General features: G+C 25.3%; 5 protein-coding genes across 10 annotated transcripts in view; 3 read left to right on the plus strand and 2 right to left on the minus strand.

Moving 5' to 3' along the window:
• The first annotated feature begins 8748 nt into the window (after positions 1-8748).
• LOC126903188 (ufm1-specific protease 2) lies at positions 8749-17669 on the plus strand. 3 transcript variants are annotated; one of them, XM_050681239.1, is made up of 10 exons: positions 8749-8899; positions 8991-9200; positions 9261-9494; positions 11440-11641; positions 12514-12753; positions 12845-12997; positions 16712-16838; positions 16902-17155; positions 17215-17437; positions 17528-17669. In XM_050681239.1, exons 1-9 carry the CDS (start codon positions 8852-8854, stop codon positions 17421-17423), a joined length of 1677 nt encoding a protein of 558 aa, XP_050537196.1. In that variant the 5' UTR covers positions 8749-8851; the 3' UTR covers positions 17424-17437; positions 17528-17669. The 3 variants fall into 3 exon arrangements, with proteins under 3 accessions (XP_050537196.1, XP_050537195.1, XP_050537197.1); XM_050681240.1 differs by lacking the exon at positions 17528-17669 and having other exon boundaries at positions 8863-8899; positions 8991-9045; positions 9107-9200; positions 17215-17511; XM_050681238.1 differs by lacking the exon at positions 17528-17669 and having other exon boundaries at positions 8750-8899; positions 17215-17511.
• Positions 17670-19371: 1702 nt separating this feature from the next.
• LOC126903183 (G-protein coupled receptor GRL101-like) lies at positions 19372-106820 on the plus strand. The gene is made up of 27 exons (XM_050681230.1): positions 19372-19993; positions 35929-36084; positions 76665-76814; positions 83732-83836; positions 85152-85268; positions 85340-85462; positions 87837-87935; positions 88008-88163; positions 90283-90417; positions 92130-92399; positions 95232-95354; positions 96247-96375; positions 96436-96555; positions 96627-96741; positions 96806-96880; positions 96989-97132; positions 97217-97288; positions 97369-97440; positions 97511-97582; positions 97646-97717; positions 97794-98191; positions 98255-98402; positions 98470-98561; positions 98617-98843; positions 101862-102051; positions 105207-105255; positions 105980-106820. The coding sequence occupies exons 2-27, from the start codon at positions 35970-35972 to the stop codon at positions 106044-106046; spliced, it is 3435 nt and encodes a 1144-aa protein (XP_050537187.1). The 5' UTR covers positions 19372-19993; positions 35929-35969; the 3' UTR covers positions 106047-106820.
• Positions 106821-110652: 3832 nt separating this feature from the next.
• Positions 110653-114236, plus strand: LOC126902163 (uncharacterized). Its single transcript, XM_050679190.1, has 7 exons — positions 110653-110666; positions 112298-112394; positions 112462-112587; positions 112904-113038; positions 113164-113434; positions 113668-113850; positions 113938-114236. The coding sequence occupies exons 1-7, from the start codon at positions 110653-110655 to the stop codon at positions 114075-114077; spliced, it is 966 nt and encodes a 321-aa protein (XP_050535147.1). The 3' UTR covers positions 114078-114236.
• Positions 114237-132739: 18503 nt separating this feature from the next.
• LOC126903213 (uncharacterized) lies at positions 132740-134484 on the minus strand. Of its 2 annotated transcripts, none has more exons than XM_050681284.1 (3): positions 134303-134484; positions 133811-133911; positions 132740-133315 (listed from the first exon to the last, which is right to left on the minus strand). In XM_050681284.1, exons 2-3 carry the CDS (start codon positions 133830-133832, stop codon positions 132900-132902), a joined length of 438 nt encoding a protein of 145 aa, XP_050537241.1. In that variant the 5' UTR covers positions 133833-133911; positions 134303-134484; the 3' UTR covers positions 132740-132899. The 2 variants fall into 2 exon arrangements, with proteins under 2 accessions (XP_050537241.1, XP_050537240.1); XM_050681283.1 differs by having other exon boundaries at positions 134284-134484.
• Positions 134485-140744: 6260 nt separating this feature from the next.
• The window catches only part of LOC126903181 (uncharacterized), a 67382-nt gene continuing 63947 nt past the window's right edge, over positions 140745-144179 (minus strand). For all 3 annotated transcript variants that reach the window (XM_050681228.1, XM_050681227.1, XM_050681229.1), the window contains 8 exons: positions 143748-144114; positions 143125-143247; positions 142916-143056; positions 142727-142828; positions 142500-142661; positions 142290-142406; positions 142119-142220; positions 140745-141287 (listed from right to left, as the gene is read on the minus strand). In XM_050681228.1, coding sequence (XP_050537185.1) covers positions 141168-141287; positions 142119-142220; positions 142290-142406; positions 142500-142661; positions 142727-142828; positions 142916-143056; positions 143125-143247; positions 143748-144114 — 1234 coding nt within the window. In that variant the 3' untranslated portion in view covers positions 140745-141167. The remainder of the gene's footprint in view (positions 141288-142118; positions 142221-142289; positions 142407-142499; positions 142662-142726; positions 142829-142915; positions 143057-143124; positions 143248-143747; positions 144115-144179) is intronic.

Below are 144179 nucleotides of genomic sequence, written 5' to 3' on the forward strand. Positions count from 1 at the left end.
ATTTTTCCTAATTAATAAAAAAAGAAGTACTTATTCGGTTTGTCATTTGTCGGGTTACATTGTTTTAAGTAAATTCCATTAAATACGCTAACTTTAATACAGCCGAATATGTTATGACTTATTAGTAATCATTTCTTATTAAAAAAGTGTATCCTCTTATTACTTTTCTCGTTTCCCTTTATATATTCTTGTTCCCGCCATTTTTAACTGGCTTACCCTGTATTTTCCCTTTATGTGACATTATTATTTTACTTAAGAATATATAATTGCTTACTACAATATTATACTATACTAATACGGAAGTTTATTTGATACCTTTTCAGCTATTTACTACAATTTATAGACATAATGTTTACACATAGCGAGTAGAGAAACAGTACTGGCTTTTAGAGCACTTGATTAAGACGCGCGTTAAAGAATATAGCACCAAGTCCATGAGAGTCTGAAGTCAGTCATACCTACACACGTATCGTCATTCAGCTTTGACAAGAATAATATTTAGATCTCATTTGTGACCTCTGCAACTTCATAGTGACTTAGTGTGGAAATTTTTTCAATATCTATTTTTAACACGCTTTTATTAGTTTCACATGTATGTTGTATGTTGTTTGTATGTAAGTTTGTAACTCTCCAAACGCCACGCGTTATCGCATATTCCGTTGTCTAGACTAGACTGTTATACGCATTCACCCCTCCCCACGCCTCGCTCACAATACGACGGTACACTATTCCTATAAAAATTTATTTTTAGTTATCGTACCCGTACACGCGTGCTTGTCATCAATATTATATATATGTAAACAAATTTTTATTTTGACTGACCAATAACGCCCGCGTCTAATGCGCCTTACGTATATATATATATATTCCTACCGCCGTTTATACCTCGGGTATAACGTTAGTCCGACCCGCCCGGCCATAAAACACAGCTATACTTAGTGCATGATACTTTTACGTAGTTAAGTCGCATTATTTGTATAAATATATATATTCTAATTACTATTAAAATTAATATATTAACACGATTTATTCTAATTAAGAGATATAAAGTATTCATTCCGATTACGAGGGATGATTTCCGTATCGTCATTTTTCGTCACTACCTCCACGTTCCGGGAGTGAGTAATTTACGCGCCTGCTGCTTTCCTTGGATGTGGTAGCCGTTTCTCAGACTCCCTCCCCAGAATCGAACCCTGATTTCCCGTTACCCGTAACAACCATGATATTGATAGTAACTACTATCATAACATGAAACTAAAAAGTAAAAAATAAATATAGTTTAAAAAACTAAAAAAACACGCTTTTAAAGTACATCGAACTAAAAAGTTAAAAATAATTTTTAAAATAATTATGAACAAAAAATACTAGTATTATTGTGATAAAAGCGTGGGTGCTTTGTGCCATATTTTTCGTATATTGAGCGCCCGACGCTTTTATCACAATAATACTAGTATTTTTTGTTCATAATTATTTTTAACTTTTTAGTTCGATGTACTTTAAAAGCGTGTTTTTTTAGTTTTTTAAACTATATTTATTATAATATAATTAGACTTTATGTTTGTGACCTCAGTGAGATAATGAAAATTAAGCAAAGTCGCAGACATAGATCATAAATTAGTAGTTTTGACTACGTCTGGACGATTTCAAAAATTGTATTTAGACATCATAGAGATCTCTTATTGTTATGTTGTATTTTCATCAATAATTATTGATTATTAACTTATATTAACTAATTATTAACTTTATATTATTAATTTTAATATCCATACGAATACAATTATAATTGTATTCGTATAGATATTAAAGTCAACGTATGCCATAGGGAAGCTATCCTTTTTATAGCCGGACTGTTAGAATTTGGTGGATAATATATATTCTTTACTGGATCGTACACTAGTAAACGTGAAATGTCGTGCAAACTTGGGTGGTTAAGTTGTAAGTACGTTTGTGCTGATAAGGCACTAGTGTAGTCATGAAGTAATAATGTTGAACGATGACAAGTATTATGTCTATACCAGATCGAAATTTTAAAATGCTAAAATATAGAATTAGGTCCTAATTAGAAGATTTTGCTGCTTCACATAATAAAAACTTTCTAATAATGTAATGGTGAGGCTATTAGTCTGCACTGGGCAAAAGTAACGCCACTTTCCTTACGCCAAGGTGAATATTATGACCGTTACAAATACCTAAAATAATAGAGTCATTATTTTGTAACCACTGATTTTCAAAAAAATTATATGAATCTAACTTACATTGAATATAAAATATAAATAACTTATTTTAATTGTTTTGCTTCTTTTATATCGAAAAAATAAACATTGAAATGTTGAACTAGCTTAAATTATCTATCGAGAAATGCGTTGTACGATTGTCAAGTCAGTAACACTAATGTATGTCATTTCGGGGTACTAAATTCAAACCACGTCTATCGACATGACATTATTTCATTTTTGAGTTGAAAAAAAATTAAAAATTAGTTTATTTTTTATCTCATTTAGATTTAATAACTTCAATTAATATCAAGGACACCATCACTGTAGTTTCTCCTTGCGAGAAGGTATTTCTTAATCACAATAAAATTATTTTATTATATATTTTAATCTTTATTTGTCCATTATTTTCCTCAGCTCTCACTTGACCAATTTTTTTCTACAATACATCAAATGATCACTACTAATATTTAGTTAAACGTATTACCCTCAAAAGTTTAAATAAATTTCCCCTTTATCAAATAAAAAGTTGCTTGACTAACTTTCTCCATAAAAACAACTCAAATCATTAATTTCTAATATTTATATATTGTATATTGTCGAATTACATTTGACATGACAATAGGTTTCGATTACAAAATTAAATAATTTTACTTCAAATTAAAACTATATTGAAAATATTATTAATTTAAAACTAAAAAATATTTAACTCAAAAAGCCACAAAAAAAATCGAAGATACGTATTTTTGAAACAATGTTACCATTACAAATTCTAAACACAAACTGTTATGTAATTTTAATTAGTTATATATCAATTTCTTAATTCTATTTGATTTCTACTACCAGTTTATAATATTTCAATTTTTTTTGTAACATGTTACTGTATAAATTATTTCTAGAAAAATGAATTTGGGTTTCACCTGAATTTAACAATGGATATCAATTATAATCAATTTAATTACACTCAATTGAGTAGATTTTTAAAGAACTTTTTGATTGGGTTTTTTAATTAAAGTAAATCATTAAAATTAATTTAGTTATGAATATTTCAATTGTAGAATCTTTATAAACACCATGAGTTACACAGAAATAATTACTATGATTTTTATTAAAATGATTGATTGCTATTAAAAAGCAAAATGTAGTGATTTTAATGGAATTTGGAGCTTTATTCATAAATTTACTGTAAATAGTGTATATTAATCTTAGCAATAACATTTTGTCAATTTTCATAAAATATTTTATTTAATGATGTCATATCAAACTTACAAGTTTAGATAAAAAAGTTATGGTAAAAAGTTCAACCTTTTTTTATTATAAATTCTTGTTAAAATTATCTTTTATGGACCCAAAAAATTTAAAAAAAGAATGTACAGAATTTTATAGAAACATTTGAATCATTTTTAGGCTGTAGAGTTAAATTCATCGAACGTTTTAAATATTCCCGCCTTGACACTAGAAGATGATCATAACTTGAATTTGAACACAACTTATTCCATCTCCTATAAACAAATAGAGGAAAGCCATACAGAGAGAGAACCTTTACATATCATTGAAGAGATAACTCTTCCAGAAATCGGTGAGAAATATTTGTATATTTTAAATATACTGAAATAATAATAATAAAACAATTTACTTTTAGCAAATAGTTTAAAAATTTACCTTTGAGGTATTTCTTATATTTTAGAACACTTTAATAAAATAATGAATTATTTTTACTATATACTAATTTTTTTTAAATCAATAAAAATCAAAATTTGAAAAAAAATTCACCTAGCTTATAACACGATTGATAATATTTATGTTAAATTTGAATTAAATAAAAAAAAAATTAATTTTCAAACGGTAATGTAAAAAATTACGCTTCTTTTAAAACTGTTAAATTATTAGTTTAACGTATTAAATATTTTAGGTAAACTTATTGAAATGTATAACAAGTACTTTTATGATGAAAGTGTAAATTTATTAACGAATGACGTACACAACAGCCCTGTGTTGAAAAAGACACATGGTTTTGAAATTCAATGTGATAAAATGAAGACACAATTAAATTTGCGACAAAATCAAAAGAATGATTTACAGCAGGTTATTAAGGGAAGCTACATAAAGAAAAAACCTAATTCTTTCTTGAAAACTGAACATGGATATACAGACGACAAGATTAATTTGAAAAAGACTAAATCCAGTCCCTACGATATATATAGAACATTTCCTTTTAAGAATATGTCGGATGCTGTGTTTAAAAGAACACCATCTCCGAGACTTAGTAAGTAAAATATTCTGCTTGTTAGTTATTTAACATGTTTATTTGGCAGATTTACTTACAAAGATAGTATTTACCTAACTAAATATACTTTTATACTACAATATAAGAGAACCAGCCAAAAATTTCAATCATATTCCAATAATGTCTCTTATTGCTTTAGTAGTTACAAATTTTTTATTTAAAAAATATTCATAATTTTAGGTAAACTTATTGAAAAGTTTGACAACTTCTTTTATGAAAAAAGTCAAAATTCAGCGCAGAAGACAAAATAACATTTGGATTTTTAAATTAATTTATTGTAAATTGGGTATTTTTTCTGGCTCTTGTGTTACATTTATAGTAACAATTGCATATCTTTGGTATAATTTTAAGTTACTTTTTATAATTTTTGACGATATGCTTATCATAGAAATTGATAATGACCCCACACGGCGTCGGCCATTATTTGTCACGGCGTGAAAATTATTGAAATTATACATAATATAATATTTATAAATTAATATATTACTCATAATTAACTAGATTAACCTATACTCAGGTACCATAAATATATTATTATAATGGATATAGACAAAATTTTCAAAACATTCTCATTTTTAATAAATTAAGCAAAATAAACAGTTTATTATAAATTCTAACACCGAATATTACACTTTATATGACTCAAATTTATATGAAATTGGAAGATTTTACCAAAAATTAGACTTTATAATCGATATAAAAGGCGCGGAAAATACAATTTATATTCTTCTTTTGGCTTTACTATTTCTTCTCGGATATTTAATTCGAGCGCCAGCTTGAAAAATATATCAAATAAAAGAAATTTTAAAATATCCCCCCACCTCGTCTAAACAATGGTTAGTAGGAAAAATAGCGTTATTCTTATACACTAACTTACATGAATATAATCTTATATTTTAAAATTTGCTTAGAACTACTTAAATTAAAATACATTAATTAATAATGCAAATGGAGTAATTTTCCGTGGGAAGGGTTATCTTAATAATTATATCGAAAACTTCTTTGTCATCAGAGGCCTCTCTATTTTTTAAATTATAGACTACGTTTCCATCCTTCTTCCTGCCAATTATAATGTGATAAATATTGCTATATTTTGAAAAAAATATTATCATTGTATACTTACTTGTGTATTGCTAGATTATATATTATATTTATTTCAAGATTTCCAAACCTGATTTCCCTTGTTTAATTTTTAAAATCAGGTCAAATATTAATTTCTCATGTATATACATTGCATCCATCAGGTTGCCTTTTTGCCATAGCCCCATTCCATCACCACACGTTATTTTCAAGACTATTTCCTTGACATTTGTCATACTTTTAAGACACTTCATTATTACTATTCTTTTTAGAACATCCACGCTCATGACTAACATCTTCGTGTAGCGACTTGATCACCGACACATCGATATTAATGGGTGGGAATATTCTAGCTAGAAATTATAATGCCTATTACTATTGATTGATATAGTATTATTTTATTATATATTTTGGGACGCCCCTGCCACATTACAGAATTGTCTGTTAAATAGTATATTATTATTATTTTCGGTAAAACCCGTTTACTTTTTGGCATATTTCATTATTTATTTTGCTAGATCTCAATTATTTTTACTGTGTCAACATTATTATTTTTTATTTTCTTGTCAGTAAATCCGATAAATGTATTACTACATGATTATCATTATATTAGGGAAGTCCGACATATTTTATGACAATATTACATTACTTTATTCGATCTAATACGACATACTCTATGGCATACATAATTACAACATAAATTCTATAATTACATAGTTTTATTCTACTTATCGATTATCAATTTAATTCGGTAAGTCCTATTCATTCAGATTTCGTTACTTAAAGGTGAAATAAAAATGTACGTAGCTTGAGATTAAAAAGGAGAATTTACTTTTATATTATATACCAAATAATTATTAACGAGTGTAAAAATATAGGGAAAATAAATGGTCATTATAAATAAAAAAAAAACAAACATTACTTAAAAAAATGCAATTGTTATTAATAGAGCGAGCTAATACTGCTATTATAAAAAAATTGGCCTTTTTTAGCATTAACTTAAAATATTATGTAAAAATTAAGTTTATATTTAATGGAAAATACAATTATTAAAAAAAAAGAAAAATGAATTTTAAACATTAGAGTAATGTCTAATAACATTGAATTTTATGTTTATTAATATATTTTTAACACTAAAACGAAGACAAAAAAAATTACACCCAGCAAGAAACTTACATAATTGAACGAAATAGCGTAGGAAACCAATAGAAAAAGTCTAAGACGCGCAGTAACAAAATAAAAACGCAAGAAAAAATGCTAACAAGTCCAAAAAGTCTAAGATTTAATTAGCGTAAATCAGAGTGGAAATACCTTTCATTAATTGCTTACCGATACTGACATGTAAAAATAATATAATATCGCACTACATAAATGCTATTTAAAATCATAAAGTAATACACTAAAATTTTAGTTTATTTAAAACACAAAAACAATATAGTACAGTCAACACTTTTTTCACAAACAATAATAATTTTGCTAAAAAAAAATATTATAATTTAAAATAAATAATAATAAATTTTATAAGTTTTCTGGATATGTATAGAAATATTTAGAAATCTTATAAACTGTTCTGTAATTAATATTAAAAGCTAAATTGTGAAATATGTCGGCCTAACTTAATTTTGCAAAATAAAAACGGCGGAAATTACACTTGGTAGCTCTTAAACGCACCTACCCGACAACAGTAATTTGCGTTTTAACAATGTTCCGAGACGAGTTCACGTATTTTCTATCCAAATTCAGGAAGCTTATAAAATTTTCTATAATATAATATTAAAAGAATGTAAGAAGACACTTACTTAGCATGAATATTAATATTATACTGCGACCTCTTGTGGAAGAATTGTATATATGGTTACAATTGTGTTACCTCAAATCATCAGTGTTAAGAAGTTGGTGTATCAGAAATTAGTAGCTTCAGACTCATCTTCAAACTTGAGAGTTGACAAATGTTGAATTAAGTTGTATCTAAAATTTTTATTAGTAAATAATTTCTTATAGATTATTCAAGTAAAATTAAATTCAAAAGTATAATAAAATTTTAATTAATTTATGTTATTTATTCTTATATTCCTAAAACTGTCATTGAGTAAATATTTGAAGATAAAAAGTTTAAAACTAATTGGTTAAACATCGCTTGTAATGACAAATGATTTTTAAATATTTGATACATTTCACAGCTGTTAGATTTTATGATAATTTTCATAAATATTTCTTCTTTTTTCAAAACTTCATAATAAACACAAGTCATTAATTTATCATTGACCACTAGATTTCTTAAATAATAATTATTAAAATATTTTTTTGGTTTATTTAAATAATAGTTATTTCTTCGTTTGTAATTTGGTTGTTTTATTTAAGTTCTACTCCTTATTATTTATAAGAAACCAACTTTATTTTTTTCAATGGCAACATATATCATTACAAACTTGATAAAATAATCCAATTAAGAAAAACTAACAGGATCATGCGATTAAAATATTTTAATTTATAGAATATCGATCGACAAATTTAACTTGGAAAATGTTAAACTGTTATTAATTAATTTCAACTCTAACAATAATCTAAATTTATTAATAATAAAAATGGCTGATAGTGAATCTTTTAAAAAAATTTTAGTAAGGGTAGTAGCAGTATGTTGTAGGTTTGAAGGTAACATGTCTGATAAATATATCTTATAAAGTATTTTTTTTCAAGGCACTACCAGATTAAATAATTGATAAATTTATGTCATTGAATAATAGTACTGTAGATATATAAATAAATTAATTAGAAAATATTTTAAGAATTGAAAAAAATTCAAATTTGTGTTACAACTTATCTCTTATTTCAGGTTAAATGTAACAAAAAAAAAATTGTATAAATACTTCTTTTTAATTATTTGATTATTACTAGAAGCTCAAAATGTTTATTATAAAAGTAGACAACATTATCTATTTTTATTAAAAAATATTCGAGTTATATTTATTTAACAAAATATCACTATGAATATAAAAAGTATTACATTCAGCTGTAATACTGGTCACCCCTACGGTCTACTCCATTTACCAATTTAAAATAATTTTTTCTAATCAACAACTGACTTGTTATCAGTATTTTTAATGTTATGAATGTGATATGATTTGCTTATATGATATTTAATGATAACAATGAACATTCAGCAGGTTGTCAGCGTACTATTATCTTTCATTAAATTGAGGTGACGTGTGTGTAGTATAAAACGATTTTTTTTAATGAATAGTTTATAAGACTTTAAAATTTCTCGCTTAAAATGAATACAGAATATCGAGAAGTTATTATTTGTAATGAAGTTTTAGAGGTATAGTAAAAAGATAATCTTTTAAATGTTACATTTTGTCTTTTATTTTAATATTTTTTTTTGGTTTTTAATTAATTTTTGTGTAACACAGCGCCTAAAAGAAAATGAGTTCAATAAAATGGATGAAATTTATTTGTTGGGAACTAGTAATGTTGAAAAAACTATTAAACGATATTATATAATTGGATTTATTGATTCTTCTTTTAGTATAAATAATAATTATCCTTACAACATTACAATAAATGGAGCTGCAGGCAACTCTGAACGTTTAGAAACTATACAAGAGTACTTTTCAAATAATGTAACATTTCATTTTTTTTTTAATTTAACCTAACTTATTGTAATAAAAATTTATTTTAAGAATCAATTGTCTTCTGAGGAAATACTTTATTTGAATTTTAATAACTCAAAGCCAAAATTATGGATGTTTTCAAAGAGTGGAAATTTTGAAGCTGAAGAAATAAATTTTAAAGTCCAGACTAAAAATGATTTGTATAAAGAATTATTTTACTTTCGAATACAAATGAAATTTGAATTAGATCAAAATATTGAAGGCCATAGCTCATCTTATATTTCAAATTTATTGGACAAAAAGGTAGATACTAGAAATCCATCAATACACTTTATTTATTTTTAGGGTTAACCAAAATTAAATAAGCATACAATTAAGGTAAAAGATCAGGAAAGTATGAGAAAATATTAAAATATAGTGTATAATGTATAAAATTTACTGTAAAATTTGTTAAACATATTTTTTTTATTGTTTACTCTCTTTAATTTGATGTCTGGCAAAGTATTTTTTCTTAGACTTTTTTATTTGGAATTTTATAATATACCACATTGTGTTATAAAACTGCTAGGCGCTGGTAAGAATGCATTTTCTAGGGGACAATTTTAATAATTGTCTGTTTCATTAAGTTATGGTAATCAATTAATTGATTAAATCAATTAATTTTCAATAATTAAAAAATAATAAGTTTTTCATACTTCTATTTCCCAAACTGATCATGCTACAGAGAGTAGTGGTCCTCTGTAGCATGTTGGGGAGTCAAAGATGGTTCTTGGCTAGGCCAATAATAGACGGGATGGGTATTATGCCGGATTACACATGAAAACAGATACTACCAAAGACAGAATCACTAATAAATCATCCATTTAGGTATCCAATTAACTTGTAAATTAATAATAATAATTATAAATGCTATAAAATAAAAATTGAAATATTAAACAAGTGTTTATGATACTTGTAATGTGTCAAAAGTTATTTATAATTATATATTTTAGTAAGATTTTAAGTCATGTTAATACTGTAATTAACATATTATTTATTAATAGTGTTAAAAACTTAGTTTAAAATTATAATAGACAAGAAAATACCCAGTAATATTCTTATTGTTTTAATTAGGGATCAAAATGTCTAATTGAAAAATATTCTTCAAAAGAACTTTTTCATAGTCTTTGAAAAATTAAGTTTTTTGAAAAATCTAATCTTCCTAATTAATTTAAAAATATATATTACCAATTTTTTAAATATTTTTACTCAAAGTTTCACGAATTTGTGTTCACAAGTTATTCTCTAGCAAATCTTGTAAGAAAACTCAAAATTTATTGATTTTAAGTCTTGAGTTCCTAAACAAGATTTGTGATTTGTCCATATTTTTAATTTGACTTTAATCTCAATATTACAAAAAATAAATACTAATTTTTAAGCTATGAAACATGTTAATTTTTAACGGCAAATCTTAGTGTTAATTTAATTTTTTTAGGAATTAGGAGAAGCAGATTTTGTAACTGACTTTCTCACATAAAACTATACAAAATAATTAATGGTTACATATGGTTTATAAATGCTAATTTCAAAGTTACATCATTTTCAAATTAAATTAACATAATTTTTTCTTTAATTAACACATTCTGAAATTCTATAATTGATATATTAGTTGTTTTTTTTTTTAATAGAAATAGTTTTATAATTATACATTTTTAATAAATTATTTTAATTATCATTTAATTTAAATAATTATATTAATAAAACAAATATAGTCTTATAATTTATCAATTATAAAGCTATATTTGATGCTTAACTAAATATTATAATTTTTTTTTAAGTTTTTCTAAAATTTTCATTGAATTTTATTTTGAAAATGTAAAATTAACCTTTTAATTACAAATATATTTTTCATAAAAAAAAGTTCTTTATTTCTATTTTATTTTTTTGCAAAGTACATTTTATTAGGAAATACTCCCTGTGGATAGGGGATAAGAATACTTCCATGGCCCCTCTGCCAGTCGTAAGAGGCGATTAATGAGGTATACGTCAGGTAGACAGCCAGCATAAAATTTTTGTCAAAATGTATGAGGAGTACTGAACAATTGCTGACCCCAAGTAGTTGGGATTAAGGCGAGGAAAAAGAAGAAGACATTTATTTAGGAAATATTGATCCCTAGTTTAAATTAGTAATAATTTTCATAGCTTAGTCCTAAAATATAAATATCTTATAAGAAAAAACGTTTATACTTAATATTAAATGTACTTTTAGGTTGGTGCAAAACCGATTTTTTATTTTAAGGAGTCTAAACATTACTTAAGTAATTCAGATGAGGATAAAGTCATTGGTGATATCCAGTTAGAAAATAGTGTTGATTATAAAATCATTAATGTTAATGTCTATCAAAATTTATCTACTGCCCCTAATGAAAATGAAGACATATCTGATTTCCCTATCATTCATCAAACAAATGGTATTTATAATCATTCATATTTTCATAACTTGTATACTTTGTACAACTTAAAATAGGAATACACCTCTGGAACGTATCGAAATGATTAGAATTTTAATACTTTAACCTTCTATGATAAATTACTTACTTTGATTGACCGCCAACTGTTGGCTATGTACATTCATAATCTTGGATTTTCTTCGCTGTAATTCATAGGTATAAAATTATAGTGCGTGTGTCAAGGACAAGTTTTTATACACTGCTTCAATTTCATACTAATTTAATTCACATTTAATAAAAATCTTACGAAAATCAAATTATTAGACAGTTAGATATAGATATTGTGTGAAAAGTGATTAGAAATAATATTTTTTTGAGAAAAGTGACTACATTATGAAAAATGTTACCTCTAGTTTCTTTAGTGACTTTAGTATTAGTCGTGGAATTTATAAAAAAAGACTTTTTATTAAAAATTTGTTATTAAACAATTAGGTTGGATATTAATAATTATTTATTGAAATATCTTTTCAAATAGTTTATTACACTTTTATATTATAAATTAATATTATTATATGAATTATTTTAACTCAATATATTAGTATATCAGTAAATTTTGTGTGAGTTGAATATGTATCGCCAAGGAATTATGTTTTATGTATTCCATAAACGGACAAAACCTAATACAGGATTTTATTCTATGCGATGTGCTCTTATAGAATATTTTTTGTTCTCTAAAATTAATAATGAAAAAGACTTGTTAATTCATTTAATATTCTTTGTAAACTTATATTATTTTACTATTCATTATTTGGGTAGTATACTCTAAAATTGTACAGAGTATAGCATTTCAATAAAAAAATTAGCCAAATTTTCCAATTGTACATTTTTTTTAGAGCCATATGATGAAAAAATTATTTGTTGTCAACTTGATGGTATGTGTGTAATAAGTAAAAGGACCTCCTTTAGAAATGCATATGAAATACTTAAAAATTGTATTAAAAAGAATGCAGAAGTTATTTATTCATTTTTACTGTCCAATTCTAGAGATTTACCTGCTGTGCATCATTTTGCTCCAAAAGAATTATGCCATTTTGTTACTATTGTTTGTTCTCATAACCAAATTGATTCCTATAGTAAGTAAAATTTACTTTAAAATTTTTTATTTATTGCCAATAAATTATGTGATTTAAATACTTATTTGAAAGTTAATTATTTACATTTTAGGTAATTTACGTAAAACTTTACATAATGCATTTAAATTGTCAATGACTAGACCATTTTTTCGTGTGTCAAATGCTTATTTATTTGATGCAAAACCAATGACTGATGAAGATGGGTTATTAACTAATGTTCATGAAGGTTTAACTCCATCTGGAAGTAAGATTTAATAAAATAATAAACATCATGTATTTAACTTGAAAAATTCATGACGTTTTTCATTAGTAAAAGAAATATTATATCATATTGATTATAAATGTCATAATTGATTAGTTAATTTTACTAAATTGATTCTTATACTTATTTACTAAATATTTGACAATGAGTATTTTGGTTTTATCTACTAAAAACTAAAGAAAATATTGATTATCAAATATTTTAGCTTCGATGCGAAGCTAAGAAGATATTAATTTTACTATGATGTGTTTTTTTTGTATCTATTACCACGTTTTCTCATCTCTAATTTAATCAATTTTTTTCAATAATATGTTAAAAGATCACAAATCGTATCTAGTCAAAGACATTACTCTCAAAAATTGAAAAATTTCTTTAGTTCCCCGTAAATGTGTAAATCTCTATAAAAATTACAAAATTAAAAATCATTATTTTTCGACATTTTTTCAATTTCTTTTACTTAAACTTTTTGAAAAATAAATGAATAGAAACAATGTTTTTTTTTATAAATACATTTGATATTTACCTATCATTTAATATAATTTTTTTTGTAAATCTGACCTTTCACCTGCCCACAGTGGGGGCAAGTATATACGTATATATCTTAAATTAAAGCTTATGTAATATACTTTAATGTAAAAAAAAAAAAAATTTTAACTTTATTTTGTTTTCATGGAGAAAATGGCTACTGTATGCTATTTTTGTGTTAAATTTTCGATTTTGTATTCCATTTTATTTTAAAATACTTTACAAAGGAATTTGAGTTGGAAAATTTTTTTTAACTCATTTAGATTCAATAACTTCAATGAATATCAAGGACCCCATCACTGTAATCTCCCGTCGTATGAAGAAATTTCTTGTTCATATTAAAATTGTTTAATTTTGATGTTAATTGTGATGTTTTTTGTTGCTCTCATTTATTTTGTCAGCTCCCACTTAACCAACTTTTTTTTAACGATACATCAAATGATTACAACTATTATCTAGTTAAAGATATTACCCTCAAAATTGAAAAAAAATCCCCTTTATCAAATAAAAAGTGGGTTAACCAGTTTTTTTTATAAAGACAATTAAAATCAATCATTTCTAACATTTTAAAGTATTTATTGCCGAATTAGGTTTGATATGATAATAGATTTCAACTAAAAAATTAAATAATTTTTCTTTGTAATTTATTAATTTTTTAATTCTATTTGTATGTAACTATTTGTATGTTATAGCATTATAAAGTTAAAAATGTAAAAAATAAAATCGAGAATTTTCACACAAAAATAGCATTTGGTAACTATTTTCACCGTGAAGACAAAATAAAGTCCGAAATTTTTTTTCCATAATAAAGTATATTACATTATCTTTAATTTAAGATATATATAAAAGTGTCAGAGTTACCAGAACACTTTTAAAAGTTAAGTTGAAAAAGTTGTTATTTTAAATCCCCCCTGCTCACAGGGTAAAGGGTCAAATTTATAAAAAAATATACCAAAGACATTATGCATCTATATAAAAAAAAATTACATTGATTTAGTAATTTTTAAATAGTTTTGGTAGTATTAAGTAAAAAAAATTTAAAAAATTAGCGATTTTTAAATTTGTAATTTTTTTGGAGATTTTTGGAAATTTTTTCAATTTTTGAGGGTAATGTTTTCAGCGCCCTGAAGCAATACCTCACGGTAGTTCCAGGGCGTCCAACACTATGTTGACCGTGTTGAAAAAAAAATAAAAGGGTAATGTGTTCAACTAGATACCATTTGTGATCTTTTGACATTTTGTTGAAAGAAATTGGTTCAGTGAGAGCTGAGAAAAAGTGGTAACAGACACAAAAAAAAAAAACACATTACAGTAAAACTAATACCTTCTCAGCTTCGTATCGAAGCTAAAAGTGATTTTTAGTATCACCTGAATTTAACAATGATTTTTTACAATTTTAATCAAATTTTATAATACGCTCAATTGAGTAGATTTTTTTAACAACTTTTTGTTTGGTGTTTTTAGTAAATCATTAAAATTTACATTTTCCGTTATTTTACATTTTACATGTTCTGCATATTTCAATTAAATCTTTATAAACATCAAAAGTTACTTAGAAATGAAATTCATTTTAAATTCATTCAAGTGATTTATAACAATAAAATAAAGTGATAGAAAAAGTCAAATATCAGATTTGAAAATAATGTGAAAAGTATACTTTTGATCCAGATGAAAGTTCCTTGTAGACAAATGTATTTATTCATGAGTAAAAAAAATTTTTTTATAAAGTATTGCATCAAGCCCATTAATTTTTATACATGTTTCTCATAGAAGTAACAAAATATACTACTTTATCATTTGTTAGTATTTCTTCGAAAAAAATTACAATATTAAATTATTAAATATTAATTTTGTACTATATTTAATTGCGATATAAAATATTATTCATAAATTATACTTTTCTAAGAACTACTAATCAGGATATCATTGAGAAAACAGGAGTTGATGTTGCTTTTGTAATGATGTACTAATTTCTTAAAATTAAAAACTATCTACAGATTTGCATCGAAGCGTTTCTTATGACAATGATTAAAATCACTGTTAGATATCATCTATACTTGTCTCAAAAATTCCATGTCCATACTGAGCCACGACTCCATTGTGCTATCATTTTTTTTTGTTTTTTATGTATTATTGTAAATATAAAAACATAGGAAATGTCATGCATTAAAATACATATATTTTTTTTATGTGTTTTATCACTAAAACACATAATCCCATGATTAGATCACTTTGATTGGGTTTAATGGTTTAGCCCAAGTAAATTTAAAGTGTCATTTTAAATATGTTATTCAATTAATTTTTTAAAATACATTTTTTAAAAATATTGATCGTTTTGAGTATTTATTGGTTGTAGAACTAGTCTTCTTTTACTACATTATATTTTTTTAATTATAGACAAATGCTTAAATGAGCATAATAGTTTTTCTGTTTTTACACACATCTTTTGACCTAGATAATTTAGTAACATTAGTTTTTAATTTATTTAAATAATAATGTTAAATTGAATTGTATTGTGTATTTAGGAAGCAATGGGAAACCATTACACTTAAAAATTTTCCCAAGATATACCAATCCAAGATATATTCAATCCAGGTTGGTGTTAACCAACCTTATGGTTGTAAAAAATGTGCATTTTTATACTTTATTATAAATATAAGTACAATTTTGAAAAAGCATTTTTTATCAAAAATTACATATTTATATTATAAAATTTCTAATTTATTATAAAAATTGTGTTATGGGTTCCTAATGACTATCTAATTGTATTCATAAAATAATTTTTGGTATTATTTAGTTTTCTATATTTTTCTATTTATTACTTTTTTAAATCATCTCTTGTATCTTATGGTAACATACATAATACTAGTTTATAAATTAAAGTTGTAACAATTATAATAAAAAACAGTTATGAACAAAAAGAAGTCATTTAAATTTTAAAGTAGGTACTTTATTTGTGAAAAACATCTCTCATTTGTGCCATTCTTTTATAAATTTCTAAATGTGCCCTTGTTTATAGAACATTGATAGTAATTTTTTAAAGAATATTTTTAAATTGGATTAAGTTGAAATTTGTCTAACATATCAATAAATAATGTTAACTGCTCAATTTTTCAAAATATTATTATACTCTAGATTTTTATTATTTAATGTTGGTTATATTTTTTTTAGTAAAAAATGGAGAGATATCTTTAGTTCAGGGTATTTATACATACTATCATTATGGTCATGGTGGTTTTAATGATCATCAATGGGGATGTGCTTATAGATCTTTACAAACTTTATACTCCTGGTTCAAGTAAAATTGTTTTTTTTTCATTCTACTATAATTGCTTGATTAATGAGAATATATTATTTTTAGATGGCAAGGATGGACAAATAAACCTGTACCTTCTATAACATGTATCCAACAAACTTTGGTTGATATGGGGGATAAACCTAAGCAATTTGTTGGCTCTAAAAATTGGATTGGGTCGATGGAAGTATCATATGTGCTTGATTCCCAATTAGGAGTTACATGTCGAATTATGTCTTTGCGTCAAGGAGATACTTTGAATTCAGTATGTCTTGAATTAGCAGAACATTTTAGTAGACATGGAACTCCTGTCATGATTGGTAAACATTTTGTTATTTAAACTAAAACAAATATTAAGCTAATTCAGCTTAATTTATAGGTGGTGGTGTACTTGCTCACACTATTCTAGGAGTAGATATCAATGAAGAACGAGGAGAGGCTAAATTCTTAGTCCTAGATCCACATTATACAGGAACAGATAATTTAAAAAGTGTTCATGGTAAAGGCGTATTTTGGAAAGATGCTTCATTTTGGAAAAAAGATGCTTTTTATAATTTATGTTTGCCATTAAAATTTAATGGCATATAATGCAGATTTGTAAAGTAACTATGTAGTCATATTTTGTTTACTGAAATGATGACAACATTAAAGTTCAATTATCAATTTTTTTTTATGATTTTGTGTATTTTTAGTAGATGTGTCAAAGTTAAATGAGCGCTATTCTCTCAGTTTTCCCTACTAGTTTTTTAATTTTTTACTAACCAGATACTTTTTTTTGACAATAATTTGTTTTGATATTATCATAATGATTAATGTTCAGAGCCAATACCTCTTAATTTTATAAAATAATTTTTTATGTTTTAATTTAAAGTATGGTTACTCAATTAGGTAATCGTTTACAAAAAAATATTCAACTACTTCTTTTTTAGTAAATCATAAATTTTTTTGTTGTTATTATTATTTGTTAATAAAACTATATGTTTAGTTATTAACTTTAGAGCTTTATCTGAAGAAAATAACTTCATCTAATTAATACTATATTTTTAGTGCAATAATTTTTGATACAATATTCTTATAATCTTTCTTATTTCTTAGTCAAGTGCAAATATACTAACTCGGACATAATACTATCAATATTATAAATCCATACTTATTATTATTATTATTGTCGATAAATTCTTCTTCGCATAATTTGATTGTTACAATTTTTCTTTCATACGACCTTGTGAGTTACATCATCGTCATCTATTTAAGGCAATGCCTTGTCATTGAAGGCACTCCTCTTTGATAGACGGCAAATTCTTTAGTGAGTAAGTTATGTAAGATTGTAAAAAAAAATTGCTGAATATATTCAAAGATTAACATGAATATAGACATAGTCAATATTTTAGCATATTGAAAACTAAATATTGATATATTTTATAACAATGAAATATGAATACAAAATTTAAAGATATAAATATGAATTTGATTCGATTTACATTCATTAGATGATTATTTAAATTATAGCACTTGTTCTAATAATTTAACTATGTACCATGACAGTGGCGCCATGCCATATTTTATGATATAAAAATTCACTGAGACAATACCACTAAATTTTTTTTACCTCTTTTTGTTCATTACTTGTTATTAAAGTACATTTTCCATTAAGTTATGGGCATTTATCAGAAGAAATGTACCCTAATATGTTTAAAATTAGCCATAAGTGATCAATTTTAAGTGACCAAATATATATTAATTATTTTATTGAACACTTTATATATATATAGGGTGTTCAGTAAGTAAGGAAACAGGTTACAATAAGAACGATAGATACCCATTTCCTTACTTACTGAACACTATAAATAGGAATCAGTACCACTGTATAATAGTATTAAAACAAAACAAAAAAATGTAATAATTAGTAAATTTGGAAAAATATTTAAACATTTTTCATTTATATAAATTTTATTAACAAAATATTTTAATAAAATTATTGAATTATGGTTGATTATAACTTAAGAAGTCACTATTGGCATAAGGTAAAGAGAGTTAGATTTTAAAACTGTTTTTTAAGGGACCCCTCTATTGACTATATATAGTGAGTACTAAAACTAATATTATTTTGTTTCTTTGACTTAAAAAATCATGTTTAACAAATGTATAACTTACATTCTAAAACATGTTTGGGAAAGTTTGAATTTGAATTACTTATTATTTTGGCGAAACTTATTCTTTCATTCCAGTTTACTCTAGTAAATAAATATCATCATTTTTAACGATGGTGCTTGGCTATCATTTATTAAATTGTTTTATTTTAAAATATACATTTTCATTGGGTTTCTCTTAGTTATAAACAAAAATTTAATATTGTTTGTGTTGTCAATAAGACTTATTTATTTAACATGACTCATTCAAATTTGTTAAATCCTATTAACTTTAAAATAAATTAATCTATTGGGATAACTCATAATTTAACTAATTACATTTTGAATAGTTTATTAGAATGGAGTTTATTATTCGTTTACAGTTGATCAATATTATAGTAGGTATAATAGAATGCTCAGTTTACTTGGTAATTTGCCAATGACAATAATAATAATAGCATATAGAATACTGAAAATACACTAATTGCTTTTAATGTGTTAACGCAACAGGCTTTACGAAGGCCAAGTCTATATTAATACGTTAAGTTAATGATCACTGTAGATTGTAAAGCTCATCTCGAATTATATTGGATTAGGAAAACTTACTTTAGCCCAATAGAAAAGAGTACACTCACAAGCCTACAAGTTAGTAGTTAAATGTGCGGAAAATCGTATAACATTTTTGTTGTGAAAAGCACACTCATCAAAACGATCAAATCAGATGTAAATAAATATACAAAAAAAAATATATATAATACTAATTATTTTGTGTATATCACGTCAAATTCGTAGTGGGATGACTGTTATTGTAGGAATTAGAAAAAGCGGCAGTTGATTTTTAGGCGCCGTCGCGGTAGTACAATATTTTCATTGCTAGGCGGTTGCCGGTGAATCGCCGCTATTGTTACCGTGCGACGGTCTCGCTAAGTGAAAACTACCCCGAGCACATTTCATTCCGTTTTAGTGATACCGCGTGGACGATTCGAGTGCGTCAATCGTGTCACTCAAGTAACCGTTTTTACACATGCGGTAAGTAATTAGAAATTACATTTTATTACTCATTGAGGTAATAAAATGTTTTTAAATGATTCAATTTATTGATGAAACAGAAATTTAACCTACAATGTTAACAAAAACGTCTAAATTAAATTTAATTGGTAAATTATGACAGCAAATTTTTTGTCATAAATTTTAATTTGATCAGTTTTTCAGATAACGTGAAAATAAAAATATTCTATAACGGTTTTTTTATACCATTTATGTTTCTAAGTAAAACGACGTTAAGAATTTTTCTTATGTCCTATTACATTTTTATTTTTAATTGTTTTAGGTAAAAACGTTATATTATTATATAATTGTTTATATAACCTTTAATAACTGTCAGCTATAAAAATTAACTTTTTAATCTAAGATTTTACTCTTACTAATCAAGTAGAACAATTAATTAAACATTTTTTTGACTAAAAAGCAAGAGAATTGTTTTTTACGTGTAACTTGAACCACAGTTAATGGCCTTTCCAAACTGTCAAGTGAAGGATTATTTTATAATGCATTTAAAATATATATATTAAGCGCAAAAGCCATTAATAGTATAAACCACAAAGACATTAAGTTTTGTAAATAGCAATATTAAGATACATGACCAAAAATATTAAAATAACCGCTATATACAAATAAATAATTTATTTTATTAAACTATAATATAGTTATAGATAAAGTCAAAAATTCTATAAAGAGTAGGAAAACAAGTTAAAAAAGAAGCAATATTATAGTTAGCTGGACTGAGTAGTTTTTAATTCTTTCCCCATAATTTATATCCATCTCGGAATTATTTTTGATATTGGGATACATTTATTTTTTCCTGTTATATATATAAATAATTTTGTTTTCATTTTTTTGGTTACATATGTAACTTCATTTATTTGTTATAAAATATTTTTATGTTCATCCCTCGTTATAGGGGTTAAAATAAAGTCTGGATTTTTTTTTAAATAAAAACATACATATTTAACTAGCTTATAAAATAAAAAATTATGTAATTAAGAAAAAGACTGGTCGTAAAAAGCCTTTAAACCAGTATTTCAGAAATTATCATTTTTATACTTAGGAGTAGCGCGGGTGGACTATGCGTTATAAATATACACCAGTACAAGCTGTGTACTCACCGCGCTACATACCCACTCTATGTATTAAATAAATAATAACTCAATAAGTACTTATGCTGAAATTTTTATCAACAATTTTTGTGAGGAAAATGCTCTAAAAAATAATATTTTTTTAATTTAAATTTATTATTTTATTTTTAATATTAAAAAGAAATTAGAAAACATATTGTAACATAGTATAAGAATGCAATATTTGTTAAAAAAAGAAATTAAAACGAAATTATCAAAAGTTACAAGAGTTATAGGTTATATATTTTCTATTTTGTGTATTTTTATCAAATATGGATTATATTGGCCATTAAAGTTATATAATTATAACATCATTGTAATTAGTTTAATATATCATTTTTTGGATTATATGGAACAATATCGGATTATATATAAATAAAATAAAATTTCTATTTCATACATAAACCTCGAGTTCCCAGCTACGTTAGTATTTAAGTTTATTCTTCTAGTGTGCATTTTGTCTTTTAAATAAATTTTTTAATTTATTTAGTAAAGTAGAATTCAGAAAAACAATAAAAACTTAAAAACAAAATAGTTTTGTTAAAAATTATAATAATTACCTTAAAATTTTTTAAAGAGCTTATAAACTATTAAAAGTACAATTTTTATTGTTAATTAGGAGCAAGTAGGCCTTTCCCGTTGATAGCAATATTCTTATCTTAAATGAAGTGATAATCAAAAAAAAAAAAAGAAGAAAAGGTCCAAAATATAAAATTGTTTAGATTTTTTTACTGTGGCCGAATCATTAAAAATCATGACTACGCAACTATTTGATCGTTAATGTGGATCAGTGCCGGTGCAAAGTCGAGAAAAACAGGATATGTATCCCTGGGCCCAAGTTGTATAACAGAGGCCCACATATAACAGTAGCGTTGTTAAGGTTTTGCTTTTAGAGATGCACATAAGAAAAATGCTATTACTCCCTCCAAACGACAAAAAAATTACTGGAAATATCTATCCCACTTCAACCCTTTCACTCCTGGCACATAAATCTCGTAATTATGATTTACCCCGATCCAACAAAACCTAGCACCAGCAATGATGTGGATGGATAATTATCTTTCACTTTATAAGTTTCTTATTCTTTTTAACTTTTCCCCTGATATCTTTTATCTAATTTTAATATTCAGCTACAAAATACGCTGTATTAAGTATAAAGTATGTATTAAATAACTGTATGGAATTAAATTACTTATGTACGCTATTCTAAGTTAAAGAAAATACGCATATGTTTTGAAATATAATCGCAAATTCTAATTTAATTAGCGTGGCGTTTATTAAGAATAAGAAGGTTTATATATAGAACGTACACACAAATTACAGAATACATTAACAACACCGGTGCATAAATAAATGTTTTAAAATAATTAATATTTTGTCCTTTAATTATTTTTGTTACTTATATTTGTTAAAAATTATTTTTCTGTTTTCAAAATCAAATCAGATATAAAGTTTATTAAAATAGTCAAATCGTTTAGAAAATTTAGTTTTCAACTCTTATATGCAGGTGTCTTAATCTGTTCTGTCAAATTCTATAACTTTTGATCCACTGAATACATCATTTTGCTACTTTTCTTTTTTAAATCATGTTAGAGTATAGAACTATAATAATACAAAAATTAATTTTTTTTTAAACGAGAAGTGTTATAACAACCAAAATAGCCATCTTTATAGATTAAATATTTAGAAAATTTTCAAAATAGCTGTTTTAAAGCTATTTTTACAAAAAAAAAAATAAAATGTTATGGGTTGATAATAATTATAGAATGAGTAATTATTGAGTTACACAAATTTTAATACAAAGAGTAGGTGTGTAGTAACGCTAGTGGAGTATACGTTATACGTATAACTATACTTACCTACGCTATATACCCACTGTATGTATTAAAATTCTTGTAACTCAATAATTACTCATTCTATAATTTTTATTAATCAATTTATCAATTTTATAAAAAAATTGTTAATCATTGGCTATTGTAAACTTTTAAAAAAATTTAAAATTAAAAAAAAAAGATATTATAAAAACAAATAATTTAAAATATGAATTAAACCTAGTATAATAATGCAATAAACGTTAAAAAATACAGCTTTTTAGCTAATTATTAATTATATCAAAAATAAACTTTTGATAATTTTATATATAGAACTTGTAAGTTAAATCAATGTCACACTCGGATGTATATATTATTTTAACTGATTAATTGAATTTTACTTTTTAAAAAATTAAGAAACACTAACAAGACCAGTGTAAATGTGTTAACAAGATTAAATTCTTTAACAATATTATTATTAAATACTTTTTATAAATATATACTAATTTAAAGTAATCTGGTAACAAAAGAAATAAATAATGATAGATTTTAGATCTTAATTACTATAACAGTTAAATAGTATAAGTATAAAAGATAACAAATAAATGATATCTTTTTTGTAATTAGGTCACACATAATTAATAATTATTACAATATATACTCTTAAAGTAGTATTAAAAAAGCATTACATTTTTGTTATTTTTTGTACAGGTGTTTCCATTGTTAACTATTTTTTTGTCAATTAATTATCTGAGATTTAAAAAATCGATTAAACCTATCATATATTCAAAATAAGTTTAGGAATGTTTGGAGGTTCAAACCCTTCTATTACAATTTTTTTTTATTCAGGAAAATTATACTAAAAATAATGAAGTGGAATTTTATGTATAAAACACCTCCATTACTCTATACCTACACTTCTAAACTAAGAAAGTATAGATAAAGAAGTTATTTTGGGGTTCAATTCCTATATATTTCCAAAATTTCAACTGGAAGTCAAATAACAATAAAAAAAAACCCAGCACAGGGGGATCGCGGCACAGTGGTGACGTGGCATAGTTGGATAAGTATTATGATATCTGACAGTGATTAAAATCACTATCAAAAAAAATGCTTCGATGCAAATCTTTAGATAGTGTATAATTTTAAAAAATTGGTGGATTATACCAAAAGCAACATAATCTGCTAGTTCTTTATTAATATCCTGATTAAGATAAAGTATGCCGAATGAAAAAGGGATTATTAAAAAATATTATTTCTCATAAAAAAATTACATTGATCAATACACTTTTCAATAAGTTATAGCATAATAAAGTTAAAAATGTAAAATACAAAATCGAAAATTTTCACACAATAATAGCATTTGGTAGCCATTTTCACCGTGAAGACAAAATAAAGTCCGAAATTTTTTTTTTCACGATAAAGTATATTATATTAGCTTTAATTTAAGATATATATAAAAGTGTCAGACCTTCCGGAACATTTTCAAAATTTAAGTTGAAAAAGTTGTCATTTTGAATCCCCCCCTGTAGGTAGGTAAAAAGTCAGATTTATAAAAAAAATATACCAACTGATAGGTAAAGACATCATGCATCTATAAAAAAAAAATTATATTGATCCATACATTTTTTAAAATGTAATAGCATTATAAAGTTAAAAATATAAAAATGAATTTTTTTACAAAAATCGTATTTTTTTTATAAACTTTGATGTCTGTTTTCACCATGAAGATAAAATAAAGTCCGAAATTTTTTCTTTCCATAATAAAGTATATTACATTAGCTTTAATTTAAGATATATATAAAAGTGTCAGACTTTCCGGAACACTTTCAAAATTTAAGTTGAAAAAGTTCTACTTTCTACATGCATTTTTTAGATTTGAACCCCCCTCGTATATAGGGAAATGGTCGGATTTAAAAAAACAGTATGTCAAATAAAAAATGTATATAAATACTACTCCTCATGAAAAAATTGTACTGATCCATACATTTTTCAAAAAGTTATAGCATAATAAAGTTAAAAATGTAAAATACAAAATCGAAAATTTTCACACAAAAAAAGCATTCGGTAGCCATTTTCACCGTGAAGATAAAATAAAGTCCGAAATTTTTTTTTTCACGATAAAGTATATTACATTAGCTTTATATTAAGATATATATAAAAGTGTCAGACCTTTCGGAACAATTTCAAAAGTTAAGTTGAAAAAGTTAATTTTTTTTGAAAAAGTTGTCATTTTAAATCCCCCCTTGTGGGCAGGTTAAGGGTTAAATTTATGAAAAAAATATACCAAATGAAAGGTAATGATATTATGCATCTATATAAAAAAGAATTATATTGATATGTTCATTTTTGAAAAAGTTATGGCAGTTTTAAGTAAAAAAAATTGAAAAAATTTCGAAAATTAGCGATTTTTAAATTTGTAATTTTTTTGGAGGTTTCCCCCATTTACGGGGAACGAGGGAATTTTTTTCAATTTTTAAGGGTAATGTCTTCGACTAGATACGATTTGTGATCTTTTGACGTATCATTGAAAGAAATCGGTTCGGTGAGAGCTGAGAAAAAGTGGTAACAGACACAAAAAAAAAAAAACATCTTAGTAAAACCAATACCTTCTCAGCTTCGCATCGAAGCTAAAATAATACAGACGTTTAAACAACAAGTTAAATATTATATATTTAATATATATTAAATAATTAATATATATTATATTAATATATAAATTATTATATTTTATATAATGGGTTATATATTACTATAAAATATACTATACTATTGTTTATAACAATCTTATTTTTCTTTTTCTCCCATCCTAACTAATTGGAGCCTGCTACCTGTATCCTAAACCTCCACTTGACACAATATCCCAAGTCATCTATACACACAGTATTAATCCTCATATCAAACCCAAAAGCATCCAACCACATCTTTGTCGATTTTCCTTTTATTCCTCCAACGTTCATTTCAATATCCGTTGTTACAATTTCCAACTTCTTTCGCCTCATAACATGATCAAACCATTTGTCATTTTTTTATGATTATTATTTTTTTATCTTATTCTTTTCAATAAGAAAAAAGGATATTTTTCAAAATAGTAATTCGTTATTTTACAAACGAGTTGTATAGCCGTGTAAAGCAGACACATATTTAAAACATTTCCTCCAATAAAATTAGATATTAGATACAAATATAATAACTAGGGTTGGGTTTTTGACCAGTCGAAATTTTAAATTATTCTTGTTTAAACGTATGTAATTTGTCATTTTAAATAGTTTTGTATGTCCCTTTTGATTATTAATTACACTTTGCTAATTTGGTAGTTAATGATTTTATTTAATTTCATAAGAATTTTTTTATTCTTCTGAACTATGCCAATAACATTTTCATACTAATATAGTGACTATAGTTCTATATAGAATGATCAGTAAGTTAGGAAGCAGGTAAATTGTTACAAAAAATGAGAACAATAGATACTCGTTTCTTTACTTACTGTATATGTTTGAGGTACATGGAATATTTAAAGAAAAAATGGTGTAGTTTTGCAATTCCTGTGAGGTTTGATTATTTCGTTTTCAATAATTTCCTACTACAGTTAAAAGGTATGTTTATCACTCAGAGAATTTTACTTCATTCGAAGGAAATGATTGAAAACAAAATGAATTAAGTATGAAAAAATTTGTTGTATACCGCAGTATGCGTTTTTAAGGAGCTTACCTGTATGCTTTTGTATTAAAAACAACCATTGTTTCTAGATATGATTTTCTGTAAGAGCCGTGTAATAAAATTGATACACATAAGGAAAACTTTGCCGCCCCTACAAGAATACCAAATTAACATAGTCTCTTGTATAAGTTACCAATAGTATCACCATAGGCTAACGTGACTTAAAATTAATATTAATATATTAATTCCAAACCTAAATTAGTAACTAAATCTGTGATAGTAAATACTTTTTTAACAAAATGTAATTATTCATATATTAAACCATGATGTATAATATTAACAATTATTATATATATGATAATTTATAGGTAATCAATAAATTTGACCTTTGAATATATTTAAAATCGTATACATAAGATAGAAAGTTAAAAAAATTATAATTTATGTATTCTAGAACATGATTAGTTTAAAAGAAAGGACATATTTCTTATTAATCTCTTAAAACTAATGGTATAATTATATTATAATATATAAATAACGCCAATTGCCAAGAACAGTAACAATATTCAAAAATTTACTTTTTTACACCAAGGATAAAAAACATATTAAAAAATCTTGATAAGGATTAATTGGCCATTAAATAATCTAATATTATCGNTTGTAAGATTAGTTTTTTCGTGCAAAACGGTAACAAGTACAAGATTTTTTTCAATTTCAGGTAATAATATATATATATATAATTGATATTTCATATTATATATATATATATATAATATGAAATATCAATTATATATATATATATTATTACCTGAAATTGAAAAAAATCTTGTACTTGTTACCGTTTTGCACGAAAAAACTAATCTTACAAGTAACCTACATATTTCTTGATAATTAAATTTTCAAAAATAGTATAATAATATTATATTGTTATAATATAAGAATGTTTCGTTTGCGTCGTCGATTGTTTTTATATTTTCTTTCGATTAAAATTATACCTTACTTGTTTTAACGAAAATTCGTTAAACGATTTAAAATAATGGCAATATAGTGTTATAAGTAATTTTACTGTAACAAAAAAAGATAAATTTATGTAAGACTATTACTATATATTATTTATATATTCATTAGACATAATAACTTATTAAAAACGAATCTTGATATTTGGTTAAGCATTGGTGGACATTTGATTTCTGTTCACGTTTTTTTTTTTAATGCCTTAGTGTATCCAAATTGCCTATTGTTAGCGCCGTTTGAAAAGTGTATCTAGTTAACAAATGTTAACTCAACTATTTCGTACACGTGTTCAATATAAGCTATCGTTAATTTTTACCTCCTTTTACCTTTTTTTTTTTGTTGTTATAAAAATGTTTCAGTGGTGGTTTCATTAGTTTCATCATTTGATTCACACTTCTATCGATTAACTTTGTGTAGCAATACAAACGAGAATTATCCTGAAATATGTTAGACCCTGATGATATATTGTTTAAGTATCTACTTTTAGTGTTACAGTAATTTAGTAGGAAATTTGAAGTAAATTTAATGTATAGATCTTTAGAATTTATATTAGCTTTTGTCTATCAAAGAAGTATTTAAACTATTTGAATGTATGTAAAACATTTAACACCACAACTGATAATTTAACAGTTAATTAAAATAGTTAATAATAAATCAATACTTATAATTAATAATGTAAAGCATATAGTATATTTTTAAATATATGTTTTAAAAAGCAGTCTATTTAGCTTATAACGTGACGCAAAATACTGAGGTTTGATACCATAGCATTGTCCTATGTTTTCCTATTCTTTGTCAATAGCTTTTTTAAGTTTTTGACATTACTCGAAAAAAAAACAATTTTACTGAAGAGGCAAAATACAACCCATAATATTACATTATTTATTTCAGTTATTATAAGCCCATTATATCTTTCATGCCAATAGAATAAGAAAATTAATAATAATAACAAATTTAATTAATTTCAATTGAAAACAAATTTTTAAGTATATTTTTTTGTTTTATTCAATACAAAACTAACAATCAGTAAAATGACTCTGAAAGAAATTTTACTTCATCCGTGCGTACTTGTTATTTACACGCACTGTATTTTTTAACTTATATTATGTAACAAATGCTTTAATTTAAAATATGCTAAAGGTAGCAGTATTTTCGAAAAATGTTTGAAAAAGTAAAATTTTTGTACGACAGCTGTTATTTTGAATCCTCCGCTATTAGAAGGAAAGGGATTAGATTTTTTAAAAAAATTATATAAAATGAAAAAAAAAGATCTAAATTTTTTATAAAAAAAAATTACAAAATATCGAAGTTTACCAGTTTTAAATTTTTTTTTGGGTGATTTCTACCATCTACGGAGAACAAGGAAAAATATTTTAATTGTTGAGGGTAACGTCTTCAACTATATATGATTTGTGATCTTTTAACGTATCGTTGAGAAAATCGGTCCAGTGAAAGCTAAGAAATATAGTGATAGACTTAAAAAAAACGCGTCATTGTAAAATTGATACCTTCTCAGCTTAAAATCGTACTAACGAATGATATCTAGCCGTGTGACAGAGGTAGAACATGTTACATAACTCATTTGTTTTATCTAGAATTTTAAGCTCAATACTTGACAGGTTACTGAAGATAATAGTACCCAATTTTTCAATGCGCAGTGAAAGAAATAGGAGCTATTAACTTGTTAACGTAGAATTTTGGCTTTGTGATAAGGCTAGGGAGTGACAATATCAACATTATTTTGTCTTAAACTAGAAACCTATGATTTAGTTGAACTTATAAGTGACAAGAAAATTTTGTTCAGAAATAGACTTATAAAAAAAAAAAATAGAGTTTTTCATATCTTTAATTTTTTAAAATCACTCTATGATTGAAATAGCACAAAATTTGGAGAATGACCCACAGATGTATATTTATCACATATACTCCATCCTCGTATATCTCCATTTTACTCACTATTTGTAATAAAATGCTTGTTACACAACAATTACTAATTTAATTTTTATAACTACTTTGATTTTATAATACTGATGTCAGCAAATATCTATTTCGATAGTGATAATATACTATTATTACTTCTCATTTAGATAACCGGCGTGGAATTTTTTTATTGGTAGCTACTAGAATAAATAATTTATGGGCTATCATAACAGATTATTGCTGTTACCGTGGTAGCATTAATATCGGTTGTACTGCTACCAGTATATAAAACCAAATTAATGACAAATTTTTACTTGGGATTCAAATCTTTAAACAATTTGTAATTGGCGAACGGTTGATCGGTTAAAAAGAATTGTAAAACATATTTGTAATTTTTTCTATCATATATATATATATTTATTACAGAATGAAATATACAACGATAAAAATACTTATATTTGTAATTATTGAAAATTAAAAAGTATGTCTAAGAATTATGATAGTGTAGTTTTTAATTTGATTAATTTAATAATTAGCTTGAGTCTTCAGTCAGTAATGTTGTTCAATAATATTACTTGAAGATAAATAATAATCATAGTGAATTTTAAAATATGTTGTATTCTTTATGATTTACTGATTGTTAAACTTCTTTTTATTATTTGAAAACTATGTTTGGTTGTTAATTGTTTTGTAGTAAAATTTCAATTCTAATTTATTTAGTGTTTACTTTTGAAATTTCTAAATTTTTATATTCTACTTTCTAGTAGTGCTATAAACTACACACGTATCTCACAGTTATTAAAGTTAATTAATGGCAGTAAAAATTAATAACTTTCAAAGTTTTATCTTAAATATATTCTGTATGTTGAAATTAATATTATTGTTTATTTTAATTTTATATATAGAACTGAAGAGCTTTTAACTGAAATTAACGTTTATAACTACAGAAAATATAGATATTTTTATGGTTCATGTTAATTTGAAATAGCTACTTCTTAAAATGTTTTAGCTTAATTTTTATACTGTTTACTATATACGATTATTTTTGTTCTTTTTATAGTTTTTGAAATTTTGGTGTAATGGATTAAAATCTTAAAATACTTCCAAACATGCAATTCACTCCTACACTTCATAACAATACCTATCTGATAAAATACATTTTTAGTTAATGTATTCAAATATAATTTTAGTTATTAAGTTTATACCCAGTAATAAAAGAATTTGACACGAAGCTTAATCGGAACTTATTGAATGTATTTCTTAATAACAGATATTATTTTAACATTTATGCAATTGTTTTATTAACTTTTTTTTTCGTAAAATTTGTTGATGTCAATAAGTATACCAGAATTCACTACGTAAAACCTATCATAGAAAATTTGATTTCATTATTATACTTATAATTGGACACAGTTTATGTAAATTTCAGATAAATATAGGGTTTCAATTTATAAATAATTGTATTAAGACTTTTGTACTACAATGGTTTAATTTTATCATCAACTTACATTGCTCAGTTTTCCTTTGAACTTGTAGATAAAGATTTAACTGCTCTTACATTATCTCCTTTATATTAAATTTATCTCGTGTTGTTATTACTTTGATGCTTGCCATTGATTACAAAGGAAAGTTTTACTATACTATTTTATCCTACTGAGTTGAATTTGATTTTACTGTTCAGCATTAATAGTTGTTACAGATAAATTAATGAATTTTTACGTATAAAAATTTTTTCGAAATTAAGTAAATATATTATTATTGATTTCACCATATTCAGTACAAATGAATAATAATGAGCAAAATTTTCAATATTAAATTTTAATCGTTTTTTTTCGCGATAACCTCGCAGTATATAGGGTGATTTTTTTATCATAACCCACTCAATTACTTACAGAATAATAATAATTAAAAATTTTTTTTTTATTATTATCTTTAGTTATAAATTATTCTTGAATTATTAACTATGTAATACTTTTTAAGTTCATCCCTTANTATCTTTAGTTACACATTATTCTTGAATTATTAACTATGTAATACTTTTTAAGTTCATCCCTTATGCCTGGTAAGGGTGTCAACTTTGTTTTTTTAAATGGCAACACATATTTTTAATTTAATAAAATTTTTGAGTTTTTAATTCAATAATAAATGGTATTTGAATTTTAAATAAAACTTAATTTGTTTATTAGATATAAACATTTAAAGTTTCAAATTTTTGAGTTAATATATAGGTATAATACACAAGGGATTACAAATACAGGTAGCTAATTGGTTTTTTATGACATCGATATTAGCAGGTACACAGCATTGTTATTATCAATGATAGTAAGGTACATTGTTGTGAGTTTATAAATACACTAACTGATAATACAAAAAGTATATCTATTGATAGTCATAATTGATAATAAACAATCCGTGACTGTGATAGCAATATCATAAAAAACCAATTAGCTACCTGTATTTGTAATCCCTTGTGTATTATACCTATATATTAACTCAAAAATTTGAAACTTTAAATGTTTATATCTAATAAACAAATTAAGTTATATTAAAAATTCAAATGCCATTTACTATTGAATTAAAAACTCAAACATTTTATTAAATTAAAAATACGTGTTACCATTTAAAAAAACAAAGTTGACACTCTTACCAGGCATAAGGGATGAACTTAAAAAGTATTACATAGTTATCTGGGTGTAATATCTGAGAGTGATCACTCTTTGTTTACACAGTTATTCCTATTTTCAAATAAATTTATTTAGGAATTTATAGATAAAATAACGATTAAAATAAGCCATTTTGTCTCTCATATGTAGAATTACGTTTTTTAAATTTTTTAAAATTATCTATAAAAAATCTAAAAATTCTGCCAGGAAACATAAAATTCAGTAAATAATTATGTTCTAATATACTCTAAAGATATCTAATTTTTGGGTATTTTATTTTATAAATTATTATTAGAAAATTTTTAACTCATAAATTATAGAACGTGGTTCATATAAACGTTATAAAATTATGGTTTCTACTGAAATTGAGATTTTAGTTGACAGCGATTTATTTGTATGGTAATAGAAGTTTTATTTGTTTTCAACGTGCGTGTTATGAATTTTATTACTTAAAAAGCTTAAACCTTAAGGTAAGCTTAAATTTTTGACTAAAACTATAAAATTTAATTAATTATTTTAATATTTAATTTTTACCCCATATAAACTCCCTGTCCAGTTAAGTCAATGTTTTTAATGTAGTCTAAAAATATAAAAATCGTTAAAAATACTACAGTGTAATGGCTCTGATTAGATTAAAAGTTATTAGATTTATCATATCTTTGTGACTAATTCTGTATGTTGCTGTTGAAAAGTTGACACACTTATAAGGTATTTAGAATGAATTTATAAAAATTTAATTGACAATAAATTAAGAATAATATATTACTAAAAATTCCAAAAAAAATATCAATAATATTTTTTATTTGTGAGTAATTAACTGGTTTATAATAAGTCTTAGAATAGCAACCTTCTTTTTATCAATGAGAACATATAAGGTTATTAGCTTATTTTGTAGAAAATTATCTAATTGAGAAAATAACTGGTCAATAACAATTTTTAATCCAGTATTTTGTTAATTATTAACACTTTTGAAAAAAAGAAGAATGCGATAGAATAATGTTTTCAAATGAAGATTGTATATTTTTCAAAATATGGAGATTATTTGAGTTTTTATAAGAAACATTCAAAATTTAGTATTATTTAATAATAGTGATAGTAACTAATGGTATTATAAATGTTTAAACTTATAATAATCACGATTTAATAATTGATAATAATTAGTTATCAGACTTAATATTAAATTGAAATTATAATAAATGTTTAATGCTCTCTTGTTAAATTAGATTAAGTTCAGTATGGGTAAGTTGACGAATGCGGATACACGACCTATTTAGTATTTCTCAAAATTAAGTACACATAACAATGCATTTTTAGTAACATAAAAGCCGCTTGTAGTATTTTTTGTTACTCACTAATAACTAATTTTTTAACACAAATGTTGATATTGGTAACTAGATAAATTTTTGAACTTTCTGTCTTTAATATTCTAAAATAATTATTTGGTAGTACCTAATAATTCATAAGAGATCATTTTTTTTTATAATACTATGGATTCATAGTTGATCGATCGTTATTATCTTACCTTAAGGTTGGTGAAAGATAAAAAAAATAGTAACTTTTAGATAAATCTATATTTTGTCTTTTATATTGAAAGAGTTTTTTTTAGCTCTTTTCTTACAAATATGATTAATGGGTCAATAATGTGTTATTGATTAAAATTAATATTCATGAAAATTTATATCACTACATTAAATCATTAATAATTTTAGGAATACTGGTCTAAAAATTATTAAACACCAATAATTTTCATGATTGGATCATTTACATTAAATTGATATTCTTCAACGACATAACAAATAAAGGTCGAAAATACTTCATGATTGATAAATTGTAATAACATGTAACTAAATGAAATAACAAAAAAAATTATCCATATTATTTTTGATTAATTAAATGGTTTACAATAACAAAATCACTCTATTTATAACATAAGTATTTATTTAAAAAATATTTAAATACACTTTGAGGTATTTGTTGTTGGCTAACCATGTCTTATCAAATTATTTATTTTCCAGTCCTTTTCTTATAAATATGATTAATAATGTATCATAAATATACACCAATACGAGCTAAACCAAACCCAACCCAACCGTGTTCAATCGATTACTCAATGCTTTTAACTGAATAAGGATTTGTCTTAAAATAGTTATCGAGTCATTAATTATTATTATTATAAGAAAAGTGCTAAAAACTGGATAATTAAAAGTTTAAAAAAATTAAGAGTAAAAAAAATTTTTATTAAAAAAAAAAAAGTTAGAACATTATAACTATTCGGAATTCTGAGTACTTATAATTTCATTGAATATAAAAAAATATTTTTTGAAACACTATTTCATTTGTTTATTTATAAATTTTGTTCTGTTTTTGTTGTTAAAAAGTGGTAATATAGGTGTCATTTCAAGTTAATAAAAAATGAAATACTATATATGATCTGGTATTTATTATTCTGATATGTATATGATTGAAAATTGAAATTTGAAATTTAAAAATAATGTAAAAAAAGTATTAATGTTTATATAATAGACAAAAATTTAAATCTTAATCATAACTTTTTTTGCTTTAAAGATTATTATTATTTTTATCATTACTTAAAACTCTATATTTTTATGTATTCATATTTCCGAAAAAACACCTAATTTAGTAGTAACGTCTAATTAGCAAGAAAAAATTATTGATAAGTTCCGGTATTGGCAACGTGTGAAGTATTACATCAGTACTGGCAACCAACCAATGGCTAGCCCGTACTAGGGTTGTATCTTATCTAAGCACTGATTCAGTATTGGTGGTCAGTACTTGGATACTATTGCTGGAAATTACCGTAGTCCACTGCATTGTTCTAGTACTGATGGCTTAATTGGGTACTTTTTAAAGTAATTTATAACTATTGACGGCAGGTATTAAGTACAAAAAAATTGTTGAACTAGTTTAATTGTGTTATTTTACAAAATATTAAGTTACAATTAATAAAAATATAAAATAAACTAACATATTTTTCACATTTAAAGAAGATACATTAATAATAATATTGACTTATATGGTAGATTAAATATTATTTATATAGCTCTTAATAAACTTTAGTGGAGCTAATTTAATTTGTACTTTTTATATATAAAATTGTCGACAAAAAAGTTTTACTTTAAAATGTAATATGTGACTTTATTTCATGGTTTTACAAAAGTAATTCTGTACATTCTTTAATTAAATCGTTTAAAATATATTTTATAAAGTTTTTCTTACATTATTATAAAACGTATGTGTAGCTGGTACATCCACGCAACCTAGTTAATATTTCTTTTTCAACATTAAGTTGCACTTCTTATTTTACAATCCATTTTTATAATACATTATTATATAATTCTGTCATACTTCTAAATTAGCTGCTTATAAAGATTACATAAATTATTTATAATAGCTTTATTTTTGCATTTATGAAATTTGGTTTAAAAGCCTAATCGTATTAAAATATGTTTACTAAGTAAAGTTTTTAATTTTTCACGTTTATATTTAACGAAACTTATTATTTAACTATGAATTACTATCTAAAACATTAATTGTTAATTGCGTGACCGAGTAATTTCGATTCGTGTATTAATACTACGAAAGTAATATAACATACTGAATAATTGTAGAACACGAACAATGATTTAATCAAATAATTGAACTTATGTGTTTTTTTATAAAATAGTTATTATTTTCCTAATGGTTATTTTTATGAATTTTAGGTTATAGAACTTATTAAGAATAATCGTAGCCTAAGAAAACTATGGCAGCATTATACGGTCTATATTTTGCGCTGTTGTTTTCAATATTACCATGTATGAGTTTGCCTGGACTTTCTGCAAACATAACTGTTAGTTCTACTTTCAAACCAGCAACATGTAAGTACTTGAATAACAGTAACTTTATTTTATCGGAAACAGTTTTTATTTGATAAAAAAACATATACTTCAGTTTATGGTGTAAATATATTATTGGTTCTACTTGCTTTGTATTTAAATAATTTTTTATCATACACTAAACGTTTTAAAAGTACAAGAGTCAACAACACACTACTTAAGTATAATAGTAATTTTATTTTTTGGTTACGTTTTTGTTATCAAAATGTTATTCCAAAAATTGTTGTTTTATGTCCACGTAATTCATTAAATTTACAAAGTATCTCCGATATCAACTCAAAGATCGCATTTATCACTCATTTATTTGATTTTTAATGTGTACATAATGTTGATATACATTTTAAATACATCTCAAGTATTTATGCAAAAGACATTACTATTGTATGTACTGAATAAACACTTTTTATGCACTCAATGTTTGTTGTTTCGTATCTTAGTATTATTAGATAAAAAAAAAAGAGAATATCTCATGATACATGTTTACCTATCATGTAGAATTATAAGTCTTTGTTTAGTGAACATTATAACATGCATTGTGACAGCAAGTGAAAACGTCATGGGCACTTGTATTGTTATCCGACATTTTCAGGTGAATTAAAATAAAAATGTAGACTTACATTACCTACCTAGCTGACAGAGATTTATGTCGTTTATTTAAGTGTAATACATATAGTTTGACCGCTTTATGGTGAGCGTTATAAACTTACATATGTTGTACTTTTTACAATTCAGAACAGATATTTATCAAAAAATTATGTTAATCATAATTAATAATTATGTTTTAGGGCGGTTTTTAAAAATGAAGTTTTGAAGTTTATTCAAAACACCCCCTAGAATTGTTATTTATGAAAAAAAAAATATTTGTACAAAATTTGATTGAAATTGTGTGACGTTAACATGTGCTGTGTAATTAAAAATTCGACTGTATAGATGATTTTTCGATTTTTATTACTTATTTTACAAACTATGCTATTTACAGAAAAATTTATAGAACTATTATAGTTATAGAAATATTATTATCAAAAATATCGAATCGTTATTATAGACATTTATTTTGTATATCTATATTCTATTTTTGTTCAAAAAAAAAAATTCGTGCTTTAATTTCCGAATATTTCAGTTACGTTTGATAGAACTGAAAATAAAACACACAGCAAAAAAAATTAAAAATTAAATTCTAAACAACTTTTTTTTCTACGACGAATAGTTTGTCTGCAATTTTTAAATAACGAATAATATCTATTTAAACGTTTAAGATAAAAATATGTTCTTTTTTTAGTTTTTATGCCTACATATTATAGATTTTTACAGTAAACATTTAGTACTATAATATTTTCTGTAAATAGCTTAGTTTGTAAAATAAATAACGAAAATTTAAATATCCATCCAATTTTCAACCCTCTTGTGGCACATGTTAACGTCACATAGTTTCAATCAAATGTAGTACAAATTATTTTTTACCTAATGGAAATAATAAATATAAAAATTATATTTTTTCATTTGTAAAAATAAACTTAGTACCCTTAATAGGCATAAGGGATGAACTTAAAAAGTATTACATAACTAATAATTTGAGAATATATAACTGTAAGAAACCCTAAAAAAAATTATTTATCAAAAAATATAATCGAAAAATAATTGAGTGTTTTATGATAAACAGATCTGTATATATTGAGTGTCACAATTAGTTCAGTCTTGGTTACTCGTGTCGAAGCCATTATTTGTATGACAGAGTATCATTTTATCCCAACAAAAACAATATTACTTTATTATCTACAAATTTAATTACAATAATAATGTAGTTTCTATTGTAAATAAAAAAATTGAGTTACAACCTACTTTGTTACGATGCTTGATTGTAAGTATACATTTTGAAATTTAACTAGTAGAATAAGTGTCTTATTTTTTATTACATTAGAATACAATACTAATGAAAAGAGTCGAAAAGATATTTTAATATATTCAAATCATAAAACATATAAATTTAAATAAAAAATGTTGATAAATTAAAAAAAAATACATTTCGTGAAATTTACTTTTTGTGGTTAAATTTACTTATTCAATTTCATCTAATAAATAAACGTGTATATATTTTTAGCTTTAATAAATGTTTAAATTATTGTGTCTGTTGAATTTTGTACTAAAAAGTTCAAGGACTATTTATAGTAGGACACAATATTTTTAATTTGAAGAACGTTATTTGATATTATGTTAATACAGAATGAATATTCAAATGTTGTCTATGTTTTATTTATACATTTCAAAAATGAGTTATAAAAAATATCTCGTTGGATTTTTCTAGTGATTCTGTAAATCAGATTGTGTGAAACAGTTACAAAAACCTATTGTTTACTTTAAACATATAGTATTACCTTACCATACGAATATATATATATATATAACATATAGTATAATATATGTGTAAATTGTAAACACTTCTTAAGTTATAATGTTAAGTACATATACAAAGATTTTAACCATACTATGATAGACATTTGATAAAATTAAAGACTTTGACACAATGAAAAATTATAACATAGTTTCAATGTTTTCAAGAAATTTAAATATTTATATTTTACAACATGTTCTAAATGAAAACATATGTTTAGTAATTTTTAATTTAAATGACTATAATACTTATATTACAAATTAATTGATATGAATTTGGTACGTATATTATACGTCATATAATTATTATACTGAATAACCATTGTTAATTTACAAAATTTAAATTTTTGTTAATTAGATTACAAAGAAGTTAAATTTATATTGAACATGTAATGTTCTTATGCTTGAAACACCTCGATAAAACATATTTTAATGAAACTGTATTAAAAAATAATTTATAGAAAAATAGTAAACCATATTCAAATTTTATTTTAAATACTAATTTTTTGAAAATGTTTTTATTTTAATTATTTTGCTTAAAATACTGTAGTGCAGACGTTGTAAATAATGGTGACAGATTGCTGTTAATAAATATCGATACGCAAAAATAACGTATGTATTTTCGACTCAACCGTATTATAATAATGTCAGAAAATACCTAAAAAATAAAAAAGCAAGTTTAAGACTATAATTCCACTAGTTAAAACAATCATAATCTAATTTTATATTATTCCCTAACAATTTAGACAATCATTCTTTCATTTTCTCGTTATCAGTTTTACTTATATATTAGATATACTTAAATATTACCTTTAACTTGATTTAAAAGAATCAACATAAACCAATCAAATTATGGTACTGTCGAAACATGTTACTATTTTTAATAAGTATAAATACTTTTTTCGTTATATTTATTTCATCAAAATTTAATACATTTATAAATCGATTTTTATTTAAAATAAGTTAATAAAGTTGATGTTTATAACAAATAATTGAATAAAGAGAAAGTAACAACTTTGGAGGAAATGAACTAAATTGAGTTTCGACACTTAATTTGCTTGTACCACATCCATAAAAAGCTCTTTATTAGGAAAAAAGGTAAACAAATTTTGTAAATAATTATTATAGCTGAATGAAACGGTTATTCGTTGAAAATACGCTCTTGGCAAATGTCCTCTTGCCAGCGCCTAACTACGGTTCTGTTCATGTTAGTGTAATATTTATAAAGAATGAAAAAAATCGATTTATGTTAGTATTTTTTTATATTAGGCATATCGCCAAACATATGTAAAACACATTAAAGGTGATCTTGTGCATAATAAAAATGAAATTCTGATTACAATATTTTTTAAGTGTTTAGATTTTATTTACTTTCTTTGTATTACTTTTCAAATGATTCAAAAAGATTATTGAGTTGTATTAACTATATTTTTAATTTCTTAACTCAGTTGACTTAATTTGCAATTAATTTTCATAAATAATTTTATTCAATGGGAATTTTTTCCACATTAATTTAATTTGCCTTCTAAAAATAAAACTCATTAAAATTGTATGCTTTATAAATGTTTCTATAATAAAAATGTAATTAATCTTACGAATATAATTTTAAAATTTTATATTAAATTAATGGGCTTTGATAAAAATTAAGCTTTTAGTTAAATTATATTAATTTTTTTTTCGTACAGCAATTGAGCTATTAGAAAAACATTTTGATTGAAAACTATTTACTCAGAAAAATACAATTATTTTAAATCGCTCAGACAAAATGAAATTATATTATATATATTTAATTGAACTATATTTTTTTCTTTGAATTAAAACACTTTTTCTATTTTTTCTTTGTACTAAGTGTTATTTAGTATGTTAATTGTTAAGAAATAATGTATCGACTGTGTTGAAAATATCTAAATTATTTTTTTAAGATGAAAAGTTGATAAGAATAATCTAAAAATATACCAATATAAAAATTTTTTTTGTTTATTTAGATTAAAAGTAATATGTTTTAATAGGGTAGTTATACAGTTGCTCAATTATTACAAATATGAGAACAATTGACCTGTTTCCTTAATTTTTGAACACTCCGTATATTCCATTGGTAAATGATGATCAGTTAATCTGGGATTACGTTACCTTTCATAGTAAACTAAAATGCGGAACGTTTATTCTATTATATTCTACATAATGTACTCTTTTTATGTAAAGCCTGTTATTGTACTATATGCACATGATCTTTTTTCAACATATATTTGTGCTATTAATGAATCATACTAGTTATATAATCTGACACTAATAATTAGAGGGACTAATGACAAAATACATCCTTTTTGAAAATCATTGGACAAGAGAAAATTGTTATTTTCACAAATATTTAACACAAAAATACTGTCAATAAAATATTAACTATATTTTTGTGTAAATGTAAATGTCAAAAAATGTAGACTACTAATAGGTAAAGTATGATTTCTAGATGGCCTGTAGTAAAATTTTAAACTAGTCATATCGATAAATATTTTTTTCTAAAATTACAGTAATTAATACTATTAATTACAGTTAATAACTTGAATAATTACAATATAAATTAGTGATCTCTTCTAGGATTTACATAATAATGTATAATATTTACATAATATTACACTGATGTTTGAAAATTAATACTTCACAGCTTAATATTAATGAATTTTAGATATCGAAAAATTTTATATTCAGAATCACCTCCAAAGAGCATAAATTCTTTATAAAATTAATGTGTTGATTCAAAAATAATAATTCAGATTGTTTCAAATGATAAATTAAATATTTAAAGCAATAGTCTATGTTCTATTTAGGTTCTAATATTTAGAATATAGGTATATTAATTTATGTATACATTTTAAACTGTCCTAAAAGGTTACAATATAAATTGTACCGATGTCTAACCGATTTCTAACAATGCAGGAAGAGGGGTTTGCTATATTTATTATATTAAATTATAAATAAATGAAAAAAAAAAATGAAATACCATTAAATAATAAAAGTAATTTTTGTTATCATGTAAAAACATTTAACATAAAATAAGGTAATAGTTAATTTATTTTTAATATTAAAATATCATAATTGTAAGATAGGTATTTTATGTACCTTAAATAAGGCATTGTAAAAAAGAAATGTTTAATAAATAAGTAATAAAGAGTAATAAATTAAGATACATTGGCCTAAATCGAGCTTCAATTTGAATAAGAGTATACTATTTTAGAATAATCATAATAAAGAACTTATGTAACCAGTAGTATGTTGTAATAAATTATTTGTACATCAGAAATATAAAACAAGAGTAGTTCTTTTGTTAAATTTAAAATGAAATTTTTTTTTTCTTCTTTATTTAAATATTAGTTAAATAATCATTAAAATAATAATTATTAATACATAAAAAACAATTAGAGATACTCAACTAGAGAAATAATGTTGTGTTTAATATTAGATAATATATTAATTTGTTATATTTAATTAGTAGCTCTAAACAAAAAAAGGAAATTGTGTTGAGCTAGTTATGTTTTCTGAATGGAAATACAAATTTTACTTTATGTAGAAAGTATAATATAACTATATATATATTAGATTCAACGCGTAGCTGAGAAAGTATTGGTTTTGTATTTTTTATGTCTGTCCATAAAAACTCCTAGTTTACACTGAACTGATTTTATTGATCAATACGTCAAAAAAATCAGTTTAGAAACTATCTAAACTTAATGTTACCAAAAATTCAAAAACCCTTTGAACAAAATTTAGTTATTTAGAAAAATATCTCAAAATTACACTACCCTAAAAATGGCATTAAAAAAAAATGTTTACATTTCTAAATTGCTATAATAAAATTTTTTTATCATTGAATATTTTGACATTTTTATGGGGTATACTAGAACACTATGATTTCTTTTGGTATGCTTTTTTTATAAAAACAGGAATGGTTTGAAAATAACTACCCATGCATTTAAATTTTTTTTTGTCTCGATTTTTGAAATGGTTCCGATAGATCAGAAAATTAAAATTTATATCAAATTAAAGCTTTTGGAATTTACCATAATATTAAAAAAAAAAATTTGTGTGACAATTGTTCTTCTAGAACTATTGTCTAGAAAATAAGAAAAAGTAAAATATAAGCTAAACGTGTACAAAAATGTCTATTGCATATTGTGTGATAAAAAAAATAATTTAACGGGCCTTTAATATTTCAGTAAAATTTTAAATATAGCATTTGTAAAATTAAAAATATACAAATCATTGTGAAATTTAACAGATTCTCAACGAAGCGTTTTTTATGAGAGTGTTATTAATCACTGTTAGATATCATCTATACTTGTCCCAACTATACCACGTCCCCCCTGCGTTACCACTCTACTGTGCTGGGTTTTTTATTTTCGTTATCTCCTTAGCATTCTATCCCAACTATTTGAGACAACTCTACCTTACAATGATTCGACAGGATTTTTACATCGGCTGTCGGTAGACATAATCTCATTAAAGCTGAGGAAACTAGTAAGGGGAAATGTTAGTATCGCTGTTAAAGTTCCCGCATAGACAAATGTTCAGGAACTAACAGTAAACATTGTTTCTGCTGCAGCGTTGGTTGAACATCAGCGCTAAATTTTAAAATGACGCCAAACCACGTCATGTAATATTATTATATACTTCATGCTCTACAAAGCATCAAATTTCAAATTAATTATTTTTATATTAACTAAAGTTGAAATCAAAATAAATATGCTAAGTATGTAAACAATTTTAACATTTTTATTAATGAACTAAAATATTAATTAATAATTATATTTAATTATTTACTTACTTTTAATGGAAAAATAAATTAATTTTTAAGTCACTAAAATAATAAACGTTAAATTATACTGCATTATCGTTATAAAAGATATAAATAAGTTTAGAATTTAAGTTATTTTAGTACTTGCAATACTAAAAACAATTTTCAAATAAATCTATCCTTTTTATTAATCTTAAACATAAAAAAAAATTATTATATATGATATTTGATTCCTTATTCTATTTGATAAGCAAAAATTATAAGTTGTAGGCAAAGCTTATTTATGTTTAAATACATAAAAAAATATTAAAAGTATTACCAGATAAATCTTATATTAGTTTTAAATTTTAAAGTTTCAAAAACTCTACATTCTAGGTATTTTTGAAATTGGGTAGGAACCGCATTATTGTTAATTTTATTGAATAAGATTGTACCAACTGAATAATCCAGCCGTGGATGTAATTTTTTAAAACTCAGAATTTTATCTTCGATGCGATGCTGAGATAGTATTGGTTTTACTATGTTGTGTTTTTTTTTTGTCTGTCCATAAAAATTTTCAGCACTCATTGGACCGATGTGTTGACCTACGTGTTAAAAGAACCCAAATTTTGTCTAATTAAACCTATTATTACCGAAAATTTGAATAGTAATCAATTTCAACTGTCTATAAAAATATCTCGAAATTAGACAAATTATGATAAATTATTAATTTTATAATTCATTTTTCTACATTTTAAAATTTATATAATTTAAAAATCCAACTTATCTATTTGAAATTTTTATCATATATAACAGAGACAATAAGCTTAACTTTAATATGCTTTTTATATAAATCCAAGTAAAAATATAAATACAGTAAGGGTGTACAGTGTACCCTTAAACAATCAAATTGTTTTTTGTTTTTAATTTTTGGTTATGTTCCAGAATGTTTGACCACTTATAACCTACATTGAATTAAAGCTTTTGGAGTGAATTACAACATGATAAAAACACGTTTCGGTGATTGGTATACTATGTTATATAGGTTGCCTATTTAAAAAATCTCACAATTTTTTCAAATGATAATATTTTGTTTTCAATTTTTAAATATATTTTGGAAAGTCTAACATATTGAAACCTTTAATTTAAGTTAAAGCATTTTAAATGAACTATATGTATATATATACTCTAATTATGATTTTTATTAAATTCTGTATAAACAATATGATCAAAGTGTTTTATGGTAGTGGACTATTGATTTTAGTGAGTTTCTTGTTTAGTTTTAAAGTACGATTGCTTAAAAATCATTAATCAATGATTTAACAAAAATTAAATAAGCGCGGTGCTAGTATACAATTTTCAACTAGGAATTTACATGTACCGTCTTAAAGTTTATTTAATAAATAACAAATGTATTGTCGGTGTAAGAATGATATCATATATTTGAGTTATAAATGTAGCTAATAGTACTATATTAATAATTATTAGGATAGTAATTATTATTTTTATTGTACAGTAATGGCGCAAAGTTCAAAAATACTATTAAGTAACTAGATGTATACATGTGTTTAATTTATAAACTAATTTATTTATTGTTGTTTCCGATTTGTTAAATGGAATACCCGAGTAATTATTATTCATAATACATGTCACAATAGCAATAAAAGTAATACTATACTAACCAATTAATTATAGTAACCAATGATAGTAACTTAGTAGTTTCGACGCATTAATTTCGAGTAACTAATACTTAATTTAAAGCTTAGTAGTGTTTTTTAATGATCGATGGAAAATCATTGTAACCTAAGTAAATATTATTTTGATAAAATTTGCTTCAAGTTTTAAATATCTAATTTAAGCGTAATAGTTATCATTTTTGTAGAAAATACAGTGATCCATTGAGGAGGGGTAACCAGAACACTGTAAGTAGTTTTTTTTCTAGCAATTTGATTAAATAATGAGTCAAAAATTCTTTAAAAATGATAAAACAATTAATCTATTGAAAATTTCTTTGTGTCCTTTTTATTTAATATTTTTAAATGCGTCTATGTAAAGCTCTGGGGAAATATAAGTTCCTAAAGTATTTATAATTAATAATTATGGAGACTATTGCCAAGTCTTCGAATGTCCAATTTTTATAAATGTAACCATATATGTTTAGTGGCAGACAAGGTCACTGCTGAAAAATTCCCGGTCAATTAAATATATATATATATTCGTGTTTATATGTACTATGTAGATAACAAAGCTCTGCATGGCTCTTGATTTTGATACCAATTTTAGTCAATCTTAATAATTCACAGATAAGTCCGATTAGCTCTGCTCATCGATCAATTCATAAAATTTGACCCATTCATATACATATTTAAAGCATTATGGTCATATATTTTTATAACAATATATACTACTTTTCTTAATTTTTAGATTGGTCAAATTTCAAACTGAGAAAGCCCTTTCCCTTGATAATATAAATACATATAATATATGTTTATATTATATTATAATATAAACACATATAAATATATTTAGTAATGACGGTCGCTTAAAATATGATTTTCCTGCGTCAATTTTGATTTCTAATCAACTGTTATGTATATTATTTAATATTTTGGTTTTGAATAATTTTACACTAATTTAATAAATTATAAGATTATTTAAAAAATTATTTTTTTATAATGTAAAAATAAATAACATATAATAAAAATAAAATAACATATAATGTTAGCATATGGACAATGACTTTTTTTCAATAATTGTTTTTAAGATTTTAGAGCTAGTCTAAAAGTTATACTTTATAAAAAATTTTAATTTTAGTTATAGTTAAATTTTGGTGGTATTTGATAATTTTTACAATTTTATTTTGTAACTTCTCAGGATTTCGAAAACAATAGTTATGGTAGAACATAAAATTATACGGTACTTGTCCTCTAAAAGTCTTACTGTTTTAAATACGTTTATTTTTCATTAAGAGGTCGCAGTTTTAATCTATAAATTAATGTGAATGGAACTTGCAGTTTGTAGGTTTTTTAAGTATGTGTTTAACGTTGGTAACGGTAACATTGTTTTCCAAATACGTGCCCATGATTTTTAGTAATTTTTGTAGCTTTTTAACATAAATATTTTTAATACTTTATAGTTTCAAATTAATATTTTTAATATAATTTTAATTGTAAATAATATTAGTCGCGTGTAATCAATTTTGATTATTTAATTAGATAATTTATCGTGAATTTTTTTTTCTATTAATACTGAATGTCACCTTAATACATACGCATTGTATGAAGTTAATAATATTTTGTTATTGTGAATTTTATACCCTAGCAATGATTACATAAGATTTACAGCCATTGAACTATAGGCTTTTGGAGTTATAGAAATAACAAATATTTGGTATTTGAGGAATGTGATACTGCTGTTAAATTTTAGTAATATTAACGTTAACTTTCATTGTAATATCATATTGTTATTAACGTGTAATCGTTAAATCATACAGATTGTAACTTTACAATTTGGGGGTTTGGATAACAATACCTACGTTTTATCTTAGAATCGATAAAATATTAATCGTTAATTGATATTTCAAGATTTGTTTACTAACAAATACGAACAAATATAATTTTTTTAATATGAAAAATATATAAAATTTATAGAGTAATAGTTTTTATTTTTGATGACCAAATTTTATTAATTATATCATAGATGAGCTATAGAATAAATGTTGAAACTACAGGTATTCGTGGTTTTCACAAGCATATAATGACTGAGTGTGATTTTAACTAATGTTATATTTTTCACAAAATCATTCTTTCATTACTTTTACTAGTGAAATATGACCAAGATAAGAGTAATGTAGAGTTGAAAGATAAATTTATTTGTTTGCATACGTCTATCTACAGATCTTTAACGACTGCGGCGCTCAAATCGAAACCCTGAAAAATCGGATATCCTGAAAGAATACAGGAAAGTGGCTTGACTTTACAGAGAAATTTATTTTTGATATTTATAATAGCAAATTCTAAGCCTACGAGTTTTTATGTATTAAATTAATGTGCTGGCAACGTATTTATTTCCAAATTCTGATATAGAAGCAGTGAAACTATTCATATTAAATGTGAAGATTACTACATATATATATTTGCACTAAAAAGAGACCAGTATTTTTTTCTTCAATTTTCAAAAAATAGTTTTTCATTTCCTTTTTCTCTAGGTGTTTTTTTATGTAGACATCGTATATACTATTTTTGTGGAATGTGTGTTATAAGGCAGAATAAGAAAAATATAAAAACTATATAAAACGGTCACTGCCGTGGTCATACATCTTGCGGAAACTAAGAAAAATATATGTAGAAAACAAATGGGATTTGTAAATATACTAAAAAAATATTATTGCTGCTGGTAATAGATTTATTTAAAAATAAAACAGTACAGCTATTGATATTTTACTTTCCTAATAGAGCTTATAAACTTCATTTACTCTTATATAATATGAATAGATCACTTGCGACTAATATTTTTGATTTTAAATTAATTTACTCTTGTTTATGATGTAAAAAAATTTCTTATTAGCTGTTTCGATATGTTATTAGTAATTAATATTTGTATCGCGGAAAGCTAATTCACTTTAAGCAAGTTTATTAAATTCTACATTTTAGTATATGTTGGAAGGAGATAAAATAATCTTATTTTTAAATGAACAAGAATTATGTCAAACAATTGATGTTTATATTTATTAATCTAGTTGTGTAAATTACAATTCAGCAAAGAAAATATTTCTATAAGTAAATAAATTATAATTATTTGAAAGTAACTATACAATATTATGCATATAGTATATAATTATACATAACTAACTATAAAATAGATCAAATTAATAGATAAAATACATTATTACAACAACTTTCATTTGCTAAGCTGTTAAAAGCTTAGAATAGAAATTTGTATTTGATGTTTAACTTTAATAACATTTATCTTATACTGAAAATCTAATAAACTACATTTGTTTCGATTTTATTCATATTTTTATGATCCAGCCAGGCGTCGTTTATTTGTTTTATACACATAAAATTAATTCTGTATTCCTTCTCTAAAGAATATTAATATAATTCAACTTATAGTATAATTCAGTTAATATTAAAAATGTTATTTTATCTATACCAAGTGAATAGAATGGAGTACTGTTTTATTAACGCTATAAAAAAAAATCAAATTATTTTTTGAAATAAAATGAAATATTAAATGTTATCTTAATTTTCTTCAAAGTAAATGAAAGCATCATCATCTATTGAGAAGCAGAATTTATCTCTGGTCAGAAAATTTTTTATTAAATGTTAACAGATTTATCTAAACACGGTATTTTTTCAAATAATTAACTTAATTAATACAATAATACATTTGTAAAAATTTAATAAAATATAGAATTTATATTTTAAAGGCTAAAAATTAAATTTAGTGTTTTTTTTTAAACATTGATTCAATTTAGGTTTAAATTTAACAAAATTACATGTTATTCTGATATTGTTTTATTATTTCTCAGATATTTTATTCTAAATAATGTGTCATATACGATATGATTATATTATTAAATATAATTAATAGTTCTTGTTAAGTAATTCATGATAATTTAGAACCTTTATAAGGTTCATTGTACGATAAAAATTGTTAAAGTTCAAGTATTAAGAGTACGTAGAGATTGGTAAATGGAAATATTATTATTTTACTCTAACTGTTTTCTTATTGGGACTTTGATGTAGTACTCAATCATCCGATCCCATTATAAATCCTTCTCGATCTGAAGTTTAATGGAACTATAATACTTGATAATGCGTAAATATAAATTATAAAATTTTAAAATTATAACTTCAGACTAGTGTTTAATAATGAGAGGTTTGTCATAGTTCTAATAAATTAATTAAAAAGGTCTTATTTGATTGTTTCTATTTTTATTAAAACGTTTCACACTTTATTATTTTATTATTGATTTGAATTTTGTGTACCGTTTCTTATCATTCTAATAGCATAATTGATATTACTTGGCGTAGAAATCTATGATTATTCAGGCCAACTGGGCAATTTATTACGCACTAACTGTATTTTAAGACAGTTTTGTAGACTCCGATGCATTGGTTTTTGAAGCACGCATATTGCATACTTCCGCCCCTTCAAAACTTTTCACTTTAATATAATATAATTCTTCCACCATCTGCAATGTCCTTACATATTTTTCTTTTCATATTGTTATATTAACACAGTTTTATATGCTTAATAGTGCGACTCTAACTTTGTGGTGTAATAGACCTTTTACATAAAAACACTATTTCTTTCTCTTCCCTTTCATATCTCAACACAAACAAAGATTCTATCCTATTACACAATACTTCTCACAACAAATACTATACACAATCAATATTTTCTGTTTTTAATCACAGCCAAGCACATAGTTGACTCTTTTCACTGCCCGTGCAATCAAATGTTACTATTTACTATTCTCTTTTAAAGAATCCCTTTTCACTGTATAAAGAAATTCATAAATTGCCTTAAAAAATATGAAGCAAATAACGATAAATATGTGCGTCTCTGGAAGGGGTTACAAAAAGGACACTAGGAGAGACCCAGAGATTATCGCTCTCGACCTTTTTATTTTGTTTTCGATAGGACTCTAAGACAAAAACGTCGCAATCATCGTCTGGTTCTCGCGAGCTACCTAAATTTAACACCGTAAAATAATTGTAAATATATTTATCAGCATTTAAGCTTGTATTTATTATTCAAGATCACTATCTCTGCGTGACCTTCACGTGCTGTAATTACCTTCTAATTATTACAATTATTTTATATAATCATATGTGAAGTGGAATAAATTATATCATTTTATCATCAATAACTGTCTGGCTTTGCGTTTTTTATCATTATTCTACAAACCTTATCTACACGCCTAAAGAATAACACCAAGAATAGCTCTTTATATTCATTACTATTTTAACTGTACAGTATCTCATTACTGCACCTTCCCCTCTCCTATATTTTGGTTTACGACATTTGTTTAGGCAATTTGGAAAAGTTAATACACGGAAGTGACCGAGGTTTTTATTGTTATTTAATGTTTAACGGCATGTTTTTAAGGATATATCCACAGGCTTTTCTTTCGAGCAATTTCTGTTCACTAGTTAAAATTATAACCATTCATACACGTTTAAATTTGGCATTAAGTCTCAATGAATAAGAAAAAAATATAGACAGATTTAAATTATATATTTAAAATATATGCGTTTAATATAATTTTTGTATAAAAAAATTATATTTAAAAAAACTTTTGATATGACTAAAGTAAATAAAGGAATATTTATAAAAATAAAAGTATGTTTAATAAATTTTATTGTATTATGTTTTGTATATTTAAAAAAAATACTTAATATCTGAAGAATTGATTTGCGGAGGTTAAATTTTCGGAATTTTTATTTAACCAAATATTTTTGTATATTGAACAATATGTATTCTGCGCTGATATGGTAACATTTTCCATAAAATATGTATAAGCTAATTTTTAGTCATATTTGTAGTTTTTTGAGTTAAATATTTTTAGCTTTAAATGAAAATTTGATATATATTTTTAATTTTAAACATGAGTAATAATAAAAACTTTATATTGTATATCAATAGATAAACCAAATAGACCAAAGTGACATGAATGTGACAAAAATAGTCATGGTTATTTTTGTATTTGATTATAATAATTATTACTATAACAACTTCATCAATTAATTCTAATATTTCTTTAAACATTTTTATTTATTAATAAAAGTTTTTATTCTTATTCTAATTGTTCAAGTTTAGTTAATAAAAATTCTGGGGCCATTTTTTAAAACTGGTTTGTCACTTTCAGCATTTTTCAGAGAAACAAAAATAAATTTCAATAGTGTCTTATGGAAATTGATGTGCAAAAAATAAATCTTCCCCGTGAAATTGACTCGTGATATTTTGATACATGACAGATAACATCCTCTCTATAAAAATTATGAAAAATCTCAAAAACTATTTTTGTGGCAATAGATTTTAATATGACTCACGTATTTATAAATTTCGTTTAAAAATAGTAATATGGTTTTAATTTTGTACATAACACAAAATTTAATTTTTAATTTTTAAAAGTTTACTTTATTTGATTTTTTTTATTGAATATAAAAATTTAAGTTTTATGTAAATTTTTGCTCAAAAGTAAAAGTTATTATACCATAATCTTAACCATAGACTTTCAGTATAATTATACAAAATAACTTATTATAATACAGTTAATTATAATATAAATAAAAACATCATAAATATCTTATTCTAAACGTTTATTTGATCGTCTTATAATATCAGAAATAAAATAATCGTGATTTTACACACAATTATGTTATGATAACAGTAAGTGGTAAAAAATAAAGGGTTTATTTTAAGTTCTCGTTGTAGCACTTCATTATAACTATGTTGAGCTTTTGAAACAAATTAATGGATTTTCTTCTTTATCTTTATTGTAAAATAATTTATTCATAAATATCTCTACATATAAAAACTAAAACACATAGAGTTTTGAATGTTAAACAGTTACGCTATGTATAAATCTAACCAAATGGCTTTTTTTTTTGCTTCAAATGTAGTCATTAAATAACTTTTTTTAATACGGTCCATAGAACAATAGTTATATAGATTTTTATTTGTATATTGGGTAGAAGTTAATTTGAATACATTACACAATCGGACCATATAGCGATAATAAGTAATATAAAAAACTTAAAAATAAGTCTAAAAAAAGTTTTCGACAATTTAAAATATTTAGAGTGAATTATAGGTTATGTTATGATAAAATCATAGAAGTTACTTACTATATTTTGAATTAAATTAAGGACTAATCATTATTTAATTTTTTTTTTTATAATATACATTGAAACTATTATTCAAATTCAGTGCGTTAATGATATAAATAGTATTCATTATTAAAACTTATCATATGAAATGCAACATACTTTCAAAATTAAAATTGAAGTGAACTGGATCCTACCTAGGGATTTCAGTTTGGTTTAAGTAATAAACTTAGATAATATTTTAAACTTAACCATATTATTTTTTTTTAATTTTAAACTGCAATCTTTTTGAAATCATATTTTTTTTTTGTAATTAATTTAATTATCCTATTTATTTTAAGGTTGGTTCAATATAGATTAATTTCACTATAAAGAATCAAAATTTGTTGTATCACTAAAATTTCTTACATACATTTCTTTTGTGTATTATCCGTTTATTGTTAAAATAATTAAAAATTATTTTCTTACTCTTTATATTGCAGGTCATACTTAAATGAGTTAGAAGCTCAAATATAATTTAAAATTGAATTAAAATAATCCAGTACAGTCGGTATCCAGAATAGAATGGACTATTATAAATTAATATCTGGCAGTGATTAAAAGCAGTCTTAAGATGTTTTGATGCGAATGTTCCTAAAGAAAGTTTGATTATTCTGACGTTCTTTAGTTGATTATAATACCAGTACAAATTTAATTTAAAATTTATTATAAGATATTTCTAGCTAAAAACGATGATTTTTATTTATAAGATGACCAATCGAGGTGGTAATTTGATTATAAAATTAACTGATAACATATTGGATACTCAATGAGTCAATTAGGTACAAGGCACGTAAACGCTATAAAGAAATTCTAATCACGAAAAATAAGTTCTCAGCTTTGCATTAAAGCTAAAAATAAAAAAGAGTGAATAATATAATGAACAAATTATGTTTCAAGAATACTTAGAAGATTTGTAGAGAAAATGTTTTTTGTCCTTTCAGCAAGGAAGGTAAACATTATGTTAACAACTTAAAAAATGTTTAAAATTTATTAGTGACTGATCATTTAATCAATTTTTTTTTGTATAGTTAATATATAATAATGTTCAACTTGTAATTTTATGTTACATTGTAAAAAATAGCATCATAACTATCATGGTTTGGTGTATGTTATTTTTTGACGATATAAAGTTAATAAGAGAAAATAGGGAGGAAATTAATCAAAGGCTAGAGGGGTGGAGATCAGCTCTTGAAGGAAAGGGTTTAAGAATGAGTAAGAGTATATAGAGTACGAGATTGACAAAGCATGTAGTTTTGTCACCATCATAATCATTTAACGACTTAATCAATGTTCATGATTAAGTGAAAATAAGTTAGTTTGTCATTTTAAGGGTATGTGGAATTATAATTATAAAATTAAATTTTATTCTTACAAAAACATGTGATAATGGTATTAAAGTAGATTAAAATGAGCATTTAATAAATTTAAAGTTTTAAATAATCCACAAAAGCTGTAACACATTTATAACTATTAGAAAATTAAAAAATATAACATGTGAATAAGTGAACGGCTATTTATTATACTGAAATCTCCTCCAGATAAATGTTTGGTACGCAACATTTCTGTTGAAACGTTTATCGTATTAGGTTTTTCTCCGTGTAACTTGAAGCAATAGTTAAAAATAACAATATATAAAATGCAATTGAAAGTCCTTTAAAATTTAAATTTGTATTAATTTAAACATTTTTTGGTTTAAAAAAATTTAATTCGACCGTTGTTAATGGATATTCAAACTTTTGATTTGTAAAAGATTAATCTTTGAAGTGAAATTTTTCTTAAACGCTCAACGCAGAAAATATATTTATAAAAGAGTTATAGTGAAAATATTTTGTTTTAAAAAATATTGTGCTAGTGTTTCGTTCTGATTTACTGAAACTATGTAGAAAATAATTCATCCCGTTCGTTCATCAGGTAACCTTAATTTAATCAGCTATAATATTTTAAGTATAATAAATGTTGATTGTTGTAGATATCTTATGGAGTAAGATTCAACGCCCTGTAGGGTTGTCCCAGAAACGCTATTATTTATTACTAACAAATATTTTGAATTTAATCTTTTTAGAGTGTTTAATGGGTAGAGAAATACGGGCTGTTTATTGTATGCCTGTTATTGATTATTAAAAAGAAATTCAAAAAGATTAAAACAATAAATAACTGCCTTTTTTTAAATTCCAATTTTATTTGTTAGCTTTGTTTTATTATATTGGTTATATTTAAGCTTGTTTTTCACTGTGTTTTTTTTTTAAATTTTGTTTTGATGAAAAAATTATTTTTGAATACGTGTTTTACGTATATTTATTCATTTAAGTATGATCATTTTAACGCTAGTTACTCGATTGCTTTTAAAATAATAATTAGTCAAAAGAGGCTTATGATTAATTTTCTATTTTTCCAAGAAAGACAAAAAACTATTTGTTTAATAATTGATTCATGTATATTACGTGTATTTTAAAACTATAAAATAAGCTTAAATGCAATTTAAAAAAGAACATTTTTACAAAAAATAACGTATTTATTTCATAAAATTAATAATATGACGTATAACTTGTTTAGTAAAATATGTGTCATAAGTCCCTTTTAACTAATGATTTTTAAATATGTTCAAAAAATTATTTTTGGTATTTTTTAGTTTTATATATTTCTTATATTTTTTTAAAAAATATAATGTTTTATATTATTAAATTAAAATGTTTTTAAATGGCAAAATACTTATTTAACTAGCTTATTAAATAAAGTGGACGCCTATATAAGGTATAAGAAATAAATTAAAAAGTATTTAATTAGTGTTAAATTGAATAATATTTCAGAATATCGTATCAATAAATAAAACATTTATTTTTTCAACAATTTTATTAATTTATTTTTGTTAAATTTTGTTTTTTTAAAAAAAAAATAATAATCACTTAAAAGTGTCATCGATGGGTGGCTCTTTTTATCAAGTATTTCATATTATAATTATTTTAGCTAGTACTCTAATTGTACCTATAAGGAACATATTGTGTATATATTAATTAAGGAAAAAAACAAATTTTGTTTTTATACAAAGTAATTTTAGAGGTACTTTAACTAAAGTTGTAATTTCTAACTCTAAGAGTTCTACCGTTCTATCTAACAAAATAAAACAATTTAGTTAAAAAAAATTATTATTTTTTGGTTAATATGTTTTTCAAATTCCACATCAGTAATATGTTAGTGGTATTTTTAGTGTTCCTTTTTCAATTATTATGTAACGATATTATCAAAATACTGTTAATAGTATATTATGCTTTTAGCTACCATAACATTTTTTTTGCCCTCATTATGAATTTTAAAATAGACTCTTAGTTATAGTTGTGAAAGATACACATTTAATTTAAATTTACAATATTTTACGTAAAATTGTTAAACCTTATGTATTAAAAGTAATTTGTAAAAATAAAAAGTTTAGCAGCTGTGATATTAATAATTTATCTTATAAGTTTAAGCTATTTGTATGGTATAAAAAAAAAAAATTACATAAGACTATATTCACAAAATATTAGTATTTGAACGAAAAAACCATTCGGATGTAAGTAATTTACAATATAAGATACAAGGAGTTTTACACGTTTCAAATTACCATTGCTTCGTGTAGAAGGTATTGCATTTTCCTCTGATATATGATAGTGCAGCAGCTTTTTTGCTATATTTTTATACGAACGGATCATTTATCATTTACCAACGTGTTTTATAATAAGTTTATGATATTTCCTATGCACCGTGTCGTATAAAAATTATGAATTAGAATTAATATCATATAATTGGAAACCATCAATGTTAAATTGCTATTGTAAACCTAGCGAATGTGTTTATATAAAAATTAGTTTTTATAAAAAATAGCTTAGGGGCTGGTTGGCAGCATTTCTCTGTTTCTCACATTTTTATGATTTATTTATTTTCCGTTGTATATTTCAAACCTTTATCTCAAAATACTTGGCTCGTGTATTCGAATATTTTTTCTTTTTATAGATCTCTTTATTATTCTACCTAGAAGATTGTTATGTTGTAGTGTATGATCAATTAGTTTAGCTTTTCTAATTTTCAAATCTTTGAATAATTATTTTAATTTAATAAATAAACGTCATTGTAATTGTTAAATATTCTTTACCATATAATACCACATATTATACACCGAATAATACCTAAAATTCTGCTCTGAAAACAGAATAATATTAATTAAAAAAATGTTATGTTTTTTTGTACATCGAAAAAAATTTGGTTATTCTGTTTTTTCAAATTTACTTATCCATCACTGGACACTGGACAATAAAACTTCAATATCACTGCAATAACTGTATTACCAAAGAAATTATTTTTTACATGTGTAAGTCTCTAACTATTAACACTATCCTATTTAATTGTTTAGCAACCATAGAAAAGTATTACAGTAATGTTTAAATAATTAATTTTTAATTAAAAAACTTACTACAATTGTGTCTTTTTCTGTTAAATATAATGAGTTCAGTTAAAGTCACATAATCTTTATTGTCACCAACCAGTGGTCTTTGTTAAAACCTTCTCATTGAATGCAATACAGCGAATTTGTTATAAATTCAAGAGACTGTCCTCCTTAATATTCAAGNTGAATGCAATACAGCGAATTTGTTATAAATTCAAGAGATTGTCCTCCTTAATATTCAACATTCTTTATTTCGAGTGACAATTACAGTAAAAAAGCTTACACAATTTGCTTAAATAATTCAATCGTTTTACATACTTTTCAACCAGTCGTAGAAATGCAACCGATTTTCATTACACGCTTATAGATTTTCACAAACCAGAAGCAATTTATTTTAAATACTCATTGTACAAAAAAAAAAAAATCAAAGGAAATATAAACGTATTCTCAGTAAGCTTTAAAACTAAGGGTATTAGTATCTTTAGTTTGGAAGCTATTAAAAAAATATTGGCTCCTAATGTTTTTTTAATAGACGACGAAACTTAACTTTTTTACTATTTACTTGGTACTTGTTTTTAAATTCCAAATAGAATATTTCTTACTATGATAATATAAAATTTTGTTGACAAGAGTACTCAGATAATCAATATAAGTTATTTTTTATAAACTATTAACTCAATACTTTATATATATAATATCATAAAATCAACATATTTAATAACATTTTACTATGAGAAGAAATATAAAAGGTATACAAGGTAATTGATTAACTGTGCCTCATGTAATATCTTTAAAAATATAAAAAATTACAAATTTTTCTTTTCAAAATTTTTTAGATTATAATGTGCTTTAAATATTAAAAATATCTTATCCTATTCTTCTTATCTCTAAATTTGTTGATATTTTGTTGCATAAACCAAATTTTATTGATCAAGTTATGACAGGTAAATTAGCTATAAAAATTTACTACGCACTAAATGAGTAATAACAATAATAGATTCAAACCGGGTTTTCATTGTATTATTAATAGCTAAGTCTATGGTTTTGTAAGGCTAAAGTATTTAACAAAAATACTGGTTGCACTGCCACAGATATTATGAAACATAATAAATGACAATATTTTTTCTGGAAGTCAAAATCTTTAAACAATTATAAAACGTAAACGGTTGTTCAGATAAAAAAAATTATAAAAACAAAATTTTTTAAAATTTTTTTTTATCATATTATCAAATCAAAAATAGTGGTTCCCATTTAAAAAAATTATAAATAAACATTTTTTATCCTTGAAGGGATAAAAAAAAAAATTATTTAACTTCATATTATTGTAGAGTTTTATAAACTTAATAATTTTTCTTTTTACAAAAATTTTAAATAATCAATAGTTTCTGAGAAAATAAGTGACTTACCAGATTTCGATCATTCTGTATATATGTACCATCGCAGTTTAAATTTTTGAATTTTATAAACAATGAGAGAACGACTTTTTAATTTTATGAGAATAATAGTTTGTTTCGTTATATATTTATGATATATATTATTTGTTATTCAAGTACTAATAATAAATAATAATTTATTATTATTATTATTATTATTGCAATAATAGTAATGTAACCACGGAGACCAAAGGGGCCTTGCTATATCTTTGACAGCAATATCATCTAAAATAAATTGACAAGCAAAAAAGAAAAATGCCCAAAATGTGGAATTTTGTAAATTTTTATACTATGTGTCCTCCCATTATAAAATCCTTGTTATGTAACTATGTAATAATTTATTACATATTATACATATTGTATAATACTATATAATCATATCTGATTTCACTTATCTAGATGTTTACTTTTTTCTATTAATTTATACATTTTCTAATACTTATGATCATGATAACACTTTCATGGAGTATTGTCTTATTTAAAATGTTTACAGCTATATCCATGTCTTCATGAAGATACTAATATATATCATAAATTCTAATTTTTTTATTTCTTTTTTTAAAACTATAGAGCTTTTATATTGTTATAAATATTATGCTATATTTTTCATTGACTTTTATTTTTAATGACTTATTGGAATGCATTTTTTTGTTGTTGAGTATTTATCAAATATATAAATAGTTTTTTTAATTCATGTTTTTATGCATTAATTGTATTAAGAGATTTTTTAATTTGAAGTATTATCCATAAGCATCAGATTTTATAAATTGTTTTGGAAATAACGTAAATAATGGGCTGTAAGAGCTAAAATTATATATAATGATGTATGCTGAAGGTTGGTTTTGTTTGTTTATTGTGCCGAGAATTGGCATATTTTTTAACACTTAATTTATTAAAATATTTAGTTATCAGTTAAATATTAGATTATCGGATACTGAAAAAAGTGATATCGACCTAGTACTAATAAAAAGATGATACACATATATTACCAAAAAGGATACAGGTAATTCAGAGTAATATATATTTTTAGATAGATAGTTTTATTTTTTTTCACTGTAATTGATGCATCTTTGCAATGTCTTACTATTTACAACTACTAGAAACTTAATCTTAATATCATCATAGCTTACGGCTGGTAGCCAATATTAATTTTAATATTTTTATTGTTGTGAAATTTATTACTATAACTCTAGAACAATTAATAACTTAGTATTGAACATTTAGCTACTGAAACAATAATTTATTCGAAAAGTTTGTACAAATGTCTTTGGGATTCAATTTTAACGAAAGATTATTTTAATGCATTATTAATAAGTCTCTCTAGTATGAAACATAAAAAATATAAAAGAAACTTGCATAATTTCTTAAATATAAATTAAAATAAATTTTATTACAAAATAATATAAACTAAAATAAATCTATAACGCATTAAAAAAATTCTTTTAAATAACAGTAAACATTTATATTGTAATTGTTTTAAAAATTTCGACAAAAACGAATACATTATTCAAAACATTTAAGTGTCTCTATTGTAATAGAAATACTATATAAAAGCATATCTTGTCCGTATAAAATGGTCGATTACATAACGCATATTACTGATTTTACAAACAATCCATATTGATGTAATATACCATAATTTTTAAATAATAAAACCTGAAAGCTAAAAAAATTATATTCGAATTCATAAATGTATTTTAGTTCATAAAGGGTGTATATAAAAAAGGGTTCTGAAAGTTATAAACAAAGATGATTGAACTTAGAAAACTTTTTTTTTTTTATTCGAAAATGCGATTCAGACAATGACCATCAGAGGTATTACATTCAAGTAGTCGATTTTGGAAATATCGAGCTACTTTTCAGTAGTACATTTAAAGGGTTATGGTGGTTACTTTGGATAATTCGAGTCTTCACCTATTCGAAAGCATAGAGATATTGCTTAAATCTTTTTTTCTTTTAGCTAACCCTGCAGATAGATATAATATATGCTTAAATCATGAAAGAGTGTGAGTCATTTTATATAACTCTGGATAGATATAATTCTTGTTGAGTACCTTTCCAAAACATTGTGTTATCATAAAACATCATTACCAACTTCTATCTTGTGACAAGTTGACTTACAAAGTTTCAAACCCTGGGTATTTTTTTACCGTACTCTGTAGTAAACAAAACTCTACGCAACTCATGTGTTGGTGTTTCGATAATTAATAAGACGGCATTTTAGTTAGGCAATACTGATGCATGCCGGTCACGCGTATATGCTATTTTGTTTACAAATTGTACTCGCTGACACATCCATTAAAATAATGACACTTTCTTTTTAAATAATGGCTTAAAACATTTTCGAGTCAAATTGATTTCTAATAAATGATTGTACTACAAGCATTTGTTTATAAGTAATATTTTGAATAATTGGTTAAAAATTAATTTAATTAAAATCTTTTTGAAAAGCCAAAGACGTTATTTATAAACCACTTTAACTGAATAGTAAGAAATCATTCTGTTAAAATAATTCTATATAAGCTGTATTTAGTCTAGTATATAGAAGTAAAATGAGAAATACTAGAACCCCAAACTTAATTAACAAATCGGCTTGCAGAATTACAAACCAAAAAATAATCTGTTGAAATATTTGGTAATATTGACGGGAGTTTAATTAAGAAAATTATTTTCCATATAATGAAGTGAATTTCGTCAATTTTGTACTCATAAATAAATTAAAAGCTCTTTAAATACACAAACACATTATTTTGAAAAACTAATAAAAGAGATGCATGTTAATTTTTTCTGTTTACATTTTAAACTTGTCAAAATAATAAATATCTTCATTTTCAACTTGCGTTTTGCAATTTACTTTATAACAACATTTTCATTTACTTTGGAAATCTTAACAATGACTTTCCAGTAAAAGTTTTCATTCCTTCACATTACAATATTTTTAACTTAAACCCTTTTCTACTTTTTACCTCAAAATATTTGGTAGTCTTACGTTTAGCCCATTCATAATTGTCTCCAACTTATAAAACAGCGCTGACAACGTTTTATATATCATTAAAGTTTTATCAACAATTTTACTCGAAACTGTAAATACTAACTTTTCATAATGTAGTGCAATAGTCGTTTATTTCAATTTAAACCAGTCGCAGTTTATTTTACACGCCATTTGTTACTATACTAAACAAGGCCTATACAAATTTGTTTAATTAAATGCACTTTATTAGCGTTAGTAATTCCTGCTATACATGGTGATTCCTTAAACCTAGCCATAATAAGTGAATAAGTAAATATCTGGTCGACAACAACTTTTGAGCTAGTACTTAGAAAGTTATTAAAATTTTTATGTCTAGCCAGGAGAAGATTTGCGACCGAAAAATGTTTAATGATAAATAAGTTTCCTACAACTCACCTCTATTTTATATTTTAAAATGTTTAAAACCATTCAAGTATTGATCCAAAAGTTGTTATAAACCATTCGTTTTCTTAATTAGATCATTTTTTATGTTATATATTAGTTAAATATCTATATTGTCGTTAAAAAAAAATCCAGCATAGTGGTGACGTGGCGTCATTGGGACAAGTATAGATGATATCTGACAGTGATTAAAACCTCTATAAAGAAAAACGCTTCAATGCAAATCTGTAGATAGCGTTTGGTTTTTAGGAGGAATTGTTTAACTATTCCAAAAGCCACATAAACTCATATTTTCTTATTTGTATCTTGCTTACAAGTTTTATGACTTATGAGTAAAGTAAATTAATTATTGTAATTAAATCAAGTATGAAATGATAATGAATAATTTAGTAATGTAATTTTTACAAAGAAATTATAGAAAAATATAAAGTTGTATTAAGAGTGATTCTTTTAATATAAGCCACTCGATTACAATCGATTAGTTTTAAGAAAAACAAAATTTAAAGAACATTGAAATTTACCATTTTTTTTTTTTTTTGAAAATGCTTTTTATTATAGTTGGGTAATTTTAAAATATTTTTTTAAATTACTAAAATTTTCAGATTTTTGGCATTGATAATTTGTACAAGATTAAAATCGTATTATTTTGACGCATAAACCAACCAAAACTGTCCAGTAAAAGCTGAGAATTTAAAAAATACATAAAAAAATATGTTCACCATAATAAATTATATATCCTCTCATCTTCGCGTCTAAGTTAAAAATTCTGTATATAAATTATATAATTGAATAATGACTTTATTCTTTGAAATTGATTTTACTTTTAGTAAGCGTATTATATTTTGTAAATATTCATCCTTAATATGAGCAATTGCTATATTTTAGTTAAAAATTAAAACTTTGGTAACTTAAAATTAAGCTTAAGGAATAATAGTGACAACAGTAAAAGCAAAATTTGTTTATAATACAACATCGCAGAATAACAAACAAGTTGTTTGCATACTTTGATGTAATTTACCATTAACAAAATAAAATATTAATTATTAGTAGCTATTGAGAGATAAAGATTTCAAATACGAGCAAATATTTAACTAACTAAAAAATAATAAGAAAAACAGACTCCAAGTAACGGAAACATGAATTTCATAATATTACCCAAAATATTCGAAATATCAAGGGATTATATTTTTAAACTTTGTAATTTTATTTTACAAGTCAGTATCATTTCACTATTCCATTAGCTACGTAGGTTTACTAAAGATATTTTTCAGTTTTATGTTTTGCAATAGAGTATATTAACAACAAATTACCTCGAGGTTTTATTTTACACTATTATTTTTATCGTGTGAAATCCTAGCAAACTCTAATTGAGTCTAATTTTAATTACTGATGTATTTTCTTTTCTTATTTTTTAAATCCCGAAGGAATTTTTTTTGAACAATTTTTTACATATTATTATAATTCCAAATTGAAACGATTTTTCTTTTTGAACTTTTTAATAAAAATTAAAAATAATAATTTAATTGATAATATCAATTTGATATTTAGTTCATTAAAAAAACTATTTTTGTATTATAATTTTCAATTTAGTTAATATTGACAGGGACAGACTATGCCCTAAAAAATTCCGGTGGGTAATTTATTGAGAGACCTCTTTTAATACCTTGAAAACATTTCTTTTATCCTCCTCATTTGTACTTTTAGTTGTTTCCATTATCTATACAAGACCCGAGTATAATAATTCAAGAGTGGCAATCATTATTTGCTCACTGTGTTAAACCGTACCTCTATAACAGAATAATTAAAAATACTTTGTTCAAATTTAATTCGTACAATAATTACTACAAGTAAATGAAACCACTAAAATATATGACAAGGGATAATTATTTTATGTTCATTCAACATTCATAAATGTTATTATTAAAATTACTGTATATTGGCAGTCCCATATTTTTTTATGCATCTTATAATTTTTTATTTTGTGAGTACTTAGCATTATTTTTATTTAAAATAATTTTTACGCTTTTGAAGGCTTTTTAATAATAATAGTTAATATAATTTTTTTTTAAATTGTTAAAATAAAAATGATATTATGGAAATCTGTTAAAATAAATTTAAAACAGTTGTTTTATAGAGTACATTTTAAACAAGAATTAGTTATTAACATTTTTTACCAATATTTTTCATTTAAATTTCTAGATAATTTTGAAGAATTTGAGGTATTGATTTTTTACATTTATGTTCAAGTTATGATATAAAACGTGGTTATTTGTTATTAAGAAAATTATAGAAATGAACGCAATCGTAAACTCTAAATATTAGTTGTAGGTACTATATTTTCGATCAAATTTATAATCGCTTGAATGAGTACCTAATTAAGATGAAAAACCCATATAGTAATAGTACTATATTTTTATAGTATTATTATTTGTAGTAATAAGATATCTTTAAAGTGTAATACCAACTAGTATTACTTTATCACAATTCAAAATAAATCTTAGATAATTGTAATTAAATTATATTATTTTTTTGTTAAATATTGTTTGAAACACGATAATAATACAATTCATAAAGTAGTAAGATTCGCTATAGTAAAAAATGAATCAAAATACATGTATAAACTACCTTTGAAGTTGTATAAACTATTCCGCTGAAATTACAGCTATTTCAATGGCTATTGAAATTATTAATAGCACAGAAAATAATAAGTCTATTATACTAAGCAATTCACTAAGTATTATCACAAATTTACAAAACATTTTCAAAACTGGTGACATTGACACAAAAAAAATTAATGAATCCGCATAGGAAATACACGACTAACTCGTGGTTTTCTAATAGGAATCTCCAATATGTTCCAATATGATATTTTTATCGATCAAATTATTTTTAAAAATTGCAGAAACTTTGAAGAGGCCAGAAAAATGTTCAATATAAGCCATCATTTAGCTGAAAGCTCCGGAACACATCTAGAAAATGAAATTAAACTTATTTAACTTTTAAAATATACATATTTGTTAAAGCAATTGTAAATATATTTTTTATTATACAATAGTAAAGTATTAATTTTCATATAGATCCATTTACTTATTTAATAACACTTCGGAAAAAATTCTATTTTACTAATGGTTATTGGTTATCAAAGCATGCAATAATAATAGAAAAAAAATAAATTTGATATTTTCAATTTTTTTATTGTTCATCTAATTTCTCACTAATTTTTTACTAGTAAAATTATAAAATATTATGATTTGTCAATTGTTAAATGTATCGTCGATAGACTGTTAACAACATTGCCATATTGCGTTTTATTCTAATCCATGTGCGAATTTCATTTATTGAATGCAACTTTTGTAGTTTACTTTAGTGAAACGCTTATAATAAATTAAATGAATTTGATATATTGTTTTTAAATTTTAAAACAGATTTAAACTTCACAATTATAGTACAGTCAAATAAGCCAACTTGATAGATGATAATATATTATCATTTTATTCGTATCGTTCTACTACACTAGTAAAATGTTTACAAGTATTGTTAAGAAACACAAAATATTTGTTTACAAAAATTGAGTAATGTAATCTATAAAATATTTAAATGTTTCAAATTTAGCATATTCCTCCAGTTGGCCCCTTTGACGATATTTTGTTAAATTACTTTTTTAAATTCGATATTAAATTTAATTATTTTATTACAAGCCAATCTTAAGCTATTCTTAAAGTTGTCGGTTACCTTGGTAAATTTTTTAATATCATTGAATCTAAAATCATTAAGGTTCTTTATTGATTAAGAATTGATAAAAAATATTTGACTGATACAGTACTTAAGCTGTTTTCTGTTATTCATTTATTAGTACTTTAATATTATATTATATATTTAAGAAAATGCTTTAGTTAACTACCCTATCAGCCCAATTAAAACAAATTAAACTTTAATGAGTACAAACAAATTTTAGGTTGTTATAAATATATTTGTTTATTTTAAATTTAAATTCCGTTTGAGTCTATACTTGTTGTAATGCAAAACTATTGTATATTAAAAATATTGAGATTTATTTTCATTAAAATAATTTTTTTTGTATTATTTATAATTGTTCAAAAAAAAATTGTTTCAGTAACCTTATGCTTGTTTTTAACGTATTTCATTAATTTTAGTAATATTTATAATATATATAAATACTATAAAATGTTTGTTATAATTCATATCTCGTTAAAAACATATTATTTAATTCGTCGGATTAATAATAACACCATTATATTAAATGCAAAGTATTTATTATTACATAGTTAGACTTTACAACTGTAATATATTTGGTTTGACAGATGTTTTTTTTTCAACATCTAAATAAACTTAATATATTAGATGTCTTTAAACATAGCAGTGTGTTTTGTTAAGAAGACTAGTTCTGAGGTTTTATATATTCACTAGGGAAATTTATAAAGGCTCTGGAAAATCTAAAAACGTTTTTTTTCTCCAGTAACAGGGCTGGATGATTTTATTCTCGTTTCGAGTCGTTTTTAACATAAAACACCTACCTTGTATTATATTGCTCAAGTGAGTATCATTTTGAAAAGTCAAATACATTGAATAAATGTTAAAAAAAAAAAACATTTTCCAACTTTATATATTGAGTATTTATACCCAATGAGTAGAAATATTCAAAGTATAAAGTCAATTCAAAAATGCATATATATCTTTATTCTTATATACAAATCTGAGACAAATTATTACCAATTCTTTTTTTGTTTTCTTGCAATCTAAATCTAATCGAATAAGATACGAATAACTAAAAATACGAACTCGAACATAATAAATTAAGTCATATGGATTATGAACAATAATTTAATGTTTAACACTATAAAAAACAAAAAAATAACAAGATGGAACGGCGTCTTGATGAGCTGTCCAAATGATAGCCATTAATCATGTCTATTTGAATGAATTTTGAAATATCACACACCATATCAATTGTAGAATATGACTCCTTTATTTTCTACGAAGTTTCAGTGTATTGTCACTAAAGTAGGTTTGACTTGATGAAGATAAATCCTGTTTTTTTATGTTTCCTTAAATTACCGTTAGAAAGTCTTGAATATATTTATTTTTATTTGGATTTTATAGATTTTACGGCTAGGACCAATTTCCCTTTTTATTGAGTATCTGCAAAATGATTTTTGCTCGTGACGATTTCCATACGAATATTTTGATTTCCTATTATAATACGTTCTACACGTTATTTATTTAGCCGAATTTAAAAATAAACTACAACCAATAGTAAACATCACAGTATAAATAGAATGCACTGGTAGAATAATACTAGAAATTTATATTCATAGATAAACTTTATTGTATAATCTTTTGTAATGTTGGATACTATTTGCTGCATGTATTTTGATTTATTAAAGGTAAAACAAAAAACTGTTTAAGTCGGCCATGGTACATACAGAGTGTTTAGTAAGTAAGGAAATAGGTCAATTGTTACAGACAATGAGAACAATAAATACCCGTTTCCTAACTTACTGAACACCTATATGTTATTATAAGGTGTCCTCAATTGAACAAAAGCTGTGTAATAAACAAATCATTAAAAGTCTTACGATATTTTAAAATCCTTTTGCCTGCAAATGTTAAAACAAAGTTGCGGATATTCGAATTGCTTTGTTTGTGAAACTCACAAATGTTCCCGAATGCTTTATTCAAGAGGACAAAACGAACATCTAAAACCAAAATATTGAATAAATTGGACAGTTTTGTGTTTACTTATTTTGGGATCTACGAGATTATTGTAAACTTCATTTGGCCGTAAAATTATTCGTATTTGGGATGTTAATATATTTCCACAGTAGGATTAATGAAAGTAAACGAATGGTATCTTTTCATTCATTTAAGTCAAATAAACCAATCGTACTGTACAGAATACATCTAAAATTTCATGATGTACAGTGAAGAGTAAAACATCGTCTGTTAAACTCCATAAATGTCGAAAGTTAATTTGTATAACGATAACAATTGAACAAATTTTGAGTTTTTATAAAATAAAAATCGTGTATTTACAGCATTAAGAAGCTTTGACCGATATTTTTAATTGAAAACTGATTGAAATCCATGTGAAATTAATACTAGTGTAATTTGAAACTCTTAAGTTAATAGTTTATAGGTATAATCATTTTAGTGGATGGAAATTAGTACAATTTTTAAAGTTTTCATTTATTTGGTTAAAATAGTTCATCAGACAAAAATGACTCAATTATTACGCGCATCTATTAAATCTTAATATTTGTAAAGAAGTTTTACTTAAAATAATTTATAAATACCTTGGACTTACAAATACGAATATAAATTGATATCACATTCATTTGTATGGTAGCAAATAAATACATGTAATAATGATTGCTTATAACAATGAGTAATTACACATCAAAATATTAAGCTCATAAGGGTAAGAAAGAATTAAATTATAAATTACTTTTTAATTGCCTAGATTACACGTAATTAGTAAGAACGCTGAGTATTTACTAGTTGTAAAGTAATTTTTATTACGTCAGAATAATGGATTACTTTTAATGCATTTGAAAAAGCATTAGAATAAAAAATTTTATTTACTACTGCTGTAAATAATTATCTCTGTAAATTTTTAGTTACATTTATAACAAGTATAAATAATCTTACGTAGCTAAAAATAAAAATCAATATTGATTTTGAAAAATTGACATAAATAAAAAATAATTACTTTTAATAATTACTGTGTAAAAGTGACACCTTAAATTTTTAGTTTTACACTGATAATCAGTTTCAACATATTTTAAAGTATCATTTATTCTTCTCTTGACTTAAAAATTCTAGCCAATTTTCAACAAATATCATATATTTAATACTAAATTTTATGAAAAATGAGAATAACATGATTTAACTTAAATGAGTTGAATTCTACAACATGTACACCATATAGTATAGTTCTCAGAGCCCATTAATCTAGCTTTATGCATCCATCAATGTTTAGTGACAGTTTCGAGAGTGTTCACAACTCTCCTCTAAACTTATGTGCTTAAAGGGTAATGAGAAATCCATCGTAAAATGAATTATGAATAATAAAATAAAATAAATGTTATTCTTGGACGGACCCGGACTAAAAACTTAATTGAAATGTGGCCTGTTGATAATACGCCTAAAAAGTCTTCTGCTAAATTTGTAACAATAAAAGTATTGTGTGTTGCACAAAATCAACGAGAACCCTATAAATACAATTTTACTTGAATTAACCTACTAACATAGTTAGAACCATTAATAAACCTATAAATTTTACCAAAAACTGTTAAACAATAAAATATGTCGTTGAATGCAGTTCTTAGTTCGGTTAACTTTGAAAATGGTAATGGAGTTTACTAAGTGCAGAAGATTTATTATGTTTTTATTAATTTCTCTCAGTAAATATTTGAACAATTCACTGTACAAATGGACAAAAAGAACTTCTATGAATTTGTTTAATGATATTAAATATTGAACTAAATCTTAGTTTAAAAAGTTTCATGTGTATAGTTTGACAATATTTCTAAAAAAAGAAAAACCTACAAAAGTTCCGTAATTGACATCAGAATTCATTTTTAAATTTATTTTTAAGAATTTTGTAGATCATGACAAATTCAAACATTATATATTCAATAGTAGCATATTGTGTCTCACGCCACATAAATTTAACCACTGACAAAAATCTTTTGTAAAGAAATACATTTTATTTTTAAGTTAAAATAAAAAACACAAACGATGTTAAAATTAAATATTTTAAGTCTTGTGAGTATATGTTATAAGATTATTATTAATTCAATGATAATAATAAAATTTTTTTTTTATATAAGTAGAATAATAATAATTATATTAATTATGTTATTAATAATTTTTTTGTGGGTTGAACTTAACAAAATATTAAAATATTTTTAATAAATATTTTTTTTTTTTTTTTTGTAATAAGTCAATATTTTAAATTAATAATCATTTTTGAAATATCAAATAAAAAAATGAAAATTTATTTTATATAAATAGAAGACTTATGGCCTCTCTTTGAGTTTTCTCGGTCTTTGTGACAAGTTTTATAAAGAGCATATTAAAAATAAATACCAGAAATTTAATTAAAAATATACCAACTTAAAATCAAAATTTTCATTTTTTTTAAGAATACTTAAAAATAATAGATTAAAAATTTTAAACACATAATAAAATTGTAAAAATAAATTATTTTCTTCTATCTTTCGCGTAAACATTGTTTTAAAAAGTCAGATGTTAACAAAAAATAGAAAGTAATTTCATTGATAGTTTCTGAAAAAGCCAATCATAAACGTTGAATAAAATGATTATAATACGAATAAATAAATATATTTTTTAATATTAAGTAACGTGTAAATCCCTCGAATGGATTTTAAATGGTTGTAGATCTTACTTTTAAGATTGAAAAATTGTTTCATTTTTTCATAAAATAAATATATTAAAATGACTTTGTAATTGGAAATAATTTCAGATATACGTAAAAATATAAATCTAAGAGCAACGGATAAAAGCAATGGACCAAAAATCATTTAATCATTTAAAAATGAAAAATACTGTGCTAAACAAGAAAAATATTCTGAAAATTATTATTATTTTAGAAAAATTTACTGGTCAATGATGAATCAATCACTATATAACTAAGACATTATAGTAATTCTTTTTAAAATAGTAAAATATGTTCGAATTAACTTTAATTAAATTAGTAGTTTTTCTGAAATTCTTATTTAGCTTTTATTAAGGTGATTAAGTTTCTATTGTCAATGGCGATGAGAATATAAAATATTTTACTGTTATTATTTTATTATTATTCCAAACGTTTAGGTTAAAAAGACGTTGTATTCATTTTTACTATTTTAAAATGTAAAACATTTTTACCATATAGATAATATGGTATGCTACAAATAGTGATACAAATTGAATGATGTGGGTACATCTGCAGTTTTTGTTAGAATTCTGTATTTATTCATATTTTATAAACATCTCCATTAAAAAATAACCGAGTTTACTCGGTTATTTTTGAAAAATTGCAATCAAAGCTTATTTTTTGGTAGCGCCTTCATAACTTTTTACTTCATTGCACTGAAATAATTCGAAATTAAACTTAATATTGCTCTCATTCAGATTTACTCGTTATTAAAAATCCGTTTTAAACAAACGTACAGTTTTTATTATTGATTAAATGCTCTTTAGGTTTTATATGTTTGTGTAATAAAACTAAAGGTACATAATAAAATACTTTACTACTAAATTATTTTTATTGTATGGTTTGGGAGTTTTATTTTTAATATTTTTTTTAATTTCTAGTTAAATTAATTTCTAAAAGAAATTAGGAAAAGACGTATTGTATAAAAATAAAAAATGACGTCTAAATCAGTATAGAGAATTTTTAAAACATAAAAAATTGAAATAATTATTATCATGTTAGGAACACACGTCGTTAATACTGCAGTCAATTTATCATGACTCCTTTTTTAAAATTTATTACAGATTAATATTTTTATTGCTGTCGAAATCAAGTAATCCAGATATCTACAAACAATGCATGAATTTTTTAAGCGAATGTCAAAACGTTTCGTTGTGAATGCTACACGGAGCGTTGCATGTATTTTTTGAATTGATTGTTATGCAGCGCTCCACGTGGCATTGACGGCGAAATATTACTTCATCGTTATTTAATTTATTAAAATATAACTATTAGTAATTGGATTTATAATTGTATGAGTAACAAGTGTTTTTAACAATCTTAATCTAAATATTCATCATGAAACGCACGTGTCTAATTTTAACATTACACTAAATGCCATTTAAAGAATATTGTTGAAGTGCTTGAATATTAAGCTTGATAGGTTTTTGTTAGGTAACCAATTTGCATTTAAATTAAGTAAGTTTCACAGATAAAAATATTGTTATAAAAACATTTGTATAACATTATTTCAAAAAAATGCTATCCGGTTTATCGAACATGAAAGAATTAGTAACGAGACCATTAGTTGTAAAATTTTTCAGCTTTACATTTGCTCAAAGTATTTGGAAAAATTACTTTTGTTACACGTTTCAAATCTCCCTTTTATTTAATAAAAAATTTTCTTTTCTATTTTGAAACCATGTGGTCATTGGTGTTTACAGATACTTGGATTGTCGTTAATACTCATTTAGAAAACTACCAGTATAAATTGTGTACACAAAAGTCACTGATACTGTACGTATTTTTTTTTTTCATCGTTAGATGTTAGTTACCCAATAGATTTAGTAGCTACCACAAGTGACCTTTATATGAAAAAACTATTTTTTAAATTACGTATAATCTTCTGTAATACTAGACTTAAGAAAAACCTTTGAAAATCATTTTTATCAAACTTTTTTGCGAGCCCTTGAATTAACTGCGCAGCTTAGAAATTTTAACATAGCGTATACAAGTTTTTAGGTTTAAGATTATATTTTTTAACCTAAAAAGTTTTTGGTAATATAAGTAATCACAATATTGCAAAAAATTCGATTATTTTTAATATATCTAATAATGTTAATAAAACTTATAAAGGACATTGTAATAAGTCTCTTTAATGGTAAATCGTTTTGTTAATGCCTGGAAATGATTAAGAAAGTAAAACTCTGTGAACTGTATCTTTATTGACAGGTAAAAAATAAGTGTAAAATATTTAATATATCCACCTACGTAAATGTCTATCTGTACGTGCCTCATACTTTGTGCATACATTGAAGTTATTATTAATTTTGGATAATAACATAAATAATTTTTTTTTTTTTTTTTTTATTATTTAAAAAGCTTTCAATACAGAAGTATTATTAAAGCTAAACGATTAAAATAAAATTATACAATAACATAAATAATTATCTTTGTATTAAATTCTTACTAAAATAAAACATTTTTTTTATTCAATTTATAATTAGGCAAAGTCGGATAAAAGTAAATTAAGTTTATATTTCATAATCGATGTGTAATAAATGAATTTTGCTCACGTTCGCTATTAGCACTGTGTAATAACTTTTTAAATTGAGACTGAGGAAGAGATTTTTTTTCATAAGTGTGCTAAAGATGAAATTAATGAAGTACTTCTTTAGATTCAAATCAAATTCATTTTATTGAAATAATTCAAAACCAAATAAAATATGACTTACTGATTTTTAAATTAATAACTTTTCATTTTCCCTTAAATTCCGGAGTAAATGTGTTATTTTTAAGTTACTATAACTAGTTATAAACAAATATAAAATCAACTAAGGTGGTTTGTATAGCTCACTTGCAAATGTTTTACTCATTGAGCAGGTATCGAGTTTCAGTTTTAAACCGCCTAACTGTTGGGACTGTTTTTTCTTCCTCACATACAAGAATTAAGTTTCTTAGTTGAAAGAACGTTAAACACATAATTCCAATAGAAGATTTTAAAAATTTATATAGTTTTATAATTTAATTATTTATAAAAAGTTATTTGATCACATAATTTTGTGTACACTTCATCTTCTAAACTTAACCCATTTGCTTTGCCTGATATTTCCTCTACTACTAAACCTTTTCTATCAAATTTTCTGTTCTATGTTTTTTTAAGCATAGAAAATTTTTTTTGTTATATAGAAACATTCTTAATGAAATTTTATAAAATTTTTTGAATGTGCTACTAGAAAGGGTATTCATACATATTTCCGAAATTAATCAATTAATTGCTAATTCTAAAAGAACGCACTGTCTTTTCACTACTGACATACTTCACTTTACAGAATACAAATTGGCTCAATTGCATAGACCATTAGTAAATTAAATTGATTTAATTTTTAATACGTGATCTTAACCTAATTAACGTTGTTAAATATCCACCGTTTTAATATACTATGTACATAATATGTTGGAAAGTAATCGTTTTATTTATTAAAATAAATCTTTCTTATTTGTTGTAACTACATATATATTAATTACACATATATTAATTAATTCATTTATTCCCTAGAAATAGTTAGAAAAATATTTGTATAGGTTTTACTAACAATGATTCCTTTATATTCAAGTAAAGGATTCATTAGAAAAAATATTTTACTTTGACAATTGTAATAAATAGTGTTGAGTTCATATCGATTTTCCGTAAGTTTTATTTTTAACGTATTTATTGTAAGTTATCAGTGCTAATTTTAATTTAACACAAGTATATTATGAGCGGTGTTGAATATTGGTTAATAAATATGTAATAATATTAGAACTTATACTGTTTTTGGGGTCATGATACAAACAAAATAGTACAGTATTTTGTTTATAACACGATTTTAACAACTATCGCAGAATGTTTAATAAATCTACTGTTAACTTATATCAAAGACATGGCTAAAAAGTACTTACAAAGTATTTATATCTGTTCCAAACATATATTTTACAGCATAAAAACCAAACGTGTTCAAATATTTCCAAGTGAGATGAAAAATTCAAAAAGAAATATTACACACGTAGTAAGTAATAGATAATATGCGTCTACGTGCTAAATCAACAATAGCATAAAAAATGGAAGTCATTTATGATGTCCATTTGATGATATGGATCATATTTCTTAAAAAATAGTATAAAAAAGAAAACGTAATAGTCTTACTACACTGTTAAAGACATAAAAAAATTATCGTGGTTTTTGTATACTCATTTAACATATAAAAATATTTTAAAAAAGCGGCAAAATACGTATGACACTATATGTATTAAACTAATATGTATATGTACTAAACTAATCTCAAGTACGAATAATGTGATCATTATATAAATATTACATAAATGTCTTCTAGTTTATCGCTTAACTATTAAAAATAAACCATTTTAAAACTTATGGTCACTATATAAAAATGTAAAAACTATATTTAAGCATTTTATTTCAACAAAACTATAATGTCATCGCATTTTAGATAAAATAAATAATTTAAATCGGTTTATAAATGAAATAAAAATAGTAGTAATTATATCATATAGCTAAGTATATTTTTTAAAACAATTTATGCTTTTTAAAAAGTAGAAATACATAATTTTTATACATGATGATAAACATTTAATCAGCTATTTATTTTGTTCCTGGAAATGTATGTATTTATAATGAAATACTAGAAAAATAGTTTCCTTCCATTTTTTATATTTTAAGTTGACATTAAAATCAATTTTATAATTATTAAAACCCCATAAAGGTATATACAGGAGCAATTTTAGTTTTTATGGAGGTGGGCAAGAACTATCCAGGCACTCAGATCTATAGGTCCATAGTGCGCATCTCCTACCGAATCATATTAATTTGGTTTCTCCACATAAGTGTTTATACCGAACTTTTGTTACTATTGTTGAACATCTGAGACTAAAAAATACGTCCAACTAGGTCGCACCTATACATTTAAAGAGTCCTCTCTCTCTAGCGAAATTAAGTATCTCTTTGGGTATTAGGTTTTTGATATCTTCTTTTTCGGGAAAACATTTCCTCGAATGTTCGTGCCCTAATGTGGCCAGGGTGTAACATTCACACATAATGTGAATTAAATTTTCATCTTCTGTTCCACATTTCTTGCACAGTGGTGATTCAGTGTCATTCCGATGTGTAAAGATACTTAAGCAGACGACCGTGTCCTGTAAATAGTACAGTCAAAGTGCTTATTTGATATCTAGTCATGTTATTAAGATCCCTCAGTAATAGACCGAAAGTCTTGATAAACATATTTGATTGTCTGGGTACCACTAGGCAACAACATATTTTTCTGTGTTGTTCTCTACACCAGTTTTTGGATACCATATACAAGAGTAATTAAATTTATGTTTTATCATTACAAAAACGAGTAAAAAAAAAAATAAAAGAATTACATCAACGAATGCAAATTTACTTTATATGAGCATTAACAGCTATGAATTTTGTTTAATTTTACTAATGGAATAATTCATTAGATTGCTGCGGTTTTATTGCATTATTTTAGCGTTAGATACAAATGTAAACATTTGCATAATTCTATGAAAATGAAAACATTTAACTGTAAGACATCAAAAAAAAAAAAAACACTGTTAAATATAATCGAGAGCTTCTTTATCATTATCATGAAAGTGGAGTATTCAGAAATCAGAATTGAGACGACAAGAATTAAGTTAAACTTCTAAGAAAAGTTTAAACAAAAAAAATGATTTTCGTAAAGCTATTACTTCGACAATACTTTCTTTATTTGATTACTATTGTTTTAGACCATTGTATTTATTTGTCAAATAATATTTTCTGTTTTTATCAAATCGATCAGACTATGGAAGTTGATTTAATGTGGTTTATTGGTTATTTTTATTTATACGAATTGTATGTATAAAAGCGAAGGGCATCATCGTTATGGTAATGTGTAATTATTATGAACCAACAATACGAGTTTATTAAATTTTATATCTAAAGCAAACTTATACATTTTATTGTAACACAATAAACTTTCGTCGAGTTTTGATTGTAAAATAACAAACTTTTTTAGTTTTCAACTAATTAAAATTTAAAACTGTCTAGTTAAAACACAAACTTGTTATCAACTAAATCCAAAAACTCTTAAATATTTGAAAAATTCTAAAACTATGCCTGAATATTATAAGTTGCGTATGTGAAGTGTTGTAGGTGGTCCAGGATGTTTTAACAAATCAAAAAACTTTGATGTGTTCTTGAAATATTTTGTTAATTTTTTAAAAATAATTTTTACAATTCTAGACTATGTTAAAAGCATATTATGTATAATTTGTCTCTAATAAAAAATAATAAAAAAAAAAATACAGATTAAATTATTTATTTTTTGAAATTTCAAAATAACTTTTTTAGGCACTCCGCGTGGGTGGAGTACACATACATTATTACGTACTATACCCACCAGTGCTACATATCGTTCTATGTATTGAAATTCTTGTGACATAGTAAGTACTTATTCTAAATTTGTTAATAATCAACATTCTTGGTAAGAAAATTGTTATAAAATGTCTATTTTGAAATTTCAAAAAATATTATTGATATTTATAATAAGATAGTGCTTTTAAAATAGGTCTAAACTCTAAAAATTATTTTTTAAAAAAATAACATAGTATTTTTACAGTATGAAAAGTTGTTTGATTTGTCAAAACATCGCAGGTGACCCTGTATAATAGTTTTTTGGTATTAAAATTTATTTTTTATAAACAGCATTAATTTATTCTTAAAGCACAGTTAATGATGACTATTTTGAATTAAATCGTTTGAATCCTTTTTTTTAGACGATCAAACAAAAGTTTGTACATTGTGTCATTCCAATTCGACCGTGGAAATATTCCATTGCAACTCTACGCACTGTATCCCCAAGTCTTTAGTATGCAACGGTATACCGGATTGTCATCTTGGCCAAGACGAGTCTGTTTCAGAATGCGGTAAGTGCATTTATTTTTTATATTTTCTACATAGTACTTTGGTCAATTATTGAGATTGGTGTAACGCGCATGTCAAAACTAACAATTACTGAAGTATTATGTGTATGATATTATCCTCGTTTTGTACCTTAACAAACGAATGTTTGCTTTAAGTTAACATATTTATGCGTGGATAATAACAAGAGATTGTTTGTAAAGCAACATGCCGTTTTTATTAGAATTATAAGGTCGAAAAAGTTTAACTAATCAACAACAATCTTGTCTCAGTGTTGTAGTTAAATACCAAGTATAATAATGAAAATACTTAGCTGTAAAAACGTCTACTTCAATATCAACGCATCAGCAAAGTTTCCTCCTTTGACTAACTACTAATCAGAAAAACTGCTACAACGCGAACCTACATTGTTTTTTAAAATACTTATCTTGGATGAACTACAAAACAGTACTTTTAGTGTCTTAGTAAATTTTTAAATGACAAAAAACTCTATCAATCCAAAAATCATTCCGTTTTACTCTAATAAATTAAACGTTTTTAAATGTCTGGTGCAGTTTATTAAATTTATGATTTCATAGTATATGATTTATAATTGATGAATTAGTCGTTAAATCAGTTTTGTTGTAGTAATGGCGCCTGTTGAGTTTTTAAATGCTACACGTGCACGATTTACATTAAAAATGTCGAATGTATGGGACAAAATTCATTATATCGACTAATTTAGCTATTAGCTCATTTTGAACTGCCATTCACAGATTTTCAAAACACACCATATATTTTTATTGCTCTTCAATACGTTTTTATAATTTAAAATTTATTTTCAAATTGGGTATATCTCCAAAATATTTACCTAATTTTATACAATCAAATCGTATTATCCACGTTATGTTACTATTAATTACTTAAGATTATTTATTTTCATTACGCCATTAAAAATGATTTTAGAAAGTTTTATTTCGAATGAGAACACATCTACTGACATAATTTGGCTGTACGATTACGATGCCTTGGGGATGAAATTGTATTCGCTCAACCGCAAAATAATATTCTTAACATTTGGAAAAAATCCAAGAAAACGTTATATTTGTAGAGAATTTAAAAAAAGTAATAAAAAGAAAGTTTTCAAGTTGAATAGTAAAATAACTGATAATAAAAGAGTAGACAGCGCAAGGATAATTTTCAATATTATAAAATATGCTTTGAGTAAATTATTTCTATGGATCAATGAATTTTACTTACACCCAAAGGTAATTACTATGATTTGTTCATTCATAAAGCTGATGTGATTTGTAATGTAGTCATGGACTACTAATTTAAAAGATGTTAAATAATTTATTCTCATTGGAAAACGTAATCGTAAACCTTAACACCACAATGCTCTTTAATAATTTTCACTTTAATTCGACACCGTGGTATTAAAATGAAAGTAAAAAAAAAAATCTCTCTGAAAAGATTATTTCAACTTATTCTAGTATATTCTATTTTAGTGCTCTTGTAAATTCTATTATTATTATTATGTCGAGTGTGCTTTTTAAATTACTTCCGCACCAAATTTTGGTGTGAAAATTATATGCGCATCTCAACTATCTAGTCCTAGACAAGTTGGTATCTGTACGAATTATAGTGGTGTAATAGAATACGTTGTTTAAATTCTCAGCATCTCTCTCATACAGTTGAGTTTCTAATGTTGTCATCCACTACATTTACGTCGAGGAATTCAATTTCTTTATGTCTTTCATTCACTTTTGATTCAAAAAAGGCTTAAAATACTCTAATATTTCTCAGTATATATATATATATATATACGAGCTTTAATATCTTTTCGTTAACGACCTACATTAAATAATACGTAGAAAAATATGTATTTTTGTTTACATTTAGTATATGATTTTTTAGTAATAATCGATAACTTTTCATCTAACGAGTTATGTTACTGATGTGTCTACTCTAATTTTGTTCATTGAACACCAAAAATTGTACGACGATTAATTTCCGCATATTTCATCCCAATCAAATTAAAAGTTTGATAAATGTGTAACTGATTTATTTTCCTACGACTATTGTTTGCTTTAAATAAACTAAATAACTACTATTTGTTTACCCTATACGGAATTATCTATATATTAATATTAGTGCCACCAATCTTGTAACAATCAAGTGATTAATTTTTTTTTTTTTGAAGTAATAGTAAAAGTAAACTGAACATTCTTTTCAATTGGTGTAGTAATTGGTGATGAGTAAATCTATTACCATGTGATAGAGTATCACTTACTAGTAGGCTTAAAAAATATCTACAGATATTCCCAAATCATTTTCAAACTTGAGTTTTTGCTCTTGTATCAAAATTCGTTTTTCTTTAATATTGTCGAAGTATTAAAAAAAAATACTATTGACTTAGGAATGTCTGGGTTACTTGTTTCATAGAATGAAGCGTGTACATTTTTATATTCCGTACTGTAAATTATTAAAAGAAAATCTCACTGTATTAGTAACCACTGTTTACTGTCACTTCTAATAAACTTTGACTCCAATCACAGAATTCAGAACGTTATTAGTTTTTTTTTGGACTTGAACATTATCATCGTCTTACCTAATAGGAGTGTTTTTAAGTTATTACTTTATAAATAAGGAAAAAAACTTATCGATTCATGAACGTTTGACTAAACTTTTTATTTATATACTTACCTAACCTATCTTTTATCAATATTAAACACATACGCCACATGCAATTTATTTCGCTCCATCAATTTTTTATTTCATTTTTAAATTATTTACTGTACTTTATATCGCAGCAATTTAGAAGAACGCAAAAACATAATATTTTATTGATATCACATCGAACTTGGGCGAATGTTCTGGCTTTATTTAACTTTGTCTAAATCTTTTCGTTTAAACTTGAAAGTTCAATGATTTGAGTTTAGCATATTTAATGCAATGCGCGTTTAAAGTGCTCAAATTATCGATGAAAATAACATCCTGTAACATTGGTAAGTTTTTGTTAAAATTGACGTTGATCGTGTTATAAATACAAAACGGTCCAGAACGAATGAATTATGAAAAGAGGAAGTAAGATTTACTCTTATAAAAAACGGTACACGCACAGGCCTCTTCGGCATTTGACGAGGTTCGGAAATACTGATAGATAATCACGTACTCTGCCCAAATACCTGATTAATATTTAAATATGGTACAAATGATAATGAGATATAAAAGAAACATGATGGAGTCTATAATCTTATGAATTTTTTATATTCATCTAAAATGACGTGCCCTGTTTTATTACATTGTTTTTTTATTTGAAATTTCCCCTAATACAAACAATTTGTCCAAACGTTGAAGGACGTCAAGTTAATTCATCGGATAGTCCAAAACGACAAGAAACATTCTGTCGCTCGACAAATCGAATATTCGTTGTAATTTCAAGGATTTTAATTATTTTTAATAAAGCGTTTTATAGTAAGTAAATACAAATAGAAAAAATTTTAATATCTAATTGGCTCTAATTAAGTTAATAATTCTAAATAAAAATTAAGTCAATGTATAAATATTTTAACGAATACGGCAGATAAGAGAGGGGAAAATTTAGAGATAGAGCTTCCATTTATACAGCAATAAAATGCTCTTCAAGTTTTATGGTAAAGTGAAATTCAAATAAATGGGTTTATTTTATAATGATTGTAGCTTTATTACATATGTTGCTACCTTAATTAATGTTTTCTATTAATGTTTGATGTGAGCTTCTATTTAACCGTTATTCAAGCTATTATTTATCTTAAACACACGACATCATATGACAAAATGGATGTTTTACTACTGAATTATTTTAATTAAAGAGGAATTTTTTTAAGCCTGTTATTAGTCACTTATTTTATTCTACCAAGTAACGTATTAAGCGTATAAGACAAGAAAATCAATGAATTATCAATTCGGAGTTTTTTATAATTTGGTCATTATATTTATTTTTAAAATCACGATGTAAATTTATAAATATGATAATAATAGCAATATAAAAAACTGTAATTGGTAATTTTAATATTTTAATCAGCATTTTATAGAAAAAAAAATATTGTACTCCGAATTAAAAAAAAATTTAGTACAAATATGATAAATAAAAAATATTTTTTGATATTGATATCTGCTGAATGAAACTTAGTCCAATCAGATTGCTCGAGTTTTAATTAAAATCTAGACTGTGTTCATTTTATAGTGTTGCTCATTCACTAAAGATGTTACCGCAGCTGGATATCAATATGAGTAACTTATAATGAAATGTCACTTCTAAATGTCTCTTTTTATTATTGTAGAGTGAATATATGGGCAATTTGAGTAATATTTTAAATGAGTAATTAACTTCAAAACATTTTTACTGTTAAATCGATGTAACATTGTTACATGAATAAATAGTATTCTACTAAATAAATTCGAGTTATTCAGTTATATTAAATTTCACTTGAATCGAAATAATTGACAATCTATTACTATAATGACCAAATCATAGCTTAATAATGATACAAAAAATATGTATACATTGGGTTAACCAAATGCATATTTAACCTGGACGAATTTTTTATCGAAAAATTACTGTTCACTTCAATGACTAGTAAACCAGTGTAGGAATGTGCGGGTGGGTCACATGAAATCTTAGCTGAAGTATTTTTTCATAATACGTTTATTTTATGTACCTTAGTTATCCTAGATTAAAATTAATTAGTGGTTAGGTATGTTTACTTTATGTTGTTAAAAATGTAATAAAGGAACAACGCCATAGTGCAGTTCGGTTGAAATAAATTGTATGCAATACTCTTTTTCGTTGATACTTTAAAGAGAGTTTGGTTCATTGTTAATATCATTAAATATTTTTTCATTAAAACGCTTAATATTTTTGGTGTTACTAATAATAGTAATAAATAGAAGAATATGATAATTTTACGGATGCTAATATAAAAAAATTAAGCACATTTAATTAAACGTAGGCAATTATTATTTTGTTTACGATAATTAAATTAAATATGTATAAATTGTTTATGACACTCCGATTTTAATTTGAATGTTTACATTTAATTTAATATAAATATAAAAATTACTGTAATAACTTATTTAAATTGTTATAAGAGATAAGAGTACTATTGAAACATTTCTATATATTAAGCAGCATATTAGTATAAGTGGTTAAACGAGCCAAAATTTAATTATTTACAAAAAAATTAACATTTCTTATAATAAATTCCACATTGGCATATAAAAATTTAAACAAGAACTAATTTTAAATAAATTTAATTATTGTAAATTTAAGTAGTATTTAATTGGCATACAATTACGCGTGTATTTTTTATGTAAACTATCTGCGGACGAATTTTAAACAAAACATATATCTTTTAACTTATTTGCCCTGAAGAAGAAACACGTTTTTTTTTTTATTTAACTTAATTTTATTATTTAAATTCAATTTGAAGCATATTTTTTTAAATTATCATTTAATTGAATACAAATTGTTAGTGAATTATTTTATGTGAAATTTCTTTAAAAATTATTGCGATTTGAAATAACAAAATTATTTAAAGTTCTACTTTGCGACAAATAGTCAAATATTTTTATTATAAATGAAACATGGTAATATGTCAAACTGGATATTTGTTAAATCTTTAAAAAAAACTTTTACAATATTATTTGAATGAAAACTCCCTCCAACAACTCAGAAAGAGCTCAATAGGAACCTTAAAAAGATTTATAATAATAATTTATGGTATATTGAAGTGTAGAAAAAAAATTAATACATTATAGAGTGACTTCACCTACCAAGTATAACCAAATCATATTAATTATTGAGGAGCTTAAGGTTTTTTGTAAATAACTTTATAGTAGTTATTGATATTTAACAATAAAAAACTGTTTTTAATGATTAATTATAATTATGAAGGATGGCCTTGAAAATTTATATATTCATATTACGTTATGTTAAATTACAATTTTTTTCGAGATTTTTTTTTTAAAGTTCTTGAGAATATTCTCAAAATATGAGAATATTATTTTCAACTTGATTTCATTATATTTCATATTATTGTAAAATGATTCTGAATTGGTCAACAATTGGTCACTTCCAAATTTATAAATTTACCATCAGTTAATTTGATCAAATGAATTTAGCGATATAGTTTACTTCAAATAAAAGATATCCAATTATCCAATTTCATGTGTTCGGGTTGACAAACTATTAAGAGTTATATTTAGAAATAACATAATTTATACTTGACGGTCAAAGTGAGCCTAAATTACGGTAATTATATAGAATTTTTTTAACTAAACAGAATTTTTGATTACATATACACTAAAGCATTTTTTGAGATTATTATCAAATCTTTAAATAACATATGAAACATTAAAAAGCTATAGAAATAAAAAAAATATACATTGAAATCCATAGATATTCAAAAACATTAATAAGTCATAAAAAAATGTTTGTCTCAAATGTATTTTAGAGGATTTTTGTTACCATTATAATATCAATCAAGTAAATTACAATTATTTCTAAAGAAATTATTTAGTTATATATGTTTTTTAATGAATATATTCTTCCGTAAAGATCAGTAAAAGAATATTGTCTCGAGAATATTATTTCGTTACATCACTAACGATTCGTTATTTTTTTTTTATAATTTGTTACCACATTGTTCTTAACTGGCATGGTAATTACAAAAATAGTCCATTTGTCCGAGTTGTATAACACGATGAAAAATTAAAAATTCATTACAATAATTGTTTTGATTATCTATTTTTGGCGTGTTTAATTTTTAATATACCAGACTTAATATTGCCGACTTTTTAAACGAGACTCTTTTCTTTGAGTTGACTTTTAGCGCAAAGAGAAAACTTACGCAGCACTTAAATCTCATAAAGTTTGCTCATGTATGAAAACACTTTTCAGGTTGTTTACAGAACGAGTTCCGCTGTAAAAACAGCTGCATAGATTCTGTAAAACGATGTGACAAAGTTGCTGATTGCGAAGCCGCAGAAGACGAAATCAATTGCAGTGAGTTGAATTACAAATTGAATTAGTAGGTAGTACATTTTTCTTGGAACCCAAAATCGAGAACCGATATGAATGTACTTTGTTATCATTTGCCGACTGATAATAGAACAAATCGAAACACTACGGATTTTGTATTCAAACGTTTTATAAAAGTTTATTTTGCGTACATACTTTTGACTATTTTTCCTTTGTGAGTAGAAATGCCGTAAAGTAATACACAATTTTCATACGTACAGTTACAGGTATTTTATCTCTGGTAAATCTTTATTCCTAAAAATTCAATTTGAGTAAACTATATATATTTTCATATAGACTAAATAGCTTTTTTTTCGAGTAAATGTGTTTACAATTATTATTTGAAGTGCTCGAAAGAAAAATATATTTAAAATAAAAGTAAATTTTCTATTGTAAAGTTCCAACTTTAGTAACAAAATAACTTACGAAAAAAAAAATACCTATCATTATGATATTTATAATAATATACACATTGTTCACGGAGAGTCATTTTTGAAATCTTAACCATTTAAAGCAAACTATTCAAACTGATTTATCGAAGATGAAAATGTAAACACATTTTATACTCTATAATTTTAATGTTCAACAAAATACAAAGGAAATTGTTCTACGAGTTTATATTATGATCTAGAAATTCCTAATAAGAATACCTAAAACAATAATGCCGATGTTTTCTTAAAAAATTTCTGAAAATATAATACTTTACTTTTAAATGTGTACTTCTTTCCAACCAAGTTGTTAATACCTAGTCGAACACTCATACGATTTTTACTAATTTAATATGAAATGCTTCCCCTAAATTACGTGAATTTAATTTTAATTTTTTTATTGTACCTCCAAAAAAAATATAATACATAATTCAATACCATTTTAATGTAAAACTATTTTATTAAAAAAAAAATGTTTAATTTAACTAATCACATTTTATTTTTAATATTATTTTAGTAAATTTGCTTGTGTAATAAAATATTATGCAAATTACAATACGTACAATTTTTTTTTATTGTTTTAATTATATTTAAATGTATGAAAATATATATTTCAATAACGGTACTTTTTATTATTAGTGGTAACTTTTATTAAAAGTAAGTTGTCACCCACTGAACTTTGTAATTTTTTATCAAGCGAGTAAAAAAATGAGAATCGAATAAACGACTTTATGTCTCTTAAGTTGTTTTTGTATCCGAATCAATATCACGCCAGTCATAATATACAAATGACAGCTTTTTACTCGCATATATATAAAAATTAATTGCATTTCTAATCTTACGATATATCTAAACTTGTTTTTATTAAACAGAAACTCACGTCTGTCCCACTACCCATTTCAAGTGTGCCAATTACTTTTGCGTACCTACTGATAAAGTATGTGACTTCAAAGACGATTGCGGAGACGGTTCTGACGAATCTCATTGTAGTGAGTAAAAAAAAAAAAAAACCAAAGTAACGCTTAATTAATAACGCTTGTGTTGATGTATTATATTTCAGAGCATAGAGAATGTTGGTACAAAGAGTTTAAGTGTAAAAACTCGGAATGCGTGCGACCCGCTTATCTGTGCGATGGAGAGGTGAACTGTGTTGATGGTTCCGATGAAGAGAACTGCGATGCAAGTAAGAATAGTTGTTTTATTTAAGGCACACTTGTGCGTAGAATATATGCATAGAAAGTTAGTAGTTTTTGTTTTAACCAACAACAAAGCACTGTCATCATAGTGATTTCATAACTCTCATTAAAATGTACGTAAAGAGTAAATAATTGAGAACTTTGATTTCTATTCAAACAATCCAATACTTTGAAACTAAACTGAGTTAGTTAGTTTCCGTGGCAGCGAAATACATTTTATTTGGAACGATCACTCGCCCATTTTTAACTTACAGTAGATATATTTAATTTTTCCTTGAATATTTTAAAGAATTCAACAGAAATGTAATTGCATATAATAGTGATGACTTGGAAAATAATGAATATGGTAAAATAAATGCTTTAACGAGCAATACCTTTTTTTGCTCGTTAAACAATTATCTCAAACTATTTTAAAAATCATAAAAGAGAAACAATTTGTATACAATAAAGTTTCATCCTTTCTGTAACAACATTTATGCTGATAATAAATAATTAATTCTTAATGGGCTCTTTTGCGGCAATGTTTTTAATGATAAACTATTTAAAATAATAAATACTAAAAGTATAAAAAAGGAAAGGGTTTACCAAAGTTCTAATTAGCATATTATATCGAGGTTTAATGTATTTTCGTTTAACCGTTTCTTCGGTTCAACAAAATAGTCGCATTTTACAAAAATAGCTTTTTTTCACAATATATAACTGTGAAGAAATTTTCCAACAAATTACTCGAAAAACTGGAATAATTAACGCGTGATTAAATCTGTAAAATAAAAATTTTATTTAAAATAAGATATTTTTTGTATAGATAAAAATTAAGAAATATTAATTTTTTTATTTTGAATTAATTAATTAATTATACATTTAATTATTTTTACCTTAAATTAAAATCGATTTATGCTTTAAACTTTTTTTTTATAAAGAACAAAGAATATATCTGGTTCAAACAGGCCGTCAACTACATGATTTGTATTTTAATTAATGTCTGATAAACTGAGAATATTAAATTACTTTTTGTTCAATAATTGAACCATACAGTTTACAATCTATACTAGTCTTAATTGATTTTTGAATGAAAATTTACACAAACATTGTTCTCGTAGCAATGGTACAATATCCAAAAAATCTTAATAATTTAATCATATTTTGACAGTTGTAATACTGTTGTTAGACTTACAAAACAGTAACTATGTAGTCTTAGGACTAGCAAAATTCCAACTCAATGTGCGTTTTGCGAGTTGAATATTTTTTAACATTTTAAAATGTTTAGATTATGCAATTATTATACTAGGTGATATGTTAAAGATAACTATTGAATAATTTTTATTTTTGTAAAGGAAAATATTGTTTAATTAAAAAAACTTTACAATAATTTGTAATTAAACTGTAGTTTTTTCATCCCTTCAGAGATAAAAAATTTTAATTTAATTTTTTTTTTAATGGAACAACTATTTTCACTTAACTATATGATAGAAAACAAACTTTGTTTTCATAATGTATTTATGCGTTCAACCAATCGCGTTTTTAAAAAGTTTAAAGATTTAGATACAAAATAGAAATTCATTTTTAATCTGGTTTTCATAATACCGGTAGCAATATCTCTCTAGGGACCATAAATTATTATCAGTTGGATATTATTAATTATTCTTTAAGTCGTAAGGGATGGATATGATTATAAGAATTGTTTAAAAATGCTTTAAGATGACAGATTGAAAAACTGATGACTGTTTAATATTAAATATCAATAGACAATTAATTGAAATCGCTAATCTTTAGCAACTAACAATAGATGAACAGTTCATCGGCTATAAACATTGCAAGAACAAAATAAAAAAAATGTTTTATATCATATCAGTAAAATAAAAATGAGGTTTACCGTTAAAAAAATTAAAGCTTACATTAAAGTTTGTTTCATTTCCAAAGGGATGAAAAAAAATTATTTAGCTAAATACTATTGTAAATTTGTTTGATCCAAACATTATTTTACTTAACAAAAATTGAAACTTTTAATATTTTCCAAGAAAATGAGTGTCTTATCCTTAGTCGATCACACTGCATTAAAATGTTAACCGATTTTTTTTTATTTATGACCTATACAATTACGGGCAAACATTAAATATTTACATACAGACGTAAATTAAAAAACCCTTTCCGATTTAAAAGAATCGTCAACAGTGGTAAAATGACGAGTTTCGTTGCACACAAGCACAGCAAAAAAAAAAAAGATTTCTGGTTATGTTTAATTTTGTGTTTATCGATCACTTCTAATAAAATACTATGGCGAAAAACCTAATGAAAATGAGATGATAAATGAATTTACTATGTTTTTTTTTGATAATTCTGTTTAAAAATTGCCATTTGCAGATGATTTTATTAAGTGTGGTACTGGTAAGCTCGTGCATTCCGCCTTTTGGTGTGATGGCTGGCCCGAATGTGAGGACAATCACGCTGACGAATTGCAATGTAATTATAACAACTTTGTAATGTTCTTGTGTGCCACTTGGATAATTTATTGTTTCCAAACATTTTCGCTAGGCAATAGCACATGTGCCACTAACCAATTTCGGTGCCCCAACGGGAGGTGCATAAACGAAGCAAACGTTTGCGACGGGCAGTGCGATTGTTTGTGGGACATAAGAGGATCGTGTGCCGATGAAATTGATTGTTCCGATTATTACACCGAAACAGACGGTAAGTGAAACAGTTCTGTATGGAATTGTTAATATGAGAAGTCGTATATATGCCTGAAAGTCGTCACTAAGCGACAATTTGTCAACTATGTAATACAGTCAAAGTAAAGTACATTAACCATACCTGCCACGTTCCACTAGCGATAAACTAGTATCGTTAGTAATTTATTATTTCTTTCTTGTACTTACTAAATGGCTTTTAAATTAAAATTCACCCAAAGTCTTGAAAAAATAATTCAGTCTAAGAAAATGTATCCCAAATTGGCACTTTTGCAACTGAAATTACAATTACCTCTAAATAATTGCCAGTGCAAATCAAATAATAGAATCAACTGAAATATTATTTAAAGCAACTAAAATTAATGTTTTATACAAATTTGTATGGACTTTTAAAATATCAATGAAAACCTACTGAGTTATCAAATTTCAATTTTGCCGTTTTTATAGACTGACTTTTTATAATATTAGCTTTAATAACGACTGTTTCATTGATATTTGATTGTTTTTCAAAAAGTTATAATTAAATAAAACAAATTCGGAAAAATTTAATTGAAATTTCTCCAGTTTTAACGACCAATTAAGGGAAACCTAATGGCGCCGATCTAAGATGACTTTGCTATAAAAATATACCAATAGAAATTAACCATTGATTTATGCTTGAATAAAAATTTATTTATTTATTACCCGAATTTTTAAAGAAAATTCAAAGATTTGATTAAAGTTTTTAGTAATAATTAATTTTGGGTGGTATTAGACATCTGTGTTGATAATTCCGATCACAACTATAAGTAATGACGCTGCCAATTATATCAAAATTTAGTTATAGCCACAACAGTCTGCAAATTGATCTTTATAAAAATGGTATGACACATAGATAGTTTAATAATTTTTTATTTCTCTTCTTGATTCCTGAAATATCACTACTAAACATGTTTTCATTTCAAAAAAATATAATAATTTAAACTATAAAAAAAAAATTCTGGGTTTACATAACATATTCAAGAATTAATTTATCATATCATAATTATAGGAAATTTAACAAGTTCAATAAAAATGTTAGAAAATTAATATGATTAACAGTAAATTATTAGTCGGCGCTATTAGCTCACTATCACTTTCCCGTGTTTATGCTTATTGGTTATAAATATTTAATTCAAAAAGAAAATTTAAATTACTTATTTTTTATGTGTATATTTAAAAATTAAAAGTATTTTTATTTTTTTTAGTTTTAAATTAATATTTTTAATATCGTTTCAACTATAAATAATATTAGACGCAAGTGATCAATTTTTATTATATAATGTGTAATATTTTATAAAAATAATTTAACTAAGTGTAAATCTAAAAATATGCATCTGATAAATTTCGAAGGAGTTATACATTTTTTTATTATCGATAATATTTCATTAAATTTATTCAGAAATTAGATATCAATAAGAAAGACATTACCCATTAGATGACAAAAGTCCATTCTTTCTTACTGATAGAAAAATAATCGTCATAACGTTTTCCTTCTTTAATTGCGTAGCTCGTAAAGAAATATTTTAATGTATTTAGTTTTTATCGATCTAGATGTTTTGTTTCCTTTAAAAACATTCCAAAATTAACAATTTTTACCGAAAATTTTATAATTTCTTACTGTCTAAAATTTTATGTCTAGTATCACAATAACTCATAAAAGCTCATTTTCGGATAGTTATTTTTCACCTCAAAGTACATTGTATTATATCTAATTTGAAATAAGTTTGACGGACGTTAATTTTTTGGAATATTATCAAAAATTGGACAGTAATAATTTTTAACATGATGTTTAAACCCTCTGAAAATTTAGTTAATGATTTGATTTCCAAAAAAAAAAAGCGATTTCTCAAATATCAATGTCCACTATTAATGGAGCAATAGGATTATGAATGTTTAAAATTAATATAAATATTATTCTGTTTGCGTACAACAGTTGAATTGGGGTTTTTACTAAGTACAATGAAGGGATAATAGTATTTAAAGACTGAATAATGGCTTATAATACAGTGTGGTAAAATAAATTATCAGAGCGGAGTTCATAAATTATTACCTGTACAGTGTATTTTTTGGCATTGTGTAATATTACGTTGTCTTACAAGGTGTCATCGTATGCCGTCGAGGATTCTCACTGAACTGTTGGATGCCCGTGGGATCTCCTTCGCGATGCATAAAGGAGAGGTACATTTGTGACGGCCACAACGACTGTTTTAATGGATTTGACGAATTTGGTTGCAGTAAGCATACATGACCTAATATTAATAACCTATCTGCAAACCCTTTAGATACCAATTCAAAAGCGTTTTAAATTTGCTTAACCCTAAGATTTTTATTTTATGGTCGATAATTTATTGTAATTAATTTATATCTAATACTATGTTGGTATATTTTAAAGGTTAAATTCCAAAATACTTCATGCATAGAAATTTATTGGGAACAATAGATAAAACAAATAATTATAAATCCTCGAGGTTCAATCCTTCAGCTCTGTACAAAAATAAAATAACTTACTAGCACTGGGTACACATTGTAAATCAACTCTTGCTAAGTAAATATTACATATTCTATAAAATAGAAAATTCCTATGCCATTATAAGTATTTTATAGCTTAGACCTATCATATAATAGGATTATGCTATTAAATAAACGCTAAATCATTAAAACACGCTCGAACAATTCTTTTAAAAAGAAAAACATTCAAAAGAGTTTACATAGTTATCCTAAGAATATGCTCTTTGAATTTTCTTCTTTACTTCATTTTTACTTGCTATATACAAAACGCATCCACTTTATGAATTGTGATAAAGCCGTTGCTGTATTCTTTGATCATTTTACGCATGTTCAAAAATCATAAAATTGTACACAATGATTACCTTTTGAAGACATTTGATAACATAATTTTTTATAGATGAACGATAACAAAATTACTTGGGTTTTACGACTGAGGTCAAGAATTCCTAAAATAAACTGCACTTTCAGAATAATCAATATCGTATTGAACTTATTTTTGTGTTGTTTAACTCTTTTGATATTTAAAAAATACGTTCATTTTTAAAATGTATTATTTCGATTGAAACTTAGGTTTATTTAAAGGTGTTAAAGTGTTTTTTTTTTAGTATTAACTATGGTAAAGTCATTTTAAATAATATAGTATTTAATTGCAATTACAGACTTTTTATCATAATCATTAACATATGGGCTGTCACGTATCAAAAGACAGAAGTCAAAAAAATAATTGTTTGGGAGCGTAAGAAACCCGTTATTTTTTAACATTTTTCCATGATATTTTATTTTTATGAATAAGACACTTAATAAAACAAATATAGAAATCAAAATTTGTTTTACTTTGTTAAATGCGCCTTTTGAACGTCCATCAGACTATGAAATTATATTGTTAAATTGATTTCCGTCCTTTAACCCGCCCACCATCTATATAAAAAAACATCATACAGTTTATTTTATTACTTTTATAGGGTTACTTAATAAGTCTAATAAAATGTTGTTTTAAATGTATTGAACACACTTCAACTCGATAGCGTTTAAAGTAGCAATATTACAGTAATCTAATAAAATTGATTGTGTAATTTAATAAAAACGAATAATGACGGATGCCAATTATATTATTAACAACAAAACATAAATATTAACGAATGAATGAAGAATGATTTTAAAATCTTGTTTTATGTCAAATAATAATTTTTTTTTTTCATCATAATAAATTTATAACTACTTTATAGATTTGTTGTAAATGAATGATTCAATAAAGTAGAAGAGACACACATAGTTATCGTTTAAAATTTATATTTCTTGTAACTGACACTTGGTAGAAATTGTAGGTGTAATCTAAGTATCTACAAAAATTATTTTCTTTTAAAAAAATTACAATATTTAATTTAATTCTTTTAACATTTTAACCGTCCACTTGAATAAATATATTTTTATCACTCAGATGACAGTGGCTCAAAAACTATAAAAGAAGATGATTCAGCAGAAAAATTAGACGACCTAATCAGGTGTCGAGATGGCCGTTGGTTAGAAACCGAACACCGTTGTAATTTCCGAGATGAATGTTTGCATGGCGACGATGAAATTCAGTGTACAGGGCAGCCAACGTGCGGTCCTCGAGAATTTCGATGTGATAACGGAGAGTGTGTTGAGTTAAAAAGCCGATGTGATAGTAACACCGATTGTTGGGACAAAAGTGATGAAATAGGATGCGGTTAGTAACATTAGCAAATATTTATAACTAAAATGGTAACTTGGGATTTATATTGAAATCGTAAACACCGAAGTTTCCAGATGCCATTTTTCATATTTATATCGTACAAATCAAATAACTATATATTATTCATCTCAGCAGCTGTAAAAAAAATCCTCCAAAAGTTTTAAGCATAATATATTACATATCTAACTATGAGTATAATGACATAACTAAAGACTGAATGGGTAATCGTATTAAGGTCATGAATAATATTACAATATCAAGGTGATCGATTATTATCATTTATTGTTTCAAAAATCTTTTTATTGAATTTTCAATTTTATTATACAGCAATAAAATAAATTACACAATATAGAATAATACAAAAGGTTAGTCGTGAAGATATGATAAACCAATAAACTTTTATCCAATTATCGTTTTGTTGAAATTTTTTTTTTTTTATTGTCTATTGTCTTTTTATACTACGCTAAAAACATATTTTTATTATTAGTGATAAATAATGAAAATATGCTTTAAACAAAGTCTAAGAAAGTAAATAATTATTAAAAGAAAAAATTCAATGGAATGTACTCGATTAAAAGTTATTGAATTTGTCTATCTTTGTGACTCACTCTGTTTGGATTTATTATTTTTACAAATTAAGTAAAATACACTAGAAATTTAACTACCGCACAAATTAATGCATTTAGAACAAATGAAATTGGTAATGACTTATTACATTAATACACTTGGTACTAACAATTAGTCTTGTCTTATAACTAATAAGACAGGACAAATATTTATAAACAAATAAATTGTCAATTTTAGATAAGTCCTTTTCCAAAAATAATCCGCTAATTGCGTTCTTATTAGTAAAATAGGTCTGATTAATTTTGCGTAAAAATATGTAAAATGAGCAGAACTTATAATATAAATTGTGGAAAAATTAAAGATTCGTTCAATTTATTTTTATATTTTGTTCGTAGTATGCATTAAGTATACTTAACAAGTAATGCCATGTTCAATAAACGAATAGTAATAATAAAAAATTGAGTACATAAATCACCCAATAACTTTATTCATTAAACATTTAAGCCATAAAAATATTTGGAATTCAAATTGGCTACCAGGAAAAATATAACTAAATAATTCAATAACTTTAAATATATTATCTCGATACAGATGTATTAAAACTAGAGATGGGCAATTTAAAATATTTTAAACTATCCAATAACTATACGAAATGTATTTATACTACCAAATAGTTTATTTTTAGCATAAACTATTGATTATTTTTTGAATAACTAGCGAATAGTCTATAGTTACTATTTGATATTTCCCATCACTAATTAAAACATAGTACACTTTTAATTAGCGATTTAAAAATAGATAACAATTAATCACGTGCTTAAGATATTTGTTCATAATAATGTATTACAAATTTAATTTAATTATTCAAATGTATAATAATTATTTTAAATTATTAAGATATTAAAATAAAAAACTATTTTATTTTTGATAATTGGAATATTTTTGAATTTTGTGTTATTTCAATTTGTTTATACATAATTACAAATAGAAATATTTATAATTTTATAAATTTTAATGAAATTCCTGAAATTTAAAATTAAAGTGTTTTAGTTAAACTTTATCGTTATATTATTTTATTACGAACTAGAGTTCAATTCTTGTGTGTGTTTATATCAATTATAATTAATTAATTATATTTAGCTAAATCTTTATTTTAACTTGAAAAATTGACACATACAATTGTGTATATTAGGAACATAAATTTTTTTAACAAAAGTTATCTATGAAAATGATAGTGTTCTTCAATTTTATTTTAATCTTTTTATTTATATTTTTGTAAATAAAATGTTTAGAAGTAATATCAAAAGTATTTTAAGAAAAATTGACTTGACTATTTTAAGACTTTTCCGAATTGTTTCATATAAATATCCAAGTATTCTTTTTTATAGAGTGGTAAAATTTGAAAAATTTAAACGAGAAAAAATTATATTGGTATTATAAGAATATTTTTTTAAATCTAATAATAATTAATCTTACAATCAATTTCAAGGGTATTATTAATATGCACTTTCAAACATCAATAAGATACAAGCATTAAAATACAAAACAAAGTTTAATTACCTAAACAATTTTTTTTAATTACTCTATAAATCTTAAAATAAATGAAAATATTACTTAATATAATTTTAACTGCGTCTATGGTTTATTTTAATTAAATGAACTTATATTTAAACGGAGGCGTATAACGTTAGTTTCAACCTTTGCCTTAGAGGCTTAAAAAGTATTGTTTAAGTTATTTTTAGTTTCGAGTATAAAATACGCTTATTTCATATATACACATCTAAATAGAATTTTAGTGTTATGCAAAATCTAAATCTTAATACATACATTTCGTTGGGTATTTTATTTTATTATTATCTGTTTAGTTTTTCATATTTTATTCAGCACTTAATTGACAAAAACTCTCATTCCACTAGAATATAATATTGTCTTTTTTTTTTTACTTTTATTTAACGAAAAATTAATTTATTTTTTTCTGTGACACTACATAAGAACTAAATTAAGTTGGTTAAATTTAATTTCTATGTAAACATTAAAATCTGTTGTTGTTTTTTTTTACAAAACTTAAAAGCAAATTTACATCATGCCAAAATTATATTACATATAAAGTATAAACGGAGATAATTCAATAAAATTTCATGTAAATGAAAATAAAAATGCCTAGTAATTTTAATATTAAATTACTTGGATGAAAAGTAAAAAATAATGTTAACATTTTATGTAGCCTGTGATTCAATAAAGATTTAATAATATTTTTAGCGGACATTCCTTGTATTAAACTAGATTGGCCACGGTGTTTAGTAGGCGGCCAATGTATTCCTCCAAAGAAATGGTGCGATTTTCGAAAAGACTGTGCTGATGGATCCGACGAAAACAATTGTGGTGAGTACAGTTTATATAAATTGGATAAGTTTGTACACCAAAATCCGAATAATAGTAATTTGAAGAAAATGTTGAAAAACAAACACGCTATGATTTGTCTTTTTAGTAATTTTTTTTTGAATTGCAAAAGTTTTAATCTTAGTATGCAGTAAGTGTAAATGTATCCACCAATTGTTCAAAGAACATTCAGGCTTTTGTTTTGTAATTTTAAACTTTCTATTTAGTATTTATTTTGTATATTTTACGGGACAAGTCCACGATAAACATTAAAATTTAATTGATAGCACATCATAAATAACACAAAAATAGATAAATACATAATATAAAAAATAATACAACTAATTTATGAGGACAAAATATTTAAATTTAGATTTAAGATATTTGTTAAAAACATTATTATTGAAATAAAACAGCTCAATATTATATTTATTACAGTTATACATAATTCGAATTATGGATAAATTATTAACACAGTTAAATTAGTTCTATAAAAAATAAATTAAAATATCTAATATTCACGAACATAAAAAGTAAATTTCTCTAAAAACTCTAGACAATAATAGATACCATTCAAAACATTATATAAAAATGAAAAATCATTTATTAATCTTCTAGTAATTAGAGATTCAATACAGAAGAGACTATGTATTGCACTAACTATACGTTATTACGTTTCAGTAACTTTTAGTCGGATATTAGTGAATACAATTATTAATAAATTTTCTGTTTGAGTATGTACTTATTCGGAATAAGTCATAAATTACGTCCGTAAATAAACTAATAGAAAAATAATAATAAGCCAAATGCCTACCACAGTAGTACATTTCTGCGTTATTAAAATTGTTTTAACATCACATAATACATAGTCACATAATTTCTTGCTTACTTATAGATCACAGACCATGTAAGGAAGATGAATTTCGTTGTGACAACGGACAGTGTATTTCATTACTATACAAATGCTTTGATCCTGGAGACAACCAATTGGGTTGTGTAGATAAATCACACTTAAAACACTGCAGTATGATTATTATATTAACTTATGAAGTATTATTATCAATTAATTTTATTAAAATATCAGGTGACTGGAAGTGTGATCAAGGACAACATAAATGTCACCGTGGACCATGTATCAATGAATCAATGGTATGCAACAAACAAGTTGATTGTGATTTTACATGGGACGATGAGGATAATTGCAGTGATTATCTATTAATATTTATTAAAAAAAAATTTTTTTTTCAATAATTGAAATGTTTATTTTATTTTTAGCTTTCCAATGTTCTAATGTGGCGCCTAAATGTGATTGTCAGGATGTAATGATAAACTGCACGAATCTTGGATTACGTGAGTTTCCGTATGACGCTGAAAAAGAAATAACATTCTAGTTAGTTTAGCATAAAAATTTAACACACAATTAATTTGTACTAAAAATAGTTTTATTTTTTAAGTCATTTAAAAAGCAACTACTTCGGAGAATATCTCAACTCAAAAACTTTCCGGCATTTAGACCGTTTAGTTTACTTGTAAGTCGAGCACATAAAATTTTCTTGTTAAAATATTCGTTATGTTAAATTTATGTTTCTTTCTAATTTAATTGATTAATTCTTTGAAATTTATGTTATCATTTCTAGGGACCTGACCAATAATTCGGTTTCAGAAATTCAACCTTTTATATTTTCCACTCTTTGGCGTTTGACAACATTAAATTTACAAAATAACCAAATATCTATTTTAAGAAACGGCTCGTTTCTCGGACTAGGTAGGCTGACTGGACTGTAAGTATAAAACAAACATTCAATTTACCGTTTCATTGCTACACTATAAAAGCTAAAATGTCGTCTTATAAATTGTGTACGTAGGCATTTACAAGGTAACAGCATTCAGCATCTTCATTCAATGGCGTTTCACGGTCTGTCCTCTTTGATGACATTGTAAGTATATTAATTTATGTAATAAACTGCAAGATAAATAAGATTACACGTTGATAACCATATGACAACAATTTTCACAGAGACTTGAGCCGACAAAATATATCCCAGATTGAATCGGACGCATTTGTCGGTCTTAGATCACTCAAAAGCTTGTGAGTAATTAATTATTTTTGTTTATTAAAAAAATATTTATTGTATATTATAAAGCACAAATATTATCAGGGATTTATCGCAAAATTCTCTTACACACTTGTCGGATGGTTCTTTTCGAGGAATGCCTCAATTGAACATTTTGTGAGTAAAATAAAAATTTTTATTTTATTTGAAACTTTGAATTAATTTTCATATTTTTTGAAGGAACCTTAAAAAAAATCGATTGAGAACAGTTGATCCTAGCGGGTTTCTCACAATGCCTACTCTAGAGACACTGTAAATAAAAAACAATTACATTTTTTAATTTACACATTACCTGGTTACTCATTTATTTTATTGCGAATTTTTCTAGATTTACTGATGAATTTCGTTTTTGCTGCTTAGCACGGCACGTACCTCAGTGTCGTCCTTTGCCTGATGAGTTTAGCTCTTGTGAAGATCTCATGTCCAATATCGTACTCAGAGTGTGTATTTGGATATTGGCCATTGTTGCAATTACTGCAAATCTTATTGTAATTATATTCCGAGCCAAGTACAGGCATACCAACCAAGTTCACTCGTTTCTCATTGTCAACTTGGCACTTGGTGATTTTCTAATGGGATCCTACTTGCTAGTTATAGCTGTCGTCGATTGGTATTATCGAGGATCATACTTTATTCATGACTCTGACTGGAGGCAAAGTACCATGTGTAATGTGGCAGGATTTATAAGCACTTTTTCTAGTGAATTATCTGTTTTCACATTGACTGGTAAGTTGTTTGTCTAAACGTATTTGGAAATTATGGATTTTTATCGAATTTTCTATTTTTTAGTTATTACTCTAGAAAGACTACTAGTTATAATATTCCCATTTAAAGTCCGTCGACTTCAAATGGACTGTACACGGATTTTGATGGCTATATGTTGGTTTTTGGCTATCATTATTTCTGTAATACCTTTGTTTGACATTCATTACTTCAGGTAATGCTTAGTCATAATATTTTAAATAATTATTGCGTTCTTTTAATTTGTCTATATTTTTCTATAGAAACTTCTACGGGCGTTCTGGCGTATGCTTAGCGTTACATATCACACCCGATAAACCTAACGGTTGGGAATACTCAGTATTCATATTTTTATGTAGGTGTTACCGAAAAATATTTTATTTAAAATCTAATAGATTTTCAATATTTAGTTGTCAATCTGGGCTCGCTATTATTGATATCCGGTAGTTATCTCTGGATGTTTTTCGTAGCCAAGACAACTCACAGGGCAACAGAAAATCTCATTAGGCATCGTGTGCTCAGTGAATCTGCAATGGCATGGCGAATGAGTCTACTGGTTGCTACAGACGCTGCTTGTTGGGTGCCTATAATAGGCTTAGGTTTATGGTCCCTCGCGGGATTCACTGTACATCCACAGGTAAAATGTATTTTTAATGATTTTATCATCTCTAAGAGTAAGCAATTTATTAAACTTAAAAACGTTTAAATACTTTTAGATTTATCCATTGATTTTTTCATCTGAATATTTATAAAACACCGAAAATGTTTACAAAATATTTACACAGACTTCAAAACATTATTTGTCTTTTCAATATAACAAAAATCATACAATTAATATTTTATAATACGCTAATATTTAATACTCAATATTCTAATTTATCGAAAAAGATATTAAAGTTTTAATTGTAAAGATTTAAATAGCTTACAAATTTCTACCGTCCACTTTTTGAAGATTATTTTTCAACTTATATAATTGAAAAATGAACATTTAAATCAAATTATTTATTTCATAATAAACAATAATTATACACACTATACCTCAAAAATTTATTTATTTAATAAAAATCGAATTCTAAGTTACGAGAAAATAATGCAAGTTTTTAGTAATACTTCAGCTTATATACTTATGTTATAATTTCCAAATAATCATTTCAAATAAAAATTTTTTATTCTAGTTTGAAACTGTCGTATCTGACTGTACTTGTAAAAGAAATAGGTTAACTTCAACTTATTTATAATGTTTAATATGAATGTACTTATTTGTGTATTTTATTATCAGATGCTATTAAAATTTTCAACTAATACTAAGAGTAATTTTTATGGCATCATTATATCTATATTAAAACCATAACATACCATTCTTTTAATTTAAGAACTAATGTCATCTGATTTCAATACATTTTTTGTGATGTTATTTTTTTATAATACATACTATTTTATTTTTGAATCTTACGTACGTTAAAAAATGTTTTATTATTTTCAATTTATCAAATATTAAAATTTATTTAATTTAACTTATCTGTATTTAAAAAAAATTAATATCTTCTCAAATTTTAGCAAACAAATTTTTATATCGTGAAAAAAGTAATACTAAGAAATGACATTCGCAATATTCTTGAATACATTTAAATGGTAAAATAGAGAGTAGTGACGAAGACTTATCTTATTTTTTCACAATATATATAATTAATTCGCCTTTGGAAGTTTCGTTTCATTAAAATTCTAGTTATTACTTCAATCCCTCTCTTCTTATATTCCATTGTGTCATTTAACTTAAAATTACCGATGGCTTAACTTGCTTTTAACTATCTAATTTTATTAGCACTTGGCATTGGAATTTTTTTTAATAAATTGTAATGATTCTCTACCGTAGCCATTTTTCGAAGTATAATCCAATTCAATGTCATTCTGTCTACGATAACATACAAAAGTATATTATAGCGTAACAATTTAATTAAAATTGTCATCTTGATATAGTATATTTATGAATTGTGAGTTATTTTCTAACAAAATTAATCGTAAATTGCTACTAATTATATTGCACTAAGATCACTGGTAATATTTTGAGATTTTATTTTAAATATTACATAATTATCATAACTCCATAGATAATAATAAACGACTTCTCAAATCTTAAAATAAGGAAATTTCTGTAGTATTATTGAAAAGTCGTTTTTTATTATCTATGGAGTTATATGTTAATTAACAGTGATCTTAGTGAACTAAATAGGACTATTCTAAAAAAAATCTTCAAATTATTATTTTAGAAGAAATCTAGCTAGAAATCAATCACTTGGTATATATGTAACCCTCTGTTTTCACTATTCAGTTCAGTATGTTATAATAGAATCGGTGTACTTCAATTGGTATCAAAAATCGAAGGTCCGATATAAGATTATGAACTAAATGTCAACACAAAATATGTAAAAGCATTAATATAAAATTCTTGGAAATATATTTCTATTATTGATCATATAAAAAATTTATTTGTATTTAATTTAAGATCAAAATAAAAAAATTATACAACTAAAAGAGAATATACAACATTATTATTTGTTCGAATTTTCAAACTTGTTGAATCACAAAGAAAATAAATATATACAGTATTATATATAAATATGTGCACTGTACATTTTTATACATATACAGTATTGTGCAGTATTCAAAAAGTAAGGAAACGGTTAAATTTCTACGAATAGTGGGAACAATAAAAACATTTTTCCTTATGAACCCCTAAAATATAAATATGCATAAAAATTATTTTCAAATTTTATAATAAAATATATAATTAGTAGTATCCACTTTGGATTAAACACATTTTTGCCATAGTTGAAATTTTTTTTTTTTTTGTAGAATTAATAGAACATTATTATAATAAAACACAAACAACAAAAATTTTAACAACTAGTGTGTATAATACATTATGTAATAGAATCTAAAAAAAAATTACCAATTATTTTATCAAGTTAAAATATAAAATACTTGCACAAAATCACATATAATTATAAGATATATGTATTAAACATCTTTGTTAAATATTTATGTTTAAATTATACCAAAATGATATCTCATGAAATATTACAATCGACATCTTAATCGCATTACATACTGTTAAATAGCAATTTCTTTTTATACAAAATAACTAACATTTTTAAAACTATAATATGAAAAGTACTAACTAAAATATTTTATAAACATTTTAAGACCTTGTCCCTAATTTTAATTTTTCATTCTCACAATAGGGCAAATCAATATTCAGTGTTGCGACTTGTCCATGTAGAATGCTATCTTAACTATACAATATAGGTTTATTCTAATTTTTTTATTGTTTCATGTAAAATAATCGTTTTATTAAGGTGTTAAAGAATGGCACGAATTTAAGTATAAAAGCTAAAAAAGTATAATTCTCATAAATTGTTGAAAATATCTATTTTCCTAATTTGATATATGCTTATGAACAGATAAATGGCACTTTTTATTTGAGAAAAAAAATACAGATTTTACAAATAATATGTTTTGAATAAATGAAAATCGTGTAATACGTATATATTATTAACAAACATAATTTTTTCAGTTTTTGCCAATTCTTTTAAACATTTATCATGTCATAGATATTGTCGTTTTGAAATTCAATAAATTAGTGTTATTTTTTTAGGTTTTCGCTTGGGTGGCTGTATTTGTATTGCCACTAAATGCCGCTGTCAACCCAGTTCTATACACATTGTCTGCTGTGCCCATGCTCCGCCGAAAAGTTACTACCAATAGACAAGCAATGTCAAGGAGGTCGTTGACTAACGATGCTAAACGCACTATGTCAACTACAATGGCACCGCCATCCACACATTGTAAGCTTTATGCATTCAAACTTAAAAATTCTATTTTTATCATTTAATTAATAGACCTTATTGAAAACGAATTGGTTAATTTTACTTTCAGAAAATATTTTAAATTCTTATTGAGAAACAATACCATTCAAGTAACAGAAAATTGCGTTTAAAATAATTGAGCTATTTAAAATTATAATTAAAAATTGGCTGACTAATATTACTCATTAATTACGCAACTTGTTAAATGTAAAAAATTCAAAATAAGGGTAATTGGAGAAAAATTAAGTATTTTAATGTTCTTACAAATTTTGCAGTTGAATACCACCGCTTTTTAATTATCAAACTTTTCCATGAAATTTTTATATTGGTTTTTAATGAGAATCCTTGAGTTGTTTTATTCAGGTGCAACTTATTTTTTAATAAAACCATATGCTATCTACTTGGTTATATTGGTATAAATAACGTCAAAACCGATCAGGTGATAACTTTATATTGGAAGTAAAAGGAATTAAGCATAATTTTTCAATCGTAGTTGCCGTTATTACTTATGCGCTGATAATGATAATACGGTTTTGTACAAAATATATTTTCACTTGTTTGTACAGTTAATTATTGTTAATATATTTTTTTTAATTTTAATTAATATATTTAAATATATTGTCACCGATTATACAAAAAAAAAAAAAACGGACAGCGGTTAATTAATTGAATGAATACTTAACGCGTTTAGATTTTTTTAGTTACAAATATTTCTTGATTTAAAAGTTATTAATTACTTTTTAGAGCCATCTCTTATAACTTATACGGGTGTCAACATTATTTTTCAAATGACAAAATAAATGTTTAACTAGCTTATTTCATAGTTAATAACTAATAGCTAATAAAATAGATAAATTATCTGAATGAAAATAATGGCGGGGTGATAATAATATTTGGACCAGTAACGTCGAAAGTTATTTTCATTTTTATATCTTGGGGGGGGGGGTGGCAGAGTATGAGTCGGAAATGTCTTACGATAAAAAAAACAACATTACCCGCGTTTCATCTCTAGCCACCACTATACAATTTTAGATCAAAATTTTGAATACCTATAAAATCAACAAATATGTGTAACTCAAAATATACAAACATTTTTTTTTTAATGTTGTATTTATTTTGCGAGCAATCAAGGGATTTAAATAATTTAAAAATTCATTAACAATATTTATTTGATCATGGACATCATTTATTACTGCAACTGTAAACAAAACTATAATGATATTATCATAAAATTTAATACCATATAAGACCTATAAATGTTAATTCATATCAAGTGGTTTTAAAACAACTACTATCTGTAATCAAACCGTGATCCATGGCAATAACTGTTATAAACTAAAGTAATAAATAACATTTCCACAAAATTGGCCTGAGAAACCAATTAAATTGATTAAAAATTCCAACGTTTTCATTACGACACATAAGTTATCCAGCCGATTTCATCATCCTTTGTCGTTTTCGGTGACTAAATGGTTGACATAAAGCTCAATTCACCCCTATTATAATACTGTATTGTGTTATCAATTAATTATTCATCATTATAATATTTAAATGATAATTTGCGAATATTTGAATTTGTTATTTAAAATCTGCTCGACAATCTTATTATGTATTCATATTTTTTAACTGAATCAATTATGAAATTGTATGAAAGTTTACATAAATTGATTAGCTAAGCAAAAATCAACAATGAAGTATTTTTTCTTTACAATAATAATGATTTATTATTTATTAGCTGATGTACATTATTATAGGTAACTTTGGAAAAAGGTAATAATTCTATTGAGTTTGTCATCGATAATCTAATTTAAACTTAGTCTGTGCTTGTAATGTCTACCAAAAAGTTTAAATCAACTATAGACCAAAAGATAAATACATGAATTGGTCACTTTTATATATAATGTTGTACATAACTACAAGAGGTCACAGAACGCAAAGGGTTTACTGTAATTTTGAATAATATAACTTCATCGCACACGTTTTGTTTTGTCCTGTTTGACTTTACTATAATAATATTCAATTGTAATTTATTGTTGTTTCAAAAATACAGTTTTTGTTTTCTACTTTATTGAAAATACACTAAAAGTTTATTTGTCTTTTATCCTGTAACATTTTATTATTTCGGTAAATAAATGCGTTTTTTGCGTACAAGAAATAAATAATAAAAAATTTCCCTCGGTTCGCACAATCAGAAACTTGTAAACACATTGTATCTACGCTATAAGAATTAGTAGTATAATAAAGTCGTAGAAGTTATATGTCAGGAAACAATAATTTAAATGATATTTATATTACTTAAAAAAACGAGTTGCTTTGTATTAATTTAATAATAACAAGCAGAAATTGTTTAAGTATATTTTTACAATCATTATGTCTAGATAGAGAATCAATTGAATCATTAAACATTTTTTTTATTGTAATTATCTGTTAAGATAAAATTCAATTTGCTAACCAAAAACTAAAACTATTTTTATTTAGCTTTTATTTCAACATATAAAAGGAACAGTTCTTACAGGCTTTCGTTACACAAAAAATAAACATAATTTAAATAATTCATAGAACATGAGTGAAGGGATATGAATGTATTTTTAACAATAGTAAGAAACAAAAATATTTAAAAAAAGCAAATAAATCAAAATGTTAACAAACTAAAGTCTTTCGGTTGTATTGGAATGACATGATGCCCAGAAGAAACTCTATTTAGAATATTTTTTTTTGTTAAAAAAAAAAGGCGTGAAAATATTATAATTATTATGGTTCTTTTTTTGTGTGTTTATACAGTCGCAAATTTTTACTATTTCATATTAAAACAAAAATAATGTTTAATAAAACACATAAGTATAATTAATGATTATTTAAAAACAAAAAAGCTACCGGTAAATTAACACAAAAATGCCATTTCAGTATTTTGTATTTCCAAACATAGTTAAATAGTAATTAATAAAACTGAAGTTGAAAGAAACTCTTAAAATTAAAAGTAGTTTAACGTTCTATTATTTGATTTTACGAAGATCGCAAAGAAAAAAAATACTAGACAATCGCCACTAAAATTTATTAAATAGTAAAAACTATTAAAATAGCGTATTTAGATGGTTCAATTTTCCAAACTAATGCAAATTAATATTGTTTTTCAGATGCTGGCGAAGTGATGACATTTTCAATGATCAGCAAGATTCCTTCCAGGTACACTGTGCTTTTCCTTATTAAGATGATTTTCACGTGATTTGTAAGGTTCAAACGATTGTGTCCAAATGTACACATTTTGCACTTAAAGTTTAAACTAAACCATATCAAATGTAACAAGCAAGAAAATAATAGGCAACCGTAGACAGAAAAGACCTTTTATTAAATTTAAATTTCATTTTGTTATCAATTTGTTCACTTAGTATTGAAACGAGTTCACAAATACTTAAAAAGAAAATGTTTAAGTATACTAATAATATATTTACCATAAACAAAGTCTCTCGCCAACGGAATAATCAAATTATACATCCCAAACTTAAAATTCAAATCATCATTTTCTCTAATTAAAAATGCTCATGTAAAAACTCATGTGAAAATAAAATTAAAAAATTATACATCAGTAATACGATTATTCCTAAGGATGGGTCGAATATAAGTTTTTGCACTAACCAAATTAGCTTTTTTTCTTCTAATACAATAACACATTTTTCCAGTGTTCGAAAAAAAATGATTATTTTTGTAAATTATATGTTAATTGTAATGTAAATACATAATTTTCACTAACACATGACTATTTGATTTAATAACAAATATTAAAAAATATATTATCTCTGAAAAATTATTTTTAATTATCTTTTAACCTTATTACCAACTTTGTTTTGGTATAAATGTTTATTTTAGTTGTATGAAGATAACGCACTTCTTTAATTATTTATTTTTACAGGGGCCCTGAAATTGTTGAGACTGAAATGACTGAAAATGGGAAAGTTACGGTGGGGAAAATGATATGAACAGCAATGGCGGACAAACCACGACGAGACCCCTATAACCTATTCGTACCGTCAAATATTATATATAAAATTTGCTCAGTGTTTACCGCCCTTAAAAGTGTGATATAATTATAATTGTAAATAACAAATAACAATGAATAAATAACTATTACCTCAATAACATTTTATTATTTAAAATGATCCGAACGAGATGTAACTTACTCAAGATATCTTGATTGTATTCTTTTCACTCACAAAGTCATAAAAAACCCTTTATTTTTTCATACTATATTTTCCAGGTTATATAAATTATTAAATTTATAACACGAAAATACACTGGTATCTTCATAAACGCTTAAAATAATAGGCTATGCAACTCTTTTTATGACTACTAATATTTATAAGCTTTGTTGAGAACACGTGCTTTTAAGTATTGTCTAAGTTATTTATGATGAAAACACATTTTTGTCACTTGATAAAATGAGATTGCTAGTCAATGTGAAGTTAAACTTTACTACTCCAAATACAATTGTGTATAATTTGTACACCATAAATTAAATTCTCGTTAATTTTTAAATTAACTATATAATGTAAAACTTCCATAAAGCTGTAAAAAAGTCACGTATTTTTAAATATTAATGACTATTTAAGCCAAGTATAATGAACAAGTTGTTCTTCACACAATGTTATTTAATCATATTGCCAGACTGACCCGTCAGTAGTTGTAATTTATAATGATTTTATATTTTATACAGAGTGATCAAAATCTGGTAAGATATTTTTTTTCTTAGAAACTATTGAGCATTTTAAATTTATATGAAGAAAAGTTCTAAATTTGATATAAAACTTTATTACAAAGAAAAAATGTTATTTTTATACAAAACACTTGCATATTATTAATAAATAATGAATTTTATTAACCAAAATAATATTTATAAGGCATAATTTAGAGCAGTAGACATTATGTAAAAAATACCACGAATAATCTAATGGAAAATAATATTATTACTATCAAAATCTACTCTATTTTTATTTTGTCATAAAAAGAGTTACAAAATAATTAATGAAATAATAAATGATATTTTTAACGGAGCAAAGCCTAAAATTTTTGAAAATTACTAAAATAATTTGTCTGTATCATTCATTGATACAGAAAATAATCAGTATAAAATAAACCGAAAATAATAGTTACTTGTATATTTATTATACTCATTTAGAGGATATTGAACATAAGTAGAAATTTATAAAAAATAATTCGAATCAATTCTTTCGAAAATCTAAAATAGCATATCATTTCAGTTGTTGTTATTTATGATTTAAGTAATAGATGTATTCAATTTTATAAGATCTACATTATAAATCATTGTGACCTGAGATTTTGTTTCCATTATTTGTCTAATCTTTATATATTCTACGTACTACTAATTAAAAAAATAAAACTAGTTCTATGCCTCTTTTTATTCTTTTAACAGATATACACTTTAGTTGTTTAAATGGCAACATATATATTTATGTGGCTTACATTATACAAAAGCATTGAGTTATAAAAATGACGCTTTGATAACAACATTTGGACCATTTTTTTTGGAGTAATTAATATTTCAAATTTTAAACTGGTGTACTATTATTTTTATTAATAAGCATTCTACATTTTAATGTAGAATTCTACAATTTTACCCACTTATATATATAAAAATAAGGATATTTTCTTAAACAATTGTTCAAAAGTCGTATTAAGTAATTTTCATTTTCAGAGCGTTTTTCAATGTTAAATAGTATTATTATTGTTATCACTTCAATGAGAAAAGAAATCCTGAAAATGTAAATTAATATAATAGAGGATATGTATGAAGGCACTTTTACCAGGGTAATAAGTGTGGGAGGAGTAACAGAAGGTTTTAGGGTAAGAGTATAAGTGCACAAAGGTTCTGCTTTAAACCCTTACTTATTTTCTATAGTGATGGATAAAATTACTAGAGAAATCAAGAGGAAGTGCCGTAATGCATGTTGTTCACTGATGATAAAGTGTTAATAGGAGAAAATAGGGAGGAAATTAATCAAAGGCTAAAGGTGTGGAGATTAGCTCTTGAAGAAAAGGGTTTAAGAATAAGTAGGAGTAAAAGAGAGTTTATTGAGTATAGTTTGACAGAGGAGAACACGAGGTAAATGAAATTATGAGAGAAGTGACAATAAACGAAGACGTAATAGGAGAGTTTTAAGTATTTAGGATCAGTTATGCAAAAAGACGGTAGTATTGACGAGGATGTAAGACACAGGAAGTGTTTTACACTTCACAGTGCGGGTGGTTTAATAAGGATAGAAGCGTCTTGTACATCATGCAATAAAAGAATTCTAATGAGGCTGAAAGGTAAGTTCTATAAGACTGTAGTGAGACCAGATATGGATGTATGGTTCAGAGTGTTGGCACGGACGACAATAAAGTAAAGCATATAACGAGTGTAGCAGAGATGAGTGAAGTGACTAGAAAAGATAGGATAAGGAACGAACATATAAGAGGGAGAATGGGTGTAGCGTCAATCGTGGATAAGATGAGAGAAAATATATTACTAAGATATATACTACATAAATACTTAGATGGTTTGGTCATGTTATGAGGAGAGAAGAATCAGAAGCTGTAAGAACAGTTATAGAAATGAATGTTGAAGGAAGAAGAGGTAGAAGTAGACCATGTTATTTTAAGGATATATGAGATTACAATTATAAAATTTTATTTCATTTTTACAAAAACCTGTGTTTATAGTATCATAAGTAGATTAAAATGAGCATTTAATACATTTGAAGTTTTAAATAATCCATAAAAGCTGTAACGCATTTATAACTATTAGAAAATATAAAAATTCATTAACATGTGAATTAGTGAAGTCGAAATATGATACGTATATATGTATATGGTATTGCCACAATTTTATGAGTGAGGGACTAGTTAAAAAAACTGCATTAACCATATTTTAATAAGTTTCAAAATATCACACTGAAACATTCTTTGAACTTTATTTATTAAACGGAAACCCCCTCCAGAAAAATGTTTGGTCCACAGCGATTCTATTGAAACGTTTACCGTATTAGGTTTTACCTTCGCGTAACTTGGACGAATAACTAAAAAAGAAAATATATAAAAATATATAAAAATTTTAATTTATATTAATTAAAATATTGTTTGGCTCAAAAAAAATGTAATTCAACCGTCGTTAACGGATACTCCAACTAGAAATTACAGTTGATTTGTAAGAGATTAATCATTAAAGTGACATTCTGCTTAAATAATACTCTCAACACAGAAAATATATTTANCTTCGCGTAACTTGGACGAATAACTAAAAAAGAAAATATATAAAAATATATCACAATTTAAATTTATATTAATTAAAATATTGTTTGGTTCAAAAAAAATGTAATTCGACCGTCGTTAATGGATACTCCAACTAGAAATTACAGTTGATTTGTAAGAGATTAATCATTAAAGTGACATTCTGTTTAAATAATACTCTCAACGCAGAAAATATATTTATAAGAGAATTATAGTGAAAATATTTTCTTTTACGAAATATTGTGCTAGTGTTTCATTCTGATTTACTGAAAATATGATGAAAATAATTCATTCCGTTCGTTCATCAGGTAAGTAACTTTACATAATTAGCTATTATATTGTTATATGACCTAAAATAACAGATTACTATNTATATTGTTATATGACCTAAAACAACAGATTAGTACATTAAAATTTCTTTTCGTTCGACAAAACTAATAAAAGAAAATTAATCATTATGATGATATTTACTAATTAATAATATTATTTTACAGCTACACTGAAATGTTTATGGATCAATAGTAAGCCGACCATTATTAAGCTTCTTCACCGTGAGTATAATAACATTCGATAAATTAATAATAATTCAATAATAGTTTTAAATATTGTTTAATCATATATTTATATAAAACAATAATTTTATTTTTTCAGTTCTAGAATGCATTCTTTATGCTATCCAAGTTGTTACATGGTAAATAGAACAAATTACTTCAAAATTCATAACAAATTTAGATCTTTTTTTGTAGAGTAATAAATTAATAAATTATAAATAGGTTTGCATTAGACAACACAAATAGGCTGATTAAACATCTAGACCGCCACGTTCATTTTGATAACAATATTACCTGCATTGAATATGAAGTGGACACAGATATTGAAACAATAGAAGAGTCCAATGAACATCAAAATGCAAGAGATCAAGTATAAATTTACATGAGCATTTTTTGCATACAACTTATTTAGTATTGTCTGTTTTTGTTGTGACACGGTCACGGTGTTGTCACCTGTGTTACACTCAGTGGTGTCACGTGTTAACTTGACCGTTCCGCATACGTGTTATCGTCGTGGTGTTGAGTCCAAAAAACTGCTTCCGTCGAATACCCACCGCAATAATACGTTTATCGGTCAATTTCGTGACACACGATTTTTATGTACCGCAACGTACCACCAATTTTTTTTTTTTTTGAAAAATAAACGGCTCTACAACACCTCTAATACAACTTAGTATCGCCTAATTTTTATATGACCGCGCGTTCATTAACTTCCATCAACTGACTCCCCGGCTTCCATCTCGACCGAATGACACCAATAAGGTAAGAAAACACAGCTGACATTTCACATTATTTCCAATATTTTTGAATTTTTTTTTTCTATAAGAGACAGCGAATTTTTTTTCGCCTTGCTCACACTACTATGAACTTTTAGTTCTCTGGTGACAGCAGTGAATTTCCCACCCGGTCATATAGACACTATCCATTGCGCGAAATAGTAGATTCTACTATTGATCCTTCTCTTGTTAACCGTCACCGTATGTCAGAAGCAAGAGAGGGGCGAAAGTTTTCACGACACTCGGGTTACTGGCAATACCCATTACAACAAAACGAATACACCGCGTTCAGAACAAAAAACATTTTAGTTTCGTGTGCGTACGTTTAATGAACGATATACTTAGGGTATCAAGTAATGACTTTGTTCAGGCTTATCTAGACGATATTTAAATGTTTTCGAAACACACTTAGACTAACTTAGTAAAGTTCTAGAACGTTTAACGCGTCACGGCCTAACATGTCACGCTAAAATGTGTAAAACCGGGTTCTCTGAAGGTTATTTTTTAGGGCACCGGGTACATTGACTAGGAATAGACAAAGAACCGGACGAATTACAGTCCATACGCGATATTCTAGTCTCAAATAATGTAAGGGATTTACTAAAATTCTTAGGACCGAAACGTACCCCATAGGGGCGCCTAAAACGTAAACGATTGTAGACGTAAAATCGGTGGGGGCAGAAATTACCCCAAAATACTACTCACGTGCTGACCCAACACCAAAACCAATAGCTAAAAAAAGGACTTGGCGCTCTATTAACGGAGTCGAGTCACACATCTTGGGACACAAATTTACCACCCTTGTTGTTCGCCGCACTGCGCAATGGGCGTAACGAGACGACCGGATACACGCCGTCCGTACTCGTCCTATGCGGGGACGGTAAGAAACCGGGTGACTGGCCACTTCAGCGGGTAGCACCCGCCGCTATTAACGACGGCCGTATAGAGCGCGAACAACAAATCACCCAAAACAAACACAACACTATTGTTTACTTCAAAGCGCACCAAACGCGAACAATAAGTTTTGCGCCCGAGTTGTGTGGCCCAGTTAGACTAGCCGAACGCCTTGGTAAAGGGGTATTTTTAACGGACCAGTCCCCACCAAGGAAAATTCACGTCTCATGTATGAAAATGAAATAATAGAAAATGTTTTCTTTTTTTTCGTTTCTTTTAATTTTCCTCCTTCTCATGCGTGTNTCTTTTAATTTTCTTCCTTCTCATGCGTGAAGATTTATGTATGTGATGTAATTAATTATGTCCTCTGCTCACGTAACAGTATCCATATAGACCTGTCGGATAGATATATGACTAATAAAATTTTCTTTTCTTTTTTGTTACTTTTCAGCATGAACAACGACACCACAACAAACACACCGGGCCCCCTATCCGTCGAGGTAGTCCGCCGGTTAGTTAGCGGGCACGGTGGGCCTCCCGGCGGATCCGCTCCCACACGTGTTACGTTCGTCGGAGGATGCCGCCCGCGCTCCCTTCTCAAGGTATTACGCAACCCCGTGGCCCACCAAAAACGGGATATTCGGGTAGGTCGCGAGGAAGTAAGGCGGAAAATGCAGAATACGCTAAACGCTTTTCTCCGTACCTTCCCCTCTAACTCGTAAGCGCTAACTGTCGCCACCAAGATCTGCAGGGTAATGTGGCGGCACAGCATTTACCCCACCAGCCTACTCCAGGAAGGGCCACAACAAGCAATACGGGAGTATATGCTAATACTCGTCCATTAACCTCTATCAGTTGAAAAAAATAAAATTGTGTTTTATACTCAGGATGAAGAACAAAATGCCATAGTTCCGATAAATCAAGTTTTTGACGATGTTGACATTAATAATCCCAATGATTTACCTTTGATTGAATCGAATGATCAAAGTACTCTTTTTGTGCCCAATAAAAATGTGAGTATCGATTTATGTTTACAATTTAATTATTAGTGTCAATTTTTTATATTAAAGTATAACTATGTTGTATACTAAGGGTGAAAAACAAAATGTCATAGCTTCGGAAAATGAAGTTTTTGGCGATGCTGACATTAATGATGCCAGTAATTTACCTATGACTGTATTGAATAATGAAAATACTCATTTTTTGGCCACTGAAAATGTGAGTGCCAATTTCTCCGAAATATTTTATTGTTAATACATATAAAATATACATTTTTAATTATATAAATATAATCTATTTCAAATAGCTATTATATATTTTTGTGTTCAGGACAATGGTTTATATAAAAATGAGTCACAAAATGTCATAGTTTCAGTACATGACGATGCTGACACTTCTGATGCCATTGATTTACCTTTGACTTTGACGAATAGTGAAAATTCTCCTCTTGTGTCCACTGAAAATGTGAGTGTCAATTTATGTTTACAATTTCTCCGAAATATTTTATTGTTAATTCATATAAAATATACATTTTTAATTATATAAATATAATCTATTTCAAATAGCTATTATATATTTTTGTGTGTCAGGACAATGGCACAATAAAGCAATGTCAGTTAACTCAGGTAAAAAAAGATGAAAGACGGTTCATGATGAAAGATATGCCAAAGTTTCACTTGAATGTAAACTATGTATATCGTCTAAGAGTGTTGCACACTGCTAAAAACTATATCTTTTTGGCGAAAGTAAACGAAGAAAATTCTATTAGGGCACTTGAAAAACGCATTAATGTTTTTTACAGTTACTCTAAGGAAAAAACTTACACCCCCCAATTGGAGGAGCTGTGCGTTATTAAATATAGTAATAACCTTTAGTTATTAACTTAATTAACTTGTAAAAGTAATTAATAGTTAAGTATTTTAGTCGAGATTTGTAATTTTAAAGTTTAACATCAGATTCATTTAATAACTAAGTAATTAATTGGTTATATCTTTAAAATACTCAATAAATGAATAACGACTCCGAGTGAAAATATGTGAATCTAAATAAAATTTATCAACAAACTTTGCTTATTACTTTTATCTTAATTTTAGACGACGGTAATTGGTACAGAGGCATCTGTAAGGCCATCAATGAAGATGTAGATGGAAAAATGACATTTTTTATATCACTGCTAGATTGGGGTGATTTCATTTCTGTAAATGTTAATAACATACGAAAAATACAGCCATTTTTTATTCAACACGCACCATTAGTAGTAAAATGCGTTCTTAGAGGTAACTATTTATCATGACAACATGAGGTTGTTTATTTAACATTTAAAGTGATAATTCAATGAAATGTAATTAACCTTTTATTTTTAGATTTGAAACTTTCACGTTTTTCAAAGAAAATTTTAAGGAAACTGTCTAATAAAGTCTTTAATTGCAATATATTCTCAAGATTTGGTCCGACTTATTATGAAATTAAATCGGAGCAGATATCTAGCTTATTAAAAAATTAAAAATTAATTTTAGTGTCAACCAGTTGGCAATTTAACATGAACATATTTATCTTGCTAATTTATAATTTACAAGTAGCTCGTTTTTAAAGAAAATTTCTTAATCCATTATTACATGTTTAGTAATGTACAATTCATTCCAAAACTTATACAACAATTAATAAAAACTATTTATGAAATTTAATCATATATCTGTTAAATAAAGTTGAAAATATATTGATATAATTATGTTTATATAAACATATTGTTCTTCATTTAACAATTATGTTAAGAAATATCAATTATCAGTTTGCATTAATAGAACCTTTACATTTTATGAACGAAAATTACCATGAATTTTCATTGATGTGATTTATTTTACAATGTGAGTTACAAGATTAGTACAAAAGATCAACTGATATTTTGTATATTATAACTATATTAAGATTTAATGACGAATATCTTTATTAATTTTACCTTCTAACTAATTAAAATATTATTAATAGTGGTATAGTTAGTTAATACTACCTTTTTATTAAATTAATTACCTCAGATAAAAAAAGGTAAATTAATTATATAATATACACTAATTGCAATTATATTACTAAGAAAAAAATATTTTTATTCATAGCCTGTATTGAAACTTATTAGAATAGATAATTATTTAAATTCTATTGATTGATTGAGCTTCAGTGAACTTAGTTGAGAATATGATAGGTAGTAGTAAAATAATCTTACCCTTATCTTATACAATATAAAATAACAATTCATACAGTTTTTATTATTATAATAATAGATTTAATTTATTTATAAGCATTTCTTTAAGAAGAAATGATATTCTAAGAGAGAATAATTTGTGATTTTTTTATATTTATGTTTGAAATAATCGATAAAAAGAAAAAAGAATGTTAAAGAAACATTTAAATAATTAATTAATTCTTGATTGCTATGTAAATATATCGATAGTTAATAGTGAATAATAATAGTGTAATATTATGGGTGTACTTAAAAATCTATCATAATTATTTAATTATATTATGAGTTTAAATTATCATTTGTAAATTCACAAATAATAATTGTGTTCACATTTACTATAAATGTTGTATAATGACGATTAATTGTTATGGTGTAACATTAGTGTATATGACTGTTTCGCGAGTAAATCATCAGATTATTTTTTTATGACAATTACTTAATGTGGATTGCGTGTGCTAAGTAAATTTTATACTGATGTAAACTAAGTAAACAGTATTTTCTTCCTTTTCAAGAAAAACATATTTTTAAAGGAAATTAAACATGCATTTATTGAGCATAGATCATTTTTTTTTTTTTAAGACTTTATAAAGAGAAAGAAAAAGCGATAAAAAATATAAAAAAAATCACTAATATGAAGATAGTAAAAAATATATTAAGAATTTTATTAACTAGTAGTGAAGATTTTTTTTTTTTAATGATAGTATTTAATTCAAAAAAGAACTTTAAAAAAATTGCTTTAAGATATTTATTTGAGAAAACTTGGTTGAAAATAGTAGAAAATATCTAATCTTAGCATAAATTGGATTAAGAGTAATTGATGAGAAATTCAAATGAATTTCTGTTTATACACTCAAAACAATTATATTTAAAAAGAATCATTATTGATTATACCACGTAAAGTAATTATTAATTATAAAATAGATGTTTAGATTAATATTTCCTTTATTATTATTTATATATATTTTTTTTGCGTGTAAAAGCTAATATAATAATATTAGCAATTGATCTATTAATCTATAGCAATTGAGTATAGTTGCATAATTATAAATACATAATTTTTGTAAATTAGTAAAGATAATTGCTCTATGATAATGTTGACAGAGAGGATATAGCTTATTTTGAGAAAAAAAACTTTTAACAATTTAACATAAGGCCATAATATTACTTAAATTGTTAGGTTAGATATTTTGAGTATTACATTGTATATAGGAGTAAAAGTTAATATGAATAATAAGACAAATTTGATATTTAAAATCAATATATTATATTATGAAGATGTTATATCGGTATATTTACTAATATGATTTTAATTTTCCCATAATTATATTATGATAAAAATATTCCAGTCCTCTTCAGGTATTGAAAGATACCAAGATGTAATGTATTCAAATTCTTCAGGAAAAAAAGTATCTTTGCAAAAATTTATGCATTCTATAAAATTTGTGCAGGAATTAAATGATATAAATTCATTAGACGTAGTCTTATTATAACTCCACGCTTCATTGTTTAAAGAATTTAAGCTGTTTTGATATGCAAATTCCCATAGTTCATTAGAAACAGTTCTCTTACTTTATTTCATCAAATTATATACAATTAAAGAGTATTAATCTGTAAAATCTACATTGACCTTTTATAAGTATTAAAAAAATTAAGTCATTTCAATATTTTCTTTAGAATGGGAAATTTGTAATGTTTGAAAGATTGTTTTGCTATACATTCCCTATTAAGTTTTCTCTCCTATTCTAACTTTCCATCATCAGATGGCATGTTAGGTCTAAATATATCATTATACCATTCCTCGTGTTAAATTCCACATTGGATGCTAAATTTTTAGCTATCTCATCAGCTTAAAACAATATAGGTTTTGACTTAAAGTAATGGACTATATCATAAGTCTAGCGAAGATTATATTTTGTTATGTAATAGTCTTGTGCTATGATCTTTCTGTGGCTCTTTTTGAATGAGTAGGTAGGGTATAATCGCATATTTTGTATTGCACATTCCCTCTATATTCTGCTGTAAGAAGTGTTTTTTTATTGTGAATGTTTTGTGACATGCAGTAACCATACTAAATAAAATTTAAAAAAAAATGATAAGATGATTTTCCTTAAAATCTGTATATTTATAAAATGGCTTTATAATATATCTTTTAGCTTCGATGCGAAGCTGAGAAGGTATTGGTTTTACTAAGATGTGTTTATTTTTTTTTTTTTTTTTTGTGTCTGTTACCACTTTTTCTCAGCTCTCACCGAACGGATTTCTTTCAACGATACGTCAAAAGATCACAAATCGTATCTAGTCGAAGACATTACCCTTCAAAATTGAAAAAATTTCCCTCGTTCCCCGTAAATGGGGGAAACCTCCAAAAAAATTACAAATTTAAAAAATCGCTAATTTTCGAAATTTTTTCAATTTTTTTACTAAAAACTGCCGTAACTTTTTCAAAAATGAACATATCAATATAACTTTTTTTTTTTATAGATGCTTGATGTCTTTACATATTATTTGGTATATTTTTTTTGTAAATTTGACCTTTTTTATACCCACAGGATACAGGAACAGGGGGATTTAAAATGACAACTTTTTCACAAAAAATTAACTTTTTCAACTTAACTTCATGAGAAGTAGTATTTATATACATCTTTCATTGGATATACTTTTTTTTTAAATCAGATTATTTCCCTATATATGGGGGGCTTCAAATATAAAAAATGCATATAGATAGTAGAACTTTTTCAACATAACTTTTGAAAATGTTTCGGAAGGTCTAACACTTTTATATATATCTTAAATTAAAGTTAATGTAATATACTTTAATTTAAAAAAAAAAAATTTGACCTCTGGACTTTTCTTCACGGCGAAAATGGCTACCGAATGCTATTTTCGTGTGAAAATTCTCGATTTTATTATTCATATTATATTTAACTTTATAATGCTATAACTTATTGAAAAGTTTATGGATCCACACAATTGTATTATGAGAAATAATATATATATCCCTTTTTCATTCGACATACTTTATATTAATCAGAATATTAATAAGGAACCAGCAGATCAAGTAGCTTTTGGAATAAAACACCAATTTTTTTAAAATTAAACACTNATCAAGTAGCTTTTGGAATAAAACACCAATTTTTTTAAAATTAAACACTATCTAAAGATTTGCATCGAAGCGTTTATTTTTGATAGTGATTTTAATCACTGTCAGATATCATTATACTTGATCCAACTATACCACGTCACAACTGTGCCGCGTCCCCCCTGTGCTGGGTTTTTTTAAAAGAGAATATTAATTTATTATATTAAAAACAAAAATTTTGTGAAATTATTCAATAATAATAATTTTATTGAAAAAGTGGAAATATATGAGACAAGTTATGTTCTGTGGCAAGATGATCCATATTGTAAAATGGATTTTACTAAATTTAATAAATATATTAAATATTATATAAATATAGACTTTGAGAATTGTAACATAAAAATAATTATATATTATAAAGATTTTGTAATAATAAATATTAATGAAAAATTCTAAAGTAATGAGAGTTTATTTATAATTTCTTAGAAAATAAGTTTTTAGACGTCATACATGCACCGCGTCTCCAACATTTTTATTATTTAGGATTAATTCAATAATATAGTTTAATTCATTAATCTTTTTTATAATTTTAATAGACCATAATATTTTAGTACTAATTTGGGCAATTTTTACATTTGATCTAAAGGAAATTATTTTGAGTTGTTACAAAACACAAAAAAATTCAGAGAAAAAAAAATTATTATAAAAATTTATTATTTGAGAAAGTATTGAAAAACTCAAGAGATTATTAAAAATATATAAAATTATTATATTTATTCAAATAATTTATTTGAAATATAAATGTCAGACGAACAGAAAATTTGCCAAAGGAGAGCATAGGAAAACTTTAGATTAAATTAATAATTTAAAAAAGTCTAAATCATTAAAAGAACTCGAAAAGAGAAATTTAATTACTACTAGTGTAATATCAGACTTAAAAATAACATCACTGTGGTTTATGTATCTCAATAATAACATATGTATTATATTATGTATTAATATAATACAATAAATTACAGTATGGAGAGTAAAAAGTTATATTTTATTCATTGATCAAAATGATATATTATTTATTTATTAGAAAAAAGAAAGCAATTAAATGTTAAACAAACAATAGCTTATATTAATGATAAATGATATGGAGGCTCTTTGTAAGAGGAAGAGCAAGTGAGAAATTTTATAAAAGGTTTAAACCCAAGTATTGCTAGATATGTTAGTATTCTTGATAATTGTAACTTTACTAAATTAAAAAGAAATATTCATAAGTACGAAGTGGTACAATTTATGATTACTGGAGAAACAGCTAAAATTCTGTTTGAAATTAAACAAAATATAATAAATGAAAAAATAAATAAAATTACGCAATTTGATAAAAATAATGATAATAAAAAATGAACTGAACAAATAAATAATTTAATACAAAATCAAAACGAATGTTTCATAAATATAATTAATAATAATCAGTTTCAAAATAAAAATTAATTTAACAATAATCCATCAAATAACAATCATACAGCCTCATTATTGTTAGAAACAGTCTGTGCGACGTGAATACTCGGACGACTACTCGAAGAGTTAAATCTCGTTTTTGCCGGTTCTTTATAAAAAAAATAAATGTAGTTAATAAATAAACTATTAAAACTAAATCAAGAAAATTCAAATAAAATTTTGTGGACTGTATTGGTTTTGTTATAATATAAATTACACATGATCTACTTGAACTAATATCAGTAAGTCTTAACTCTATCGCAACAATCAATTAATGAACATACTACTAATCAATACAATATTTACAATTATAATATCATGATGCTTCTATGGACACTGAACTAATGACAGGTTGCAATCCATCAAATTTCAACTTGGTCAAATATTACAAACGCGTTCTGTACAATTACATACCAAGAATTACACAGTTGAGCCCAACGCAATCAACTGTATTCCGCTATCACTTCAAAATAAAGACAAACAATTAATAAACGTTCGCACACAATATAACGCATACTAAATAAACAAACGCTAAGAAACATAAATAATAACCAACAGCAACAACTTCATCAACTGCGACACATCTTACCAAACGTCACACAGTTTCGTAAAAATACTGCAGCTACACATATGCANTCGTAATAACACTGCAGCTACACACATACGGAGCATACGAGAACATGAATAGGAGAGCCCACACATACACTACCACAATAGTAAAACCGGTTATGGCAGCTCATGACTAGGAAAAACCGGCACGCACAACCAAACACAATCAAAAATCTTGAATTGAGGTTAAACAAATATGCTGAAAATATTTGTTCACTTTCAAATTCAGCAAAATATCAAACTATATTGCACATTAATAATATAATTGAAAATATCACTCAGCTTTACATTTTTATATTTATTTTAATGATACAAAAATTCCAATAACTATTGACACAAGATCAAATATTAGTTGTATAACAAATAAGTTATTAACCAAAAATCAAATAATCCATAAAAATAATATGACAAAAATAGATGGTTCAGATAACACACCATTAACAATCTTAGAAACAACAACAACTGACTTAATAATAAATCACGTTAATTTTGGTATTAATGTCTTTGTTATCTTGAATTAAACTATTCAATTGGTGATGACTTTTTAGATAAAAACAATGGGATCATTAATTTTGATAAAAAAGTTTATATTAAATTAAAAAATTTACACATCAATTTACACTTAATCAAAAAAGTAAAATATTTGTTTACTTTTTATGATTATTACTCATTTGTACATTTTTTGATAATGATCATAAAATTAATAAAGAAGGTATAAAACACATAGATAGAAAAACAAAAGCTGAATTTTAAACACCACAAACACAAAAGATGTTATATCTTTATAGGAATGTGTTTTATTACAAAAACACGTGAAAGATTTTGCAAAAATGACTAATACACTTACAGATTTAATCAAAGGTAACAATAAAAAAAATAAAATGGTGTACAGAAGATGAAAAATTATTCAACACATTAAAGCAATCTTTAATTACACAATCGCTATTAAAACATTTTGACGACAATAAAAAAACAATCTTCACAAAAGATGCTTCCATTACTGGTTTATGTGCGTGTTTAGATCAAGAGTATAATAATATTTTATTTCCAGTTGACTATGCTAGTGGACATTTATTGACTAATGAAAAACTACCCTAGAATTATTAGGATTAGGTTTTGGAGTAACGAATTTTAAAGCATCTTATACGGACGGGATTTTATTGTATTTTGTGATAATATAAAAGTATTCAATATTATGAATCTCTTCAAATGCCTTCTGTTAGAATTGCCAGATTGACTTTAAAACTATTAGATTTCAATTTTGACGTAATCTACAAGAAAGGAAAAACTAATGAGGTGCTGATGCTTTATCTAGATATTCTATTAGTAATAATACAGTTAACAATAAACAAGATGATTTGGATTTAGATTTAATTGAAATAAAAGCATTACAACTTGAAGATAATTTTTGTAAATATATCATTGATACCTTAAACAATGAGACTATTGCTATAAGTTTTAAACGAAAATCGAGACAATTTTTAATTCAAAATTTCGAGAACAACTCATAAAATTCAAAATAAATATTTTTAGCCTAAACTTATCAAAGATATAACCGAATTCATTAAAACATGTCCAAACTGTTAAACAAATAAAAAATAAGTAGAATCCCATAGAACAATTACATTTCTTACCTCTAACGTCTAAGCCATTAAATCCTTTAATTTTCGATTATACGATTATAATAATATGTATAGGTTTCGATGTATAGGTCCACTAAGTTCAAGTAATAAAAATAAATATATTTTAGTGAAAATATATGATAATGCAAAATATATTTTTACTAAAGTGGTAGAGTTTAACGCAGCTGAAGCCACTATTAAATTTATAATTCAAATAGTTTAACAATAAGGTGTTTTTTAAAAATTTACCTTGGATAGGGGTTCTTATTTCAAAAACAATATGATACAGGGAATAAAACAGGGATGATCAACAGATTACTCACCCCAAGGTCTAGTCGAGAAAATAAATGGTTTTCTATGCACATCTTTAAGAAACTATATTGAAAATAATGATCAATCTAAATAGTCAAATTATTTGCCATATTTAACTTTGGTATATAAATCAGCTCCACAAACTAGCATGGGCTACAGTTCATTTTATTTAATGCTTAGATTCAAACCATATTTTCCTATAGCTAATAAAATCATTCCTGACAATTTACCATATGATATAATAAAATCATTAGAAGTACTGCATGATATTAGAATAAAAATTCCAAAAATAATTGAGAAACAACTGCAAAATGATTATTATGATAAAAACCATGTTATTTTAACTTTTGATCCGGGAGATTTTAGCATTAGTTAAATTTTCATTTTTCAAACTGATAATTCACAAAAATTGGCTCCTAAAAGTTGTGGGTCATATAATGTCATAAAAATAATAGATTATATGAAAATAAGTACCTCATTTATGAAATAAATATTTAATCTTCATTTATACACATATGAACACACACGCATACGCCATACATAAAAAATTAACAAAAAAACAAACAACTATTAATAAATTTAAAACATTTATATAATTTTTTCACCATCGTATACGGAATAATATGTTAGAACTAATTTAAATATGTTTTTTTCTTATTGAACATAAACATAGTAATTATATTAATTGCCATGTGTATTGATAAACGTAATTATAATTTATGTTTATCAAAAATAACTTTTATTTTGAATGTTTTTTCCTGTGTGATAATTATTACAAATGAATTATGAAGTCCATATAGAAATATTATATATTTTATTTTAAAATATATATAATAATTTATAATACCTAGAAAATGTAATGATTCGAATACACATTATATAATAATAAAGAACAAGCATGATCATTAGGGTGGCCCTCAAAAATCGAATGTCTTTTTTTTTACGCTACTCCTTAATTTTTTTTTTAATGGTCAAAAAAATGAGCTGTGCAAAATTTGGGACCAATCCGTTAAGGTTAACCCGTGCCCCCGGGACTATTAAGTTGAGTCGTAGAGTCAAATTTAATAGAAATAACTCATCTAAGTCTCATAACTTTTTTTGCTCTTAACTTAGAATAATAAAAGTAAAACTCAAGTAAAGGAAATTTTACAAGAAATTCAAAAATAATAACTTCAATGTTGTTTTCTCAATAAATAGCCCACAAAAACACTACATACAGTAAAAAACATGTAAAAGTCTTAAAATACGTTATAACTGATTTTGTTGATTTTTAATTATTTATTTTCATTTTATTTTTTGGAAAACGCATTTTCGTTTAAAAATAGATTCTAGAAGTTTAATTTTTTATGCCAAGTACGATAATTATATTATTTATATTCATTAATCATTTATTTATATAAAATGAGAATTTAATGTTTTACAGTTCTAGAATGCATTCTTTATGCTATCCAAGTTGTTACATGGTAAATAGAACAAATTATTTTAAAACTCATAACAAACTTAATCTTATTTGTAGAGTAATAAATTACAATGTTCATGACGATGTTGACACTTCTGATGCAATTGATTTACCTTTGACTTTGACGGACAGTGATAATTCTCCTCTTGTGTTTACTGAAAATGTAAATGCCAATTTATGTTTACAATTTCTCTGAAATTGACGTTAGACTTTAACAGTGACCTAAGGTAAACCCTATGTTGGGCCCTAGCTGACGTCACACCAAAACTTTGATATAAGGTATGCCCTATGACGTCACGCCTAAACTTTGTTATAAGGTAAGCTCTATGACGTTATACCTGAACCTACTACAGCTTGCTCATAACATTACAGCCTTATGATATCACGCTTTTACTCTATGCTATGATAAGTTGAGTCCTATGACATGCTCTATCACGTCGTGATATATATAAATATAACGCGCCTTAACTCCATCGTTCCTACAGCTGACAAATCGATGTCGGGTCGATCAAAAAAAAAAGTTAATTATCCAGAGTACCTACACCCAAGCGGTTAAATATGTGTATAGTACGCGTCGAGTTCGCGCGTTTGATATGTCACAACCCTATATACCGGCGTGCCAATTCACCCCGATGCTGTCGTTTAAGTTTAAGTCTATATTTCGTAAATGATGAATACCTCTTTTATGTGGTTCCACTATACATTCCAAACATTCCGACAGTCGTTGTCTTAAATAAAAAACCACAATGCAATATACGTTTTATTGATGCGTACTATTTGTACAGTACAAATAGCCGTCGTTTGTTGATTTTGAAATTAATGTGTTAGGTATAGTAAAATAAATCTGATTTTTGAACACAAATCTATAACAAAGGTGACAATTGTGACTGCAATATTATAGTAGTATCCTTCCGCGAATCGCACGAAATATTTACCACGTATTTCCGAGTGACCTGAAGACATCAAAAGTGACCGTACACCAAACACAATGGACAGTGTCCGTGGTAGCACAACCATTGAAACGTTGTGGGAGCATATTAAACGTATGGACGCTTCGCGGATCATTTTTTTTTATAACGGCTGCAACAACCTTTTTGATTTTGCTGCATTTCACACAAACCATTGACAGCAGCAGATATCAGATTGTAAACAGTAGCGACAGCGATAGTGGATACGAAGATGCAGATAACATCGACAATTTAAAAAATAACTTGTTTGTAATAACTAATCGTTTGGACTCTCTCGGTCGAGATTACATAACAATCGAAGATCGTGTTTTTATATTGAAAAAACGTATCGTAACAGTAGAACGAAGGTGCATTTAAATGTCTAATATAAATGGTTTGCTAGTATTTTATATTAGTAAACTAATATATATACTATATCTTCCCTAGCTCGGAGAATCGGGCGCGTCCTCAGGTTGCGGATAGAGGAACCTGCAGATATGCAGGTTAGCCGCGAAATAAGCTGTTCATTCATTTGGACTGACGAATAAGCGGTCGCAGACAGCGACGCTTGTTAATCCTGTAAATATACAGGGTAGCCGTGAAATAAGCCTATAAGCAGTAGCGTTTGGGTGAGAACGGAGAATTATGGCAACGAAACCAGTGAAGTTAGTCGCTAACTGGCCGGAGGGACTGGCTATGAGGGCAACCCCCTCACAATAAAATCATTTACCAAATGACAATGGCACAGAACAGAGTAAAGGTTACTGCATCAGGGGATTCGGAGTTCCTGAAGTTGGTAGGGGGTGTACCCACCAGGTGTCGTTATCAAACGAATACGCGTCAAATGCAGGAGTGTTGAGGCAGGCTCATGTAGCCAACCATGGGGTTGATACTGTGACTGCAGGGAGTGATGGTAACCAAGCCACTCCCACCGGTGAAATAGCCGGGAGGCCATTGGCAACGGACTGCTTGGATTCTGAAACCGACTTAACGACGGCCTCCCCCTTAGATACGTCAGAAAAACCCTCTATATTAGAGAGATTGCGAAGCGCATCTAGGGGTGGTCTGGCAAGGGTGGGACTTTTGGGTCTGACTACGGAGGAGGTTGGAATGATGGATGGTTGTGAGGAGGTCAATTCCCTCCGTCATAAGAGAACACTCCGCCTAGCACGGCCGTGCCCATGCCGACGACATCTGCGCCGGTACTGGCCAAAAAGCCTAAGCTGGTGCCCAGACTGCGGTTGACCTGTTCAACGCTGACGGGACACCAAAAAGGTGATTGGTCGAAAAGGTGACGAGGTATTGTCAGCAGGGCTAGACCTCGCCAGGGATGAAATGGGGAAGCTATCTGACGTGCTAGAGGTCTATGGCACTCACAGGCTAGTGGTGAAGATGGCCATGGCCCTTATTGAAACCGTAAACTGGTGGGACACTTACGTTGGAGGTTCGATTGCCTCTTCCGGTGAGAGGCGTGGGCCCAGGAGCGGGACTCTTTAGAGTCCCGACTAGAGTGCACGTCCCGAGTCGGGTCCTTTTTGATTTTTGACCTATTACCTTTAACCTTTCACCTATTAATTTTTTTACCTTTAACCTTTAACTTTTGACTAATGACCTTTGACCTTTAACCTCTGACCTTAAACCTATAACCTTTGACCTTTAACCTTTGACCTTTGATCTATGACCTTTGATCTATGACCTTTGACCTTTGACCTTTAACCTATAACCTTTGACCTTTAACCTTTGACATTTAACCTTTGACTTTTAACCTANACCTTTCACCTATTAATTTTTTTACCTTTAACCTTTAACTTTTGACTAATGACCTTTGACCTTTAACCTCTGACCTTAAACCTTTGACCTTTGACCTATAACCTTTGACCTTTAACCTTTGACCTTTGACCTTTAACCTATAACTTTTGACTATTGACCTTTGACTTTTAACATTTTGACCTTTTATCTTTAAAGGTAGCCGGTTATAGCCGCCCACCCCCAAACAGCAGGCCGGCAAAATCATAGATAACATTCCGACAAAACACGTAGTAAAACCTTTTACGGTCGGAAACGTGGTGTATTATAAAGCATACCATTTATCTAACAAACAAAAAAAATTTTATTCCGGCTTCGCACCGAAGTGGTGGGACCCCGTCAAATTAGCGGAAAAAGTGGTCAAAGGGATGTTCTAATAAATCAAACTCCCCCACGCAAACTTCACGTCTCATGTTTGAAATTGAAATAGTTAATCTGAATTACAAATTTCGGCCTAAGTACGGGCCGTCGTCAATGTATAGTATTGTTAATTGGCATTTTGATTTTCAGCATGTCATGTCAGAAGAGTGATGGGGAGGTCACCCACAAGCGTGACGATCTGGTACGCGATGTCCTCCGCGAGTTGGCGGAGGCGCTCAACGTCCCGCTGGCTCACGCCCCGACAATCCGTGCGTCGGTAGAGGCGGCCCGGGACGCTCCGCCAGATCCTTCAATAATAATCGATAATATTCAACATTTTTCAATCTTTTTTAATAAAAACTGCCATTACTTTTTGAAAAATAGATGTATAGAAACAATTAGTATATTTATCATTTAGTATATTTTTGTAAAAATTTGAACATTACCTGCCCACAAGTGTTTTAAATGGCCACTTTTTTACAAAAAATTAACTTTTTCAACTTTACTTTTGAAAATCTTCCAAAAATCTATTATAATTAAGATATTATTAAGACATTTCAATATCTTAAATTAAAGCTTATGTAATTAAATTTAATATGAAATAAAGAAATTTCGAATTTTATTTTATCTTTATGGTGAAAATGACTACCATATGCTATTTTTGTGTTAAAATTCTCAATTTTATATTTTATATTTTTAACTTTATAATGCTATAAGTTTTTGAATAATGTATGGATCAATATAATTTTTTTGTATAAATACTTTTTATATACATCTTTCATCCGATATAATTTTATTTTTAAATCGGATAATTTCCCTTCATACAGCAGGCGTTAAAACTTGAAACACGCTAATAGAAACTAAACGTTTTTTAACTTAATTTTTAAAAGTGTTTCGGAAATACTGATACTTGCAAGTGAGCTTTTTATCGGGCTGCAACAACAACGTGGTTTGCCACTTGCTTAACGACTAGCTATGGTAGCAAGGGTCACCACTACCTATGCAAGGTGTCACACCTATCAGATATGAATACTGGACCATAAGTGGATTTTAATTTTAAGTTAATTAAAAGTTTAATTTAAGTCAATATGTCGTTATATGTATAGATGATTATAATACCTCGTTATTTATTAACCACAACTATGATAATTAAAGTTGATAAGTAAACCAAACCGTAGCCCGTGTCTAGATTAAGAACAGGGATAAAACACACGCGAGTACTTCAATTACTCATGTAATAAAATAAATATTACAGTTAAAATTAAATTTAATTGTTAAAAAAGAAAATTAAGTTAAACATTGACAAAAATACGAATGTATCAAAAACCATGTCCACGATTTAAAGGCAATAAAAATAAAATAAAATATTTAAACAAATAATATTACAAACATCACGGACAGTATTGGACCACATTCATTAATGTTAATCGAAAATTAATGAAAAAAACCAGGAATAGTCTGGACACTTGCTCCTTAGCGTTTGCTAGAAGAAAAAGGAAACACGTGCTCTCCACACATAAACAAAAACAAGTTAATTTAAAATAAAAAAAATGAAATATAATAATTAATAAAATATAGCTCATCACTAGAGGTCGGATTTATATTCTCTTAAAATCCTTAAAATATGATGTTTTTATGTCACATAAAATAGGCAATATATTCTCTTAATATTCTTTTAAAATACCAAATATATGATGTTTTATGTCCTTAAGTAAGCAAAATATTCTTTGAATATTAAAAAAAAATTCAATTTCAATTTATTTTTTATTAATTTGGTTTTAAATATATTTAATTTAATTAATTTTACAATAACAATTAATTACTATATATTGTTCAATGTGTTCCGGTGTCATTTTAGTACGCCGGTTTGTAAGAATATTTTTGTAGATGCTGAAAGATCGTTCGACATCAACCGATGTTACTGGAGAATATTGCAAGTCGGCTACCATAATCGGTGAATAATTTTCCGGAAGTTGTACTGTGTTATTTCCACTAAGAACTTGTCCAATATTTTTTAAAAATTTGTATCCTTTGTTTTTTTGTTGAAGTTGCAATATTTTTGTTTTTACTACTTCTCCTTTTTCTCCTGGTATCTGTTCAAGTTGTGTAAAAGTGTTTTCAATAATATTTATTATATCAACCAAGGGAGTATTTGATTTTTCCAAACTTTTGATAGTTGTAACAATTTGAAGAAAATTAGTTTTAATAAAAATCAAATCATTTTTTACAGACTGTAGGTGTAATATATTTTTGCATTTTTGAATACTGACTGACGACTTTTCTTCACTTAATTTGTCTATAACCTTTTTCAAACACTCAAAATTATCGCAATTAAATACTGCGGCTTCCAGCCAAGTTCCCCATCTAGTTAAAACGGGTTCTGGGGGTAATGGCACATTGGGCAATATTTCTTTGTACACCTGGACATGATATGGCGCTTTTAAAAATACTTTTTTTAGATTACTGATTAATTTATTAACATTTGGAAACATTTCTCTGACCTTCTCTGCAACCCTGTTCATCATATGAGCTACACACGTAACGTGAATTAAATTTGGGTAGAAAACTTTTAGTGTATCACCGGTTTTTGTCATGTATGGAGCTGCATCCGATAACATTACCAACACTTTTTCGTCATTTCCACCCAACGGCCATAATAATTTTAGTCCATCATTGATAAACCGAGCAACAGTGGAATGATTAGTTTTTTCCAAAACTTTGCATGTCAGGAGAAATGGGCGAGTCGGAGTATTTGATTTTAATATTCCCACCAGTAAATTTGCAACGTAACGACCGTTTGTATCTGTAGTTTCATCTACAGCAAACCAAATATTATTTTCACCAATTTCAGTTTTAATTTTCGTTAAAGTATTATGGTAGCATGGCTCGAGATAATTTTTACGTAACGCACTTTCATCTGGTATATGTTTGTCAGTGTATTTCTCTAAAAATGTACGTAATTGAGGAACTTGCATTTTATACCAAGGAATATTAGCTGCTACTAAGGCTAGACACAAGTGTTTGTTAAAATCATTTAAGTTGTTTTCATTGAGAGTAGATTCTGATAAAAATAATTGTTTTGATGAAGTATTTAATTTACGTTTTAAACCATTTTTATGGACAGCCGTATGTACATGTTGTGTTACCTGTGATTTTTTTGCGCAAGGAATATTTCTGTCACAAACTTGACAAAAAATTGTTGCACCATTTGTCGTGAAAATCATTTGTTGGTTATTGTACGACGAAATCCACTGAGCAAATAAACTTTTTAAACTGCTTGAAGTTTTTGGCATATTTGTATGTTATAGACTATAAAATACAATTACTATAACTTAAGTAATATGAGACGAGTGGAAAGACAATATATAAGCAATAATATATCGCACGACTAGTAGACGACGAATAGTCGTGACAGCTTACGAAATAAACGATGTGCTATCGCAATCGATAAGGAATACCTGGAGATTAATTTTTATTAAAACCCAGAAACCCAGAAATAAACCATTTAGTGAACATTGTATTTATTAAAGTGCTGATATACGTCAAATATGTTCATTATATGCCGATATTACAAAAATATTCTCAAATATTCTCTAATGTGTTAAATATTCTCTAACCCCTAAAATATGCTTTTTTATGCAAAATAAATTTTGTCTTGTGAATTCTGTGTTTCATGAATCGTAAAGATTTCTCACTCCCATTTAACTGCATAGACTAGAAACAAATATGTAAAATCATAAAAATCCGACCTCTAATTATTAGTAATTGAATACAATCACAAAAAAATAATTTTTCTTAAACAAAATTAAACAACAGACGAATTTAAATTTGATCATAAACATCTGTGTAACATTATTAAGTATCATAACTTAATTGTACTATCTTGTGTGTAATATTATTTTATTACTTATAATATTAACATATAATATGAAGTTATTATTTGTATATGTATGTCACTGATTATTATTATTCAAGATCACCAAAACAGGACTCTCTTATTTAAAATACAAAATAACCCTTTAATTATGCGATAAAAGTCTTGTAGAGATTATTAAGTAACGCCTATTGTGAGCTTTTCTTATTGGGTAGCTAGTCTTTGAGCTTAATGTCTTTGCTTTAACGAGCATCTCGCCGGCGGGCAGCGCAAAGAAACTTACAAATATATTTTTAGTGTTCAATTTTTGTCTTGGTGATTATTGTGCCCCATCCTTTCAAGGCGCTAGCGCCGGTACACATTGGTCCACCACATTTCCGCCTTGATACATTTTTTACATAGGTATAAATATTTCTGAATTTTATTTTGGCCTTTAGGAAAATTTAAGAAATATTGGTGTCGATCTCACAATAAAATATACTCTCTAAAAAAAATACTTATTCAACAGACGTAAAAAAATCAATAAATAAAAAAAATTAAAATTATATTTATAATAAAATATAGAGTGATTAGAATCTTTTACAAGTAAGATCAGTCGTAGACTTTATGTAATTAAATCATATTATTTAAAATTTTGAATCGTTCTTGTAAGTAATTATATGGACTATATGACGTATAGTGTAAATCGTATACGTAGTGCGTTTAACACCAAAATCAACTTTGGATTACTTGAAATATTATTGCATTACACAGGACATAAAGTAAGTACAATTTAACCTATGATTTTGAATCTCCAACAATCTATTGCGTAATAAACCATTATTAAAAATTAAATAGGAGACTTAATAATTAATAAGATATACAATTAATGAAAAAATTATATATTAAATATTAAAGACATTTAATTTAATAAAAAAATCATATAATTAATTATTTATTAAATTTTATAATTTTTTTTTTTTTTAATTCTAATTTTATATCATTCTTTTTATTTTTGGTTTATTACATGTGATTAGAATACACTTAAAAAATAAATTAAAATTATAACAAACATAAAATTAAGAAAAACTATGTTCATAATGTACAATCTATGTATAAGCACAAGTATAAGACAAGAGCAAGAGTAATCGTTGCGATGATGGAAAAGGTCAACTGCGGGACATTCGTATTATGTGGCTCGGTGGCCGTGAATTCCAAAAGTGATTATGTGTGCAGTCAGTCCTCCTGATATGTTGTATGTCACTATGTCAATTATATATATATATATATATATATGTCTAATAAACGGTACAGTGATAATATGGGAGATATGGGCACATGCAAATGTGATTGTATCAGTAGTTATTACTTTTATGACAAACGTATACAAAAGTTGAAGGTCTTGATGCAATACTTAAAAAAAATTGTTTGTAATTTATAAATAAATTTACTGAAAAACAAGGAATTTTCATTTCAAAAAAAAAGTATGTCGCTTAAAAAGAGTATATAAATAGTACTTATCATAAAAAAATTGTATTGATCCATACATTTTTCAAAAAGTTATAGTATCATAAAATAAAAAATATAAAATCAAGAATTTTTATCGCAAATTACCATATTTTTGAATACGGCATCCATTTACACCATGAAGACAAATCCAAAAATAAAATTTTATTTTTCAAATGAAAATATATTACTTAAGCTTTAATTTACGGTATATATAAAAGTGTAAGTATAATCGGAACATTTTCAAAATTTAATTTGAAAGAGTTAATTTATTAAGAAAATGTTGCCATTTTGAAACCCCTCCTGTCAGCAAATAAAGGGTCACATTTTTACAAAAAATATACCAAATGATAAATATCTAAGGTATTTATAAAAAAAAAAGTAAATAAGTTGATTTATTCATTATTAAAATATTATGGCAGTTTTAAGAAAAAAAAATTTCAACATTTAAATTTTGTAACTTTTGGGGAATTTAGCCCATTTACGGGGATATATAGATTTTCTTTAAATTGTTGAGAGTAATATCTTCAATTAGACACGTTTTGTGAATTTTTAACGTACCGTTGCAAAAAATCGTTGTATTGAGAGCTAAAAATAATTGTGTCAAAAAAAAAGTTTCTCTTTTAATTTTAATGTATTTTTTTTCTAAAGAATTAACAATAAGAAATAAAAAATCCATTGAGTTATATAAAAAATATAATTTACAAAATATTAAACATAAAACATTAATTACAGCTATAAATCAAAATTTTTTTCGTCAACAATATTAAAATAGTTTTTTTGTAAAATAACATGATATAGAATTTGTATACAAATAAAAAATTTACGACAATTATATAAAGAACACATTTACTAATTTTTTCAAAACATAAATTAAGATCAAGAAGAATTCAATTTTCAGTCTCTTGAAATTGAATAGAAACTGAATTTTTTGGTGCTAAATTTGTTTAATTTATTTATGATAAAAATTTGTATTCAATAAAATAAAACTGTTCTTCATCACAATAATTAACTTTGCAATTATCAAGAAAATAACAAACATTTTTTTTTTAAGTGAAATTTAGTTTTAAACTGTGATTTGTCAAACTAATTTTTCTTGGCCCAAATTTCTTTATAAAAACCAAAAAAATTGCTTTATCCCATTCACTCTCTTTGCAATTATTAAGCATATAACAAACATCCTTTTGCAATATAAGATTTTGATTTTTACTTTGCTTGGTCAAACAAATTTTTCTAGGCAAAATTTGCCGTTTAGAAACCAAAAACTTTTCTTCGTCCCAGTCATCCCCTTTGCAATTATTAAGCACAAAATAAGCATTCTTTTTTAAAGTTAAATTTAGATTTTCTCTGTACTTTGTTACGCCAATTTTTTTAGTGACATATATATTTTTAGCATAACCTTTTGTTTGTTCTTTAACATTACAAACCAGATCATTTGTTACAATATAATTAGATGCACAAAAATCTAATAAAATAAAAAATCTATCAAAATACAGAATTTTAATGTAATTTAAAAAAAAATCTTATTTTATTTAAAATATTATTTTTAATAGTTTTTTATTTAATGTATAAATATTTATTACGCGTCAAAAGTCTGTTGAAAAAAATTAATATTTTTATATGTATTATATATTTTATATAAAAATGTTCATGTACCAAAAATACCATCAAATTTTTGTGGTTTTTAAAACTAAAAATAATGTTAATTTTTATTCCTATAAAGCAATAAAGAGTCTCATTATTTTAAAATTAATTAAACAAAATTAAGCCTTGTAAAAATTATACAAATATATAATCAAATATTGATTGCCAAATTAATTCTATATACCTTTATTGCAAATAAAGTGTTTAACTTTTAGTTATATGATGTAATAAGTATTACGTTCTATATAATTTTTGGTTAAATTTATATAAAAAACCCAAATGTAATTGTTTTTGATACAATGACATTATTACTCACCATAAAAAGTGTTTCCATTCATTTTGGCTTTTAGTTCTATATCCTTCAACCAATAATATACTTTGCTTTCATCGTGTACGCTGTATCCCAAACCATAAGCCCTTTAAAATGAACATATTGCATAAGTAAAAATATATTATAATATTTTAAAAATATTTCATATATATCTTATTATAACCAAGTTAAATTTAGGAAATACTGAATATTTTTAAAGATGATTTATCTGTAAAATATTCAATTATTATCTGAATTATGATTTTTTTATTAATCTTCACGTTTTTCTTAGTTATTGTCAATACTATTTAAAATTTATTTATTCATTTTATTGGTATAGGAATAAAATGATTCTTAAATAAATGTATGAATTCTAAAAATGCGAGTATTAGAAAAATTACCATATATCTACTTTTTTCTTAAACGTTTTATCTTTAAAAATAAATTACTTATTTTAAAGATAATACTAAAATAATTACAATCTTTTATCCTCCCAACCTGATGCCGTCACAGAATTTTTAAGATTGGATTCGCTTGTAATCGGATAAACTGATCATCTGACCGTTGACTATTGTTAGATGATTCAGATTTATTGGGAGTGGACGAATGTTTCAGGTTGATAACATTTCTTGAACAAGAATCTCTATGTTCTTTTATATTAGAGTCCAGACAATCTTGGAAATTTATTTCCTGGAAGTATTTTAAATTATTCATTGTTGTCAATACAAAAGAATTAGACGATTTACACAGATTTTTGATAAGTTTTATTTAAGTTTTTTGTTTAATCGGATAAAATGTAACGTATTCACTTTAAGAGATGCAACATAAAACGAAAACTAAAATCTGTTTAAAAATTAAAAAACATTATTGGGAATCGAATAGATTGATTACTAAGCACAATTTAAATAACAATAAATGAAACCAGAGATAAAAAGCGCTATTCTTTTTATTTATTTTCGTCAATTAATTTAACAGTAATGATTATTGAATTAATGTTTTAAAATATTTTGAGGATATTTATTTTATAAAAATGATATAAAATAATAATAATATTAGTTATTGTATAGAGTCATGTGTTTCAATATATCAAAAAGGATATTTTTTTTCATATTTAAGTATATTACATATACTTTACTTTTTGATATGTATTTATATATTTAAGTCGAAAAAGTTAATTTTTTGTAAAAAAATTTTCATTTTGTATTCCTTTCTAAAGGCAAGTAAAGAATCAGATTTCTAAATAAAATATACAAAATGATAGGTAAATACGTCTATTATTTTGATTTGTTCATTTTTAAAAAAATTATGGCAATGTTTAGTAAAAGAAATGATAAAAATTCGAAAATTAGCAATATTTAAATTTGTAATGTTTTTGAAGATTTCTCAATTAATATTAATTTAAAATAAATTTACGAGGAACGAAGAAAATTTTTCAATTTTTGAGGGTATGTCTTCGACTAGATACGATTTATGAACATTTGATGTATTGTTGAAAGAAATCGGTTCCATAAAAGCTGAGGAAAAATGTTAACAGACACACAAAAAGAAACACGTCATAGTAATATTAATACCTACACAGCTTCGTAACGAAGCTAAAAAAAAAATTATTAAACATTAGTTTACTTAATTATTTCTATTGAATTAAAAAGAAATATTGGATAATCTTTTTGAATCTTATTTTAAAAAAATTCTTTACTACTTTAATTTCTATTAATTTAAATATTGTTTGGTTCAAATAATTTAATTAGACCGTTGTCAATATCAATATGATGATATTTACTAATTAATAATATTATTTTACAACTACCCTGAAATTTTCATGAATCAATAGTAATCCGATTATTATCAAACTTCTTCGGTGTAAGTATAATAACAATCGATAAATTAATAATAGATTTAAAAATTATTTATGTTCATTAATCATGTTATTATATAAAATGATAATTTTATGTTTTACAGTTCTAGAATTCATTTTTTTATGCTATACAAGTTGTTATAAGGTAAATAGAACATATTATTTTAAAATCATAACAAATTTAATCTTATTTGTAGAGTAATAAATTACAAAGTTCATAACGATGTTGACACTTCTGTGCCATTGATTTACCTTTGACTTTGACGAATAATGAAAACTCTCCTCTTGTGTCCACTGAAAATGTGAGTGCCAATTTATGTTTACAATTTCTCCGAAACATTTTATGGTTAATTCATATAAAATATACATTTTAATTGTATAAATATAATCTATTTCAAAAAGCTGTTATATATTTTTGTGTGTCAGGACAATGGCACAATAAAGCAATGTCAGTTAACTCAGGTAAAAAAAGATGAAAGACGGTTCATGATGAAAGATATGCCAAAGTTTCACTTGAATGTAAACTATGTATATCGTCTAAGAGTGTTGTACACTGCTAAAAACTATATCTTTTTGGCGAAAGTGAACGAAGAAAATTCTATTAGGGCACTTGAAAGACGCATTAATGTTTTTTACAGTTACTCTAAGGAAAATACTTACACCCCACAATTGGATGAATTATGCGTTATTAAATATAGTAATAACCTTTGAAGTTATTAACTTAATTAACTTGTAAAAGTAATTAATAGTTAAGTATATTGGACGAGATTTCAAATGTTTAACTTAAACAAAATTACTCAAGTCATCAGATTCATTTAATAATTAAGTAATTAATTAGTTATATCTTTAAAATACTCAATAAATGAATAACGACTCTGAAAATATGTGAATCTTAATATAAAATTTATCAACAAACTTTGCTAATTACTTTTTTCTAAAATTTAGACGATGGTATTTGGTACAGAGTCATCTGTAAGGCCATTAATGAAGATGTTAATGGAAAAATGACTTTTTTATATCATTGCTAGATTGGAGTGATTTAATTTCTGTAAATGTTAATAACATACGAAAAATACAGCCATTTTTTATTCAACACGCACCATTAGTAGTAAAATGCGTTCTTAGAGGTAACTATTTATCATGACAACATGAGGTTGTTAATTTAACATTTAAAGCGATAATTCAATAAAATACAATTAATCTTTTATTTTTTGATTTGAAACTTTCACGTTTTTCGAAGAAAATCTTATGGAAACTGTCTAACAAAGTTTTTAATTGCAATATAGTCTTAATATTTGGACCGACTTATTATGAAATTAAGCCAGAGCAGATATCTAGCTTATTGGAAAATTAAAAATTAATTTTAGTGTCATCAAGTTGGCAATTTAAATGAAAATATTTAACTTGCTAATCTGTTCTTTATTACATATTTAGTAATATACAATTCATTCCAAATCTTTTTATAACAATCCATAAAAGATGTTTATTTAACATTTAAAGCGATAATTCAAAAAATGCAATTAATCTTTTTTTTAGACTTAAAACTTTCACATTTTTCGAAAAAGAAAAAAAGAATTAAATAAACAAGTAAATATTTGCAAGTTTCACTTACCGATAAAAATTTATAAAATAGTAATGACAGACGAATCAAAAGTTCAACAATGATCAATTTAATGCAATCTATATAGGAAATTTTAAAATTCATCATTAGTACAAATGATTATGCTCTAAATTTGGCATTAGCTCTACGCATTCTATTAACAATGTCTGTTACAGTCAATAGTGACGAAAAAAGTTTTTCAAAAAATATTTACTTTGATTAACAATTACGAATGACCGTCTTAGAGGCCAAAATTTAAACATGGATGTAATAGTGAAGATATTGATAAGTGATAAAGCAAATCAGGGTTGTTACGTTTTACACCACACTGCTTGTTTAAAACACAAAAAACGTCAAAATGTATATTGGTCTAATGGGACGTTTTAAATTGTTTATTTATATTTTAAACATTTAAAAAAAAAAAAATTATTTTTCAACAATCCTAATAAAAGTACACCTTTAACTAAATTGAAATAATTGCAACTTTTAGTTATATTTTTGAAGCTATAACTATTTAGTAAACGATTACAAAGAAAATTATGTTTATAGTGATAAATTATGTTTTTTGTTACATTTTTTACTTTCTCAAATAACTTTTCCCAGGTAACTTAGTCGAGTACTTTGTTAAATGTAATATATTTAAAAATAGGAGCATGTATGAATTTTTTCTAGTATTGGTAAATCTTCTATATTATTTTATTAACACACTTATATTAATTTCACGTGTATGTTTGTTGTTTGTTCTAAGTTTGTTTATTGTATGTTTGTAACTATCCACGCGCCACTTGTTATTATTCTCTCGTATCCCGTCGTCTATGACGTTGAGACTAGACTGTTGTAACGCATTCACCTCACCCTGCTCACCACACGACGGCAACACTATTAAAAAAAGTTAAGTACAAAGAAAATTTGTTTCATAATTAAATATATTCTGCTAGTTTTTTGCTATATGGTGCTTCTAATACAGCAATATATAGGTTACCTAGTTCTCTATTAGTTACATATTTCCAAGTTTATCCACAACAAAACATTTATTTAAATGCATTTTAACCGCTTAAGATTTCAAATTACATTGATTGATTTTGTTTAAATAAGTTATCAAATAGAAGTGTACCGATAATTATAGTTCAAAATATAAATAATAAAATTTTTAAGTTATCAGTTTGCTTAATTTTAACAAATTGTTTTTTTAACTCTGCATATATTACATAATATTAAAAGCTATTTTCTGAAACGCTTTTATTAAATTATTTACTTATAAAAAATAAAAGACGTTTTGAACAACACATTTTTTAAAATTTGTCTGTCGTTTTAAATAAACCTATAATTTTAGTAAATAAATAAACCTATTATTTTAATAATTCGTTTCAGTTATAAATAAGTCGCGTTTACTGCAAATAATTGTTCTGATTTTATAGATAAAAATTTTGCGAAGTTGTTCTTCACCAGTCGAAATGTATTTCAAATTGATATTCTTATTTTTACTTTATTTATACGCTGATCAGTTTTTGCCTCAAGTTTCAAGTTTATCAGATTCAAATCATATTCAATGTTGTTTTCTTATTAAAGCTGGAATCGGCATGCAACATGTCTATAAAATATACAAAAGACCAAATGAATTTCAAAAAAATACAGATATTGCGAGAACATTTAGAGATTTAATTACACAAATGTTAGAGGCAGTAATAAAAATCCCTATACACCGCTTTTCTTTGCCTATTATGTGGATATTATTCTTTTACGGAAGACAAACTTATTTAATGACAATAAATGCTTTTGGGACACAATTGATTCAGCAACGAGTTTTTCAATATTTGCATGAAAGTATCTCAAGTATGGTTCGAAATTTATACCAATCTAACCATTGTCATTTGTCGGAAGTCGGAAGTCGGAAGGAATTTAACTATTGGGAACACAAACATTTAGATGAAAATATGTTGTTAACGATCGAAACAAAATTACAAAATGACTATTTGGCCCCGTACTTAAGTAGTATTCCAGTCACTTGGAACATTAACTATATGGACAACAATTTAAACTTCAATAGAGTCTTACAAGATGAACAATTTTTTGAAAATCTAATGTATCCATTTCAAGAAATAGTACAATCTCCCAACTGGAATTCGTTTAAAGACAATATACAACAGAGTTGTTTGAAAGTATTTTCTTCTAATTTATCATCGGAAATTACTATTGTAGCGTCAATCTATGTAAGTTTAATGGAACTCTTAAAAGTGATAATGGCCCTAATAACATGGAAACATATGCATTATTTAGATGACTTATGTAAAAAAAGTGATTATAATATTAAAAAACAAACTATATACTATTCCAATTTGATAAAAACAGAATTAACACTCTGTATCGAGTTTTTAGGATTAGAAGTTGATACACAAGCCAAACAAATCATAAACACATTAGATAGCCGCCAAATTGCAAATTATAGTATCAGACAAAATAGAAAATTATATTTAGAAAATATATTAATTTGGCTTTCTACATCAGATCTAATGAGTATTTCATTTAAACCATCTGAAAATCTCATTACCATAGACAATAATGAAAAGTCTATTGACAGATTAACATATATCATTCACAAGAATAATTTTAAATTTTATCAAGTAGGTAAACATTACATGCTTACTGAAACCATTATGAGTACGAAATTTTTACATCAATTATTAGAAAAATATCTAAAAGGAATCAATTTTAAACTGTTCAGATCATTAATAAAAGTTATTGTGTCTAAAGATATGGAACAACTTAAAAAATTAGAATCGTCATTTGTAATTTAAAAAAGTAACGAAGTATTAAAAGTTTCACTGTAACAACCGTAATTATTTTACAGCAATAAATTTAAAATGAGCGAAATAAAATGAATTATTTCATTCAATATTCATTTTTTTTTATATCTGATTTAGTGAACTATTGCTATAAAATATAATACTGATATTTATTTAAAAATATTAAAATAGTCTCATTTTTTGTCATGAATATTTTTAGAACTTAAATACACGTATAGAGAGTGAAACAAATCTAATTGACAACTATTATAACTTTTGATAAAATAATTATTGCGTTTTTTTTTTTTAATTTTTCTTTTTTTTTCAGTATTTTACAATAAATTACTTTTAGGGATTTTTCTAACGAATAAGAACCAAACCAAACCCAACCCAACATGTCTAAGAATTCAAAATATTAAAAATACTTATGATAACAAAATATTTATAGTATCAAAATATCAGTTATATTTGTTATATCCTGTATTTAATAGTTATCATTTATAAAAAAAATTGCTGTAAACTATGCTTTTTATGTGCACCATAGAATAATAAATACTAAAATTTTAAATAAATACAAAGATAACATTTTTTGTATAAATGTTTAATGCAATTAATTATTTACTTTTTTTAAATGGTAATATGAACAATTTAACAATGATAAATAAATGTTTACATATAAAATAAATAGACATAGTTAAAAACAATCCATGGTGAGGAACAATTAATCTATAAAATAATTTTAAGCAATTATGTAAGTTCAGCTTTTTTTTGTTACACAAATTTTACATATTACATTTACGACAAAAGCTAATTACATTTAATTTTCTTACACTAGTTATTAAAATAAAATAACTCACATAAATATCCAACATAATTTAATTGAGAAGATAAATATTTACTTATAGTTATTGTACAATTAAACAAAAGGCGATTGTGTTCATGAAAAAATAATTATTAATGTTATGATTATTAGAAGAAATATATTTAAAATTTAAATTTCATTCAAATATATTTTGGTAACGTCTGCCACGAAGATTCTATAATTATTATCTAGTATTCAGATTGAAGTTTTGTAATATTTGGTATTGAAAATTAGGAAAAATGAATTTGTCTTAAGTATTAACTTCAATTTTTATTGATCATTATATTAGCCAAAGCGTTACGCCTCTTTCTCCAACATCCCATCGTCTGACAATGGTACTGCAACTGTTTATACCACATTTTGGTTTGTTCAGGATCTTGGCCCTAAAAATATTAAAATTTATAAACTTAGATATATTATATAATAATTATTATACATAAACTATTATTAAGTCAATAGAATAAATTATCATCAACAAAATCATAAATAATATCAACATCTACTATTTATTTAGAAATGCAAATTAAAAAAAAAAAAGTTCAGCGAGATCGCGGCACAATGAGGACGTGGCATATTTGAGTCAATTATAATGATATCTGACAGTGATTAAAATCACTATCATAAAAAACGCTTCGATGCAAATCGTAGATAGTGTTTAATTTTAAAAAATTGGTGCATTATTCCAAAAGCTACATGATCCCCTATTTCCTTATTTATATCCTGATTACAAGTTTTATGATTTATAAGTGTAATATATGAAAAAATATATATATATTTACAATATATAAAGGAAAATGGTGTTATTTTAAAAAATAGTATGTTAAATGAAAGAGGTATTTAAATATTATTTCTCATAAACACAATGTATTGATTCATTTATTTTCCAAAAAGTTATAGCATTATAAAGTTAAAAATGTAAAATATAACATAAAATACCATTGATCATTTAAAGTATTAAATTTTATTGAATAATTAAATTAATTGAAAATGTCAATCTTTCTTTGTCTTATTTTAAATTTAGATTAAAATATATATAAAATTTTGAAATTCAGCCATTTACAAACAAAAAATTAGTGAAGTAATAACCTTTTTATTATTGCTATAATATAATAAAATATAAAATTACAATGTATAATATTACTATTTATTAAAACAATTATATATACATATGTTATAAACGTATATTGAACAAATATATTACAAGAAAAACTCACTTTAAGTATGTACGTATCCTTTGTTGTAATCTCGTGAAGTTCAAAGTAATCTTCTAGATCATTTTCGCAGCATACCACACAACGGTCCAAGTACATGGGTTCCTAAAAAACACAATAACATTAACAGCATATAAGATTTACTTCAGATCGTATTGAATGACTGACGCTTACCCTCAGAAGACTAATTCGGCCACTTTTCTCTTTCAACAATACCAATGAGACGTCTCGGATACCATTTTGTTTAGGGAAACCCACGTCTTCTGAATCGGGATTGTAATTTTCGTTGGGCTAAAAAACAAAAGAAAAACACAATTTTCAACATATGTAACTAATACAATTCGAATAGTCGTCATAAAAATGTTTGGATATTGTAGTACTCACTTTTCCTAAAGTGGCTATGATAGCATTTATCGGTAACAATTTAATGGTTCTACCAGCTTTACGCCAATTGTGATCCGACGGTTGAGTATACAAGAGACGTCCTTCCATTGCAAATCTGATCTCTTCGCCTAAACCGGACCATTCGAGCACATCGACTGCCACCTATATCAATAAATAATATAAAAGATGAAATATTATATTAAAATTCTTAATCAAAAGATACTCACTTTACGAAATTTTATGTCTGCGAAATCTTCACTGTCCGGTCGCTTACCATTGATCGCATAAATCTTTCGCCATAACTTAGTCGAACTTATGTCTTTTGCCAGCTACAATAATATAATGACATAACGTAACAATACTTTTAAACAAAACACAGTTTTTAATGATTACTTAATTTAAACAGCAATACTCACTGAATTAATATGCTCTAAATGTAGCTGAATTTTATGTCGCGCCTCGTTAAGCGTCTGCCGGGCTTCCAAATGATGTTCTGGCGTGACTTTGCACAGACGGGCTAAGAGCAACGGATATTTCGTCACGCGTTGAACGGGCACCTAAAATAATATGATGCTCATAAGCAAATGTGGAACCCATCACCATGATTTTGTAATCATTATCTTACCATTAGGAAACTGTTGAGGTTCATCCGGCGGAGCACGGCGTTTTCCATTTGCGACACCCGCAAGAATATTCGCAACAACTCTTTTTCTTTCTCTAAATTAGCTAATAGTAGAGCCGCGTTACCCTAATAACGTTTTAAAAATGATTTTTCTTTATAAGTATTATTTGTTGTTTTTACCACAAATGCTAATTATATATTGTACATTGTTTATATAACAAAAAACTTGTACTTATACTAGCTTACAAAAATATTTTTGAGTAAAGATAATAAGTCAATAAGTTTCTTAATAATCAATCAATACCGAAATTAGCATATTTTTAGTGTTATAGTATGAAGTAATGAAAATATAACGTGGTATTTATAAGACCGTTTGTTAAACCTACGTCGTAAGACATAACATATATTATGTGGTTGTTATTTTAGAAATGCTAACAGCTCGCTTCCTAAATAGAGCCTATAAAACTTTAATTTATGGTTTCTACTCTGCGCGTATTAGATAATACTCAACTCTATTTTTTTGTTCATTCATTCCAATTTAAATCCTACTATTTTTTTCTTAAATTATTCTTCTCGTCAACACCACGCGTACTAACAGTGTAATATGAAAAACGAAAGTCACTCACTTGTCGGGTGCAGTACGATTGAAACGCATGAAGCATGGAAGACGATGCTTCGAGGAACAGTCGGCCAATGTTGACGGTGAGCAAGTCGTCATCTCCTTGTTCTATGGCTATCTCGTAGGCATCTCGCAGCTTCTGAGATAAGGCAGTGCTATGCTCACGCAATTCGGCAACGTTGAGGAACACAGCGGATAATTGTTCTGCATTGAGTAGTCCAGCTACCATCATAGGCCTATAAAACTCTTCCATAACTATGTCCAAATCTCGACCATACTTCTCTTCCGTTTCTACAATTTCAGCAATGATCTCCCGTCTTTCAGCTCTTCGCTTGTGACATTTACGACAGACCAAAGGTGCGAACATGATTCCTCTACAAGTTTATACTATATTAGAGACCATAAACGCCGACTTTTATACAAATATTTCTATTTTAAA

The sequence above is a fragment of the Daktulosphaira vitifoliae genome, unplaced genomic scaffold (assembly GCF_025091365.1).
Source record: "Daktulosphaira vitifoliae isolate Bord-2020 unplaced genomic scaffold, ASM2509136v1 Scaffold_3, whole genome shotgun sequence".
Classification (NCBI taxonomy): Eukaryota; Metazoa; Arthropoda; class Insecta; order Hemiptera; family Phylloxeridae; genus Daktulosphaira; species Daktulosphaira vitifoliae.

Coding starts and splice junctions, on each gene's coding strand:
- LOC126903188 (XM_050681239.1), top strand. CDS start 8,852: ATGAATACAGAATATCGAGAAGTTATTATTTGTAATGAAGTTTTAGAG. Junction 12,998..16,711: donor AGGTTTAACTCCATCTGGAA/GTAAGATTTAAT, acceptor TATTTTTTTTAG/TAAAAAATGGAGAGATATCT. Junction 17,156..17,214: donor TGGAACTCCTGTCATGATTG/GTAAACATTTTG, acceptor CTTAATTTATAG/GTGGTGGTGTACTTGCTCAC.
- LOC126903183 (XM_050681230.1), top strand. CDS start 35,970: ATGGCAGCATTATACGGTCTATATTTTGCGCTGTTGTTTTCAATATTA. Junction 98,844..101,861: donor GATTCACTGTACATCCACAG/GTAAAATGTATT, acceptor TTATTTTTTTAG/GTTTTCGCTTGGGTGGCTGT. Junction 102,052..105,206: donor GGCACCGCCATCCACACATT/GTAAGCTTTATG, acceptor ATTGTTTTTCAG/ATGCTGGCGAAGTGATGACA.
- LOC126902163 (XM_050679190.1), top strand. Junction 113,435..113,667: donor GCTGTGCGTTATTAAATATA/GTAATAACCTTT, acceptor TCTTAATTTTAG/ACGACGGTAATTGGTACAGA. Junction 113,851..113,937: donor AGTAAAATGCGTTCTTAGAG/GTAACTATTTAT, acceptor TTTTATTTTTAG/ATTTGAAACTTTCACGTTTT.
- LOC126903213 (XM_050681284.1), bottom strand. CDS start 133,832: ATGAATGGAAACACTTTTTATG. Junction 133,316..133,810: donor GAATGGAAACACTTTTTATG/GTGAGTAATAAT, acceptor TTATTTTATTAG/ATTTTTGTGCATCTAATTAT.